Source organism: Pan troglodytes, chromosome 16, assembly GCF_028858775.2.
Source record: "Pan troglodytes isolate AG18354 chromosome 16, NHGRI_mPanTro3-v2.0_pri, whole genome shotgun sequence".
Classification (NCBI taxonomy): Eukaryota; Metazoa; Chordata; class Mammalia; order Primates; family Hominidae; genus Pan; species Pan troglodytes.
In genome coordinates this window covers 75777108-75898317 of record NC_072414.2, presented here as the reverse complement: position 1 = coordinate 75898317, position 121210 = coordinate 75777108, and the positions used below count along the sequence as shown (strand labels likewise).

The 121210-nt window shown below is 43.4% G+C and overlaps 3 protein-coding genes, 1 long non-coding RNA gene and 1 other non-coding gene across 6 annotated transcripts; 3 read left to right on the top strand and 2 right to left on the bottom strand.

The window, feature by feature from the left end:
* Positions 1–12038: 12038 nt before the first annotated feature.
* Positions 12039–26168, bottom strand: LOC101057883 (actin, cytoplasmic 2-like). The gene is made up of 3 exons (XM_016927297.4): positions 25963–26168; positions 24712–24812; positions 12039–13601 (listed from the first exon to the last, which is right to left on the bottom strand). Exon 3 carries the CDS (start codon positions 13248–13250, stop codon positions 12663–12665), a length of 588 nt encoding a protein of 195 aa, XP_016782786.1. The 5' UTR covers positions 13251–13601; positions 24712–24812; positions 25963–26168; the 3' UTR covers positions 12039–12662.
* A 9679-nt stretch (positions 26169–35847) lies between these two features.
* On the top strand, positions 35848–43447 carry LOC104002409 (uncharacterized). The gene is made up of 4 exons (XR_010151477.1): positions 35848–37082; positions 40867–41022; positions 42971–43026; positions 43145–43447. It is a non-coding gene; the product is annotated as an uncharacterized LOC104002409 (long non-coding RNA).
* Positions 41594–92288, bottom strand: FSD2 (fibronectin type III and SPRY domain containing 2). 2 transcript variants are annotated; one of them, XM_003314839.7, is made up of 13 exons: positions 92185–92288; positions 72958–73674; positions 72717–72812; positions 69034–69264; positions 66476–66498; positions 64998–65119; positions 58297–58452; positions 55975–56109; positions 55091–55241; positions 52114–52247; positions 51382–51514; positions 48316–48492; positions 41594–45838 (listed from the first exon to the last, which is right to left on the bottom strand). In XM_003314839.7, exons 2-13 carry the CDS (start codon positions 73594–73596, stop codon positions 45586–45588), a joined length of 2250 nt encoding a protein of 749 aa, XP_003314887.2. In that variant the 5' UTR covers positions 73597–73674; positions 92185–92288; the 3' UTR covers positions 41594–45585. The 2 variants fall into 2 exon arrangements, with proteins under 2 accessions (XP_003314887.2, XP_016782788.1); XM_016927299.4 differs by lacking the exon at positions 69034–69264 and having other exon boundaries at positions 45330–45838; positions 92185–92275.
* On the top strand, positions 42186–42312 carry LOC112205763 (small Cajal body-specific RNA 15). Its single transcript, XR_002939850.1, has one exon. It is a non-coding gene; the product is annotated as a small Cajal body-specific RNA 15 (non-coding RNA).
* Positions 92289–94457: 2169 nt separating the features above from the next.
* On the top strand, positions 94458–120906 carry WHAMM (WASP homolog associated with actin, golgi membranes and microtubules). The gene is made up of 10 exons (XM_510552.8): positions 94458–96554; positions 99326–99499; positions 102894–103044; positions 104123–104292; positions 105525–105690; positions 109289–109476; positions 112634–112720; positions 112975–113070; positions 116829–117321; positions 119472–120906. Exons 1-10 carry the CDS (start codon positions 95946–95948, stop codon positions 119777–119779), a joined length of 2442 nt encoding a protein of 813 aa, XP_510552.4. The 5' UTR covers positions 94458–95945; the 3' UTR covers positions 119780–120906.
* The last annotated feature ends 304 nt before the right edge of the window (positions 120907–121210 follow it).

Here is a 121210-nt window from a genome sequence, read left to right as displayed (position 1 = left end):
CTGGAGTGCACGCAGCTAATGTATTCCTGCATGTTTCTGTGCCCTGTGCCCTTTGTACTAAAATCAGTCACCTCTCTTAGCTCTTCTTCCTCCATAAGGAAGTGAGAAACCTGCTTAGTTCAGGCTTCTCCCATCTCTACTGGAAACAGAAGGCTTTTTGGACTTGGGAGGATGGCCCCATTGCCTGCACTGTGCCTGATGTTTGATCTAAGAGCCTGGGAAAGTGGGTGAAGGTAAGACCTGTGGGCATGGAGCTTTCCAGGGGTGTTAGAGGAGCTGGGAGCAGGAAGTAACACACTACCGCCAGGTGTCTGGGCATCTTTGTTGGAAGGGAGCAGAATTGGCTCCAGCAGATTTGACTGGGGTGGGAAAGACCCATATGCAAATGAAGAGCCAGGCTGCCCAGGCCCACCATGCAGAATGCCAGCTACTGTGTGGCTCACTGTGTCTCTCCCATCCCTGATCCTTCCTTTTTCTCCTGGCCCATTCCATAGTATCTTCTGCATTTTTTTTTTAAGATGGAGTCTTGCTCTGTCTTCAGGCTGGAGTGCAGTGGCACGATCTCGGCTCACTGCAACCTCCGCTTCCCGGGTTCAAGTGATTTTCCTGCCTCAGCCTCCCGAGTAGCTGGGACTACAGGCACCCACCACCACGCCCGGCTAATTTTTATATCTTTAGTAGAGATGGGGTTTCACCATCTTGGCCAGGCTGGTCTCAAACTCCTGACCTTGTGATCTGCCTGTCTCGGCCTCCCAAAGTGCTGGGATTACAGGCATGAGCCACCTCACCCAGCCAAATCTTCTGCTTATTACTGGGTGAGTCTCATTTTCTCAGACTGGGAACTGTGGAAGACCCAGGTGACCAACTCATCCCAGTCTGCCTACGACTTCCCATGTCTTAAAATTGGAAATCTTGCATCTCAGGAACCCAGGAAAACCTGAATATTGGGTTCCCCTAGGATCTGGTCTCCCCCTTTCCATCTCCTGCAATCTCAGAAGGCCACAGGGAGAACCCAGTCATGTAAACAGCTCTTTGGCTTTTGCTCATGCTCTCCTACCATCTACTAGGTAGCGAGGGCACCTTGAGCCCTACTCCCCTCTACCCTCACTCCTGCTGGGCCAAGCAGAGGTTTACAGCTATGGAAGAGGGCAGACTGTTCTGGCCCCTGTTGAAGCAGTGGGCACCCCACCTGTGGAGAGGACAAGACAAGCTGAAGACTTCTCCAGTTACCTGAGATGTGAAGCTCATCTAGGGAGAAAAAAATAAAAAACCCAGCCGTCACCACGTGGCCACTGAGGAGGTGAGGACAGAGGCTGTCCAGCCTCTCTCCTCTCCCCTCTGGTTGTGCACTCCTCCTGTGGAGCTGCTTGTCTGTCATTGCATGGTTGTGCATTTGATGTGCATGTGAGTCTGCACTAAAATGCTGGACATGACACGGGACTGGGATACCCAGCCCTGGCTGTGCCACCTCTCTATATGGGACATCAAACCAGCCCCTTCCTCTCTCTGGGCCTCAACTTCCTGTGAACTAGGGACAATAAGCTCGAAGGGCTGGACATCACAGGGCCATTGTGAGGCAGTAAGAGCTCTCTGTGAGCTGGGTAAGGCTAGCCGGCAAGGTTTGTTTATCTAAAGTCTGCCCCTAAGCATGCAGATGTGGGTGTGGAGAGGAAGGGTGGGGAGAATACATCTTTCCCAGCTCCGAGAAGAAGAACAATGGGCCCTCAGAGGCTGGCGGCCTCCCTGTGACCCCTGCCCCAGAGGTCTCAGGGAATCACCTAGATGGAAAGGCCCTGGGGAGCAGGGCCCCACCCCGACTCTCCCTCTGAAAGTACCCCAGTGCTGGTGGGGGTGGGGAGGCACTTCAGCCACCATCAGCTAGGCGCTAGACTTTGAGTCAAGGTCTGATGAGGACATGTTCCTTCAGATAGGGGATGTAGGTCCACACATGGTGCTCCATCCATAATGATTGATTGCCAAAAGCTGTGCTAAAGCATCATTTAGCCCTAACAATAATGACTTGAAGTAGATGATGTTATACTTCCCATTTTACAGATGGGGAAACTGAGGCTTGGAGAGGTTACAAGCTGGTAAGTGGCACAACCAGTATTCAGGCCAAGTGGTCTGGCTCCAGTGCCCGTGTCCTTCACCACTGTACAGTATCATCTTTCTCACGCTGCTGGCATGTGAGGTCCCCCTTCCCCAGACTCAACTGCCAGGAAGTGCTGACCCCCGTATCGTTCCTGACCTGGAGAAACAGCTACCCTTCTTAGTTTTTGCTGAGTCAAGCCACTGTTTTCTTTGTAAGAAAGAAAAGGGGGCAAGGCCCTGGAGCTGTAAGAGCCCAGGGAACAGAGACTCCCACTCCTGGGGCACCTGGCCTGATCATGCCACCCACCCCATGGGGACTTCTTGCTGGAGGCCTGAGCTCTTCCTCCCCTCACCCTGACTGAGGCTTTCAACAGAGCAAAGTAATGAGGGTGGTCCTGCAGCTGGGTGTGAGGGTGACAGGCAGTCTTTCTGAAGCCCAGGGCCTTTCCCTGGAACCGGGCCCCTGCAGGACCCCAACCAGTGGGGTCAACCCAATTTAGTGACAAACCTAAATTATCAGCTCCTCTCCTCACCCTTCAGTTTAACCTTGGACAAAGTGTGCCTCTGTAGAAGGCAGGGCTTTGGGATCACTGCTCCTAGCCGCCCACCTTCAGCGGGAACAAGCATCAGGGAGTAGGCAGTTCCGTAGCACAGCTTGCTTCAGCCCGTCTTCCTTCCCATACAGAGCCTTTGGTTATCCCTTCCCTCTTGGCACAGAGCAATCCCACTTGAATCTGAGCCCCCAGCCCAATTAGCTCACCTTGCAGTGGCCACACTCACACCTTGCTAGATGTTCTTCTTCTGTGGCTAGAGAAGGAAGGACAAGCTGTCCATCCTTCAGGCAGATAAAGGGACCAAGAGGGAAGCCCTGGGGCCCTGTTCATCATCACTGCCCAGGCCAGTCTGACAGCAGCACTCCTTCCTCCTAGCAGCTCTGAGGCTGGGGTCCAGGTGGGTAATTGGTGCCCCCACCACCCCCTCCTCAATCCTCCTGGTGTTCAGTCCTACCCAGACCTGCTTGTGCCTCCTCTCTGACCTGGCTCTTCTCCTTCCACTGACCTCCAATGTGCTCAGATGCCTGCCACATCCCCAGACTGTGGTCAGAGAACAGTGAATGATTTAAATCCCTTTAAATTTACTGAGGCTTGCTTTATGGAGTAACATATGGTCTACTCTCGTGAACATACCATATGTAATTGAAAATGTTTATTTTGCAGAGTAGGGTATACTATAAATATCAATTAGGTCATGGTAGTTGATAATGTTCAGATCATCTATGACTTCACTGATTTTTTGCACAGTTTCTCTGTCAGTTGTTAAAAGAGGGATGGTGGCCAGGTGCCATGGCTCACGCCTGTAATCTCAGCACTTTGGGAGGCCGAGGCAGGTGGATCACAAGGTCAGAAGTTCAAGACCAGCCTGGCCAAGATGGTGAAACCCTGTCTCTACTAAAAATACGAAAATTAGCTGGGCATGGTGGTGGGTGCCTGTAATCCCAGCTACTCAGGAAGCTGAGGCAGAGAATTGCTTGAACCCGGGAGGCAGAGGTTACAGTGAGCTGAGATTGCGCCACTGCACTCCAGCCTGGGCAACAGAGCGAGACTCCTTTGTTGTGGGAAGTCAGGGACCCGAACTGAGGGACAGGCTGAAGCCATGGCAGAAGAACATGGATTGTGAAGATTTCATGGACATTTATTAGTTCCCCAAATTAATACTTTTATAATTTCTTATGCCTGTCTTTACTGCAATCTCTAAACATAAATTGTGAAGATTTCATGGACACTTATCACTTCCCCAATCAATACCCTTGTGATTTCCTATGCCTGTCTTTAATCTCTTAATCCCGTCGTCTCTTAAACTGAGGAGGATGTATGTCACCTCAGGACCCTGTGATGATTGCATTAACTGCACAAATTGTAGAGCATGTGTGTTTGAACAATATGAAATCTGGGCACCTTGAAAAAAGAACAGGATAACAGCAATGTTCAGGGAACAAGAGAGATAACCTTAAACTCTGACCGCCGGTGAGCCGGGTGGAACAGAGCCATATTTCTCTTCTTTCAAAAGCAAATGGGAGAAATATCACTGAATTCTTTTTCTCAGCAAGGAACATCCCTGAGAAAGAAAATGCGTCCCTGAGGGTAGGCCTCTGAAATGGCCACTTCGGGGGGCAGCCATCTTTTATGGTTGAGCTGTAGGGATGAAATAAGCCCCAGTCTCCCCTAGCACTCCCAGGCTTATTAGGATGAGGAAATTCCCGCCTAATAAATTTTTGGTCAGACTGGTTGTCTGCTCTCAAACCCTGTCTCCTGATAAGATGTTATCATGACAATGTGTGCCCGAAACTTCATTAGCAATTTTAATTTCACCCCGGTCCTGTAGTCCTGTGATCTCACCCTGCCTCCATTTGCCTTGTGATATTCTATTACCTTGTGAAGCATGTGATCTCTGTGACCCACACCCTATTCGTACACTCTCTCCCCTTTTGAAAATCACTAATAAAAACTTGCTCAGGGGGGCATCACGGAACCTGCCAACATGTGATGTCTCTCCCAGACATCCAGCTTTAAAATTTCTCTCTTTTGTACCTTGTCCCTTTATTTCTCAGACTGGCCGACACTTAGGGAACACAGAAAAGAACCTACGTGAAATATCAGGGGTGAATTTCACCCAATATCTGGCTGAATATCCCCCGATACTCCTTCTCAAAAATAAAATAAAATAAAAAACACAAAAATACAAAAATTAGCCGGGCGTGGTGGCGGGCGACTGTAATCACAGCTACTCAGGAGGCTGAAGCAGAGAATTGCTTGAACTCGGGAGACGGAGGTTGCAGTGAGCCAAGATCATGCCACTGCTCCCCAGCCTAGGCAACAGATCAAGACTCCATCTTAAAAAAAAAAAAAAGAGAGGGATGTTAAGACTTTCAAATATGATTGTGGCATCATCTGTTTTTCCCATTAATTCTGTCAACTTTTGCTCTGTGGATTTTGAGATTAAATTGTTATGTTAATTTTTTTTTTTTTTTTTTTTTTTTTTTTGAGACGGGGTCTCGCTCTGTCACCCAGGCTGGAGTGCAGTGGCCCAATCTCGGCTCACTGCAAGCTCTGCCTCCCGGGTTCATGCCATTCTCCTGCCTCAGCCTCCTGAGTAGCTGGGACTACAGGAGCTCACCACCACGCCCAGCTAATTTTTCTGTATTTTCAGTAGAGACGGAGTTTCACCATGTTAGGATGGTCTCGATCTCCTGACCTTGTGATCCACCTGCCTCAGTCTCCCAAAGTGCTAGGATTACAGGCGTGAGCCACCGCGCCCGGCCTTAAATATTTTATGATTGTTGTCTTTTATCATTATGAATGTTCCTCTGTATCTCTGCTAACACTTTTCGCTTTGAAGTCTATTTTATCTGATATTATGCTCACTATTTGCATCTATATCTTTTACCATCCATTTACTGTCAATCTATTTATGTCTTTATGTTTAAAATGTATCTCTTGCTTTTTTCATTTTGTTAATCTCTGCGTTTTGTTTGTTTGTTTGTTTTTGTTTTTTTAACAGAGAGTTTTTTGCTCTGTCACCCAGACTAGTGTGTGCAGTGGCATGATCATAACGCACTGCAGCCTCAAATTCCTGGGCTCAACTGATCCTGCCACCTCAGCCTCCCAGGCAGCTGGGACTACAGGCAAATGCCACCATGCCCAGCTAATTTTTTCATTTTTTTATTTTTAGTAGAGATGGGGTCTTGCTATGCTACCCAGGCTAGACTTGAACTCCTGGGCTAAAGCAATCCTCCTGCCTTGGCCTCCCAAAGTGCTGGGATTATATGCATGAGCCACTGCACCCTGCCAATCTCTGCCTTTTAATTGGGCTGTGTAGTCCATAGATATTTAATGTAATAATTGATATGGTTGAATTTAGGTCTATCATTATTTATTTGTTTTCAGCTTTTGCCTTCTGATATTTGTTTCTTGGTTCTTCCTTTCTTGTCTTCTTTTGGCATATTTGAATTTTTTTTAAAATAATTCTGGCTGGGTATGGTGGTTCATGCTTATAATCCCAGGACTTTGGGAAGTGGGGCAGGGAGGATCACTTGAGCTCAGGAGTTGGAGACCAGCCTGGGCAACATGGTAAGACCCCACCTTGACAAAAAATTTCAAAAATTAGCCAAGTGTGGTGGCACACACCTATCATCTCAGCTACTTGGGAGGCTGAGGTGAGAGGATCACTTGAGCCCAGGATGTTGAGGCTGCAGTGAGCCACGTCAGGTTCCTGCCACTACACTCCAGCCTGGGCAACTGAGAGAGATCCTGTCTCAAAAAAAAAAAAGAAAAAAGGAATTCCATTTTAATTATCTATTGACATTTAGCTCTACCTCTTTGTCTTATATTAGTGGTTTCTCTAGAGATTGTGATATAACTACCTAACTTTTCACAGTCTACTTAGAGATATTATTATATGACTTCACATAAAACATAAAAGCCTTGCAACTGTATAGGTCCACTTACTACCATCTCCTGCCCCATCTTTTATGCTGTATTTGTCATATGTATTATAACTACATACATTATAAACCCCAGAAATGTTACACTTTTTGCTTTAAGCTGTCCTGTGCATTTTAAAGAGAGTGAGAATAAAAAAAGTATTTTGCTTTTCCTCACGTATTTACCATTTCTGATCCCCTTCATTCATTCTCGAATCTAAGATTTCATTTATTCTTGAAGGTCTAAGATTTTCTCTGATAGCATTTCTCCTTAGCCTGAAAAATTTCCTTCAGCACTTCTTGTGGTGTAGATCTGCTGGCAATGAATTTTCTTAGTTTTACCTGAAAATACCTTTATTTTATATTTATCATCCTATTGGACATAGAACTCTGTATTAACTGTCCTTTTTCTTTCAGCACTTTTAAAGATTTTTCTCCAGTATATCTGTACTTCATAGTTTCAGGTGAGAAGTCAATGATCCTTCAAGTTGTTGTTCTCCAAATTGTCATGTGTTATCTTTGGCTGCTTTCAAAATTTTCTCTTTATCTTTGTTTTCAGTAGTTTCATTATGATGTGAATAGGAGTGGTTTCCTTCATATTTATCTGTGGTTCCCTGAGATTTTTGAATCCGTAAATTTATCTCTTACCAAATTTGAGTATTTGGGGCCATTATTTCATTAAAGTTTTTTTCTGCCCCATTTTCTTTCCCATCTTCTTCTAGAACTCCAATAAATACCACTACTTTAGTATTGTTCAACAGGTCAATTTTTTTCAGAGAAAGATGTGTCTCAGTATTTCTTTGATTTCACTGACCCATTCTTCCGACACCCCCAATTTGCTTGTTAAGCTCACACATTGAATATATTATTTTATTTATTTTTAGGTCTAGAATTTCTATTTTTTCAAATTTTCTTTTCTCTGCTAAAACTCTCTATCCATGTATTCATTATCACTATCTTCTTTAAAGTCTTTTGTAAATATCCATATCTGCCTCAAAGTTTTTTTCCCCAACATTTGGGTGATCTTGGTATCTATTTCCATTGACATTTTTACTGTTGAATTACATTTTCTTTCTTTTTTCTTTTTCTTTTATTTTGAGACAGAGTCTCCCTCTGTCAACCAGGCTGGAGTGCAATGGCGTGATCTCGGCTCACTGCAACCTTGGCCTCCCGGGCTCAAGTGATTCTCGTGCCTCAGCCTCCCAAGTAGCTGGGATTACAGGTATGAGCCACCACGCCCAGCTAATTTTTGTATTTTTAGTAGAGATGGGGTTTTGCCATGTTGGCCTGGCTGGTCTCGAACTCATGGCTTCAAGTGATCCGCCCACCTTGGCCTCCCAACGTACTGGGATTACAGTTGTGAGCCACTGCACCCAGCCTACATTTTCTTTCTTTCTGTTTTTATCTTTTCTTCCTCTTCCTCCCCCTCCCCCTCCCCTCCCCCTCCCCCTGCCCCTCTTCTTCCTCTTCCTCTTCCTCTTCCTCCTCTTCTTCTTCTTCTCCTTCTCCTTCTTCTTTCTTCTTGCCTAGGATTTAAAAAAATTGTGGCCGGGCGAGGTGGCTCTCGCCTGTAATCCCAGCACTTTGGGAGGCTGAGGCAGGTGGATCTCAAGGTCAGCAGTTTGAGACCAGCATGACCAGCATGGTGAAACCCCGTCCATACTAAAAATATAAAAGTTTGCTAGGCATGGTGGCACACGCATGTAATCCTAGTTACTCGGGAGGCAGATGTAGGAGAATCGTTTGACCCCGGGAGTGGAGGCTGCAGTGAGCCAAGAGCACGCCACTGCACTCCAGCCCCCCATCCCCCACCAAAAAATGGTATAATGAACATTGAGTATGATACAGTGTAGAGATTCTGGATTCTTTTAGCTTCCCCTGAAGAATGTTTATTTTTGTACTAGCAAGCCTCAAACTTGTGGAATCCTAATTTAACTCTTTTTTATGATGATTCTATTAAAAGTTTTACCCCCATTATTATGATGAATTCCTTCATCCTGGGATATAGTCTTTTAAGGTGTGACTTCTATGGGATTTCAGTAGACAGTCCAAGGCATTTGCCAAGCCCCTTTAAATTTCTGAAAATTGAACCACAAATTCTGCCTCCCTTGGAGTATGCAGCAACTGAAATATCTGCCCTTTTCCTTCTGCCTTTCAACTACTGCTTTCTACTGAGCTCCTTGGAGTTTCACTTCATGGACGTGTAGTAAGGGGTTTTCCAAGAATTTGAAGACATTTCATGCATTGGTCTTGGGAATCTTGTCTCTGAAGATTCCTCCTTTCAGGGATATCCTCCATCAATTTGCAGTTGCTCTAGAAACCCTGAACTTTCTCCACCAATATCTTTTTTTTTTTTTTTTGAGATGGAGTCTCACTCTGTCACCCAGGCTGTAGTGCAGTGGCGCGGTCTCGGTTCACTGCAAGCTCCGCCTCCCAGGTTCACGCCATTCTCCTGCCTCAGCCTCCCGAGCAGCTGGGACTACAGGTGCCTGCCTCCACGCCTGGCTAGTTTTTTGTATTTTTAGTAGAGAGGGGGTTTCACCGTGTTAGCCAGGATGGTCTCCATCTCCTGACCTCGTGATCCGCCCGCCTGGGACTCCCAAAGTGCTGGGATTACAGGTGTGAGCCACCGCGCCCAGCCATATATATATATATATATATATATATATATATATTTTTTTTTTTTTTTTTTTTTTTGATGGAGTCTCGCTCTGTAGCCAGGCTGGAGTGCAGTGGCATGATCTTGGCTCACTGCAACCTCCGCCTCCCAGGTTCAAGCAATTCTCTTGCCTCAGCCTCCCGAGTAGCTGGGACTACAGGCATGCACCACCACCGGCTAATTTTTGTATTTTTAGTAGACAGGGTTTCACCATGTTGGCCAGGCTGGTCTCAAACTCCTGACTTCAAGTGATCCACCCACCTTGGCCTCCCAAAGTGCTGGGATTATAGGTGTGAGCCACCGTGCCTGGCCAAATTCACCATTTAAAAATGTACAATTCATTTGGGGTTTTAAAAAGTATGTTTACAAGGTTGTATAACCATCACTACTATCTTTGGTGTGTTTTTTTTGTTTTTTTTTTTGAGACAGAGTCTCACTTTGTTGCCCAGGCTGAAGTGCAGTGGTGCAATCTCGGCTCACTTCAACCTCTACCTCCTGGGTTCAAGTGATTCTCTTTCCTCAGTCTCCCAAGTAGCTGGGATTACAGGTGTGCACCACTGCGCCCAGCTAATTTTTGTATTTTTAATAGAGACTGAGTTTCACCATGTTGGCCAGGCTGGTCTTGAACTCCTGACCTCAGGTTGTCCACCTACCTTGGCCTCCTAAAGTGCTGGGATTACAGGCATGAGCCACCTCACCTGGCCCCATCACTACTATCTAATTCCAGAACATTTTCATCACCCTCCAAAAATATCTCATATTCATTAGGCAGTCACTCCCCTATTCTCTCCTCTCCTAATAACCACAAATCTGCTTTTTGTCTCTATGAATTTATCTATTATGGACACTTTGTATAAATGGAATTATATAATGTATGGCCTTTTGTGACTGGTTTCTTTCATTGAGCATGTTTTCAAGATTTATCCATGTTGTACCATGTACCAGTACTTCATTCCTTTTTTTTCTTTTTTGAGACAGGGTCTTGCTGTTGCCCAGGCTGGAGTGCAGTGGCATGATCACATCTCACTGCAGCCTTGACATCCCAGGCTCACACAATCCTCCCACCTCAGCCTCCCAAGTAGCTAGGATCACAGGCACATGCCACCATACCCAGCTATTTTTTTTTTTTTTTTTAATAGAGACAGGGTCTCACTGTGTTAGCCAGGCTGGTCTCAAAACTCCTGGCTCAAACAGTCCTCTCACCTCACCCTCCCAAAATACTGGGATTACAGGCATGAACCACTGCGCCTTGCCTTCATTCCTTTTAATGAACATATAATATTCCATTTTATGTATATACATTTTGTTTATCCATTCATCAGTTGATAGGCATTTGGATTGTTTCCACTGTTTGAATATTATAAATAATGGTACTATGACAATTCATGTACAAGTTTTTGTTTGAACATATGTTTTCACTTCTCTTGAGTATATGCCTAGGAGTGCAGTTGCTGGGTCATATGAAAATTCTGCTTAACTTTTTAAAGAAACTTGCCAAAGCAACTGCACCATTTTACATTTCCATGAGCAATGTTTCAGTTTCTCTACATCCTCACCAATTCTTGTTTTTATCTGTATTTTTTATTATGGCCATTCTAGCAACTGTGAAGTAATATTTCATTGTGGTTTGGGTTTGCATTTCCCTGATGAGTAATGATGTCGAGTATCTTTTCATGTGCCTATTGGCCATTTGTAGATCTTTCTTTTTTTTTTTTTTTTAGACGAAATCTCACTCTGTCGCCCAGGCTGGAGTGCAGTGGCGCAATCTCGGCTCACTGCAACCTCCACTTCCCAGTTCAAGCGATTCTTGTGTCTCAGCCTCCTGAGTAGCTGAGACTATGACCACCACGCCCAACTAATTTTTGTATTTTTAATAGAGACAGGGTTTCACCATGTTGGCCAGGCTGGTCTCAAACTCCTGACTTTAAGTGATTCACCTGCTTTGGCCTCCCAAAATGCTGGGATTACAGGGGTGAGCCACCACGCCCTGCCAATGCTTTGCTTTTGATGTTATATTTGAGAAACTTGCCTACTTTAAAGTCACAAAGATGTATACCTACGTTTTCTCCTAAGAGCTTCTAGTTTTAGTTCTTACTTTTAGGCCTTTGATCTACTTCGAGTTAATTTTTTATGTGGTGTGAGGTAGGCATCCAACTTCATTCTTTTGCATGTAGATATCCAGTTGTCCCAGCATCATTTATAGAAATGGTCTTTTCCCCCACTGAATTATCTTGGGATTGTTGTTAAAAATAGATTCACCACAGGAAAAAAAAAAAGAAAACCAAAATTTGTTGTCATCTCTTAAAGAATTAAGAATTGTACATAAAAACCTTACATCAATTAAAACAATGAATACATTTACAGTGTAAATGCAAACTTCTTCCAGCTCAAGGCAAGTAACAGCCTACCGGTGTCCTGGCAGGAAAACATCAGGAAAGAAAGGAAACTGGGTCCTAAGGTTTGGACTTCTCCAACCCTGACAGACGGGCAAGACAGAAATGACAACTGGTGGAGGAGCTCCTGCCGGTCTCTAGACGAATTCTGGAACACTGAGCTCCGACACATTAGTACCCTGCACAGATGGAGAGACTGCAGGTCAGGCAGAATCACCAAGCCACGGACTTCTCTTCCACAAGCATGTTCTCACCTCTGCCATGAAGTGACTGAGCCACATGTACTAAGGGTTTAAATCAGAGATAAGTACAAGGTATTAAATACCAAGGGAACATTTAACTTCAATACAAGGTCAAAATCAGCAACAAATCCTACAATCCAGTGCTGACATCAGATACAAGCTTCAAGGACAAATTTCTTTTCTTTTTTTTTTTTTTTTTTTTTTGAGACGGAGTTTCACTCTTGTTGCCCAGGCTGGAGTGCAATGACGCGATCTCAGCTCACCTCTGCCTCCCAGGTTTAAGTGATTCTCCTGCCTCAGCCTCCCGAGTAGCTGGGATTACAGGCATGTGCCACTATGCTCGGCTAATTTTGTATTTTTAGTAGAGACGGGGTTTCTCCATGTTGGTCAGGCTGGTCTCAAACTCCCGACCTCAGGTGATCTGCCCGCCTGGGCCTCCAAAAGTGCTGGGATTACAGGCATGAGCCACTGCACCCAGCCTGACAAATTTCTTTTCAAAGGCTTATTCCAGTTTCCTAAGGCTAGCATGAGATGTATACGTTTTCCAGGGACAAATTTGTACTTCTGAATTGACTCAGGCAGCACAGGCTACGTATCTCATCACAGTTCATTTAGAAGCATTTGCGGTGAACAGTGGAGGGGCCTGACTGATGGCACTCCCGCTTGCTGATCCACATTGGCTGGAAGGTGGACAGTGAGGCCAGGATGGAGCTGCTGATCCACATGGAATACTTGTGCTCAGAGACTGCCATGATCTTGATCTTCATGGTCCTGGGTGCTGGGGCAGTGATCTCCTTCTACATCCTGTGTGTGATACTTGGGTCCATGGCAATGCTGCCAGACAGCACCACATTGGTGTACAGGTCCTTGCAGATATCCACATCACACTTCATGATGGAGCTCAAGATGGTCTCCTGGATGCAGCAAGATTCCATGCCCAGGAAGGAGGGCTGGGACAGCGCCTCTGGACACCAGAACCACTCATTGCTGATGGTGCCCACCAGGCTGTGGGAGAGCTTGTAGCTCTTCTCCAGGAAGGAAGAGGACACGGCAGTGGCCATCTCCTGCTGCAAGTCCAAGGCAACACAGCATAGCTTTTCCTGGATGTCACGCACAATCCCCCACTTCACTGTGGTGATGAAGCTGTAGCAGGCCCCTCGAGGATCTTCACCACGTAGTCGGCCAGGTCCCGGCCAGCCAGGGCCAAACACAGGATGACTGGGGGAGGGTGGCTGTATCCTTGGAGATGGGCAAGTGTGGGTGACCCCATCGCCTGAGTCCCCCATGGTGCCAATGGCACTGACAGAGGCATGCAGGGACACGGTGACCTGAATGGCCCTGTACTTGACTGGGGTGTTGAAGGCCCCAAACATGATCTGAATCATCTTCTCTCTGTTGGCCTTGGGGCTCGGGGGCCTCGGTCAGCAGCACCAGTTGCTCCTTAGGGGCCACGTGCAGCCCGTTGCGGAAGGTATGGTGCTAGATCTTCCCCATGTGGTCCCAGTTGGTGATGAGGCCTGCTCCATGGGGTGCTTCAGGATCAGGATGCTGCTTGCTCTGGGCCTCATCGCCCACATAGGAGTCCTAGCCCCTGCCCACCATCATGCCCTGGTGCCAGGGGTGCCTGACAATGGAGAGGAACATGACTTGAGGGCATTGTCCCTAGCAAAGGCAGACTTGCACATGGCAAAGCTATTGTCAACAATGAGCAAGGTGATTTCTGCTTCCATTGTGATCTGTCGGGGAAATGATGAGACAATGTCGAGTGTGGTCTGGCACCAGCCAGGGAGAAATTTAAATAATTTTTACCTAAAATTGTAATACATTATTCTATTTTGGTATAAATAAAATGGTTAAATAACATTGTGAGTTTTAATACACTTTTCAGTTTTTCTATATTTTTCAACCACTTCAGCGTTCTGAAAAAAGCAACAATTTAAGAATATATTACAAAGTGCATGGTGCACACATTTTTTTATTTGCCTCAGGAGCCAATATGTTGAGACATGGCATTGTTGATTCAGCTGTGTGGGGCTTAACTACTGGAAAAGAGATTTTTATTTTTACTCTATGAGTTTGAGTGTAGTGTGGAAAATCATCTGCTAAAAGTATCCCCATTTTACAGATGAAGACCCTATTAAGAAAGGCGAAGCAACCGCCCAAGGTCCCCAGCTCTGCTAGGTAGTTACCCTAGAGCTTGTGTTATTGGCCTCCATTCATGATATTTATAGACTTGATTAGCTAATAATCAGGTATTGTTTCTTGTATGTGGCTTTGTCTCTATTGATTGCATCCATTATATGTTAATATTTGCTTCTTACAGAATATTTAATAAGGTTGAAATATGAGTGGAAGGGACTTTATATACCACGGAGATAACTTAATCCATCCTGCAGTTCCCTAAGGAGCCAATAAAGGTGTCTAAGCCATAGAAATTGTTTAATTATATATATATATGTATGTGTATATATATATATATGTATGTGTATATATATATATATATATATATATAGTTTTTTTTTTTTGAGATGGAGTCTCAACTCTTGTCACCCAGGCTGGAGTGCAATGGCACGATCTCGGCTCACTGCAACCTCCGGCTCCCAGGTTCAAGCAATCCTCCTGCCTCAGCCTCCCGAGTAGCTGGGATTACAGGCACCCACCATCATGGCCAGCTAAATTTTTTGTATTTCTGTAGAGACCATGTTGGCCAGGCTGGTCTCGAACTCCTAACCTCAGGTGATCCGCCCACCTTGGCCTCCCAAAGTGCTGGGATTACAGGCGTGAGCCACTGCGCCTGGCCTAGATATGTTTGAAAGAATAACGAGGGGCCAGTATAAAAGATAAACTGGAAACAGAGAAAGCAAGTTTTTTTAGGGTTGCTGGATGAGGGCAAATGCATAATTAAATGACGAATGTGTTCATTAAGGCAGTGGTGGGAAGAACAAAAAGAAGAGGACATAAAAGAGTGATTGAGGTGATTGACAAAAGAAGGGACATAAAAGAGTGATTGACACTTGAGTATCCTTTGAGTTGGGTTGTTCCTAGCCATCCTTTCCGATCTCCCTTCCTAACTTAAGTAGGTTAAGGATTAAGGTTTCTTCCACTCTAGTTCTTGATTCACGTTCACTGGTAAATAACACCACTTTAGACTCTTTCAAAGTGCTATAATATTGATTTATTTGATCCTCTCAAAAGAAGAGTACAGACAACCATTTTAGAATGACTGTTAAGGGTCTTAACTTTAAGGTTCAAAGGGCACACAACTCAGCTGTTCTGCAGTTGAACCCTGTGGGTAACAACACAGACGAACTTCAGTCTGTTTGGCTGATGGGGCTGTGGAGAGAGCAGGACACACGTCTTCATGAAGTTTCAGTCCTGACAGGTTCTCATAAGGTCTCATTTCTTACCTCTCTTTAGGACCATTCTGAGAGAATACATGTAGAGATCTTCAAATCAGGAAGGTCATCACCACTATCTTTCTTGCCATTATCATATCAATCTTCCCCAATAGTAACACAGGACTTCTCTTATAGCATCCAGCTAAACTGGTTTTTCACTTACTGATGCTTCCTAGAGCCTAGGAAAAGCATAGAGGACCTACCTGTCTATCCCTCTGTTCTGGACTGTTGATTCCATAGTTGATTCCTGCCTCCAGGGGAATGCTACAGATGCCTCCCTTCCCAACGAAGCAACAGGGACTAAGCAATTAAGAACAAATTTTCCTCTAAAGTTGTGTCATATCACAGATTATTACCATTATCTGGCCTCTTCAAAAGAGAATGCATTTTCCTCTATATGTAACCATGAATGTATATATGTCCAAATGGATTTGTTCATCTGTGTTGAACTTGGGAGAACCTTTAGTGATCTTCTATGGAATTCCCACATGTGCTTTTATTTGTGGGTTTGAGGTCCCAACGGGAAAAATAGAGAACTGATCACTATCCTGGATCTTCTCACACAAGTATGGGAACATCTGAACACTCACATTAAGAATGTTTGGGGATTTGAGTGGAAAAGGTATTGTTACTGGATAGAGTTGTTGAGGTTCTTGGTGTGTTGAACAAAGAATTGAACAAGGCCAGGCACAGTGACTCACACCTGTAATCCCAGCACTTTGGGAGGCCGAGGTGGGTGGATCATCTGAGGTCAGGAGTTTGAGACCAGCCTGGCCAACACGACGAAACCCCATCTCTACTAAAAATACAAAAATTAGCCAGGGGTGGTGGCGTGTGCCTGTCATCCCAGCTACCCAGGAGGCTGAGGCAGGAGAATCGCTGGAACCTGGGGGGGCAGAGGCTGCGGTGAGCCAAGATCGTGTCACTGCACTCCAGCCCGGGTGACAGAGCAAGACTCCGTCTCAAAAAAAAAATAATAAAAAAAAAAGAATTGAACAAAGTAACAAAAGAAGGGAGCAAGGAAAGAGCGAAAGCACAGGTTTATTAAAGACAATTCGCAGAGTGGGAGTGGGCTCCTGCAAGCAGCTCAAGAGCCTTCTCAATTACGGTTTTTATTAAGCTAAAGGAACCTAGCAACACCCCTTGATGCCCTGTAGAGGCCTCCAATTGGCTACACCGTGAAGGATTGGCTGAAACCGAGACCCGACCAGCAGTCAATCAGGGGCTGAAGTGGCTTGTTATCATGGGAGTGAGGATGTGGCCTATATGCTGCACCTGCTGCTCTCCTGCCAAATGATAACAACCCTATGTTTAAAAACAGCTGGCCAGGTGCGGTGGCTCACACCTGTAATCCCAACACTTTGGGAGGCCAAGGCAGGTGGATCATGAGGTCAGGAGTTCAAGATCAATCTGGCCAACATAGTGAAAGCCTGTCACTACTAAAAATACAAAAATTAGCCGGGTGTGGTGACGGGCACCTGTAAAGCTACTCAGGAGGCTAAGGCAGGAGAACTGCTTGAACCCGGGAGGCATCAGCCACCGTGCCTGGCCAGGAGCTTGATAGATTCTAACATGCAAATAAAAGAGCAAAGGGCCAAGAGTGGCCAAGACACTCTTGAAGAGTAAGGTGGGAGGATTTATTCTATCAACTATCTAGTCTTATTGAAACAGCCTCGTTTTCTGGAGTAACACTCAAGGTTCGTTGTCCCACGGCCACGGAGAACAAGAACAAGGACACACAAAGAATGAGGTTAAGAGTGGAAGTTTAATAGGCGAAAGAAAGAGAAGAGCTCTCTGCTGCAGAGAGGGGTCCTGGTAAAATAGGTTCCAGTTCTGCGGTGAAATGCAGAGGGTTTTATAGATGAGCTGGTGAATAGGCGGTGTCTGATTTGCCTAGGGTGCAAAAAACTGGTTATATCAGGTGTGCCATTTGCATAGGGCACGAATTTCTGGTAGCCCCCACTCTAATCTTCTATTATGCTGGCTGGTTCTCTGCCTGAGCTGTGCCATGTTGCCCATTTATCTATTACTGTACACATGGTAACAAAAAAAGGGAAGATGAAACCTCCAGGGTGGACATGCCTGGTCCCCAGGTAGCCCTTTTCTATTGGCACAGCTGTCGGCATTCCCCCAGCAAGCCTCTAGCTTCCTTATTTATGTTTGCAGCTTGATTTGTCAGGCTGCTCTTTGTTAGGAAAAAAATGATTCTTGGCTGGGCGCGGTGGCTCACGCCTGTAATCCCAGAACTTTGGGAGGCCAAGGCAAGCGGATCACAAGGTCAGGAGATCGAGACCATCCTGGCTAACAAGGAGAAACCCCATCTCTACTAAAAATACAAAAATTAGTCAGGCGTGGTGGTGGGCGCCTGTAGTCCCAGCTACTCGGGAGGCTGAGGCAGGAGAATGGCGTGAACCCGGCAGGCGGAGCTTGCAGTGAGCCAAGATTGCGCCACTGCACTCCAGCCTGGGCGACAGAGCGAGACTCCGTCTCAAAAAAAAAAAAAAAAAAAAGATTCTTGGGCTTTTTGTTAGACTGGAAGCTCTGCTGAAGACTCTGTTGACCTCACTATCTGCCTAAGTAATTTCTTTCTACCTCCTGTATCATTATGACAAAGCTATAGTAATTACGATACCTGGTATTGGTTCAAAATTAAACAAAATGATTGACAGAACAAATTAGAGGTCCTAGAAACAGACCCACACATATGCAAGCTTGATATGACAGAGGGGGCATTGGAGATCAGAGGGGAAAGGAATAGTCATTTAATGACTAGATCTGGGACTATTGATTATCAAATCAAAGTGAAAAATAAAACTGGGTCCCTATCTCACACCACATAAAGGTCCCTATCTCACATCACACAAAATTCTATAGATAATTAAAACTAAATTTAAAAAAATAATATCTCCTAGAGAAGGTTTTTTTTTTTTTTTTGATTAGAGGTGCCTGCCACCACGCCCGGCTAATTTTTGTATTTTTAGTAGAGACGGTGTTTCACCATCTTGGCCAGGCTGGTCTCGAACTCCTGACCTTAAGTGATCCACCTACCTTGGCCTCCCAAAGTGCTGGGATTACAGGTGTGAGCCACCGCACCTGGCCTAATTTTTGTATGTGGACTATCATGTTCTTATAAAACTATGCTTTCCTTGGTGTTTTTATTAACCTCTTTATTTGAGAAAATGAAACATACTCTGTTACCTTTTTTGGTGATGATCATCTAGCTTCTTAATCTTAACTATTTGTTAACTGGAATCTACTTTTTGTTTCAATGCATTTGCTGACCCTCTGGAATCCTGCTCAAATGAGGATCCATTATTTCCTAGGCTTTCTGCAAAGATAACATCCTGGAATTTCTTTTCATTGCATTCCTAGGTTGGGTCCTTTTTACTAGCTCACATGTTTCATTCTCTCCAATGCATATCCTTAAATTTTTTTTCAGAAAAATATAGAAGTGAAATAAATGTGAGTTCTTGCATCTCTGAAATATCTATTTTACTCTTTCATGTATTTGTCTGGTATAGAATTATAGATTCAAACAACTTTCTGTTCCGACTTTGAAGGTACTGCTTCAATATTTTCTTGTGTACCTTTTTGCTGATGACAAAACAGATGCCAATCCAATTCTCATTCTTGTTTAGGTAACCTCTGTTTTCCTTCTCTGGAAACTTTTAGGCTCTTCCTTTAATCTTTATTATTCCAAAATCTTGAAGGATTTGTCATAGGCATTTGAACCCAACTCCATCTTGAATAGGTGCTGAGACCTACTGGGCTGCACTTCCAGGAGGTTATGCATTGTAAATCACAGGATGAGATAGGAGGTCAGCAAAGATACTGGTCATAAAGACCTTGCTGATAAAACAGGTTGCAGGAAAGAAGCTGACTGAAACCCACCAAAACCAAGATGGTGACAAGTCACCTCTGGTCGTCCTCACGGTTCATTACACACTAATTATAATATATTAGCACGCTTGGAGACACTCCCACCAGCACCATGACAGTTTACAAATATCATGCCAATGTCAGGGAGACCCTATATGGTCTAAAAGGGGGAGGAACGCTTAGTTCCGGGAAACTAACTTTCTAAAGTTAGTTTTAGTACTTTCTAAAGTACTAAATTCCTTTCCTGGAAAACTTGTGAATAATCTACCCCTTGTTTAGCATATAATGAAGACGTAACTATAAGTATCCTTAGTGGGGCAGCCCAAGCTGCTGCTCTGCCTCTGGAGTAGCCAACTTTTATTCCTCTGCTTCTTAAAAAACTCGCTTTCACTTTACTCTATGGACTGGTCCCGAATTCTTTCTTGTGCAAGATCCAAGAACCCACTCTTGGGGTCTGGATCGGGACTGCTTTCCGGGAACAGGTTTCTGTGTATGTATGTGTGTGTGTGTGTTTAAATTTGCTGTGTGTACAGATATGTGTGTATATATATGTGTTTAAAATTTACTGTGCTTGGTACATTTTCAATATAAAAACATGTATCTCTAAGTTACCTGAACTATTTGTTCTCCTAGTATTTCTTTGCTTCAATTTTTTTCCTGATTTTTTTTCTTAACTTCTATCAGGTAGTTAGTAGATATCCTAGGCTAACATAATTTTTTCCAATTATCTTTTGGGGAAGGATGTTTTTGTTTGTTATCCCAATACTATTAAATTTTTATTTTGACAATCGTTTTTAATTTCTAAGAGTTCTCTTATTTGCATTGTTCCTTTTCCATAGCAGCCTATTCTTGACTTATGATGCAATATCCTCAAATCTCTTCACAGATACTAATTTTTTTAGTATACATAGATACATAAATTTTTTTCCAAAGTTTTCTCTGTTTCTTGTATAAATTGTAATCCATGGGAACAGCTCTCTTTTTTCAATAACGCCCTTTTCTTACTTGCTGTTAGTTTTCTTCAAATGTCTAGTAAATCCGGGTTGAACATTTAAGAAGATTTGCATAAAAACAAAGGACTAGGGCCAGGCGCAATGGCTCATGCCTGTAATCTTAACACTTTGAGAGACCCAGTCAGGAGGATTGCTTGAGGCCAGGAGTTTGAGACCAGCCTGGCCAACATAGTGAGACCTCGTCTCAACAAATAAATTAGCTGGGGCCAGGCACAGTGGCTCATGCCTGTAATCCCAACACTTTGGGAGGCTGAGGTGGGTGGATGACCTGAGGTCAGGAGTTTGAGACCAGCTTGGCCAACATGGTGAAATCCTGTCTCTACTAAAAAAAAATACAAAAATCAGCTGGGTGTGATGGCATGTGCCTGCAATCCCAGCTACTCAGGAGACTGAGACAGGAGAATCGCTTGAACCCGGGAGGCAGAGGTTGCAGTGAGCCGAGACTGTGCCACTGCACTCCAGCCTGGGTGACAGAGGGAGTCTTTGTCTTAAAAAAAAAAAAAAAAAAAAAAGGCTGGGCGCGGTGGCTCACGCCTGTAATTCCAGCACTTTGGGAGGCTGAGGCGGGCGGATCATGAGGTCAGGAGATCGAGACCATCCTGGCTAACGCGGTGAAACCCCGTCTCTACTAAAAATACAAAAAATTAGCCGGGCGCGGTGGTGGGCGCCTGTAGTCCCAGCTACTCAGGAGGCTGAGGCAGGAGAATGGCGTGAACCTGGGAGGTGGAGCTTGCAGTGAGCCGAGATCGCGCCACTGCACTGCAGCCCAGGCGACAGAGTGAGACTCCGTCTCAAAAAAAAAAAAAAAAAAAATAGAAAAAAAAATTAGCTGGGCATGGTGGTACGCACCTGTAGCCCCAGCTACTCAGCAGGCTGAGGCAGGAGGATTGCTCGAGCCCAGGAGTTTGAGGCTGCAGTGAGCTATGATCATGCTACTGCGTTCTAGCCTGGGTGACAGAACGAAACCCTGTCCCTAAAAATAAATAAATAAATGACTAGGTAGCTGCTGGAGTTTCATCTGCTGCTGCGGGTTCAATTTTCATAGCTGACTTCTCTCTGGAATAGGAGGGATAATGTGAACTTTGTACATATATGGTGGATGTGTCAACTGGGACGCTTCTTTTTAGGGTACACAGGCAGAAGGCAGAAAGGAGGGCCCTTCCGACTGCCAAAATGAGAAGAGCTTACCTACACTGGAAACTGGATTGTTCCCGAGGCAGATCATTTTCTTTAGGGAAGAGTGACTCCTTCAATTTTGGTTTTTAGTTTAGTTTTCCTTTAGTGACTGCTGCAGCTAGCCACTTTATATATAAGATTGGAGTAGGGAGAGTCACAGCATCAACTGGCACAAAGTGGTTTGTTTGATAGACTGTCTTTCAATTACCCCTTTGATATCAGTCCTATTTCCACTCTCCTTCTGCTCTTAGTCTGGAGCCTCTTAAAGGCATTCTTGGGAAAGAAGATTTCACATTTGCTAAATTCTCATTTGCACACGTTCCAGGCGATACTTTTCTTTAGTCTATCTGCTAATAAGTTCCCACCCCATTGCTACTGTGGGAAAAACAATCAGCCCAGGATCCAGTTAAGAATCCCAGTGCAGGCCGGATGCGGTGGCTTATGCCTGTAATCCCAGCACTTTGGGAGGCCAAGGCGGGCAGATAACTTGAGGCCAGGAGTTCAAGACCAGCCTGGCCAACATGGCGAAACCCCATCTCTACTAAAAATACAAAAAATTTGTCAGGGATGGTGGTGCACGCCTGTAGTCCCAGACACTCAGGAGGCTGAGGCAGGAGAATCGCTTGAACCCAGGAGGCAGAGGTTGCAGTGAGGTGAAATCGCACCACTGCACTCCAGCCTGGGTGACAAAGACTCCTGTCTCAAAAAAAAAAAAAAAAAAAATACCAATGTAGGCCAGGTGTGGTGGCTCATGCCTGTAATCCCAGTACTTTGGGAGGCTGAGGTAGGAGGATTGCTTGAGCCCAGGAGTTTGAGACCAGTCTCGACAACATAGTGAGACCCACCCCCGCATCTCCACAAAAAACATAAAAAATAAAATCAGCCTGGTGTGGTGGTGCACATCTGTGGTCCTAGCTGCTCAGGAGGCTGAGGTGGGAGGGTCACTTGAACCAGAGAGGTTGAGGCTGCAGTGTACTATGATCATGCCACTGCACTCCAGCCTGGGTGACAGAGACCCTGTCTCAATACAAAAGAATCCCAGGGCACATCTCAGACAGCAGAGGGATAGGGTACCTCCAGAAATAACTCTGATCAATAGTCTTCATAACAGGTTAATTTGTATGTTAAAGTTACTGATGGTCTGTGTTAAAAATGATTTAACTCCTTCCCTGTGTTATAAATGAATGGTCATCTAGTTACCCAAAGTTCCAAGTAGATTTTCCTTCCACAGGAAAATGAATCCATTAAGATTTTCAAATACTAGGCTGGGCGCAGTGGCTCACGCCTGTAATCCCAGCACTTTGGGAGGCTGAGGCGGGCGGATCATGAGGTCAGGAGATTGAGACCATCCTGGCTAACAGGGTGAAACCCTGTCTCTACTAAAAATACAAAAAAATTAGCCAGGCGTGGTGGCGGGCGCCTGTAGTCCCAGCTACTTGGGAGACTGAGGCAGGAGAATGGCGTGAACCCGGGAGACAGAGTTTGCAGTGAGCCGAGATCACGCCACTGCACTCCAGCCTGGGTGAAAGACCGAGACCCTGTCTCAAAAAAAAAAAAAAGTTCAAATACTAATATTTGTCAACTAAAAATTAAATTTAAAAAAGATGTTCATATATTCCAAATCTCCTCTCCCTTCTAGTTATATTTATTGATAACTTATTTCATTTGTATTCTAGAAGTTTCACGCCTTTCTTGTCAAATTGGTTAATTTAAATCAACGTATCAAAATAAAATATCTAAATACTACAAATCTTGAGCTTCTTAACCTAAAAATGCTGAAGGCTGGACCTCATCTTTTGGGAGATAAACTACCTGCTCTGTTGGGCACTGGTTTGAGAGGTCTGCCTGGCATTCACTAGCCAAACATGTTATGTCAGAGATATGACGTGTGCGCTTATTATGTGCCTGTCAGAGACAGTGGGGTTCTATGGAATATTACATGACTATTACAAGTGAATAGCAATATTAAAAAAAGTTTTAAAAATAATGTTGAATGAATAAACAAGTGAATAAAATTGTTCACGTATAAAATGAACAGATGAACCTTAAAGTAGTTGGTGTTAATGGTGTTGTGGGTAGAAAATTTTATAATACTTTAATTCTGATTTAGTAACAAAGGAGTATTTTTACACAAAAGGAAAACCCTACAAACCAGCAAGTCTTCTTGGAAAGATAAGAAAAACTTATGCCAGGTGTGGTGGCTCACGCCTGTAATCCCAGCACTTTGGGAGGCCGAGACGGGTGGATCACTTGACATCAGGAGTTCAAGACCAGCCTGACCAACACAGAGAAACTCCGTCTCTACTAAAAATGCAAAATTAGCTGGGTGTGGTGGCGCGCACCTGTAATCCCAGGACTCAGGAAGACTGAGGCAGAAGAATCGCTTGAACTCGGGAGGCCGAGGTTGCAGTGAGCCAAGATCGTGCCATGCACTCCGGCCTGGGCAACAAGAGCAAAAGTCCGTCTCAAAAAAGAAAAAGAAAAAGAAAAGAAAAACTTACATTATAATGATTATAATGAAGATAAAAAACTTCCTTAGAATTCCAATAGAAAAAATGAATCATTTAGAATTCAACTTTTACTAAACACATACAGATTCCAGCTTTCTCATCCATTAAGTGAATCCCTACACAGTAAATACCATCTAGAAGGAAAGCCACAGAATACATAGTTCAGGAGCGGCTGGGCGCGGTGGCTCACGCCTGTAATCCCAGCACTTTGGGAGGCTGAGGCGGGCAGCTCACGTGATCAGGAGATTGAGGCCATCCTGGCTAAGACGGTGAAACCCCGTCTCTACTAAAAATACAAAAACAAAATTAGCTGGGCGTGGTGGCGGGTGCCTGTAGTCCCAGCTACTTAGGAGGCTGAGGCAGGAGAATGGTGTGAACACAGGAGGCAGATCTTGCAGTGATCTGAGATCATGCCACTGCTTTCCAGCCTGGGAGACAGAGCAAGACTCCGCCTCAAAAAAAAAAAAAAAAAAAAAAGAATACATACTCCAGGACCTCCATTTTACAGTCAGGATGACTCAGCCTCATATAGAAACCTCACTCCATAATCTTCTGCAAAATTAGCACCAAATTCAGGCAGATCAGGTTTTTGTTGCTAGGGAGAATAGTTGCCAGAGAAACACACTAGAGGGTAAACACCAATAGATATATAAAAAGTATCAACGTCAATCACTCTGTATTTATTACTTTCACCTGCATTTCTAACCCATCTGTCATGGTCTATTATTATTACCCCCCTTTTATTTCTCATAAGACTCTCAGGCCCCACGAAGAATGCTAATAACAAAATTGTACATCTTAGTTAGCTTAGACTGCTATAACAAAGTACCATGTACTGGGTGTCTTAAACGACAGACATTTATTTCTCACCGTTCTGGAGGCTGAGAAGTTCAAGATCAAGGTGCTGGCAGATGTGGTTCCTGGTGAGGGTCCTCTTCCCAGTTTGCTGATGGCCTCCTTCTTGCTGTGTGCTTGCATGGCAGGGAGAGAGAGAGAGAAGCAAGTTCTCTGGTGTCTCTTAATGGCACTAAAACTATTATGAGACCCCACCTTTATGATCTCATCTAAACATAATGACCTCCCAAAGGTTTCATCTTCATATACCATCATACTGGGGGTTAGGGCTTCGACACATGAATTTGGGGGGTCACAATTCATTGCATAGCATTGTACCTATTCAGCAGTATCCCTTTGAGAGTTATGTCCCAGCACTGTGTCATGTTTTTATATGCAGAGGTTGACTTAGTCCTCATTATATAGCTGAGGGAACTGGGTCTAGTTCATTAACTACACTAAGGTTATAATCAGTAAGTTGTCACAGAGCTAGGATTTGAGCCCAGGCAGTCTGACTGTAAATCCCCAAATCCTAATTCCCTCCCTATATTGTCTCAACCACAGGAAAAATCACTTTGAAACCTGATTAACTGAGTTCAGGAGTTGTCACACTTTTATGGACTGGGTATAGAAGTACTCCAAACATTAATTAAACTGATTCTTTTGATAACTGCTTATAAGAAGATAAACCAGACAGACAATAAACGTTCACAATAGAAAGAGCTAAAAACAAAACTTTGGAGAATATGGACAGCCAGTTTGAAAGGAGGAATTTCTTGAATGCTGATCACATGAGACATGACTCGTCAGAAGCAACCACAGGTGTTAACTGATCAAACTGGCTAAGGATTTAAAAAGTTCCAATGAGGGCCTAGGGAAGTGGCATTGTCCAACACTGCTGGTAAATATGTATTTGCACTTCTTCTGAAGAGGAAATTTGAAAATAGGTATGTAAAGTTTCAAAAAAATTTATTCTTTTAACTAAATAAGTTAAACCTGGGTACTAATTCTAAGGAAGTCAAGATGTATGCAAAATTGTATGTACAAGGCTAGTCATTATATTACTTCAAAAATAGATTTATATATATTCTGATTATTAAAAACATGCTACTTATAAAAGAGTCAAGAAGACACAGAGATGTCCATAGAAAAAAAAACAAAGAACTTAGGATTTTATCTCTTAGAACCTGCCATTGTTACAACTGGACCCCCCTACCCCTTAGTCACGTATATATATCTAATTTGAATTTTTATAACTCATTGGTTTTAAAAATGCACTTCTCTTACCTAGTTATTGATGCTCAAAATACAAACACATGCTTCCATCTTTTTTATTTTTGAGATGGAGTCTCACTCTTGTTGCCCAGGCTGGAGTGCAATGGTGTGATCTCAGCTCACCGCAACCTCTGCCTCCTGGGTTCAAGCAGTTTTCCTGCCTCGGCCTCCCAAGTAGCTGGGATTACAGGCGTGCGCCACCATGCCTGGCTAATTTTCTGTATTTTTAGTAGGGATGGGATTTCTCCATGTTGGCCAGGCTGGTCTCAAACTCCCGACCTCAAGTGATCTGCCCACCTTGGCCTCCCAAAGTGCTGGGATTACAGGTGTGAGCCACCGTGCGCGGCCTTTTTTTTTTTTTTTTGAGAGGGAGTCTTGCTCTGTCACCCAGGCTGGAGTGCAATGGCGTGATCTCGGCTCACTGCAACCTCTGCCTCCCGGGTTCAAGCGAGTCTCCTGTCTCAGCCTCCTAAGTAGCTAGGATTACAGATGCACAACACCACACCCGGCTAATTTTTTGTATTTTTAGTAGAGACCGGGTTTCACCATGTTCCCTAGGGTGGTCTCGAACTTCTGAGCTCAGGCAATCCACCTGCCTTGGCCTCCCAAAGTGCTAGGATTACAGGTGTGAGCCACTGTGCCCAGCTGCTTGCATCATTTTATTTATTTTATTTATTTTTTTGAGACAGAGTTTCACTTTTGTTGCCCAGGCTGGAGTGCAATGGCACAATGTCGGCTCACCACAACCTCTGCCTCCTGGGTTCAAGCAATTCTCCTGCCTCAGCCTCCTGAGTAGCTGGGATTACAGGCATGCGTCACCACCCCTGGCTAATTTTGTATTTTTAATAGAGATGGCGTTTCTCCATGTTGGTCAGGCTGGTCTCGAACTCCTGACCTCTGGTGATCCACCTGCCTCGGCCTCCCAAAGTGCTGGGATTACAGGTGTAAGCCTCCGCGCCCGGCCTGCTTGCATCATTTTAAATGAATGCCTCGTATTCTACTGTATGAATAGACCATAATTTAATCAGTGAACTCTTTTTTTTTTTTTTTTTTTTTGAGACAGTCTCACTCTGACACCCAGGCTGGAGCGCAGTGGTGCGATCTAGGCTCACTGCAACCTCCACCTCCCGGGTTCAAGCATTCTCCCTGCCTCAGCCTCCCGAGTAGCTGGGATTACAGGCGCCCAACACCACACCTGGCTAATTTTTGTATTTTTAGTAGAGATGGGGTTTCACCATCTTGGCCAGGCTGGTCTTGAACTCCTGAGCTCAGGCAATCTGCCCTACCTCAGCCTCCCAAAGTGCTGGGATTACAGGCGTGAGCCACCACGCCTGGCTAATTTTTGTATTTTTAGTAGAGATGGGGTTTCACCATGTTGGCCAGGCTGGTCTTGAACTCCTGAGCTCAGGCAATCTGCCCTACCTCGGCCTCCCAAAGTGCTGAGATTACAGGTGTGAGCCACAGCGCCCAACTAGTGAATGCTTGATGAGCTTGTTTTTGCCTTGTTAAAATTGAAAACATGATTTATCATCTCACCCTCCTAAGTTTCATTAAAATCATACTTAAGAAATAAAAAGAGACATAAAGATATAAATAAGAGAATGGGAAAAGAAACATAAAGATCTAAACAAGAGAATGGGGAAAAGATCATTAGTAGATCAGAGATTTCAAAGAAATTTTGGAAGATAGCTGATGAAGGAATGATACTGATGGGGGGTGGGGAAGCAGAAGAAACTGCAGAGGGTGGAAGATATACCCCAGGAAAAAAACAATTCACACTACGGAATGCTAGAAGGGTCCAGAACCAGGAAATACCAGAGACAACTGAGTACAGGAATGAGATATAAGGCCAAGATTCCACATATGAAACAGTTTTCCTTCCCTTCCACCTCTGCATGCAGAATGCCTTACAGCCAAGAATCTACCCCCAGGGTGAAGGTGTGATAGGAGGAACAGAGACCATCCAGAATTTCCCATACATTCACACATCACGCTGAAACGTTATTCTGGAAATAAATCTAAGGGCTCCGTAGAAAATCCCCTGCATTCTACCCATTACAGTAAAATATCAGCATTCCTGTCCCATCATCTTGGCCAGCAGAAAAGTTCCACACAAGGGAGCTCGTAATCCACTTATTACTTCATTAAAAAATATAAACAGTCAAGACCCCCCCACTCCAGACATTTGAGGAATACTTCCAATGTGAAATAAAGATGGGTGAGATCACGCCACTGCACTCCACCCTGGGCAACAGAGCAAGACTTTGTCTCAGAAAAAAAAAAAAAAGAAAGAAAGAAAAGCTTAACGAACTGACATAATTTTTCTTAAATCCAGAAGAAAAGTGAGGTCACAGGGCAAACCACTATCCCCAAAATTGGAGAGGCAGACAGGTATGTACAAAAGTCGCAAGCTACTCAGAGCAGAAATCTCCACAAAGGAACCAATGCCAGGGCAGAAAAACATGAACTGTAATTGAATTGCCAGAGGCAAGTGTAGACAAGTCTGAGAGTCAAAAATTCCAGAAGAAACCAGAAACAGGGGAGGGAGAACCCAAGCTTCTGTGAGTTTTACCTCCAAGAGTTTGACCAGGTTCTCACAATAAATATTAGAGAAAAATCTTGTCATGCTTCTAGCAGGAGAAGAAGAAAAAGAACCATTTCGAAACATGCCAGAGCATGCTGTTCTTAACAAAGTCTGCCCTCGGGAGAAATATTTAATCAGAGCCTAAATGGCTGGAGTTTTATCAGAGCCTAACTGGCCTGGGAGAAGGGAAAAATGCCCAACGCCAGCCCACTCTGGCCATCTTGTCCCACCTAAGGGGGAAGAAAAAAACTGAGAAGCACTTGTAAAGTTCACATTCCAGAAGCACATGCTCACTAAAAGACTGAGACCTAATCATAGGGTTCATAGAGGAATACTTTCCCTCTCCCCACACCTTACCCCCACATTACTAAAGGCCTATTTGCAGCAGTTCCTTTTCCCTGGTACATCCTGTCCAGCTATGAAGAAAAAATTACAAGGCAAACTAAAAGGCAAAACACACATTTTGAAGAGACAGAGCAAGCATCAGAACCAGACATAGCAGGAATGTTGGAATTATTAGACAAGAAATTTTAAACAACTTTGATTAATATACTAACAGCTTTAATGGGTAAAGTAGACAGCATGCAAGAACAGATGGTCAGTGTAAACAGAGAGATGGAAATCCTAAGAAAGAACCAAAAAGACGCTGGGAGCGGTGGCTTACACCTATAATCCTAACACTTTGAGAGGCCGAAGTGGGGCAGATTGCCTGAGCTCAGGAGTTCGAGACCAGCGTGGGCAACATGGCGAAACCCTGTCTCTACTAAAAATACAAAAAAATTAGCAGGGGGTGGTGGTGCGTGCCTGTAGTCCCAGCTTCTTGTGAGGCTGAGGCACAAGAATCTCTTGAACCCAGACCCAGGAAACAGAGGTTGCAGTGAGCCGAGATCATGCCACTGCATTCCAGCCTGGGTAACAGTGAGGCTCTATCTCCAAAATAAATAAATAAACAAAATAAAATAAAAACAAAAAAGAACCAAAAAAAATGCAAGAGATAAAAAACACTGTGAATAGAAAATGAAGAATGTCTTTGATGGGCTAATAGACTGGACATGGTGAGGAAAGACATGATATATGATGATATATCAACAGAAACCTTTTATTTATTTATTTATTTATTTTTGAGATGGAGTCTCATTTCATTGCCTGGGCTGGAGTGAAGTGGCGTGATCTCAGCTCACTGCAACCTCCACCTCCCAGGTTCAAGCAATTCTCCTGCCTCAGCTTCCCAAGTAGCCGGGACTACAGGCGCATGATGCCACGCCCGGCTAATTTTTTGTATTTTTAGTAGAGATGGGGTTTCACCATGTTGCCCAGGCTGGGACTACAGGCATACACCACCACACCCGGTTAATTTTTTGTATTTTAGTAGAGACGGGATTTCACCGTTGTTGCCCAGGCTGGTCTTGAACTCCTGAGCTCAGGCAATCCACCTGCCTTGGCCTCTCAAAGTGTTGGGATTACAGGTATAAACCACCATGTCCAGCCAATAGGAAGCTTTCAAACTGGCAATAAAAGAGAACAAAGACAAAAAACAAAAAACAAAAAACAGAAGAGACTATCCAAAAACTATGGAACAACTATAGAAGATATAACATATGCATATTATGAATACCAGAAGGAGAGAAAAGAAAGGAATAGAATAAATCATTCATATTGTTTGAAAGAATAATGACTTGAGAGTTTCTCCAAATGAATGTCAGATACCAAACTACAGATCCAGGAAGCTCAGAGAACACTAAGCAGATAAATATAAAAAACAAAAACAGAAAACTGCAACCAGGCATATAATTTTCAAACTACAGAAAATCAAAGATAAAGAAAAAAATCCTGAAAGAAACTAGAGGGGGCCGGGTGCAGTAGCTCACGCCTGTAATCTTAGCACTTTGGGAGGCCAAGGCGGGTGGATCATCTGAGGTCAGGAGTTCAAGACCAGCCTGGCCAACATGTTGAAACCCCGTCTCTATTAAAAATACAAAAAATGAGCCAGGCATGGTGGCAGGCACCTGTAATCCAAACTACCTAGGAGGCTGAGGCAGGAGAATCGCTTGAAGCTGGGAGGTGGAGGTTGCAGTGAGCCAAACCGCGCCACCACCCTCTAGCCTGGGCGACAGAGTAAGACTCCATCTCAAAAAAAAAAAAAAAAAAAGGCCGGGCACGGTGGCTCACACCTGTAATCCCAGCACTTTGGGAGGCCGAGACGGGCGGATCATGAGGTCAGGAGATCAAGACCATCCTATCCCAGCTAACATGGTGAAACCCTGCCTCTACTGAAAATACAAAAAAAAAAAGTAGCCAGGCGTGGTGGTGGGCACCTGTAGTCCCAACTACTCCAGAGGCTGAGGCAGGAGAATGGCGTGAACCCGGGAGGCGGAACTTGCAGTGAGCTGAGATCGTGCCACTGCACTCCAGCCTGCGCGACAGAGAGAGACTCTGTCTCAAAAAAAAAAAAAAAAAAAAGAATTCTTTAGAGGTTGGGCATGGTGGCGCACGCCTGTAATCCCAACACTTTGGGAGGCCAACTGGGGCAGATCACCATAGGTCAAGAATTCAAGACCGGCCTGGCCAACATGGTGAAACCCCGTCTCTACTAAAAATACAAAAAAAATTAGCCAGGTGTGGTGGCACATGCCTGTAATCCCAGCTACTCAGGAGGCTGAGGCAGGAGAATTGCTTGAACCTTGGAGGTGGAGGTTCCAGTAAGCTGAAATCGTGCCACTGCACTCCAGCCTGGGTGACAGAGAGAGACTCCATCTCAAAAAAAAAAAAAAAATTATTTAGAGAGAAGGAAAATAACACAGGGCAGAAACTCGGATCCATATAAAGAAAGAGCACCAAAGAAGTAGTAAGTGAAAGTAAAATAAAAACTTTTTCTTATTTTTAATTGATCTAACAGATAATAGTTTGTGCAAAATAATATTAACAAATATATTTGCTTATGTGTGCTTATATATGTATGGTTATGTATGCTTACATATTGTAAGTGATATAAATGACAGCAATGATACAAGGATGGGAAGGAAGAATTAGGATTATTTCATTATTATAAGGAACACTGTTCAAGAAATGGTATAGTGTTATTTGAAATTGGGCTTGGATTAGCTGTAAATGTACATTGCAAACTCTAGGGCGACTCCTTTAAAAAGTAAAAAAAGTCACGCCTGTAATCCCAGCACTTTGGGAGGCTGAAGTGGGCGGCTCACGAGGTCAGGAGATTGAGACTATCCTGGCTAACATGGTGAAACCCCATCTCTACTAAAAATACAAAAAATTAGCCAGGTGTGGTGGTGGGCACCTGTAGTCCCAGCTACTCAGGAGGCTGAGGCAGGAGAATGGCATGAACCCGGTAGACGGAGCTTGCAGTGAGCTGAGATCGCGCCGCTGAACTCCAGCCTGGGTGACAGAGCGAGACTCCGTCTCAAAAAAAAAAAAAAAAAAAGGTAAAAAAAGAAGTATAAGTGACATGGTAACAAGTGAATAAAAATGGGATTCCATACAAGGCTCAGTTAAAGCCACAAAAGGGGCCGGGCATGGTGGTTCACGCCCATAATCCCAGCACTTTGGGAGGCCAAGGCAGGTGGATCATCTGAGGTCAGGAGTTTGAGACTAGTCTGGCCAACATGATGAAACCCTGTCTCCACTAAACATACAAAAACTAGCCGGGTGTCATGGTGTGTGCCTGTAGTCCCAGCTACTTGGGAGGCTGAGGCAGGAGAATCACTTGAACCTGGGAGGTGGAGATTGCGGTGAGCCAAGATTGGGCCACTGCACTCCAGCCTGGGTGACAGAGCAAGACTCTGTCTCAAAAAAAAAAAAAAAAAAAAAAAAAAAAAAGCCACGAAAGGCAGAAAAAAAGTAGAAGACAAAAATAGTTATAAAGAACAAGGGCAGCCAGGCACGGTGGCTCACACCTATAATCCCAGCACTTTGGGAGGCCGAGGTGGGTGGATCACCTGAGGTCAGGAGTTCGAGACCAGCTTGGACAACATGGCGAAACCCCATCCCTACTAAAAATACAAAAATTAGCCAGGCGTGGTGGTGCGTGCCTGTAATCCCAGCTATTCAGGAGGCTGAGACAGGAGAATTGCTTGAACCCAGGAGGTGGCGGTTGCAGTGAGCCAAGATCATGTCACTGCACTGCAGTCTGGGCATCAGAGCTAGACTCCATCTCAAAAAAAAAAAAAAAAAAGAACAAGGGCAACAAATAGAAAACAGTAACAAATATGATAGATATTAATTCAACTATATCACTGTGAGGCCGGACATGGTGGCTCATGCCTGTAATCTCAGCACTTTGGGAGGCTAAGGCAAGTGCATCACTTGAGCCCAGGAGTTTGAGACCAGCCTGGACCACATGGCAAAACCCTGTCTCTACTAAATAAATACAAAAAATTAGTGGGGCTTAGTATGCCTGTAGTCCCAGCTATTTGGGAGGCTGAGGTGGCAGAAATCACCTGAGCCCAGGAAGTCAAGGGTACAGGGAGCCAAGATCATGTCACTGCACTCCAGCCTGGGCAGTGGGAGTGAGACACTGTCTCAAAAAAGAATAATAATAATCGCGTTGAATATCAGTGGTTTAAATGCACCTAAAAGACAAAGATTGTCAGAGTAAATTAAAAAAAAAAAAAACAAGATCCAACTATACATTGTGAACAAAATAACACACTTTAAAGACAAATACAGATTAAGAGGAAATGTGTAAAAAAGAGAAAGATATACCATGTTAACACTAATCAAAAGAAAGCAGTGGGATGTTCAGGCAGTCCATGTCAAGTAAAATAAATAAATAAATAAATAAAAGAAAGAGGCCGGGCATGGTGGCTCACGCCTGTAATCCCAGCACTTTGGGAGGCCGAGGCGGGCAGATCACGAGGTCAGGAGATCGAGACCATCCTGGCTAACACAGTGAAACCCCGTCTCTACTAAACAAAATACAAAAAATTAGCCGGGCGTGGTGGCAGGCGCCTGTAGTCCCAGCTGCTCGGGAGGCTGAGGCAGGAGAATGGCGTGAACCTGGGAGGCGGAGCTTGCAGTGAGCCGGATCGTGCCACTGCACTCCAGCCTGGGTGACAGAGCGAGACTCCGTCTCAAAAAAGAAAGAAGGAAAGAAAGAGAGAGGAGGGAGAGAGAGAGAGAGAGAAAGAAAGAAAGCAGGAATAGCTATATTAATTTCAGACAGAGCAGAATTCAATGAAGGAAAAGTTATCAGGGATAGGCCGGCCACAGTGGGTCAGGCCTGTAATCTCAGCACTTTGGGAAGACAAGGCAGGTGAGTCACTTGAGCTCAGGAGTTCAAGACCAGCCTGGGCAACATGGCAAAACCCCATCTCTACCAAAAATACAAAAATTAGCCGAGCATGGTGGCACATGCCTGTGGTGCCAGCTACTCGGGAGGCTGAGGTAGGGGGATCACCAGACCCCAGAAGTCAAGGCTGTAATGAGCCATGAGCTGTGATTGCACCACTGCATTCCAGCCTGAGCAATAGAGTAAGACACTGTCAAAAAAAAAAAAAAAAAAAAAAAAGAGTTATCAGGGATAAAGAGAAGCATTATGTAATGATTAAGAAGTTATTTCTCCAAGAAGACATAACAGTCCTTAAAGTGTATGTGACTAGCAACATAATATCAAAATATGTGAGGTAAAAACTGATAGAACTGCAAAGAAAAACAGATGAATCCATTGTCATAGTTGGAGATTTCAACATATTGCTATCAGAAATAAACAGATCCAGCACAAAGAAAATCAGTAAAGACACAGTTGAACTCAACAACACCATCAATCAACTGAATAATATTGACATCTGTAGACGACTTCATTTAACAACAGCAAAATACACATTTTTCTTAAGCTCATAGGGAACATTCACTAGGAGAGACTACATTTTGGGCCATAAAATACACTTTAACCCACTTAGGAGAATAGAAATTATACAATGCCTGCTCTCAGACAACAATGGAATTTAACTAGAAATCAATAATGGAAAAATAACCTAGAAATCCCAAAATATTTGGAGATTAAACAATATACTTCTAATTTACATATGAGCCAAAGAAGAAATTTCAAGAGAAATTTAAAAATATTTTGAATTAAATGAAAGTGAAAATATAATCAAAATTTGTGGGAAGCAGTTAAAACAGTGATTAGAGGGAAATTAACACCATTGAATGCATATATTAGAAAAAATGAAAGATCTAAAATCAATTTTAGCTTTCACCTTAGGAAAACAGAAAAAGAAGAGTTAATTAAACACAAAGTAAGTAGAAGAAAACAAATAATAAAAATTAGAGCAGAAATCAATGAAATTTAAAACAGAAAATAGAGAAAAATCATTGAAACCAAAAAGCTTGTTCTTGAAAAAGAGCAATAAAAGCAAAACACTTCTAGTAATCTAACTATAAAAAAAATTGAGAAGGCATAAATTACTAATATTAGAAATGAAAGAGGGGAACATCACTACAGATCCCATGAAGATTAAAAGGGTGATAAAAACTCTATGCCCAAAAACAAAAACAAGAAAAAAACTCTATGCTCATAAATTTGATAGCCTAAATGAAATGGACCAATTTCTTGAAAGATACGATCTGGCAAAACTCACACAAGAATAAACAATCTGAATAGGCCTATATCTATTTTTTAAATGGAATCAATAATTGATAACTTTCAGAAACAGAAAGTACCAGGTCCAGATGGTCTAACTGGTGAATTCTATGAAACATTTAAGGAAGAAATTATGCAAATTATCTATAGTCTCTTTCAAAAGATAGAAGTAGAGAGAATCTTTCGTAACTAGTTTTTTTTTTTTGAGATGGATTTTCGCTCGTCACCCAGGTTGGAGTGCAACGGTGCCATCTCAGCTCACTGCAACCTCCACCTCCTGTGATCAAGCGATTCTCCTGCCTCAGCCTCCCAAGTAGCTGGAACTACAGGCACCTGTCACCACGCCCGGCTAATTTTTGTATTTTTAGTAGAGGCGGAGTCTCGCCATGTTGGCCAGGCTGGGCTCAAACTCCTGACCTCAACTGATCCGCCCACCTCGGCCTCCCAAAGGGCTGGGACTACAGGCGTGAGCCACCACGCCCGGCCCCTACCCATCCTTTAAAGGGATACCCCGAATGTCTATGAACACTCAGATAAAACTGAACTAAATTTGAATCCACTTGTACTACATTTATTTGTCAACTCTTCGTTTGTCTACTTCTTGAGAACTTTAACAGCTGTACTGGGTTGGTTAGTGTCGCCCCCAAAATTCATGTCCTTCCTGGAACCTCAAAATGTGACCTTATTTGGAAAGAGTGTCATTGCAGATGTGATTAGTCATGATCAGGTCATACTGGAGTAAGGTGAGCCTTTTACCTAACAGGACTGGTGTCCTTATAAAAGACACAGAGACAGAGACACACAGGGAGTATACCATTTGATAACAGAGGAAGAGAATGGAGTAATGCAGCTACAAGCGAAAGTACACCAATGATTGCTGGCTCCCACTAGAAGCTAGGAAGAGGCAGGAAGGATTCTATCCAGAGTCTCAGAAGAAGCAAGGCCCCACTGACATCTTGATTTCTGACTTCCAGACTCCAGAAAGCGAGAAAATATATCTGTTGTTTTAAGCTATCCAGTGTGAGGTACTTGGTTATGGCAGCTTCAGAAAACTAATATAACGGCAATTTCAATTTCTACTTTATCTTCCTAGCCCCAAGAGTACCATGTGGATATTAGAGTACAGGATTATGTAGGCTCTCAAATCCCTTCCATGGTAAAACAATGTTTGGGCTTCCAGCAGTGGCCAAGAATTGCCAGACGCTTATGAGCGCCTGCTGCGAGATGCTTGTACAGTGAATGCTCAATAAAGTGGTGGCCATTATAACCGCAAGCAATGAGGCTACATAAATAGTAAGAAACGAAATACAACAAGGGGCAGCGGGAGCAAAGAGAGAAACAAGGGCAGCTGAGGAAGGAAGCCTCAATTCCCCGGAGGACATCCGCGGGCGGAGGAAATGTGAATCTGCAAGTCGTTCTCCCAGACCCCGCTGAACGATTCCCGGCCCTTTCTCCACTCCCTACAGCCCTCGGACCCAGCAACAACCGGATCCTGTGCAGGTCTTCCCTGAGTCCAACGCGATTCTCCTGGATAACGTCAACCAGCTGAGCGATTCTGAGCCTGCGCGAAGCTCCTCGGCGCTTCCAGTAATGTCACGCTGGTGCGTGGGGCGGGACTTCCTCTCACGCGCAGGAAACGAGAAGGGCTTTTCCGCCGGAAAGAGAGTGGATTTACTAGGAAGGTGGGACGTTGGAGGGGCGGCCGCATGGCGTGATTACTGTCTCTGGCCACCGAGCAGAGCCAGTGACAGCAGCGTTCTGGTAGGCAGGCAGGCGTATCAGGTTTCAGAGGATGCGGCTGGGAACGGGAGTAGAGGTGAGGGGTCGTTGCATCTGTCGCGGTGTGTATCTTTTGGGGGTTCAGCGCCACCAGCGACTTGGGCCTCATTCATCGCGCTTACAATTCTCCACCTCATTTGAAGAACAAGCTTCGTAGCCCACGGAGCTGAGGTTAGTATAAATGCGGAAGGGAGAAGTATGCACTCACCAGACTAAAGTTTACAGTTTTCATATAGGTTGCGCTGTCCTGTGTCCCATAAGGGCCTGCGAGAACCCAGACATTCTGAATCGGTGACGCCTGCTGGAGGCAGCAACACCTGTTGCGTTAATTTTAGAACACACACACACACGGAGTTGGTAATTCTTAAGCTTCCTGAATCTGCTGGCGGTCATTTGGTGTCAGAAGCAGAGCAAAGCCATCTTGGTCATCTCCCTCCTTTTAGCTTAAACCGAAGCATGATGAGGGGAGATTGGCCGAAAGTTATACAGCTTGTTAATAACAGAGAGTGAAAGCGCGATTTCTTCATTTTCAGCCCGGAATTATTTGTTCTACACCATACTGTTTCTTTGCATTGCTAGACAATTCGTCTTTTTTTACGAGGTTGACGGGGAGTTGCAAGGAGGAGTGAAAAGGGTGGTAATGTACATCTACATACAGTATAAATCCATGAAAGGCAAAATCCGTGTGTGTTAGGAGTTAGAACTGTGTCAGTCATCTACATCTTCCATAGTTTGTAGATGGAGATGAGTCTGTCACGTCGCTCTGTCATTTCCCTTTTAGCAACAGATGTGTAGTAACAATATGTGAAGAAGGAACTTTCATTGCCTGTTACATACATTTACACAGAGCGGCCTGGGGTTCACTGAGCAAGCTATGTGCTCACCCTAGAAAACTGATTCTGTAGAGTGCACTGCAGTCAAACCTCAGCTGTTTTAAGTAATCTTACATTTGGTGCTTGTGTGGCTTAAGTGTCTTGTGCATTATTGCAGTCATCTCTCTCATGTTATGAAATGGAAATGTGTTGTAGGTAAGTGGCAAGCCTGTGAAGAAAGTAAGTGAGCCTGAGGCCCAGAAAACCATACATTAGCAAATACTGAAAAACTGTTCACATCACATAGGGGGTATCTGAAGTACTGAGGAGCTCATTTAACTGGATGTTCATTGTAGGGAAGCCATGAATAGCCTCCCTCTCCTGGGTTCAAGCGATTTTCCTGCCTCAGCCTCCCCAGTAGCTGGGATTACAGGTCCGTGCCACCATGCTCGGCTAATTTTTGTATTTTTAGTAGAGACAGGGGTCTCACCATGTTGGCCAGGCTGATCTCGAACTCCTGACCTCAGGTGATCCTCCCACCTTGGCCTCCCAAAGTGCTGGGATTACAGGTGTGAGCCACCGTGCCTGACTCCTATATAAACAATTTTCAAACTTGTTGGTCTCAAGAGCCACTTAACAGTTATTGAGGACTCCAAAGAGCTTTTGTTCATATGAAAATAGTTTTGACTTCACTAACCCCCAGAAGGGCTTTCAGAAGCCCCCACAGAAACCAGCTTTTAAGAACTACTTTATGCAGATGTTTCAAAGACATTTTAGATTATGTAGAGGAATGACTGCTGTTGTGATTGTGACATAAGCAGAAGTATCAACTTAAAAATGCAACAACAAGCACAGTAGCTTGTATTTCCAGTAGCTGTATAATTCCAGGCACAGAGAACACAAACAGATGTCCATTTTTAATTCTTTTCTTGTTGTTTTTGAGACAGGACCTCACTGTCACCCAGGCTGGAGTGCAGTGGTGCAATCACAGCTCACTGGCAGCCTCGACCTCCTGAGCTCAAGAGCTCCTCCACCTCAGCCTCCTGAGTAGCTGGGGCCACAGGTGTGTGCTACCACCCTGGCTAATTAAAAAAAAAATGTTTTGTAGAGACAGTGTCTCTCTGTGTTGCTCAGACTGGTCTCAAACTCCTGAGCTCAAGCCATCCTCCCACCTTGGCCTCCTGAAGTGTTGGAATTACAGGCGTCAGCCACTGTGCCTGGCCTGTGATATTTTTCTATGCTTGGAAAGTTTATTAATCAGCTAGGATACTTCTCTACAAAAATACACATATATAACTTGAGATTTAAACTTTTCTCAGCCAGCTGTGGTGGTTCACACCTGTAATCTCAGCACTTTGGGAGGACAAGGTGGGTGGATCACTTGCACTCAGGAGTTTGAGACCAGCCTGGGCAACAGGGCAAAACCCCATCTCTACAAAACTGCACCCAGCCATTTTGTACTATTTTTATCTTGTTGCTTTTTTCTTTTTCTTTTTCTTTCTTTTTTCTTTTTTTTTTTTTTTTTAGTGGTTTCAGACAGTGGTTCAGACCAGCTGCTAGAGAATCATGGGCTAAGAAGAGAAGACTACCAATTTAGTAGATTTGGACATGGACAAGCCACAGGCAGTTTCTCTTCTCACTCTCTTGGCCAGTCATCTCTTGCTCACCTTCCCCTGCCAGTAGCCAGTAGCATGTGACAGCCTCTATATTCCATCTCCCTTTTCTCCCTCTTCCAGAACTAAGATGAGTTTTCAATGGATAACTGTACAGAAACATACCCACTGCTGAGTTTATAATAAATAGGTAAATGGTGTTTAAAATGCCTTCTGTAGGAATCCTTGGTAGATAGTTATATGTGGTTATTTTTTGGGAAGTTGGCTTGAGGTTCTTTGAAGGGCTGGGAACGTGTATTTCTTTTGCGTGTGCCTGTGTGTGTCAAAATTTTATATGTTCATCAGTGCTCTACACGTTCAGAGAAACGTTTCCAATAACGAACCATAGAATGATCCCTGGAGCATAGGATCCCACTGTTTGAAAATTCTAGCCATTGATCACTTTATAAGAAAAGGATGAAATTTCAAACAAGGGGTTTGTTTATCTGATTTCCACCCTACAGATAATATATAAATTTGGCCAAAGTTGTTTGGGGGAGAGGGGCTGTTGTTAGGTACTGAGCTATAATACTTTGTTGCTTTGTATCACTTTTAAAAGTGACTTTTAAAGATACTTGACATTTGAAAAGGAATCACCTTTGATCTTTTTAAGTCCCTAATTTGACATTACCTTTATAGCATATAATTTATTCCATAAAGTCTTAGATCCTGAAACTAGCGGAAAGCCAAATACTCATGTTGTGCTATAAATATAGGATTGACAGTTAAGCTTACTCAGTAGTCAAGGGGGCGGCTTTCACTGACCAGCCTCCAGGGCATATGAACCAAATTTATGATTCAGAACATTTAAAATATACATTTTGAAGATCTTTGGGCTCTCTTAAGTATAGTCTAACTATAATAAATATTAAACATGTCAAAGGTCTCTTGCAGTGTTGGGAAGAGCATTCTAAACCACATACATCTTTCCCATCCCCAGATTGTTCTGTGTCCCCTCCCACTCTTCCCAGATTAGAAGTCACCATGGAGCACTATTAGTAATGGGACTCTGTATCAGATCTTTAAGGTGTATTGGGACAGAAGAAAGGTTGATATTTTGGGGTTGTTGTTTTTTTTTTGAGACAGAGTTTTCACTCTTGTTGCCCAGGCTGGAGTGCTATGGCGCGATCTTGGCTCACTACAATCTCCGCCTCCCTGGTTCAAGCAATTCTCCTGCCTCAGCCTCCTGAGTAGCTGGGATTACATGCGCCCACCACCATGCCCGGCTAATTTTTGTATTTTTAGTAGAGACGGGGTTTCATCATGTTGGCTAGGCTGGTCTCGAACTCCTGACCTCAGGTGATCTGCCTGTCTTGGCCTCCCAAAGTGTTGGGATTACAGGTGTGAGCCACCATGCCCAGCAGGTTCATATTTTTAATGTTTCCTTCTACTCCCCAAGCACACACAAATTTGAAAGCTGCTTTGCTTTCTAATAAAGAGGCTTTTCCTTTGATTTTGGAAGATAATTTGATGTCTCTTTTCTCTTTGCAGGTATATGAGCTCCCTGAAAGCACAAAGCAGTTATTTCCATCTTCAGATCATTCAGAGATTATGAAGGCACAAACCCTGCCTTCAATTTGCTTATAGTCAAGTGGAGCAGACACAAGTAAATGATTGCAGTATAGCCACTTAAGTAATCTAAAAGAGGTGAGTGTGGCACTTAACCTCTCCTGGGAGGGGGAGGAATAAGGCAGTGTTTCCAAGAGGTGATTTTGGAGCTATACAGGCATTAGGTAGACAAGGAAGGGGAGGTCCATTCTGGGTGCCTAGGCCTCTGTGGCTGATTTATAAATCGTAAATGGTACAAAAAACAGTGTTGAGTATCTTTTACCTTTCTCTAGAGTACTGTTCTTACTTTTGGATAGTGCTTCTTGTTTTTTCCTTCCCTCTCCCTGTCCCTGTCACCTTTAAATTAAATGAATGTTTGGAAGGAAGTAGGAGGGTAAGAATCTTTCTGGGTGGCAGAATAATAGATGGGTCTACCAAGAGCGATGTATATACCCAGTAAAGCCATCTCTAAAACTGTGTTTCTGCATTGTTACAGTGCATAGTTGGGAAATCTCAGTTTTGTTGGCTGTGTACTTTCCCAGTGAATGGATTATATTCCTTTCTGAGATCCAGTCTGTTTGAATTCAAGGGCATCTCTTAAATTCCTTTCAAGCAAGAGACCTAACATTTATACTTAGGAATGAGAGTAGTAGAGACAGCAAGATTAGAATCCAAGTTCATATACCAAAACATTTTTATTTGCTATGTCTGAGTGACTACATGTTGTTTGAATCAGCTGCAGGCTAATTTGTAACATTTCAAATAAATGATAGTTTAATTCCTCCAGGATTTGAGTAAGGTGAAAATAGAGCTAAAAACCATGATTCTGTCACAGTCTGGGAAAATGAAAAAGCAATCAATTAGTGAGTTGGGCTTAATTTTTTTTTTTTTTTTTCTGGAACTGGTGATAGCAGAAAACAAGCAGTAAAGTAGTCAGGCATGATATACTTGACAAGAACCACCACCTGTTCGGTAGCAACTCTAAAATAAGTACTAACTTAGGGGCAGTTGTTGTGCCCAGGTCATAGTCATACTCCTTCCAGGGGACTTCCTGATGACAGAAAAGATGCTGACCAGCTGGGGTCTTCTTTCCAAATAACAAACTTTTCTCTTGCATTTAGATTAATTAACCATTGGTTACAGTGAAACAAGCATATGTACAGAGTTAATCTCCTATAGCTTGAAGTTATACATGATCTTTATTTGAGTATCTTGACTTGTTAAAGGACAGTGTTTTAAAAGCTGGATTTGGTTATGTTCTTCTGGAGACTAAGAAAATAGAGTCCTTGAAATCAAGCTGACTCTGCTTTTAGCCTCCTAAATGAAAAGGTAGATAGAACAGGTCTTGTTTGCAAAATAAATTCAAGACCTACTTATCTACCAACAGCAATTACACGCTTTCCATCGTCTTTCTATAGAAAATAGGAGTAGTACACTTATAGATGAGAAAACTGGAGAAAGACATAGTGAACATGTGAGAATCTTGCTCTACTAATTGATAGGAAGGTGACTAGAAATTGGCGAAGTTGTCTTGGTAAGTTGAGGAGAGGACTTTTCTTATAGTGCAGTCTGGTAGCTGAACCTCCCTGCATCAAGACCAATGTAGTCTTATTTACAGAATGCCACATCACAGTGAATTGTGCTGTGGACAGCTTCCAGTGTGTGAGTTGTGGAAGATGATGATTTTAACAGATTTTGGAGGATGAGAAGTATTAAGAAGAAGGCCCCACTGCCCATGCATTTGCTCTGCTTTTTACTTTTGACCAAGTATACACTTCAGAAATATCTTATTGGAAGTATACAAAGTGATTGTGTGTCATTTGAACCAGCAGGAAGTAATTTATTAAACACACTTTTCTAAATAAAAGTCATTTAATTTTATCAGAAATCAGTGTCATTTTAGATTGCAAGTCTCAAACCAACTTTCCAATTCTGACTTGTAAGGGTGTCTTAAATCCTGAATACTGTACTCTGTATTACTAAACCCATGTTAGTTTACGCCAAGATTCTGTGGTGGTTTTACATATTCTTTTTCCCCTTTGTTAAGGTGGGGAGGCCACAGCTTGTATGAATGACTTTCTCAGGAGTTATAAAGTGATACAGGTAAAGCTAAGAAAAGAACAGATTTTGATAACTTTTGTTTTAACTGTCCAGTGTTAGGGATTGTGGCTACAGTGGTCTAATTTTTAAAAACTCTTTTTTTTGCTTTGTTTTTTAACAGACTTATCAGCAGGTTGCAGGTGAACATGGCCTTGAGGTAAATCTGTCCCTTGCTGAATACAGTTTCAGTAGATTGTTTATAGTAGTTTCAGGAATTGAGATTTTTTACAAAAATACAAAAGTTTTGCTTGGTTCTGTTCTAGATGTTTTCTTCTAAATAAATGAGAAAGATGTTTCAACAAAGGCTCTTTATGCTGAATAATTGTGATGCTTGAAGTTGCTAATCTGCTTTAAGTGGATTTTAAATGTCAGGCAATTCTAGACAGTTTTTTCTTGGTCAAATAAAAATTTAATTAAAACTTTATAGGTGTTGAGTTTTTAATCCATTTATCCGTGTTCATACTAACGTGTAGTATTCCATAAAGCCTATTAGAACCCTGAATTCAAACTTGCCTTCTCTGTGATATCCTGTTTCTTACTTGGTAGTTTCTATTTCAGTAGCTGAGAACTTTTTTTTTTTTTTTTTTTTTTTGAGATAGAGTCTTGATCTGTGAGCCATCTCGGCTCACTGCAAGCTCCACCTCCCGGGTTCACGCCATTCTCCTGCCTCAGCCTCCCGAGTAGCTGGGACTACAGGCGCCTGCCACCAGGGCCGGCTAATTTTTTTGTATTTTTAGTAGAGACGGGGTTTCACCGTATTAGCCAGGATGGTCTCGATCTCCTGAGCTTGTGATCCATCCGCCTTGGCCCCCCAAAGTGCTGGGATTACAGGCGTGAGCCACCGCGCCCGGCCGAGAACATTTTTAAATATACATGATATGTATCTTTTAATTGTTTATAACTGGAACTATTTCTGTGCTTACATCTGCTGTCCCTTGTTTCAGAGTAGACAGTCCAGCTTGGCAGGATAGGTGTGTGTGTGTATAACGAGTTATTAAATTGTCAGTGTGAATTGTTAATTCAGGAATCTGAGCTGCCATTTATACGAGTAGGCAGAGTTTAGTAGGAGATGAGAGTCTTTCAGTTTGTCAGACTTTGCATGTGCTGGAAAACATCAGAGGTTTTTTGTTTGTTTGTTTGTTTGTTTTTGAGACAGAGTTGCGCTCTTGTTGCCAAGGCTGGAGTGCAGTGGCACAATCTCGGCTCACTGCAGCCTCTGCCCCCGGGTTCAAGCAATTCTCCTGCCTCAGCCTCCTGAGTAGCTGGGATTACAGGCGCCCACCACCATGCCCGGCTAATTTTTTGTATTTTTAGTAGAGACGGGGTTTCGCCAGAAAAAAAAAAAGTGGACTTTTTTTTTTAAACACAAAACCTTAAATGATGAGATTAGGGCATATCTGGGTTTAGAGGCATCTGTGGGACATGATACTGAATTGTAATTGCTTCACAAATGGAATTATTCTGCAGCTTCACTCACAAGCTTTGAAAATGCTGTGTGTGCAGAGCTTAAGTGGCAACTGGAAACTTGAACAGGAGAACCAGGAATGTAGCTGATGGAGTTGGGCATTGAGCTCACAGAATGGCCTGGGGGCAGTGAGGCAGGATGCCTGAAAGCTGCCTAGCTAGAGATCAGTCTTCCTTCCCGTGCTCAGCTTTGCCCTTTGGTGGGCTGTTAATTTCTTTTAAAAAATTGTTGCGCATTTGCTAATATGCCACAGATGCCCTTCTGTTCTTTCACGCTGCCTCCATTCTAGGTTTTTTCCCATTTCTTGGCCATAGGTCCTTTGCTGTAGTTTTGAAAGAGCCCTGCCATCCTTCACATGGAGAGCAGTAAGAGGCCAAAGAGCAGTGGCTGAAGAAGATACTAATTTATTCAACAAATACTTGGTGACAGCTGTTATGTGTTAGCCCTTGGTGATCTAGCAATGAACAAAACAGGCACTGTCCCTCCCTTCATGGAATTAGGCATTATAGAGGTAATTTCAAAATTAGAGAGTGGTGCATACTGTGTAGGAGTGGAACAGGGTATTATGCAGAGTACACAGTGGAAGGGACCTCACCACAGTGCTGCTCACTATTGGGAAAATGAGGGTAGAAGACATTGAGAAGGGCACACAGCTTCCCTGGTTCTCTACAGACAGCCTCTCGCCTTCTCAAGTGTATTCTTGGCTGACTCATGAAATGCATGGGTGTACTGGTGCTGCTGGAGCCATTAAGACTACCCTCCTCCTCTCCCAAGCTCTCTAGGTCTTGGAAACTCAAGATATTTTGCACATACACGAATATAGTTTGACAGCTTTAAAGACTTTTGAGTTCGTTTAGTCTGAGCCTTTATTTTACAGCTGGGCCTGGTAATGACTATCCTAGCAGCACACAGGTAGCAGCACACAGGACTAGAATCCAGGTTGGGTGAAATGAGCGCTAGCACACCAGTCAGGTAATAGCATGAGCCATAAATTGTGCTGGGCACATGGTGCTTAAATGCCAGGTTCAGCCAGCTAAGGCGTGAGTGGCTGCGAGAGGGGTAGGCATGGAAGACAGGAAACTGGACATCAGAATGTTCTAATAGAAAGTGACATGTTTTGGCATTGAAATGCCATTATGTACCTTTAGACACCCAGGCTTTTCCAAAGAAAAACAGGGATGCACAAATTCGTGAAGCTGACAACTAAATGTATATAGATGCTGAGAAAGGTCCACATTGAAAAATGACAACTTTGAATGTTCATAGTCTAATAAAATGCCAATCTTCTTTGGTGGAACTGTTATTCTTATATCTGGAGTTGTTCTGTTGTGCAGAAATTCATACTTATGCCTGAAAATTAAATTTGACATAATAAAGTTTCAGTAATTCTATAGATTGACTATAGAACATTTCATACTAATTTTATTCATAGTCCTATGATTTTGCTATTTTCTAGTATTAAATGACTACCAAGGTGACAAGGCATTTCTAAAACTATATTCTCTAAACTATCTCTTTTCTAAAATTTGTCCTAAGAAACATTTTCTTTTTTTTTTTTTTTCTTTTTTTTTTTTAGACGGAGTCTTGCTCTGTCACCCAGGCTGGAGTGCAGTGGCGCAATCTCGGCTCACTGCAACCTCAGCCTCCTGGGTTCAAGCAATTCTCCCACCTTAGCCTCCTGAGTAGCTGGGATTACAGGCGTGCACCACCAAGCCCGGCTAATTTTTGTATTTTTAGTAGAGACAGGGTTTCACTGTGTTGCCCAGGCTGGTCTCGAACTCCTGAGCTCAGGCAGTCCACTCGCCTTGGCCTCCCAAAGTGCTGGGATTACAGGTGTGAGCCACTGCTTCTGGCCGAAACATTTTTCAAACATCATTTTTTCTCTAGCAACCTCTTAACCTAAGAAATTTACCTATAGCATCCTGAACTCTCTTGCATCTAAACTAGCATAGGAATAGAACATGTTTTTAAAATTTGGATTAGACATTTGAAACAGGGAACCTTGTGATTTTCCATGTGATAAAATGGGCCTCTTGGTATAAGCTCCTCTATGCACAGTTACTCCAGTTCTTAAACTTTCAAATTGAGTGGGGAGCCAGTGGGCCTGTTACCAATCAATATTATATCACTATCCATGCTCTGCATCCTGTGTACTTTGAAAAATGCAGAAATCAAAACCTGTCACAGGAATTTCCTAACCCTGCTGACCTACAGATATTTGAAGAGCTCTTTGTGTCAACAGTCTAGTCTAGGCTACTGGGATAAACACTTGGAATATGATCTAAACGTGTCAGAGGAAGCCTGCCTGTCTCTAGCCCATTTCACCTTATTTTAACTAAGCAGCTGCCAGAAGCTATATGAGTTGTTTCTTCTACTTTCTATGCTACCACCAATAGAGTCTAATACTATGAGCCAAAAATGCAAGTCTGCTAGGAGACCTTATCCTAGGATACCTTACCTTCATTCTCCACTTGTAACGTGTGTGCGTGTGCGCACGTGCGCGCGCACACACACACACACACCCTACATCTGTAAGAAACTGGCTTGGCTCTAGCACTTGGCCTGTAGCTTTTGCCCTTCCTTTGTCATTCTTCTGTTTCCACCCCTCTTCTATTGTGTCTTCTTACTCCCTTTATTCCCCCTACACGTGGACTTCTAGGCTTTCTTTATGCTCCCTTAGTTTTACTCTGCCCCTTGTTCTTGCCTTTCTAAAGAAGAGACTTTGCTCTTTAGTCTTACTTCAGGCAGAATCCCCAAATAAAGTATCTGCCTCAGTGTATAGTAATTCTTGGATTCCCCAAACTGGGTGTGAGGTTTAGTAGATTTCATTAGAGTCTTCATCTGTTATCGGAGGGGAAGTTGGTTTTCCCACTTATGCTTGGGCATGACACATAATGTGTAAATAACCATGATAGAGGATCATGGGCAGAGAGCATTGGATGAACATTAATAGGATTCATCAAATCAAGGAGGGTCAGAGGCCCCATTTTACAAGGTGTGATAGGAAAGCAGTGTGGGGTCTTGTTTTTCAGTTTTTGAGGTGAAGGAAGGTTGTAACCATGGCCTTCTAAGTCTGAAAGTGTATTCATTGGCCTGGGCTTCGTGAGACTTTTTTTCCCACTATATGGAACTACTCCATGTGTAAAGACAGAGTGCCCAGCAGCAGGAGCAAACCAGAATTAGCCATAACTACTAAGCCTCTTGCCCACATTTACTTAAAAAGATGGAACTGGGGCTTCAAAGCAAACTGTATTGGCTTAATACTAAAGGTGAACAGAAATCAAAAATCTATCACTTAAGTGGTTAGGAATGAAATCTTTGGAACCGGACTGCTTGAGTTTGAATCCAAGTTCCAAATCCATGTCGTTTGGATTATCTAATTGCTGTGAGGTGTGGTCTTCTTATTTTTATTTTTTTTTTTTTTAGAGACGGGGTCTTGCTATGTTGCCCAAGCTGGCTTTGAAGTCCAGGGCTCAAACAATACTCCCACCTCACTCTCCTGAGTAGCTGGGACTACAGGTGCACACCACTGCACCCAGCATTCTGATTTTTCAAATGAGATAACACAATTGTGAGAAGTAAATGAGATAATGCATGTAAGAGTACTTGGCACATAATTCTCCATAAGTTTTAGCTATTTTTAGTTCAAGAAAAGCTGCTCTTTCTCCTCTTACTTGGACTTTAGGGAAAGTGGCTGGCAGCAACTCCTGAAATATCTTAAAATATTTGTAAAATATAACGTGTGTCTTAATTATTGCTAGTGAAAAGGTCTTGCTGTAATCTTTCAAAAGCAAATTTTAATTGTGAGTATCCAGATTTTACTTTACCTTGATGATGCAAATGTGTGCCTCATGCACCAGGAGAGGCAATTTGCTCCCAGATCCTCCTGTTTAGGGGCATCTGCAAAGGCCACACCAACTCTGTAGTCCAAATGCTCATCCACCTCCACCTCCCAGTAATGGTGCCCTCGGACTGGAATTAGATTTCCCATGACAGCAACACACCTGGTTTTAGAAAGTGGAAGCATGTGTGATCTGGGGTGCCCCAAGCCTGGCTGTGCAGGTCAGTGATGCCAGTTGCTGGGATCAGTCAGTCGGTGGTCTACGAACGTGGTGGTAGGTGCTTCTGGACACTTCACTTGTAAAGTACCCTTAGCTCTCAAAGCTCAGTGGGCTGATGCTGAAGATTAGAGATTATGATACTGCTTGGTAATGGGAGAGGAGGAGGCACTAAACCAACAGAACAAGTTTTGTTTGCTCTTTAAAATGGTTGGGGCTTTTATAGAAAAAGGTTTGGTTCACTTGTTCATAAAAAAAGAAAAGGGTTGAAAATACACAACACAGCACGGTTAAAGGAACCATAAGCTTGAAGTTCACCACCATTGCTTAAGGTACTAAATGAACATGGAAGGCCTTTGAGGTAGCCGTCATGTTAGGGATGACTCCTGGTGGAATTCAGAGGCCAGCCCAAGAAGAACAAGATAGCACATTCCTCACAGATCATTAAAATCTACCTCCACGGTTGCACTGGGAACAATTATACTGACAAAGATTAGAGTTATGTTTTGTTCTACATCAGCAAAGTATCAACAGAGGAAGGTTTTCAGTGAAAATCAAATTATATTGGTATCTCCAAAGTGAATATTCTACCTTCTTCAGGAGACTCCTACATTAACCAAAATATATATAGCCCTCAACATCCCTAGAAAGACTTGTTCAGTTTAAAATTTTCTCTCTACTTTCAAAACCCCAAGTTCTTACTGCTCAAGCAAAGCTTTGGGAAGGAGGTTGCATGTTGGTTAACTTCTACCTCGGTTACCTCAACTATAAAATGAGGCCATCTCTGCTTCAAGCTCCAGACTCACATTTCCACTTGTTTCAAATTCAGAATGTCCCAAATGGAAATAGTCATATTCCCACCCCTCTTATCTACCAAAGTTTGGGGTGTAGTGGGGAGGGGTACATACTTCTCACATCTCCATTTTGGTTAATAGAGTCATTATCTACCCGGTAACCCCCTGGTGGAAAACTAAGATGGGAATAATGTAGTGGCTACAAGCTCACCTTCTAGTTTGATTCCTGCTTCAACCCTTAATAGCATTATACTCTTGGGCAAGTTACTTCTCTGTGTTTTAAGTATTCTCATTCGTCAACTGGGATTGGTAATAGTACAGGGCTGTTAGGATGATTGCATGAGATGAAATACATTTAGCACTTGGTAAGCACTCTATAAATATGGCAATATGATAGTCCCTGACTCATCTCCCTCTCTGTTGCCCTTTAAACAGGTGAGCACCTAGCCTTGTTGGTTTTATGTGCTCAACAGCAGTTGACTCCCCTGGCTCCTCTCACCCACGCTACTGCGTAGTCAAGCCCTCCATAGTCTCCTCTCTGGTCTCTTTGTTTCCCATCTGCCTTTGCCTTTCCCTCTCCCTCCCCAGCTCACGTTCTACCATGCACTGGAATCTTTCTGAAATGTAATCTGATCTTGTTCCCCTGCTTTAAATCCTCCAATAATTCTCACCACATAGAGGATAAAATCCTAACTTTTTGTGTGTATACTGGACTTTCTCCGACTTTCCTGCCTCATCTTCCACCTCTTCCCGTCATGGATCCTATACTGCAGACATACCAAATTCCTTATATTTCTCCAAACATGATCTTTCCGGCTTCTTTCGTATGTACATGTACAAAGCAATTATCTGCCTTGAACTTTGGAACAGACTCACTCCATGGCCAGTTTTCCATCAGGAGTTTTGCTGTAAGGTACCACAGTGCAGGAGAGAGAGCACTGGGCTAACTGGAGGCAGACCTGGGTCCTTGTTTCTGTTCTCCCACTAGCCCACAGCATGACCCCTGTGAAGGAGGAGAACAGGGTCTGGGGGCAGGGAACCTAAGGACTTCCTAGAACTAAATTAAACGGAAAAACCCCAACCTTCTAAGTCCAAGTAAATAGCTTTGTATTTCAGCATGGCAGGAAACATCCTCTTCATTTGCATAGGGTGTACACCCAGTAAATGACTTTGTAACTTCACTTTAGCCACTTCATATACATAGGGTGTACACCAAGTAACCAGTGGGAACCTCTAGAGGATATTTAAACCCCAGAAAATTCTGTAACCCGGCCCTTAAGCCGCTTGCTTGGCCCACTCCCACCCTGTGGAGTGTGCTTTCATTTTCAATAAATCTCTGCTCTTGTTGCTTCATTCTTTACTTGCTTTTTTTTTTTTTTTTTTTTTTGAGAAGGAGTCTCACTCTGTTGCCCAGGCTGGAGTGTAGTGGCGCCATCTCCGCCCCGCGGGTTCAAGCAATTCTTCTGCCTCAGCCTCCCGAGTAGCTGGGATTACAGGCACCCGCAACCACGCCCGGCTAATTTTTATATTTTTAGTAGAGATGGGGTTTCAGCATGTTGACCAAGCTGGTCTCGAACTCCTGACCTCAGGTGATCTGCCTGCCTCGGCTTCCCAAAGTGCTGTGATTACAGGCATGAGCCACCGTGCCTGGCCTCTTTCCTTTCTTTGTTTGTGCATTTTGTCCAATTCTTCGTTCAGAACGCCAAGAACTTGGACACCCTCCACTAGTAATTCCTGTCCCACCCTCATGACCTCTGGCTGCTCCAGCTCTGGCAGCCTAGGACCCGGGGACCATGCCCTCCCAGGGGACCGCGCCCTCTCCTGACCTCACCGTCCCAGGGGGCTCTTCTGCCTGCACCTGCCTGACCCCTCTTGCCCACACTCCTCTGGGTCCCCTCCCCATTAGGCTCCTCCCTCCTCACTCATTTGTAGGATTCCTTTTCCCTCGAGGCTGCCTCCGTGCCATATTCAGATTTGACCTGAATAACAGTGCACCTTCGGGAAGTTCACAGAACGCCCTTGTGAGCGGTTGACAAAGTACCTGGTGAAGTGAGTGTCGCTGGGTGACAGCTCCCTGGCGGGGGTTCTCCTTTCACTTCGTACAACCGTAAGTCCGTCTTCAGAAATGGTCAGCCAGGGATGGCAGGTGTCCTTGTTTAGGCGAAAGTAGCTTCCTGTGGGAGGAGGAACACACAGAAGACCCGCAACCAATCACTTGCTTTCTCCATGTGGGCGGTGGTCACCGGTTTAGCTTCGTGTGGGATACACCTAAGCCTGGACCTGGCCTAGTAATAGGCGTCCAGTTAACAAGGATGGCAATTGACACTCATCGGGCAGTCTTGTGTGCCTAGTATCCCCTTCAGTCCTCACGACGACCCTTAGAAACAGGTGTCACTATTTCCATTTTGTAGATGAGGAAACAGAGGCACAAGGTGGTTAAGAAATCAGCTGGCAAATGATAGAACTTAAACTTGAACCCCAAGCCCCTCTGATTCCAGAGGCTGTGCTCTTTACCTCTAGCTGTAATGCCTGTATATGGATAAGAATTTCTAACCTATTTGCCAAGGGAAATAGGAATTGAAGGACTTCTTAATGATCCATTTGACTTGCAATTAGGGCAGTATGGGACACCCCTGAACTCCTTCTGGCCTGACTTGCCACGTGTCCACATCTGTGCATATTCATCAATTTCCCAGTGAAGTCATAGCAGCACTGGGTCTGCCACAGAATGGCCACTTTGGGTCCCAGAGACTTTGTGGGCTGGGGCACAGACCTATGGTGTGGACTGTAGCTGGCTCGCTCCTCACGCTGGGGCCCCCCATGTTGAGGGCTCGCACATAGATAATGTAGCTCCGCCCCGGCTGCAGCTGCACCACGGACTCGCAGGTCGGGATGCCCACAACAGACCTGTACAAGGAAGCAGAGCTGCAGTCAGAATGGGGCTAGGACACCCAGGCCCAAGCACCAGGCATCCCTTTCAAAGCTGGAAGGTTTAACTCACTCTTGCACTCCTGTCCTCTGACCCACATTTAACAGCAGCACAGCCAGGAGTGCTGGCTCCCCCTCTGCATTCCCTCCCACAGTCTCTGGTCTGCTTTTCTCACTTCATTGCTACTTCTTGTGTTTGTGGCTGTCTCCTCTCCAAGTCCCTCATTCTGGTTTCCCAGGCACCCAGCACTGTGCTTGGCATATGGTTAACACTGCATCATGGAGTGTGCATGCAGTAGAATCCAGTGTGTCTCTGTCCGTCTGTTAGGATCATAATGTCTCTGAGGTCAGGGGCTGAGTACCGCTATTCTTATACAGTACTGGGCCCATAGAAGGCCGTCAATTCAGCCAGGTGCAATGGCTCATGCCTGTAATTCCAGCACTTTGGGAGGCTGAGGCGGGTGGGTCACTTGAGGTCAGGAGTTCGAGATCAGCCTAGCCAACATGGTGAAACCCCGTCTCTACTAAAAATACAAAAATTAACCGAGTGTGGTGGCAGGTGCCTGTAATTCCAGCTACTCAGGAGGCTGAGGCAGGAGAATTGCTTGAACCTGGGAGTTGGAGGTTGCAGTGAACCGAGATCATCACGCCACTGCACTCCTGGGCGACAGAGTGAGACTGTCTCAAAAAAGAAAAAAAAAAGGTCCTTGATTTATGTTTAAGAACAAACAATTCTGACTAGAGCTGAAAGTGTTAACTGCTGTTAACCCCCTAACAGCTGCCTATTGGAAATAATCCAATGTATTTAAATTGTACTATACAGAAATACAAGCTCATAATTGCCACTGTCTATATTGCTGCGGTTGCCAACCCCATGTCAGTCCAGTGGGCAAGAGAAGTCTTTAGGATGATGCCCATTTACCAATACAACACCCTCACCCAGATGAGGCCAAGTTGTCCAGGTTATCTTCAGGCTGCAGCTCTGGGCCAGAGGGGCACTTTTACTTATGCATTCAATAAATATTAACTAAACTCCTTAGGTTCCAGGCACTGTATAGGGAGGCCCTCAGAAAAAACAAATGTAGTTCCTGCCCTCATAGAACTTACAGTCTAGATGGGAAGAGCAGCATTCTTCAGGCAATCACTGGAAGGAATGTAAGATGGTAACCAAGACAAGTTGACAATGTGCTGTAGTGTATAATGGTGGAGGGAGGATGGCTTTTGAGCAGAGCTCTGAAGAATGCTGAGGAGGTAACTGGATGAAAAAGGGACAGAGGAGTCTCCTACATAGGAGAAGCATGTGCCAAGGCCCTGTGGCAGGAAGGAGCATGAAAAGTAGGAGGAACTGAAACATGACCAATGTGGTGGGATCTTGAGAGGGAGGGGAGCTGGTGTGGGAGGAGCTGGAGAGGCAGGAAGGGGCCAGAGCCTGTGAAGGAGTTTTGCCTTTTCTTCAGCAATGGGTCGCCATGATTGGATTTGTACTGGAAGAATATGCACCAGCTCTCAGGTCATCTCTCAGGTTACTGACCAGCCCTCTGATGACCTCATCATTGTGAGTTGGTCCCAGGTGTCAAGTTCTCCTAAAGTATCAGCATAAATTGCAAAGGAAACCTGAACCATTAGGATGGCCAGAACCACTGGACACACTGCCCCACTCCTGAGTATCTCCAGAGTGGATTACCAAAGTCAGCCTCCATGTGGCCATGGACACACAGATTCCACCTGGAACAGATGGATGGGTGGCATATGGCCACGTTTCAAGCCTGGCATTTAGCATAGAAGAATCTGCTTCCCTAACAATTGACACCAACACCTCTTCATTTCTCCAGCTCCAGGTCAGTGCACCCCTGTGTTCCACAGCAGGGGAGCCCCTGGTCCTGGTGGCTGGTGCTGGCCTGCCTGGGTGGTTCATCCCCTTTCACAAACTTCTGTAAACCAGAGGTAAACCTATGCTTCCTCCATCATAGGCTGCTGTAAACTCATAGGTTCTGCGAGCCCTTGTGGTCACTGAGTCCAACCCTTATCAATTTGTGAACCCCTCCAGCTCTCTGAGAATGAGGGGTGAAAATGAGCTTCCAGACAGTCTTCTGTGATAGATGAAACATTCTTTGTACATTCAGCTGCAATCTCTTTTGTTTTCGCCTATGGCTTTCACCCTCACCTCTCTGAATTCTAGCTAGGTGGGTCTTTTAGTTCCTCCAGCAGCTCACTCCTGCCCCAGGGCCTGTGTCCATGCAGCCCCCTCCCCCCGAAGCACCCCTGCATTCGCTGTTCTTGGGGCTCAGTCTTTCCCATATGTTCAGGTCTCAGTTTAAACATCTTCTTTATCCAAAGTGGATCCTCACCTCCACCACCATTCTCTGTTTTATTACATTTCTTTTTCCTTCCTAGCACTGTATATTTTACACATTAGTTTGTTTTCTTGCCTTTTGTCTATTTCCCCACCAGACTGTCAGCCCCATTAGGGCAGGAAATTTGTCCATCTGGTTCCCAGTGCCTTGCACAGGACCTGACACCACCCAGGCACTCAGTGCATGTTGAATGAATGAATGAGTGAATGAATGGGAAACCTTACTTGAGCTAAAACAACAACCACAACAACAACAAAACCTGAGGTTCAACCAACTTATTCATTCATTTGTCATTCACCTTCAGTAATAGCATTCCAGCTACTTCTCATGAACACTAAGCAACCAAAAATTGAGATTCCTGTGTATCAAAAATGCCAACCTTCTCTTCAGACTCCATATACTTCCTAAGCCATGTCACTGTATCAGGTGTCAGGGCTCTCGTGCCCAGCAAATGCCCTCATGACTCACTCAGTTACACCCGAGGCTTCTGGACTTTCAGCCTGGGTCAGCTCCACAGTGTACGAGTCCACAGGATTCAGGTTCCCAGACTCCCAGCAAATCAGCACAGCCTCTTCACAGCTCCTTATCTCTTTGGTTTTAATAATGGGGGGAGAAGGTGCTAAATGTGGGAGAAAGGGAGAGATGAACAACTGTTGTGTTCATTTCCAGCCATTTTGTTCAGAGCCATGGACAAACATCACAGCCACCTTCTTCCTCCCACAAAAGAGATTCAGTGCAATAAAAAGCAAACCAGGGAATCCCTTCCAGATGTTCCTGGAGTAGAAGATGGTTGCAAGGTTTAAATGTCAGTGTGACCGAGAGTAGCAGTTTTTTATATTTTGAGGCCAACCATCAGAAAATGTCACTGTCACTGTCGGCTGAGTGCAGTGGCTCACGCCTGTGATCCCAGCACTTTGGGAGGCCGAGGCGGGTGGATCACTTGAGGTCAGGAGTTCGAGACCAACCTGGCCAACATGGCGAAATGCCATCTCTTCTAAAAATACACACACACACAAAAAATCAGATGTGGTGGCAGACACCTGTAATCCCAGCTACTTGGGAGGGTGAGGCAGGAGAATCACTTGAACCTAGGCGGCAGAGGTTGCAGTGAGCAGAGATCGTGCCACTACACTCCAGCCTGGGCGGGACTCATCTCAAAAAAAAAAAAAAAAAAAGAAAATGTCACTGTCAAACTAGGCATGTAGATTTTGTGTGTTAAATAAAAGAAAAAAATGTACACAGCTCTTCCTACCCTTCTGAATGAAATCAAGAGCCCTGCCATCTCTAGAAACCCATGACTCCTGTGTCCCCTTGAATGAAAGCCCTGCTATAGGAAATGAGTAGCCCATTACCTGTCATGTACACTGCACGCTCGCTAGAGGGGCTGGGGCCAGCCCTGTTGTGAGCTGTGACCCAAAATTCATACTGGGTATTTGGCACAAGGTTTGTCACTGAGCAATATGTTTCTTTGACAGTCACTGTAAACTCTGGAGAAAAAAAAGATAAGAATTCAACCCTAAAAACTGGCCAAGTGGCTCCAATTCATTATGCCGAATCCCACAGTAGTAGATTACAAAACTGGCTATAAATTCCTCCCATCCCTGTATGCACTCCCTCTGCAGCATGACTTTGCTGCTCCTTCCATTCAGAGCTTCCTTCCTTCTCTCTATTCCTTGAAACTGGGCTTAGCTATGTGACTAGCTTTGGTCAATGGGGCAATAGCAAACGATGCAAGCAGAGGCATGGAAGTGCTCGTGCACAGGGGCTAGCCCTCTTGCTGCTGGGGATGCTTCCACTACCACGTGAGCAAGCCCAAGCCAGCCTCCTGGAGGATGTGAGACCGCAGGGAGAGAGACCCCAGCTGCCCAAGTCCTCCCGGCTATCCTATCTGCGACAACAGTAAATGAGGCCATCCTAGACCAACCAGCCCTACCCAAGGTGGTTCAGAATAGAACTGTTTGGCCAGCCCACAGAATTACAAGAAATAATAGGGCCGGGCGCGGTAGCTCATGCCTATAGTCCCAGCACTTTGGGAGGCTGAGGCAGGTGGATCACTAGGTCAGGAGATCGAGACCATCCTGGCTAACACAGTGAAACCTCATCTCTACTAAAAATACAAAAAATTAGCTGGGCGTGGTGGCATTTGCCTGTAGTCCCAGCTACTCGGGAGGCCGAGGCAGGAGAATCACTTGAACCCGGGAAGTGGAGGTTGCAGTGAGCTGAGATAGTGCCACTACACTCCAGCCTGAGTGACAGAGCAAGACTCCATCTCAAAAAATAATAATAATAAATAAATAATAAATGTTTGTTATTTTAAGCCACTAAGTTGTAGGGGGTGGGGAGGGGGTTTGGTTATGCAGCAAAAACTGACACAACTCCAGACTTCCCCAGAATCTTGAAAGGCAGTGATAACTCCTTAATTTACGTTCAGATATCATTTCCTTTATAGTAAAAATGGTCAGTTTGAAAGATCTTTATAGATTGCCATGACACAGCCCCAATACAATGACTTCTGTGTATCTGCAGCGGGTGCTGACAGGGTTGATTTGTGGCAAAAGCTGGGGTTAATCAAGTCTGACTTCCTAGTCCCCAACCCCCCTTTTCAAAGCTCCTCGCCCCTCTCCATGTCCTCTTTAGTCCTTATTCTGACCTCTCTCACCCTCCCTCATCATCACTTAAATTTACTCTTACTTTTCTCAAGAATTCCCCTTATTTCCTGGGCAGAAACACCATCCTCAGCTTCTGGAACTCAGCCCTCCACCTGCATAGTCTGGTACAATGAGCAGAACTTGAGGCAGGACGCCTACACACCTGATTCACGTCCTTGTTCTGCCATAACTCACTGTGTCCTCACAGACAGCTTCTTTCTCTCTGAGTCTCAGTTTCCTCATCCATAAAATGGAGATCTCTAAGTCTCTTTCCAGCAATCCCACTTCAACCCCACATGCCCAGGACAGGTGCTGTCAGGCTGGCCCTGGTCCCTTGAAATCTTCACATGTTCAGCTGGGGCTCTTCTGTTGTCTGACCCTCCCTCCTTAAGAAAGAATGGCTTATTGATTATTGTAGTATGGGGGGCCCTACCCCAGCTGTAACCCCACACCAGCCAGTCCCATTTCCAGGGAAAAGGATGTTGGCCAAGAGCTGCCCAGAGTGGAGGCCGGGGGCCATCTCAGGAGTTGTCTTCTCCTGGGAATGTGGAGCTGATCACCAGCAGCCCTTCCAGGCTGCAGAGTCCCCCTCACCCCTCATGGGGTCTGCAGGTGAATCCTCCAGTTTCTCCTGCAGCACAAGGCTGCTATGAGAGGAGCACCAGCCTGACCCTCAGATGCCAGGACAAGCTAGAACCCAGCCAGCCCAGCAGGGCCTCCTTGACAAGGGGCACCCCTGGCCCCTCCTGCACACAGGGCAGCCAGAGACTGGTCCCAGGGACAACTCTGACCCAATGGCTGTAGATATGCTCCAGACCCCTTCGCCTGGCCTTGCTGTCATTCCCAGTCAGGCCCCAGCGTGCCTTGCTAGCCCTTTCTGCCCTGTTCACCTGCCTGCATCCAATCCTTTGCATGTGTAGACCCATCCTGTCTCTACCATCCCAACTGCCAGGAAGACAGGGCCCAGGCCCCTGAGGGGCCTGAACTGTTCCCATGAGCACGGGCATGTTCCTGGCAGAGCCTCACCTGCTTGGTCCTTCCCAGGTGAGCTGTCCTGCACTGGCCGGTAGGACAGCTGATAGCTCTCCACAGTGTCGTCGGAGTATAAGCTCCAGCACACTCGGACTGAGGAACCTGTGGCTGAGTTAGGGACCTGTGGATTTATGACTGGAGCAGAAGGAGCTAGGAAAAGAAAAGAAAAAAGAAGAGGAACCTCTAATAGAGGTGTGGGGTGACAGTGGCCCCTTTCCCATGACCATTGATCCCCCCAATGAATCCACAGCCTTTGGGAATGGAAGAGAAAGTCCAGAGTAGACAAGGATGGGGACATACAGCCTCTCAACCATGAGTCTGCAAAATACAACCAGTATATCTATTCTTGCTTTGACAAGTGCAGATGAGCTTAAGGAGCAGGGGTCGGTGACAGGGACTCAGGCCAAGGCATAGATTGCGAGTCCTGCTCCAGGTTATGGGTCCTCTGGCCCTTCCGTGGCACCTAAAGAGGCAGGACAACCGGGATCACAGCACTGCTGCCTCAGCAGAGAGAAAGAAGCCTTCAGCAAGGAGGCTCTGCTTTCATTGATGGTATGGGGAAAGGGGGCATCCAGGGAACATCTCCCACATTAATGAGAGAAGATTGGGGTGGCCCAATTGTGATTTTCAGAACCAACTTCTTTAGAGTCCATCTACTAAGTTAATTCTTTTCTTCTCTGTAGGTGAATACTTCTATCTCCCCCACCCCTATACAATCTCACACACACAACCAAGAATAAGAACAAGTGGTGTGTTTCCTCCATAATTCTTTTTTTTCTCTGTCTTTGAGACAAAGTCTTGCTCTGTCACCCAGGCTGGAGTGCAGTGACGTAGTCTCGGCTCACTGCAGCCTCCACATCCCGATTCAAGTGATTCTTGTGCCTCAGCCTCCTGAGTAGCTGGGACTACAGGCTCACACCACCACGCCCAGCTAGTTTTTGTATTTTTAGTAGAGACAGGGCTTCGCCATTTTGGCCACGCTGGTCTCGAACTCCTGACCTCAAGTGATCTGCCTGACTCTGCCTCCCAAAGTGCTGGGATTACAGGTGTGAGCCACTTGTGCCTGGTCCTTTCCTCCATAATCCTTCTCCCATGGCAGCATCTCCATCCCAGACTTTTAATATCCTTAGTTTCAAAGGTTGAAATTGATCAACCCATGTAAGAGCACAGCTGAACTTAAAGGAGTTGACTTAGTTTTGGTTCATCCTTTGCTTTCTGGTCAGGGGCTGAAAGATCATAATGTGACAGAGGTGAGGAGGAAGACAATAACTTATATCCCCAATGACAAAGTCCAGGGTGCACAACAGATGCCCTGCTAGACGCTGTCAAATACAGCTTCACCTGGAGATGCAGCATAAGAAAATGTATGGTTCTGGGAACTTTAAACCCCTCAGGAAGCACTAGATGCAGGCAGGAAGGTGATGATTTATGTGAGATCTGGACACAGAAAAGTGAAGAAAAATGTCACTGCTTCTCAAGCACGGATTTGGGCAATAGTGCTTTTCCTTCCCAATGACTAATGATCATTTGGGCAGCACCATTCCTAGATGGGGAAAAGAACCATACAGTGGACATCATAGCTCTGTGAAATCTCTCCTTGACCCAGTGATTCTAAGAATGGTCCCCAAGATCTATGATTAAAGATTTGCATTACAGTATGGTTTACAATGGTAAAAAAAAATTAGAAACACCCCAGTATCCAACAATTGAGGATTAAATAAATGAAAATATGTAGGCACTAAAGTGATATTGCAAAAGAATTTATCAGGGTGAGAAAATATCTATCAAAATTGTTTTGCTAAAAAAACAGATTTCAAAACAGAATGACTCAATTTTTATAACAAAAATACTGTGCAAGGAAAAAACCTAAAATGCTATACACAACATTGTCCACAATCATGTTGTTCAGTGTTGGTGAGAAGGGGAAAGCAAGCAGTTGAAAAATGAGGAATTACAGACTATCCTTATAAATAAGTAATCACAATAATATTTTATTTTATTTCAATTTTTTGAGACAGGCTCTTACTCTGTCACCCAGGCTGGAGTGCAGTGGGGCAGTCATAGCTCACTGCAGCCTCACTCTTGGGCTCAAGCAATCCTCCCACTTCAGTCTCCCAAGTAACTGGGGCTATAGGTGTACAGTGCCACACCAAGCTAATTTTTAAGGTTTTTTTTGTAGAAATAGGGTCTTGCTATTTTGCCTAGGCTGGTCTCAAACTCCTGGGCTCTAGCAATCTGCCCACCTCAGCCTCCCAAAGTGCTGGGATCACAGGCATGAGCCAGCACGTCTGGCCAACAATAATACTTTAAAGAGCTACTTGGCACCATGTAATATGGTATACATAAGTTTTCTCATTTAATTCTTACAATATTCCTATGAGGTATTATGATGTCCATTTTTACAGATGAAGAAACCAAGACTCAGAGAGGTTAGGTGAATTGTCCAGAGTCAGAGTCACACTGCTAGGAAGTGGCAGAGTTGGGATTCTCACGAGCTCCATAGAATTCCAAAGCCCATCTCTTAACCTCTATGCTAAAAACAGATACCCAGGAGGAACCTCAGAGAGGTCAGCCTCTGTACTCACTTATGAGCTAAAGACAAAAATAGGAAGTTAGAGGGAAAAAAATACTTGTTTCTAAATCCTTTTTTTTTTTTTTCTTTTTTTGAGACGGAGTCTCGCTCTGTCACCAGTTTGGAGTGCAGTGGTGCGATCTCGGCTCACCGCAATCTCCACCTCCCGGGTTCAAGCCATTCTCCTGCCTCAGCCTCCCGAGTAGTTGGGATTACAGGCACGTGCCACCACAGCCAGCTAATTTTTGTATTTTTAGTAGAGACGGGGTTTCACCATGTCAGCCAGGATGGTCTCAATCTCCTGACCTCATGATCCACCCACCTCAGCCGTCCAAAGTGCTGGGATTACAGGCGTGAGCCACCGTGCCTGGCCTTGTTTCTAAATCTTTATTATTTTTTTCAGACATTGACGTTTCCTACTCAAAGCTCAGGGGGTCTGCAGGGTTTTCTACAATAAAATCATATAATCCGGCTGGCCATGGTGGCTCACACCTGTAATCCCAGCACTTTGGGAGGTCGAGGCAGGTGGGTCACGAGGTCAGGAGTTTGAGACCAGCCTGGCCAACATGGTGAAACCCCGTGTCTAATAAAAATATAAAAAATTAGCCAGGCATGGTAGCGGGTGCCTGTAATCCCAGCTACTCGGGAGGCTGAGGCAGGAGAATCGCTGGAACCCAGGAGGCTGAGGTTGCAGTGAGCTGAGATCGCACCATTGCACTCCAACCTGGGTGACAGTGTGAGACTCTGTCTCAAAAAAAAAAAAAAAAAAATTCATATAATTTGCAAACAGAGGCAATTTCCCTTTTTCCTTTTCAGTTTGGATGCCTTTCTATCTTTCTCTTGCCTAATTGCTCTGGCAAGGTCTTGTAGCACTACGTTGAATTGGAGTTTTGAGAGTGGGCATCTTTGTCTTGTTTCTGATCTTAGAGGAAAAGCTTTCAACTTTTCACCACTGAGTATGATGTTAGCTGTGGGATGTCATATATGACATTTTTTATAATGTTTGCTCTAATCTTTATTATTTCCTTTCTTCTGCAAAATTTGGGCTTAGCTTGTTCTTTTTCTAGTTTCTGGAGGTGTAAAGTTAGGTTGTTTATATGAGCTCTTTCTTTTTAATGTAGGCACTTATTGCTATAAATTTCCCTTGTAGTACATCCCTTTTGCTGCATCCCATAAGTTTTGGTATGTTGTGTTTCATTTTCATTTATCTCAAGGTTTTTAAAATTCCCTTTTGATTTCTTCTTTGGCCCCTTGATTGCTCAGGAGTGTGTTGTGTAATTTCCACACATCTGTGAATTTTCCAATTTTTTCTTGTTATTGATTTCTAGTTTCATACCACTGTGGTCATAAAAGATACTTGAGGCCAGGCAGAGTGACTCAGGCCTGTAATCTCAGCACTTTGGGAGGCTGAGGTAGGAGGATTACTTGACACCAGAAGTTCAAGAACAGCCTGGGCAACATAGCGAGACCTCATCTCTACAAAAACATTGAACAAATTGGCTGGGTATGGTGGTGTGGGCCTGTAGTCCTAGCTACTTGGAAGGCTGAGGCAGGAGGATTTCTTGAGCCCAGGAGTTGGAGTTTGCAGTGAGCCATGATCACACCACTATACTCCAGGCTGGGCAACAGAGTGAAACCCTATTTCAAAATAGTAATGATAATAACAATAAAAGATACTTGATAGATTTCATTCTTTTTAAATTTGTTAAGTCTTGTTTTGTGGCGTAACATGTGATCTAGCCTGGAGAATGTTACGTGTGTGCTTGGGAAGAATGTGTATTCTGCTGTTGTTGGATGGAATGTTCTGTACATGTCCGTTAGGTCCATTTGATCTATAGTGTTAAAATGCATCAAAAAGAATAAAATACTTAGAAATGAACTTAACTGAGGAGGTGAAAGACTTGTATACTGAAAACTATAAAACACTGATGAAAGAAATTGAAGCAGACACAAAATAATGGAAAAGTATCCTACATTCATAGATTGGAAGAATTAATATTGTTAAAATGTCCATATTATGCCAAATGATCTACAGATTCAAGGCAATCCCTATCAAAATCCCAACAGCATTTTTTACAGAAATAAAAAAAAAATCCCCAAATGTATATGGAACCACAAAAGAACCCAAGTAGCTAAAGCCATCTTGGGAAAGACAAAGCTAGAGGCATCACACATTCTGATTTCAAAATATATTACAAAGCTACAGTAATTAAGACAGTATGGTACAGGCATAAGGACAGACACATAGACCAATGAAACAGAATTGAGAGCCCAGTAATAAACCCATCCAAATGATCTTTGCTAAGGGTGACAAGAACACACAATGGGGAAAGGATAGTCTCTTCAACAAATGGCATTCAGAAAACTATATCCACATGCAGAATAATGAAATTTGATCCCTATCTTACACCAGAACAAAAGTAAACTCAAAATAGATTATTAAAGACTTAAATGTAAAACCCTGAAACTATAACTTCTTGAAGAAAACATAGGTGAATAGCTTCTTGACATTGGTCTTGGCAATGATTTCTTAGATTTGACACCAAAAGCACAAGCAACAAAACAAAAAATAGGCAAATGGCACTACATCATACTAAAATAGCCTTTGCATAGCAAAATAAACCATTAACAGAGTGAAGAAACAACCTGCAGAATAGAAGAAAATATTTGCAAACTATCTGATAAGAGACTAGTATACAAAAAAAATAAGAATCTTCTACAACTCAATAGCAAAAATCCAAACCGATTAAAAAATGGGCAAAGAACTTAAATAGATATTTCCCCAAAGAAGACATGTAAATAGCCACCTTGTATATGAAAGAGTGCTCAATCTCTCTAGTTATCAGGAAAATGCGCATCAAAACCACAATGAGATATCACCTCATACCTGCTAGGATGATATTGTCAAAAAGTGAAAGGAGGCCGACCGCGGTGGCTCAGGCCTGTAATCCCAGCACTTTGGGAAGCTAAGGCAGTCAGATCACTTGAGGTCAGGAGTTTGAGACCAGCCTGGCCAACATGGTGAAACCCTGTCTCTACTGAAAATACAAAAAATTAGTGGAGCGTGGTGGCGGGTGCCTGTAATCTCAACTACTCAGGAGGCTGAGACTGGAGAATCACTTGAACCTGGGAGGTGGAGGTTTCAGTGAGCCAAGATCGTGCCACTGTACTGCAGCTTGGGTGACAGAGCAAGACTCTTTCTCAATTAAAAAAAAAAAAAAGGTGAAAGGTAACAAATGGTGAGAATGTGGAGAACTGGAACCCTTATATACTGTTGGTGTGAATGTAAAATCATGCAGCCACCATGGAAAACAGTATAGTGGTTCCACAAAAAATTAAAAATAAGCTGGTTGTGGTGGTGTGTGCCTGTAGTTCTAACTACTCAGGAGGCTGAGGTGGGAAGATCATGTGAGCCCAGGAATTTGAGGCCAGCCTGGGCAACATAGCAATACCCTGTCTCTGAAAAAAAAAAACAAAAACCATATATATATATGTATATATATATATTTATTTATAATAACTATTACATGATCTAGTAATACCACTCTGCGTATGTATTCGCCAGAACTGAAATCAAGATCTCAAAGATACCTGTGTTCCATGTTCATTGCAGCATTATTCACAATAACCAAGACATGGAAACAACCTCAATGTCCATCAATGGATGGATTTTAAAAAGTATGTGTGTGTATACATATGGAATATTATTCAGCCTTAACAAAGAATGAAGTTTTACCATCTGTGACAACATGGATGAATCTTGAGGACATTATGCTAAGTGACATTAGCCAGTCACAGAAGGACAGATACTCCATGATTCCACTTACATGCAGTATATAAAGCAGTCAAACTCTTAGAAGCAGAGAATGGAATTGTGGTTGCCAGGGGCTTGGGGGAAGGGGAAATGGGGAATTGTTGCTCAATGGATACGAAGATTAGTTATACAAGATGGGTAAGTTCTAGAGGTATGCTGTACAACACGGTACCTGTATTTAACAATATTGTATTGTACACTTTAAAATTTGTTAAGAGGATAGATCTCATGCTAAGTGTTCTCATCACAAGAAAGAAAAAAGCTCTGGGTAGTCTGAACCTGCCGCGAAGTACACACACAGGTGAGCACCTGGAATGGTGTTAATGGATCCCATCAGCTGCTCCACATCAGAGAAATCCAAGGTCTGGTCTTCAAACTCAGGCTGTGCAGAGATTTCCACGTCTGTTTTTGTTTTCAGGAATTTCCCGAGTCTGTTGGTATAAAAAGACATGCTGACTAGAATGGAGGGGCATTCTCCTTAGGGTATATATATAGTGCTGAGTCACTGTCATAAATGAAGAGGGGCTCTTTGCTGAACTTTCATTTAGTTACAAACAGCTGCTGGCTGCCATCTACCATCTTTTTTGGAGATTGACCTAGGGGTCATCAATGGGGATGGGTGGGATTGGTTTGTGCCTTTGAGGGAGAGGAGAAAGGGTAAGGTCATGTCAGAGGGTGGGTAGAGGGCGATCTGCCAACAAGATCCAGAACCACACCCTCTGGAAGATCTCTTAGGTGCTAACCTGGGAGTTCCCACTCTCAAGTCACTCCAGGCCCAAGAGGTACTGAGGGTCCAGACTCCCCAGGCTTCCTCTCCACATGGTCAAGTGCCCTCAAGTTGCTGATCATGGGACTCGGGGTCTCCTTGTATCTGCTTCCTGGCAGTCACAAGGTTTGTAAATGGCAGAGGCAGAATTTGAAACCAGGGCCAGGCATGATGGCTCACACCTGTAATTCCAGCACTTTGGGAGGCCAAGGCAGGCAGAGCACCTGAAGTCAGGAGTTCGAGACCAGCCTGGCCAACATGGTGAAACTCCGTCTCTACCAAAAATACAAAAAAATTAGCCAGGATGGTGGGGGACACCTGTAATCCCAGCTATTTGGGAGGCTGAGGCAGGAGAATCACTTGAACCTGGGAGGCAGAGGTTGCAGTGAGCTGAGATCTTGCCATTGCACTCCAGCCTGGGCAACAAGAACAAAACTGTCTCAAAAAAAAAAAAAAAGAATTTGAAACCAGTTCCATCTTTGCCAAAATCCCTGCAGGGATTACATTATGAAATTTCTATGTTCATGTTGCTTTATGGACATTTATTTTATTTGATTCTCACAAAGCTATCCTCATTTGTAGATAAGGTGTCTTCTAGACTGATTAGATTTGCTCAAGGTCATGAGGGTAGCAGGATTTGAACTGCTATCTGTCTGATTCTAAAATGTGCACACTTTCTGCAACTGGACAGTCTGGGTCCAGGCATAGCGGGGGGATGTTGGGGGTACTCCACAGATCTCAGTTCTTTCTGGTGAAATGAGGGGCTTGTGGAGGAGAGCTGCCCACAGGCTTGCTGACTGAGCCTCACCGTACACGCTCCCTACTAGCCCTGAGATCCTGAGATTCAATACTAGATGCTCCTAGTGACTGCACACCATCATTCCAAAGCCAGTGCTAATTTAATCAGGATTGACACAAAAGCTGAAACTGGAACCGTATAACCAAATGGAACTGAGTCTATTTGGATAACTAAAGTTGAAAAAAGTAAAAAAAGAAATACATACTAGAACAAATGTATTACCTGTCAGCCATAGCCACTGCGTCCTAAAAAGGAAAAAGAGAAAATATTAAGTTGATTTTGGAAATAAATTTCTTTTTTCTTTTTCTTTCTTTCTTTTTTTTTTTTTCTTAAATGGAGTCTCACTCTGTCGCCCAGGCTGGAGTGCAATGGCACAATCTCGGCTCACTGCAACCTCCGCCTCCCAGGTTCAAGGGATTCTCCTGCCTCAGCCTCCCAAGTAGCTGAGATTACAGGCACACGCCACCACACCCAGCTAATTTTTGTATTTTTAGTACAGACAGCGTTTTGCCATATTGGCCAGGCTGGTCTCGAACCCCTGACCTTGTGATTTGCCCACCTCGGCCTCCCAAAGTGCTAGGGTTACAGGCATGAGCCACCGTGCCTGGCTGGAAATAAATTTCTTTTACCAACATATTGTTATAAATAGATAGATAGATATAACTATATATGTGATAATACATATTGTCACATCTTATATATATAAGATAGTTATATAATAATTGATATAACTATATATAATATATATAATAACATAAACATAGAAGAAAACTTGGAAATTAGGAAAAAGTTAAAAAGCCCAGCTGTATCCCATACCGTAACAAAACCACCCTTATTTCTGTGCATTTTCTTCCATACCACGGTACTGCTTTTCCCCATCAACTTTGTCATGTGCCTGTGGTCCTAGCTCCTTGTGAGGCTGAGGCAGGAGGATCATCTGAGCCCAGGAGTTCAAGGCTGCATTGAGCTATGATCACACCACTCTCCTCCAGCCCAAGCAACAGAGCGAGACCCTGTCTCAAAAGAAAAACCAACAACAAAAACCCCACACTATGTAAGCACTTTCCATGTAGTAAATGGTCTTTTGGGCCATCAGCTTGAACACTTGCATAACAGTTAATTGTGAACAGTTAATGAATGGAAACGCCATCATTTACTTGATGGTTCTTCTCTTGTTGGACATTTTGTTGTTTCCAGCTTTTCACCATCATACATAACAGTGAGAAGCCCACCTTCATGTTTATCACTTTCTCCATGTTCTGCATATGGTGGGCCCACTAGTTCAAGAGGTATGAGCATTGATGGTTCTTGCAGTGCCTGCCAAATTGCTCTCCAGCTTTATTCGCTGACCCCTCACCCCAGGCACAGCAGAAAGGAGGCATGGTTGGGCTTTGAGGGGCGACTGTACTCTTGGACAATGTGGGGGCCATATTTAGCAACCAGGAAGCTCTGGAGGCTGAAGGCCCCTCCCCCACACCCTGGACACCACATCTTCCCCCTACTCCTGTGGCACCTTGTGAAGAAATCTGACTGAGATTGAAATTCCCATAGCCTAGCCATGTAGAGGGTTGGGTCAGATTTAATTTGTTTTCAAGAAAATTAGGAAATGGATTTTTTTTGCATGTCTGAGTTCGTGAAGTAAGATTTTTAATTGCTACACTTGTAACTGGGAAACTTAAGGTGCCTTTTCAGCCTTGACAACTTTCTCCCCAGAGCTCCAAGAGGCCATCTGAGGTGGCTGGAAAACTCTTAGAGCACTCTTGGCCGGGCGCGGTGGCTCACGCCTGTAATCTCAGCACTTTGGGAGGCCGAGGCAGGTGGATCACGAGGTCAGAGGTTCGAGACCAGCCTGACCAACATGGTGAAACCCCGTCTCTACTAAAAAAAAAAATACAAAAATTAGCTGGGCGTGGTGGCGGGTGCCTGTAATCCCAGCTACTCAGGAGGCTGAGGCAGGAGAATTGCTTGAACCCGGGAGGAAGAGGTTGCAGTGAGCCGAGATCATGCCACTGCACTCCAGCCTGGGCAACAGAGCGAGACTCCATCTCAAAATAATAATAATAATAATAATAATAATAATAATAACAATAAAACTCTTGGCCGGGCATGGTGGCTCACGCCTGTAATCCCAGCACTTCGGGAGACCAAGGTGGGCGGATCATGAGTTCAGGAGATCAAGACCATCTTGGCTAACACAGTGAAACCCTGTCTCTACTAAAAATACAAAAAAAAAAAAATTAGCTGGGCTTGGTGGCGAGCGCCTGTAGTCCCAGCTACTAGGGAGGCTGAGGCAGGAGAATGGCGTGAACCCAGGAGGCAGAGCTGGCGGTGAGCCGAGATCGCGCCACTGCACTCCAGCCTGGGCAACAGAGTGAGACTCCGTCTCAAAAAAACCAAACCAAAACAAAACAAACAACAACAACAAAAAACTCTTAGAGCACGGTTTTTGCTCAGCTTAGCTCCGGGATGAGGGAACAGGTATCTGGGTGACCAGAACAGAGGAACAAAGACTGGTGCTGCCTCTGCGCTGGGGGAGGGAGAGAGTCTGCGCTGTGAGTCCGCCTGGCCACTCACGTGGAAGCCATGCAGAGAGATTGGGCCACAGCTTCCCCATCACGATCATCCAGTGGAATCAAATGGATGCTGGCCATAAAAGTCGATTCCAATGCCTCCAGGAGGAAAGAGGACAACCTAGCTAACCTCAACCATAACTGTCGTTTCCGTTTATAATTCCATCTCTTTCCATTATGTTCATTATTTCATTTTGTTTCATTACTGACCTTTATGAAATCCACCTTCTCCTCGTGACACATCTCCTCTATTGTTTCCATCAGTTCTTTGCAAGTATCTAGGTTTTCTCCACAGCTGACCAGTTGTCCATATAAGGCTTCCAGCTTCTCTTTCTTTTTCTCCCCTAGAGCTTGTATTTTTTCCTCATATTTTTGAGCAAGTGTTTCCAAGATCTCGGTGTAATGTGACTCAAAGTTTTGTTCTTGTTTTCCAAAATTCTCCTGCAAGACAGTTGATCTCAGTCATCATTTCAGCGCATGTAGTGTGTTGATTAGAGTCTTTTGTTTTTTGTTTTTTTGTTTGTTTGTTTTTGAGACACAGTCTTGCAGTGTTGCCCAGGCTGGAGTACAGTAGTGTGATCTTGGCTCATTGCAACCTCTGCCCCCCAGGTTAAAGTGATTCTCCTGCTTCAGGCTCCTGAGTAGCTGGGATTACAGGTGTGCATCACCATGCCCGGCTAATTTTTGTATTTTTAGTAGAGATGGGGTTTCACCATGTTGGCCAGGTTGGTCTTGAACTCCTGACCTCAAGTGATCCGCCTGCCTCAGCCTCCCAAAGTGTTGGGATTACAGGCAAGAGCCACCACGCCCAGCCTGATTAGAGTCATTAGAGAAATGAAAATATGTGCCTATCAGAACTATTTTAGTTCCTCTACTTTGTCCTTTCATCTCTTGTTGGGAGTTGGAATGGAAACTGGAGGTGCTGGAACATAGGCGTCTCCGGCCTAGACTCCAGGAATAATCTAAACAAAAGCACTGCTTTCTCTCCTGGCAGCATTTTGCAATCCAGTTCCAGTTTCAACTACCTTCTATCACCATGACAAGTGACCAGGGAGATTATCAGTGATGATTCTGCCCGATATTGGACCTTAATGTGGAAATATTTTCCCCGAGAGATTCCCATCTATCATTCTCTCCTGAGCTCTTAACATCTCATGAGGCTCCTCTTCACTCCCTGGTGCTTGGATCATACAAATATCAAGATTAAATCAACTAGGATCATATCAACTAGGGGAGAAATGAAGGCAAAGGAGGAACAAGGGTTGTGGTCTGGCGGCACTGCTTACAGATGAGAAGATGCAAGAGGGCAGAGGGAGGGTTCTGACAATATTAATCCAGGAGCACAGTAGATGAGAAATATTAATATTAATAGAGTATATATTGCTTATATTGTCCCCAGAGCTCTGCAAGCTCTGATGGATGTCATCCTCATCAGATGATGGGGACATTTCCAAGGAAGAGGATCTTATCAATCATTCAGGGAGTAATTACTGAACACCTGCTATGTGCACAGGACTTGCTCAGAATGGTGGAAGAGAGAGAAAGGCAATAGATGAACTTCCCAGTGTTGAGTATGAAAGGATGGCCACTGAGGATGAAGGGACTTTGATCTGAGAGTAAGCTGGCAGAGCAGCATGTAAGAAGTTTTTTTTTTTTTTTTTATGGAGCCTCATTTTGCCACCCAGGTTGGAGTGCAGTGGAGCGATCTCAGCTCACTGCAACCTCTGACTCCTGGGTTCAAGTGATTCTCCTGTCTCAGCCTCCCAAGTAGCTGGGATTACAGGCACCCACCACCAAGCCCAACTAATTTTTTTTGTATTTTTAATAGAGATGGGGTTTCACCATCTTGGCTAGGCTGGTCTCGAACTCCTGACCTCAAGTGATCTGCCACCTTGGCCTCCCAAAGTGCTGAAATTACAGGCGTCAGCCACTGTGCCCGGCCAATGTAAGAAGTTTTGTCTTGGATGTTGTACACTTACCCCCTTCTACCACTACCCTATGCTTGGCAGTGGAAGGGTTTGCCACTTCTCTGTATCTTCCATGGGGGATTAGTGCAATAGCTCTCCTCCTTTGTAAGATTGGGGCTGGAAAAGGTCTACCTTCATGGGAAATGGGCCTGGGGCTTCGTTGATTCATATGAGATCCTCCTGTTGGTACCATCCGAAGCTGCATTAATAGAAGTAGAGCATCCGCATGAAGAGAAGAGAGAGGGCAAGTCCTAAGCTCCTCAGTCCTGGTTGACCTCATCTGGAAGGTTGGGTTGAGCTCTGGCATCACAGTGGTTACCATGTATCTACTAGGGCACACACAGGGGACTGTGGCATGTTTGGTGACAGGCATGGAAACTTATTAATCTTATGAGAAATAGATATCAGCTGAGGAAAAGAACACTTACCAAAAACGGGATGGGTATCCTGTAATACCTTGTCAATGCTGAACCGTGAAAGAGGAGCTAGTCTTATTCTGTGTAGCTCTAGGGGCCAATATGACTAGTGGACAAAAGTTACAGAGCCACACCACACCTTCTATCTCAGTCGTCTTGGCATCTGGATCAAGGCTCACATTCTTACCCATGTCAAGATTGGGAGGGAGAGGGGCTGTCAAAGGATAGAAACTCCTTTCCAATCCTAGAATTCTAAGCTTTTACTGATCTCTCAGAAAAGTCTGGAAATTGCTAACTAGACAAAGGCAATACATTATTTATTTATTTATTTATTTATTCATTTGAGATGGAGTCTCGCTGTGTTGCCCAGGTTGGAGTGCAGTGGTGTGATCTCGGCTCACTGCAACCTCTGCCTCCCGGGTTCCAGCAATTCTCCTGCCTCAGCCTCCCAAGTAGCTGGGACTACAGGCACATGGCACCACACCCAGCTAATTTTTTATTAGTAGTAGAAATGGGATTTCACCATGTTGACCAGGCTGGTCTCGAACTCCTAACCTCAGGTGATCCACCCGCCTTGGCCTCCCAAAGTGCTGGGATTACAGGCGTTAGCCACCGTGCCCAGCCATAAATTTATTTTTTAAATGCATGCAGAGCTAAAAATATTCCTTTGTTTGAGTAGCGATCATTGGCAGAAGTGGGTATTTTGCCTCTTAGAACAACAAAAAAGTGTTTGACCGTCTACACCTGACTTTATATAGTCAACATTATAGGTACCCCCAAAAGCCTAAAATTAACAACTCCCGAAACCAACGGAACAACATGGAACTCCACTGTTTCTGGTTTCTCAGCCAATGCACCAGATAGCAACCCGGGGATTCTCAGTAAGAACTTCTACCCCCAAAAAAGAGGTCCAAAACAAATAAACAAACCCAAAAAGACAAGGGCAAAAGAAAGGATGTCCCCTCTTCACCACCTGGGCTCAAATGAGGGAATTCACTGGATGATGCCACCGTGAAGTCATCTTTGTTAGAATAAGGGTCTATCAAGTTGAATGATGAAAACAGTATACATTAAAAAAAGAATTCGAATAAGGGTCTAAATCACATACAATTGGTGATTTGGGTAAAGGGGGATTAGGAGAAAATGAAGCCAGTGAAGGAGAGGGATTGTGATTGGGAAATTTCTACCTTATTTACTCATGTAACAAACATGTATAAAATGCCTGCTCTGAAACATACCATGTAGTAGGACTAGGGATATTGAGACAGACGACCCAGCTTTCACACCAAGAGCTTATAGTTCAGCAGGGAATGCTGACAGGTAATCGGTTCCATGACATCCATGCCCAGGTGCTATGGGAGGTCAGTGAAAGAAGGGAGGAGAGAGGGGGAGTGGTGACCCCTCACATTCTAAGAAAACAGATTCTCTAGCTCATACCAGAAACAGCTGCTTGACATAGCCATTGATGGAAGAAATGTGAGTCTGATGAGGTCTTCAAGTATGCTCTTACCTCCACAGTGATGAAAACCTCCTCCAAGTGATTTGCAAAGTTTTCCATCTCAATTATCTGCTTTTCCAATTTGTACATGTTTTTGTGAATTTCATCCTATCCAACAGAGGATCACAAAGAAGGTATTAATGTTACATCTTCTCTCACTCTTGTAGAAGGCATTTTAGATTTATTCCCTGCGTATGTACTTGAGATACCAAAGCAATATCAAGACAGAGAAGAACCAAGGAGACCTATTTACCTTGGCACTTTCCAGTGCTTCATTGAGTGGGATCACTTCATGCTCCTTATGTTCATCAAAAACCTTCTGAAAAGCTCTTATTGGAGTCTTACAAGTGACACAGAAGACATCAGCAGCTTCTTCTTCATCCTCTTCCTCGGGGATGACATAGCATTCATACTCCTCGCTGGCACGGCCGTGTGTGTACCTATAGGCTTCCCGCAAGTCCTGGCACTGGCCTGCTGAGCCCCACCCTCCGAAGCCCAGGTCCTCGGCCTCCGCTGCCTCTCCACTAAGTCTCCAGTCTCTCTGCTCCCTGGCTGGGTCTCTCCTCTTCATCATATAAGGAGGATATTCTGAAACCCCTGTTCTGGGTATGTTTTCATCAACAAACTCATTCCCTAATTCATGATCATCTTCAAGTCCATATAAGTGGACAAGTTCATCCACTTCCTCTTGAAGGTCTCTTTGAGCCTTACCATCCCCTGCTCCTCTTGACTCATTGGCCATTTCAGCTTGGACTACTTTCCTCATCCTAGTGTTCTCTTCTGGAAAGAGGTGCAGTCTGTCTTCAGAGTCATACAGGTCCATGTGGTAAAAGTGGAAATCCTTGGGAGTAGACCTGTCCAGCCCCAGTTCCTCCCCCGATTCCTCCTCCATTGTAACTCTGGAAGTCCTCAGAAGCACCTTTATATAAGAAAGATCCTTCCTGGACACTTAATAGTGAATATCTGGGCCCTGGAACACAAAAGGAGGAGGAAAATCATTTCTGGAGAAGGGCATTGCAGTAGATGATCATTAGATTGGGCTCTACTCATATAAAACTTTAAAAAAATTATCTGTGTAGTTCAGTCGTGGTTTCACTTTGAACCATCTTTAAAAAATTTGTTTTCTATGGGAGGATGGGCTTTCTAAGGTTAAAAGAGACAAAAGAAATTACAAAAGAAATGTCTAATAGATATGTCCAACAAAATACTTCCCTCATACGTTAAAAAAAAAACTTAAAAGGCAAAATAATGGGAAGCATCTCAGGCAATTATTATTATTATTATTATTATTATTAATTTATTTTTGAGATGGAGTCTCACTCTGTCACCCAGGCTAGAGTGCAGTGGCATGATCTCGGCTGACTGCAGCCTTTGCCTCCAGGGTGCAAGCAATTCTTGTGCCTCCAACTCCCAACTAACTGGGATTACAGGTATGTGCCACCACACCCAGCTTATTTTTGTATTTTTGGTAGAGACGGGTTTTCACTATGTTGGAACTCCTGACCTCAGGTGATTCACCCACCTCAGCCTCCCAAAGTGCTGGAATTACAGGCATGAACCACTGCGCCCAGTCTATTATTTTTAAATTGTATAAATTAATTGAAAAAGTGGCATCTCAATAGATGAATGTGCACAGACAATTCACAAAACAATTACTTTTGTATATGATAGCACCTGCACAAAAACATTTGAAAAAAACTGTACTTAAAAGTAACAGAACAGGCCTGGCGTGGTGGCTCATGCCCATAATCCCAGTACTTTGGGAGGCTGAGGCAGATGGATTGCTTGAGCTCAGGAGTTCGAGATCGTCCTGGGCAACATGGCAAGACTCTGTCTCTACCAAAAATACAACAACAACAACAAAAAAAGCCAGGCATAGTGGTGTGCACGTGTGGTCCCAGCTACTTGGGAGGCTGAGGTGGGAGGATCACTTGAGCCTTGAGGGGTGGAGGTTGCAGTGAGCCTAAATCACACCACTGCGCTCCAGCCTGGGTGACAGAGCAAGACCCTGTCTCAAAAAAAAAAAAAAAAAAAAAAAGTGACAGAACAAATAAGTAGATGCTGTTTTGCCTTTTCAGTTAGAAAATATTTAAAAATATCAAAAGTGATACCCGCAGCTGGATAAGGGGACAGTGAAGTGAGCACTCTCATATGCTGCCGGCTGGAATGTAAACTGGCCCCATTTTTCTGAAGAGCAAGCTTGGCAACCTGGGTCAGGAACCTTAAAGATGTTCACACTTTCAGCAGGGTGTGGTGACTCATGCCTGTAATCCCAGCACTTTGGGAGGGCAAGGCAGGAGGATTGCTTGAGGCCAGGAGTTTGAGACCAGCCTAGGCAACACAGTGAAACCCCATGTCTACAAGAAAATTAAGCATTTGCCAGGTGTGGTGGTGCATGCCTATAGTCCCAGCTACTAGGGAGGCTGAGGCAGTGAGCCATGATTGCGCCAATGTACTCCAGCCTGGGTGACAGAGCAAGACTCTGTCTAAAAAAAAAAAAAAAAAGTGTTCATACTCTCTAGCCTGTTCATACTGTCTCTAACCTAGTAATCCTCTTCTGGAACCTTGAGGAAAAATCCCAAATACAAGGAAAAAAATTATTTTATGTAAAAATGCCCACTACAGAATTTTTTTAAGTAGCAAAAACTTTTGTTTTTGAAAAGGTTTAATGATTAGGAGAAGGGCTAAGTAAACTCGGGGATGTACACTACATAGAATACAAAGCAGCCTTCAAAATGTTTATGGAGAGCAAATGATAACTTGGAAAAAGACATACAATATGATGTTAAGCAAAATAAACAGAATGCCCATTATATGTAGAATATCATGTCCACTATTTTAATGAAGTACATAAAGTCTAGAAGGATATAATAATAATAATAGTAGTAGTAAATACAGTATTAGTAATAGCTACTACTTCTTGAACACTTATCGTATGCCTTTTCTGTGTTAGGCAGTTTATATATACATTATCCTCACATCGACCCTATGTGGCAGGCACTGCTATCATCCCCATTTTGTAGATGAGTCAACTGTGTCTCAGGGAGGGTATCTTGTGCAAGGCCACACAGTTAGTATATTGTTGAACTGGGATTTGAGCCTTAATCGGTGTGGCAGCTATAAGACTGTGCTTCACAGATATCCAACTACAGGGAGTGTAATTGACTGGAGGTTTCAGTTGCCCTCTGAAGTTCATTGCTGCATAGCATGCTTGCCACAAACATCTGCCATCCAGTGACAAGCACAGCCAGGGATTCTAAGGCAGATCCATTTCTGGTTGATACAGAACTCCTCTGAGCCCTCCTCTAGTTCCAATTACTCAGGAGGCTAAGGTGGGAGGATCACTTGAGGCCAGGAGTTCAAGACCAGCCTGGGCAACATAGCAAGACCCTGTCTCTTAAAATACAAACAGAAGGCTGGGTGCCTGTAATCCCAGCACTTTTGGAGGCCAAGATGGGCGGATCATGAGGTCAGGAGTTCGAGACCAGCCTGACCAATGTGGTGAAACCCGGTCTCTACTAAAAACACAAAAAATTAGCCAGTTGTGGTGGCAGGTGCCTGTAATCCCAGCTACTCGAGAGGCTGAGGCAGGAGAATTGCTTGAACCAGGGAGGCGGAGGTTGCAGTGAGCCATGACTATGCCACTGAACTCCAGCCTGGACAACAGAGCGAGACTCCGTCTCAAACAACAACAACGACAACAACAACAACAACAACAACAACAACAACAACAAACAAACGAACAGTTCTCTGATGGCCAGAGGAGTTGGCTGGAGGATTCCCTGACAGCCTCACCAAGGCTTTCTTAGACCGCATGGTAGTCTAGGATACTTGCCTGAATCTTCCCTGAACCTTCCCTCTTGCTCTCCTTCAGCCAGCGTCAGACTTACATCATGGTCTGGCAGCTCTTCCAGCCTTTCCTAGCTGCCTCCCCATTTTATTGCTCACACAGGTATTTCCTCTAATAAAATTATTTTCCATCTTATGCCTGCTTCTTGGAGAACCAGATTAACACAGTTGGTTGGACTCCAAAGTCCATGCTTTCTTCCTGGCACAGAGCTGCCATTTGTGTGTGTGTGTGTGTGTGTGCGTGTGTGTGTGTGTGTGTGTGTGTGTGTGTTTGAGACAGAGTCTCACTCTGTCGCCCAGGCTGGAGTGCAGTGGCGCGATCTCGGCTCACTGCAACCTCTGCCTCCCGGGTTCACGCCATCCTCCTGCCTCAGCCTCCCTAGTAGCTGGGACTATAGGCGCCCGCCACCATGCCCAGCTAATTTTTTTTTTTTTTTTTTTTTTTGTATTTTTAGTAGAGACAGGGTTTCACTGTGTTAGCCAGGATGGTCTCGATCTCCTGACCTCGTGATCCGCCCACCTCGGACTCCCAAAGTGCTGGGATTACAGGCGTGAGCCACCGCGCCCGGCCCATTGTGTTTTATTAATTCTTTTTTGTAACAGTTTTATCGAGGTATAATTCATATACCATACAATTCACCTGTTAAAAATGTATACTTTAGTGGTTTCGTTTTTTGTTTGTTTTGTTGTTGGTGCTTTTTTTGAGGCGGAGTCTCGCTTTGTCACCCAGGCTGGAGTGCAGTGGCGCGATCTTAGCTCACTGCAAGCTCCGCCTCCCGAGTTCACGCCATTCTCCTGCCTCAGCCTCCCCAGTAGCTGGGACTACAGGCGCCCGCCACCATGCCCAGCTAATTTTTTGTATTTTTAGTAGAGATGGGGTTTCACCGTGTTAGCCAGGATGGTCTCGATCTCCTGACCTTGTGGTCCGCCCGTCTTGGCCTCCCAAAGTGCTGGGATTACAGGCGTGAGCCACCGCACCCGGCAATTCAGTGTTTTAGTATACTCACACATATGTGCAGTGATCACCACAGTCAATTTCACAGCATGTATTTTTAAATTTTTAAAATTTTTTTGAGACATGGTCTCCCTCTGTCACCCAGGCTGGAATGCAGTAGCACCATCTTGGCTCACTGCAACCTCTGCCTCCCGGGCTCAGGTGATCCTCCCACCTCAGCCTTCCAAGTAGCTGGGACTACAGGCCCTTGCCGCCATGCCTGGCTAACTTTTTAATTTTTTTTTTTTAGAGACGGGGTCATGCCATGTTGCCCAGGATGGTCTTGAACTCCTGAGTTCAAGGGATTGCCCACCTCAGCCTCCCAAAGTGCTGAGATTACAGGAGTGAGCCACTGCGCCCGGCTGTAATTTTAGAGCATTTTTATCACCTCAAAAAGAAGCACTGTACCCTTTAGCTATCACCACCAGCATTCCCCCATCTCCCCTATCCTAAGCAACAACTAATCTACTATCTGTCTCTATTGATTTTCCTGTTTGGACATTTCCTATAAACGGAATCATATAGTATGTGATCTTTTGTAACTGGCTTCTCTCACTGAGCATACTGTTTTCAAGATTCATCCATGTCGTAGCATGTATCAGTATTTCATTCCCTTTTTAGGACCAGAAAAGTATTCCGTTGTATGGATATGCCATATTTTGTTTGTCCATGCATCAGTTGATTCGGGTGGCTTCCCATTTCATTTGGGTTGTTTCTACCTTTTGGCTATTTTAAATAAGGCTGCTAAAGATGTTTTTGTACCAGTTTTTGTTTGAATATGTTTTCATCTCTTGCAGGTATATACCCAGGGGTGAGTAAACACCTCAGAGTGGGATCACTGGGTCAAATGGTAACTTATGTTTAACTTTCTGAAAAACCATCAAACTGTTTTCCAAATTGTCTACACCATTTTACATTCCTGCCAGCAGTGTAGGAAAACTCTGATTTCTCCACATTCTTGTCAGCACTTGTTATTATCTGACTGTTTGATTACAGTCATCCTAGTGGTTATGAAATGGTATCTCATTGTGGTTTTGATTTGCATGTCCCTGATGAATAATGATGTTAGTTATCTTTCATGTATTTATTGGCCATTTGTATACCTGCTTTGAAGAAATGCCTCTCCAAATCTTTTGCCCATTTTTAAATTGGATTATTTGCCTTTTTGTTATTGAGCTCTAAGAGTTCTTTGTGTATTCTGGATTCTAGTCCACTGTCAGGTATGTAAATTACAAATATTTTTCTTCTATTCTGTGAGGTGTCCTTTTATTTTCTTGATGATGTCCCCTGAAGCACAAAAGTTTTTAATTTTGCTGAAGTCTAGTTTATCTATTTTTTTGTTGTTGTTGCTGCTTGTGCTTTTGATGTCATGTCTAATAATCCATTGCCAAATTTGGGATAAATCCCATTTGGTCATAATGCTTAATATTTTTCTTTTTTGTTGTTGTTTTTAAAGAGGGATTACAGGCATGAGCCACCGTGTCTGGCCTAAGTTTTTGTCCTATGTGACTAGATTCAGTTTGCTAGCATTTTGCTGAGGAATTTTGAATTCATATTCCTAACAAATATTGGCCTGTAGTTTTGGGGTTTTTTTCTTGTGATATCTTTCTCTGGTTTTGGTATCAGGGTAATATGTTTCATAGAATGAGTTGGGAAATGTTCCTATTCTTCTATTTTTTGGAACAGTATGTGAAGAATTGTTATTAATGCTTGTTTCAACGTTTGGTAGAATTCACCAGTGAAGCCACCCGGTCCTAGACTTTTCTTTGTGGGTGGTGTATTGATATTCTTATTAATTTTTTTTTGAGACAGGGTCTCACTCTGTCACCCAGGCTGGAGTGCAGTGGCACAATCTCGGCTCACTGCAACCTCCACCTCCCAGGTCCATGTGATTTTCCTGCCTCAGCATCCCATTGGAAAAATTAGGGATTACAGGTACCTGCCACCACGCCTGGCTAATTTTTGTATTTTTAGCAGAGACGGGGTTTCACCATGTTGGCCAGGCTGGTTTTTTGTGTTTTTTTTTTCACGTCAAGAAATAACTTTATCCAAAAGGAATTCAAATGGAAGATATATTTAGCATCAATTCATGTATTAGTAACTTATACATGTATTGTCAAGTATGACATCCATAAATGCACAAAACAGTTTCTCACACGTTCCACCAAACTTCTGGCTTACTTTGTGTGTCACTTCCATGACTACCAATCACACATGCAGAAACTAGGAGAGACAGTGAAGATGGCTTTCCAGGAAGTTTACAAAATAAGAAAGGAAATGTATGTCAAAATATAGCGTAAGTAGCAATGGGGCCCTGAATTCACTTTGGAAAAAGCTAGTTTTTTAATTATTAATTTAATCTCTTTACTTAGGCCTATTTAGATTGCCTATTTCTTCTTGGGTCTGTTTTGGGACTTTGTGTCTTTCTAGGAAATGTCTATTTCATTTAAATTATCTAATTTATTCAAATACAATTGTTCATGGTATTTCTTTTTAATCTTTTTTTATTTCTGTATGCTTGGTAGTAATGCCCCCTTTTTCATTTCTGATTCTAGTCATTTGAGTTTTCTCTCATTTTCTCTTGGTCAAACCTCTGACTAGAGGTTTGTCAATTTTGCTGATTACTTCAAATAATCTGCTTTTGGTTTCTTTAATTTTCTCTATTGTTTTTCTGTTATCTATTTCATTAATTTCCACTCTAATACTTATTATTTCCTTCCTCTGCTTATTTTGTTTAGTTTGCTCTTCTTTTTCCAGTTTTTTAATGTATTGATTTGAGATCTTTCTTCTTGTTAAATATAGGCATTTATAGCTATAAATTTTCCTCTAATCACTGCTTTTGCTGTACCCTACAAGTTTTCATGTTATCTTCATGTCTATTCATCTCAAAGTATTTTCTAACTTCCATTTTCATTTCTTCTTTGACCCGTTGGTTATTGAGGAGTGTGTTGTTTAATTTCCATATATTTGTGAGTTTTCCAACTTTCCTTGTGTTATTGATTTCTGTTTGCATTCCATTGCGACCAGAAAACATATTTTGTATTATTTCTGTCCTTTTAAATTTATTGAGGTTTGTTTTATGGGCTAGCATATGGTCTGTCTTAGAGAACGTTCCATAGGCATTTGGGAAGAATGTGTATTCTGCTTCTGCTGTTGTTGAGTAGAGTGTTAATATAGATGTCTGTTAGGTGCATTTGGTTTATAGTATTATTTAAGTCTTCTATTTCCTTGTTGATCTTCTGCTTAGTCATTCTATCCATTACTGAAAGCAGAGTATTGAAGTCTTCAACTATTATTATTAGAGTTTCCATTTCTACCTTCATTTATGTCAGTTTTTGTTTGACATATTTTGGTATTCTGTAGTTAGGTGCATATACATATGTAATTGTCATATCTTTCTGATGGATTGGCTCTTTTCTTTTTTTTTTTTTTTTTTTTTTGAGAAGGAGTCTCGCTCTGTCACCCAGGTTGGAGTTCAGCGGCGCGATCTCGGCTTACTGCAAGCTCCGCCTCCCAGGTTCACGCCATTCTCCTGCCTCAGCCTCCCGAGTAGCTGGGACTACAGGCGCCCACCACCACGCCTGGCTAATTTTTTGTATTTTTAGTAGAGACGGGGTTTCACCATGTTAGCCATGATGGTCTCGATCTCCTGAACTCGTGATCCGCCCGCCTGGGCCTCCCAAAGTGCTGGGATTACAGGTGTGAGCCACCGCGCCAGGCAGATTGGCTCTTTTCTAATGACAGTGTATCCCTCTTTATCTCTACTAACACTTTTTTGTTTTAAATCCATTTTTTCGGATGTCAGTACAGCCCCTCTAGCTTTCTTGTGGTTGCTGTTTACATGATTTATCTTTTTCTATCCTTTTAGTTTCAATCTATTTGTATTTTTGAATCTAACGTGTGTATCTTGTAGACAACATAGAGTTGGCTATATTGTTATTAATTTTTAATTGATTCATTATGAGAAGCTTCCTAAGAATTTCTAAATCACAACACTTTGTTGGAGGAGCTCAAGCTATGATTTTTTTTTTCCATATAACAAAATGGCATTTCCTACAAAATAATATAACACGCCCCCAAAGAAAATCCTCCCCAGAACCTGAGAATGAACATTCCAATTCTTAACTTTCTAGTAGGATAATAAATCAGAGGTTAGAAGAAGATTATCATCTACAAGTCTATCAGAACTAAATATAGGCATTTATGGCTATATCAGAGGAAGACAGTTCACTCTAAAGGAGTATTAGGCCAGCTTCAGTGGCTCACGCCTGTAATCCCAGCACTTTAGGAGGCTAAGGTGGGCAGATCATTTGAGCTCAGGAGTTTGAGACCAGCCTGGGCAATATGGTGAAAACCCATCTCTACCAAAAATACAAAAAAATTAGCCAGGCGTGGTGGCACACGCCTGTAATCCCAGCTACTCAGGAGGCTGAGGTAGGAGGGTCTCTTGAGCCCAGAAGACGGAGGTTGTAGTGAGCTGAGATTGCACTCCTTCACCTCAGCCTGGGTGATGGAGCGAGACTCCATCTCAAAAAAAAAAAAAGTATTAGATGATAGGAGAGTTATGATAGGAGAGTAATTATGAAGAGGACACTAAAGGATACTCTAAGACTGAGAGAAAAACTGTAACACAGGATAAACTTCACAGGGAGTTCAAATGTCATAGAAGAAGTTTTGATTTCCTTTTCTTATTCTTTTCTTTTTTTTTTTTTTTTGAGATGGAGTTTTGCGCTTGTTGCCCAGGCTGGAGTGCAGTGGCGCGATCTCTGCTCACTCAACCTCCGCCTTCTGGTTTCAAGTGATTCTCCTGACTCAGCCTCCCAAGTAGCTGGGATTACAGGCATCCGCAACCACATCCAGCTAATTTTTGTATTTTTTAGTAGAGACGGGGTTTCACCATGTTGTCCAGGCTGGTCTCAAACTCCTGACTTTGTGATCCACCCACCTTGGCCTCCCAAAGTGCTGGGATTAGAGGCGTGAGCCACTGCGCCCGGGAGAAGTTGTGATTTCAACCCACATCATGGCAAACGGAATTGTCCTGGCCAGAGCTGGTCCCCAGTGGCTGTAAAAGCAAGAAAAACATATGGAAACACAGGTGAACCAAGGTTGGCTGGCAGGTGAGCCGAAGAAGTTGGCAGCATTGCTGCGGGCATAAGACGTATTAGGAGAACCCACGGAAAGTGGTCACCAGGCCTCATGAGAGACCCTGAGCCACAATCACCCAGACGAACTGTTCTCAGGTTCTTGACCCTCAGAAACCATTCAAGAGAATAAATATTTGTTGTTTTAAGCTGTCAAGTTTTGAAATAATTTGTTATGCCACAATAGATGACTAGTTCATTGTCCCAGACTAAAAATAAACTTTCCACCCAGCTTTCTCTGCTAGCTGCTATTCTCTCTTTCTCCCCTTTCCCTCTCCAGACTCCATCAAAGGGTGGCATTTCCACCATCACTCTTCAGGCTATGGAATCTGTATACGAAGACTTTCCAAGGGGTACATGGTATAGATAGCTTCAGGAGGATCAGCTCCCAGATGCTCAACTTTACATTTAATCTTTCCCAGAGCTGCTCTGCCTGGGAAGGAACTAGCATTTGAGGCTTCATGTAGATTCTTTTTTCACAATAGTCCTTTTTCTCTTTATTACAAAAGTAAAACTATACCTCTCACTTATCCTGAATATTTCATTGCACTGTAAGATTTCATTGCTTGGGAATTAAAAAAGAAAAAAAAAAAAAAACCTCCAGGGGACTAAATGGAAGGACAATTTGAAGTATTGCTATCAATGGTGGAGGGTGAATGACATTAATGAATGCATAAGAAAAAATTTGTTTTCAAGCTAAGTGGTTTCCAGTTCTTTGCTTTCAATAAAGTTGAAGGAGGATCTAATCAAATTGTCAGCTAATATATGATTAAAAATAATTTTTCATGATAGATCACTATGTACTTTTTGAAACACATTTCAGAAAGAGTTCAAAAATGTGAATGACATTGCTATAATAAAACACTTTCATTTCCATCAATGTTTGATTACGTAGCTAAGCAAGGTTGCTCTGTTCTTACATCAACAAAATGAAAAGCGGAAAGACAATTGACCCTAATTCCTGTTGCAGTCTAAAATACGTAATTTTCATCAATGGATACACAAATAAACTTTTTTTAAAAAAGCTCCATCTACCTCATTAAGAGATGCATTTCCATTTTATTTTTCATTTAACAATTATTGGCCAGGCGCGGTGGCTCACGCCTGTAATCCCAACACTTTGGGAGGCCGAGGCGGGCAGATCACGAGGTCAGGAGATCGAAACCGTCCTGGCTAACACGGTGAAACCCCATCTCTACTAAAAATACAAAAAATTAGCCGGGCGTGGTGGCGGGCGCCTGTAGTCCCAGCTACTTGGGAGGCTGAGGCAGGAGAATGGCTGAACCTGGGAGGCGGAGGTTGCAGTGAGCCAAGATCACGCCACTGCACTCCAGCCTGGGCGACAGAGCGAGACTCCGTCTCAAAAATAACAATAATAATTATTATTATTTACCAAAATTTGTAATATGTTTATGTTATTTTGCTTACATGTGACTAAAAGTTGTATTGGTAACTTCATCCAAAAGAAAAAAAGAGTTTAATATTCAGAGATGTATGGTCCCAGGAGAATAAGAGAAAATCTTTAATCTCAAGTTATACATCTGTATTTTTGTAGAGAAGTATCATAGATGACCAACAAAAGACTTTCCAAGCACAGAAAAATATTACAGGTCAGGTACAGTGGCTGACACCCGTTATCCAAGCACTTTGGGAGGCAAAGGTGGGAGGACCACTTGAGCTTAGGAGTTTGAGACCAGCCTGGGCAACAAAAAGAAACCTCACCTCTATTTAAAAAACAAAAAACAAAACTAGCCCAGCGTGGTGGTGTGTGCCTGCAGTCCCAGCTACTCGGGATGCTAAGGTGGGAGGATCACTTTAGCTTGGAAGATTGAGACTGCAGTGAGCTATTATCTTGCCACTGCACTCCAGCCTGGGTGACAGAGCAAGACCCTGTCGGAAGATAGAAAGGAAGGAAGAACGAAAGGAAGAAAATTCATGTTTTAAGTGCACAATTCAATGATTTTTAGTAAATTCCCCAAATTGTGCAGCCATCATCACAATCCAGTTCCTAATGCCTACCCCCATTAAAAAATTGTGGTAAATCTAATGGCTTTTTAAAAAAAAACTAATATTATTAAACTATTTTAACATGACATATATATATAATGTTTTGAGAAAAATAAGCAAAATATTTTAAGATATGGTTTAGCACTGTTTTTTCCTTATCCATCACTTTTATGATCCAGTTTTCCTTAACTTCCATTTATGTGATCAAAGTTAGCAGCCAGCTGTTTGTCTTCCCTATTTGTTCCACAGTTGTACACAGAAAACAGAAGTCAACAAGTTCATCGGCTTCCCCTATCAGCTCTGTTTAACTTTCTGCAGTGATAGACTGTCACTTCTGCTGATAGACTGTCCTTTTAATAGCCACTTCCCAAACTATATTTTTAAAAAGGCATTAAGTTTTCTTTCCACTATCTCCACTGTTTTTTTTTTTTTTTTTGAGACAGGGTCTTGCTCTGTTGCCCAGGTTGGAGCGCAGTGGTGAAATCTCAGCTCACTGCAGCCTTGACCTTCTGGGCTCAAACAATCCTCCCACCTCAGCCTCCTGAGCAGATGGGATCACAGGCATGCACCACCACGCCTGGCTAATTTTTGTAATTTTTGTAGAGACACGGTCTCACTATGTTGCCCAGGCTGGTCTCAAACTCCTGCTTAAGCAATCCTCCCGCCTTGGTCTCCCAAAATGTTGGGATTACAGGTGTGAGCCAATGCGCCTGGCCTATCTCCGCTTTTGATTGCCCTTTTAATATAACATTTTCTCATGGCCTAATTTGGAAATTCATGGACCCTGTCTGGTGCTCTCCTGACTGCTCCATGCCATTCAATCCTATTGACCCTTCTGTGTCCCCTGGCTCAGCTGGGATTTCCCCGCCACTGACTGCTGAAATCTCTGCCAAGTTCCTCCCCTTGGCTGCTCTTTATATGCAGGCATCCCCTCAACCTCCATTCTAGGCCCTCTTCCCACTCTCCACTTGCTCTAGGTGATCTCATCCAGTCTCACAGCTTCTACGTCCCCGTCTTTTCTGAGGGCTCCAAATCCATGTCTCTGGCTCTAACCTGTGCCCCATGCAGAGGCAGAGGCTCAGAGGTGCAGCTGCTGTCTTGAGCAGCCCCCTCCAGCAGCCCCCTGAAACTCAGCACCGCCAGATGGAGCTCATTGCCTCTCTCTTTCCCCAACTCACCATGTGGTGTGACGTCACCTCCACGGCAGCCCCTGCATGCTGCCTGTTAGTGGGGTGTCCTCCCACCAGCCCTGCCAGAACTCCTCCTCTCAACAAGGTTTCTCAAACTTTCCTGCACACACGTCGCCTTGGGGATCTGGTTAAACGTAGAGTCAGAAAGTCTAGAGTGAGGTCTGGAAAACTGCATTTCTAAATCTCTAAATGGTGCCTATTCTGCTGGTCTACCTTGTAAGGTAGAAGATGCCTGGATGCCCAGCTGGCCCATGAGAGGTTGGGACAGTCTTCCAGAAAACCCACCTTCTTCAGCCTCTCTACACTCTGGCCATGAATGTCTGTGATGTCCTGAACTGACTGCCTGCCCTTCCCTCTGCCCTCCCTGGACATTCCTGCTGTAAGCCTCCAGTTTCATCCCTCTTCCTCAGCCTTTATTTGTGGAGGCCAAGTTACCCATGGCCTCAGGAAGAAGAACTCTGCCTCTGGTCAGAGATGACACCTTGCCCTTATGGCCTGGACCTCCCCCTTCCTTCCTGGGGACAACCAGCCAGGCTCTGCTCACTGCCTGCCCCAGTGCCCTCCAAGTTTTGTCCTGCAAGCACAGGAAAAGGCTAGGAGTAATGATGAGGAGAGCAGAGGTGCCAACACAGTTCTACATCTGGCCCATTTAGGAAGGATTTGAGACAGGCAGGCTAGCTACGTTCCTATGTTAAGATGGTCTGGAGGAAAATGATAAAAGCCCCTCAGTCGGCCCCACACAGTGGCTCACACCTGGAATCTCAGCGCTTTAGGAGGCTGAGGTGGGCGGATCACCTGAGGTCAGGAGTTCAAGACCAGCCTGGCCAACATGGTGAAACCCCATCTCTACTAAAAATACAAAAATTAGCTGGGTGTGGTGGTGGGTGCCTGTAATCCCAGCTACTCGGGAGGCTGAGGCATGAGAATCGCTTGAACCTGGAAGGCGAACGTTGCAGCGAGCCAAGATCATGCCACTGCACTCCAGCCTGGGGGATAGAGCGAGACTCTGTCTCAAAAAAAAAAAAAAAAAAAAAAAAAAAAAAAAAAAGCCCCTCAGTCAGGCTCTTGCTTATCTAACTCCCAGCCAATCAGTAACAGAAGACCCAAGAAGCTATAACTGCTATAACCATAAGCTCCTATTTCGGGGGTCTAGGGACTTCCTTGGAGACCCAAATGTGCAGTTAGATTTAAACTCCAACCTATAGTTACCCCTTCTTCATTTTAATGCTTAAAATCACCCCTGGGGTGGTGATTTAAAATGCTAATGCTACATATAATGTATGAAGAAGCATGTTGAGCCACTGTGCAAGCACTAGAAAAACTCTCCTACACCTGCCCCAATGTAACCCTTCCCCATAGAAAGCCTTTATAAAACTAACCCACACACTACTGCCCTCAAGGGGCAGCCCATTCTTTTCTTCTTCAGTGCCAGCTTCCTTGTGCACAAGCTAAAATAAACTTTCTCTGTGCTGCTGTGTCTGGTGATCTCTCTTGATTCCTATCCTGGGAGATTACAAGAACCCAGGATGCTGGAAACATTTTGATCCAAGAATAGGAGGTTCTGGATCACAGTGATGGAACCATGTCCTGCTCTTAACCCAGAGGGGCCCTTAGTCATTTCATCTGGGGCTCCGTACCAACTATCACTCCCCCAGTTAATCGTGGCTACACCCTGCCTTCGAAATCCCTCACATTTCCCTCCATGGGCTCACCCTGGCTCTTTCTGACAGCAAGACAAAAACACAAGAACCGACCAGCCTTCTCTGATGGTAGACGGGTTGGGGAGGTGGGATGTGGAAGTGTGACTACCTGGACTCAGCCCTGGTGAGCCCCTGGGGACCTTCTCTCTTCTCCTCTTCACTCTGAAGTGTCCATGGGATGCTGTTTTTCTAGGTACTGTATCAGCACCACACAGAGAGGTCGACTTCCAGCAGTCATTAGGTGACAAAGATGCTGCTATCCTAACCCAATGCCATGTATGTTATTGGTTTCAGAGATCTGGATCCTCATAAGGAAACCTTACTCCTGAGACTCTAAGACTTGGGAACATCACTCTTGGAGTTCTCCCACTCTCCAATGCTCCAAAACTCTTCACATGGAAGATAGTGGTAAATATCACTTCAGTAACACCTGCTGAGGCTGAGATACCATGACCATGCAGGATTAAAGCACACAAGGCACCAGCTCCACCATGTCTTGGTCCATGCCACCTGGGACCACAAACAGGATCAGGTCCACCCCAGATGGAGAGAAGGATGAGTGGAGGTAGGTTTCCAGAGGCAGCATCGCAAAGCCAGTGGTTTCCAGGCACCAGGGCCAGTGTTTTGCCTCCACAGCCAGTGTTTTGCCTTCATATGATTTATGAAGACTCCAGAATTGAGTTTTCTTTATGGGGAGGTTACTACTAAGAAACCTGTCCACCATTAGGCTCTGGCTGGGGCAGTCCTGGCTCATCCTCACTAATGCAGCCTGTACACAGGGCTGGAGAAGTGTGGCTTCAAGTGAACTAGGGCACAACTTCTTCTCACACTGAATCTGCATCCCAGCAAAACCAGTGCTGAGCTGGACCAGCAAGTCTCCCCCTCCATACATACCAGACCCAAGGGATTGCTAGCTCCTCCTGGGTATCATGCACATTGCCTGCACTTTAGCCCATGTTTCCCTCCGATGGTTCCCAAGGTCAAAGTTCCCTTCCAGCTATGGAAACACCACTTTGCCTCCTCTCTCATCCTGAATCCCTTGTTGTAGTGGATGATTCTCAACAAAGTAATCAGAGCCTTCTGCCCTAAGAGGCCCTGAATCCTGCCTTCATACTCCTGTATGTCAGATTGCCCAGCTAATCAGAATTACCCACACTGCATAGAAATAATGTCTTATCATTAACAGCTGGGTTGAGCTCTTACTTGGCATCATGGGGGAGGAAGAGTAGGAGAATGAAGCTGAGCACAAGTACCTCTGGAAATAGAACCTGAGAGGATGGGAGGGTCATGCTTCTTCTCTATGGGCCTCTTATCAGCCAGCAACAGCAGCAGCAGGTCTCCCCAGCTTAGGAGCAGTTCCTCATTTCTACTCCACCGGGTTTCCTGGTTGCTGCCTCTGCTCCTGGGGCGTTATAGATTCCACCTGGTCATGGCAGAGTTAGTGTGTTATGGGGCAACATGGAATGACCTGGAAAGTCTGCACCCATGCAGAGGTCATCTGGTGAAGCACTAGGTCCTTCTGTGACCCTGGCTAACCTTACCACATGCATGGTCTGTGGTGCTGGGCATCATTCATTGCCCCAGCTCTGAATGTTCATGGGGTTGGTGAGGTGTGAATTCAAGAGAACAGGATCGGGCTAGGCGCTGGGGGTACAATGGATGAGACACAGTTGCTGGTGTCAAGGAGGCTCCAGACAAGTGACTAAGGGATTATTACCCCATCTGGGGCTATGCACAACTTCTCAGAGACGCTGCTTTCCCTCTTTCCTGGGACCCCAGAGTACTTCTCCTTCCGAAAGCACAGAGTCTGTGCCAAAATCCCACTATTTCCCTCTGTGGCTCGAAATCTTGCTTGAAACCCTCCTGTCTCTACAGTCTGCTGACTGCGCGCACCATGGTCCTTCCTCAGGGGTGTCCCTGCCCAGGATAGCAGCATAGCTTATACAGCATACGTTGCTTTGTTCAGGCAGAAGTGGTACATCTGCACATCGTGCATTCTGAGGGCTCCATTACTGGCAAGTCCCAACTCTCCTGGGCACCAGGGACCCCCCACCCCATGCCATAGCTCTATACTCCCCAAGCAGCCCCACCTTCCCTAGCGGTCACCCTCTGTTCCTTCTGGCCGCGCTCAGGGTCTTCCATGTGAGACTCACCCTAGGCCCTGGCTCAGACTGTCCTGCCTGCTGAGAGCTCCCACTCTTCCCTATCTCACCACTGCTTCTTAAACCCCCTACTCATCCAACATGGCCCTCCATGAAGTCCACTGCATTGCTACTATCCATGAATGAGAGCATGACATCCACCCCCTCCAGCACCAAACCAGAGACCAGAAGCTCATCCTTGACACCCCCAATCTAATTAATAACTAATTCATGCTGATTCTGACTCTACCTCTTGAATCTCTAAGTAATATCCCTTTTCCTGTCCCCTCTCCCTGCTCCCCAAGATCACTGCCCTCTGGATTCAGAGAGTCCTGTGTTTGCATTGTTTCTGCCACATCCTGGAAGTATGACTTCAGGAAAATCATCTCTCTAGGCCTAACTTTAATGGACTATAAAACAGCTCTATTGACAGTGTCTACCTCATAAGGTTGGCATTTAGATGAAATAACATAATGTACTTTATGCATAGTACATAGCTTAAAGTAAGTCCTCAGTAAGTGTTAGCTGCTGTTATTGTTGTTGTTCTTACTATCATTATCATGATTCCTACCTTAGTATCTCCCACTTGGGCTAGAAGCCTTCTACCTAGTCACTCATGGAGAGTGACCACAGCAGTGTGGAATCATCCGTGGCTACTGTGGGAATATTTGTCCCTTGAAAACAGCCGATGATGAAAGAAGGCACCAAGCAGAACAGCCTCATAACCACGCACAGACATCAGCTATGAGATCATTCCTCTCCCGGGGGGCCCAGGCAGAGATATGGTATTCTAGGGATGGAGGTCCCTTGGAGAGCATCTAATTCAATTTCCTGATTTTATTCAGCAGGTCATGGATGTTTAAAAAAAATTCCTGATTTTAGGATGGCAAAACTGAGATCTTGTGAGGATAAAGGGCTTGCTTATAGCCAATTTTCTTTTACAAAAATGTATCTGGGCTACTCTGTATTTAGCCCTGTGCTTGAATCCAAGCTTTTCACCTGACACACAACCAGTCAGGTGAAGAGCTTGGATTCAAACCCAGGTTTCCATTAAATCACACCATCTACAGACAGAGGAGCAGTTCACTAAAATAATGCTTACATTCCCATGTGCTACCCAAAGGGAAATAGCCAGGATTCTGTATGACCAATAAATCATCATGAGAAATGATTTCAACCAGAAGCTGGAATGTGAAACACCAAGTTGAACTGTCAGAAGACTGGAAAACACTTAGTGCAAATACAGATAAGAACACATGCTTTCAAGCTGGCACTTGCCCTTTGAACACACAACACAAAGTGGTCTCAACACAAACTGGCTCAGTGTCAAAGTAGGAATTTTGCAACACACCCTACAGTTAACAGTCACTTTTCCCCTCAACACCTAGACTCTTTCTTAACAAAATCAGGATTTGGGGAGAAAGGAAAGTTGACAATAAACTGTCATTTTATAAATGGTGAAACTAAAGCTTAGAGAAGTAAAGCAATTAGTCATAGTCCATTATGAATGTCTTTGCTGGATACCCTTTCCTCTATGCCAAGGGAAGCAGTTAAAAAAAATAAAAAAGATGTTTGCCTAAGGCTTATATGGGAGGTGTATCCCTGTGCATTACTTAGAAAAGTCCCCCAAGAATTTTTTTTTTTTTTTTTTTTTAGAGACAGGGTCTTGCTATGTTGCCCAGACTGGTCTTGAACTCCTGGGCTCATGCAATCTGCCACCTCACTTGGCTTGTTTATTAACCTTTTATGGGTCATGGGCATATCTACTGAATCTACTGAAACCTGTGAATTCTCTTCCCAGAAGTGATTCCATAAGGGCAGGAACATAACTTTACATATAATTTTAGCTCATCCATGCAGCCCTTGGCAATTCCTGAGCCACAGCAGTGAAAGAAAACTTGCCTTAAAATGTTACAGTGATATGAAATGATTCAAATCAGCTTTGCAGACACTGCCCGAACCTGAAAACTTTCTGTAGGAGGAGGCTGTATGCATAACAAGTGAAAAATAATTACGATGCTGTTTTTTAGTATTTGAATCAATGCATGAAGTTATTATTTTTCAGCATGTACACACAGATTAAATAAAATGTATTTACAACACAATAGTATAGCCAGATGATATTCAACATCTATATTTCCAAACTGTTCTAGCAAATGGTTCTAACTAATGGGTCCCAGCACTACAGATATCCTAAAGACACATTACAAGAATCACCAGCCCCTGTCTGCCTTCATCAGAGCCTCTCACATCCTGTCCCAACATCATGTTCAGTTAATGCGAATTCTTGCTTTAAGAAGGCACAGAAAACATTTACACTGTTTATTGTAATTTAAACATCTGCAATTTATCATGATATCTCTTCCCACCTACAGGAAAGACATTGCATTAATATTGCAGCATTGAGTTTCTAATAATATAATTTGCATTGGAAGAATATGACTACCCCAAAACTTGCCTGCTAAGCGTCCATAAATGCTTCCTTTAACTCAGAGGACCTGGAGTTCTGCTAGAAAATTGAATCTGTGTTCAGCAGGCTTTCCTTCCTAGTGACCTCTGCATGCCCCACAGGCTACCCCTGCCTATTTTACACCAGAGTTCTGCAAGTGGGGCACCAAAGCTGCATGGTAACATGAGCTGGCTGCAGCCACAAATAGCAACAGGCCTGCCATGAGTGAAGGTCCAAATATAGACCTGCTGTGGCTGAGTTGCCACTTCTTACTACTCAAGTGTCACCAGGAGAGGTCACATGCCGTGCTCTGAGTTACTTTCTGTGCTGTGAGGGGTTTTAGACTTGTGGCTCTACCATGGGTCTCAGATGGCTGGTCATGTGGAGAGGGCTGGGGACTGTCACGACAAGACCAGGAAGAAGATTCCTTTTTTTTTTTTTACGTGAATGAGTTTCTAAAATTATATGCAAAATTATGTCTGTGTCCTTATAGAATCACTTCCGGGAAGAGAACTCACAGGTTTCAATAGATTCTCAGAGGTGCTCATGAACCATACAAGGTTAAAAAACATTTTGGGGGCACTTTTCTAATCAAAGCACAGGACACACTTCACATATAAGCCTTAAGCAAACATTATTATTATTTTTTTTACTTGCCATGGTATGGCATAGAAATGGGACTATCCAGCCAATACATTCCTTATGGACTATGATTGACTATTTCTCTAAGCTTTAGTTTAATAATTTATAAAATGACAATTTAGTGTTAATGTTCTTTTCTTCCAAAATTCTGACTCTGTTAAGAAATTGAAAGAGTCTAGGTGTTGAGGAAAAAAGTGAGTGTTAACTGTGGGTGTGTTGCAAAATTCCTACTTTGATGCTGAGCCCACAGACCAGTATAACAGTATAATCTCTCTCCTCTCTCTCTCTCTCTCACACGCACGCACGCGCACACACACACACACAGTGTAATAGTCAGAGTTGTCCAGAGAAACAGAACCAATAGAATGTATACATATATGGAAACAGATTTATCATAAGGAATTGACTCATGTAATTATGAAGACCAAAAAGTCCCAAGATCTGCAGTTAGTAAGCGGAAGATCCAGGAGAGCCAATGGTGTGGTTCTAGTCCAAAGGCCAGCAGGCTCAAGACCCTGGAGAGCCAATGTTTCCATTTGAGTTGGAAGGCAGGAAAAAAACCCATATTCCCACTTGAAGGCAGTTAGGCAGGAAGAATTCCCTCTTATTCAAGCTTTTGTTCTATTCAGACCTTCAATCGATTGGATGAGGCCCACTCACATGAGGGAGGGCAACCAGTTTTACTCAGTCTACTAACTCAAAGGTTAATCTCATCCAGAAACACCATCACACACACACACCCAGAATAATGTCTGACTAAACACCTGGTGACCCAATCAAGTTGACACATTAAAATTAACCATCATACATATATATACATATGCTATAGACAGTTTATATTCCCCTAAAATTCCCATGTTGAAACCAAATCCCCAATGTGATGGTATTTGGAAATGTGGCCTTTGAGAGGTGATTAGGTCATGAAGGCAAGCCCTCATGAATAAAATTAGTGCCATTACACTGGGGGTCCCAGAGAGCTCTTCCATGTGAAGATGCAGTAAGAATACAGGTATCTACGAACCAAGAAGCAGCCCTTCCTTACCAGACACTGAATCTGCTGGTGCTTTAATCTTGGACTTTCCAGCCTCCAGAACCATGAGAAATAAATGTTTGTTGTTTACAAGCCACCCACTCAATGGTATTCTGATATAGCAGCCTGAATGGACTAAGACATATATTAATATATAGAGAGAGGATAATTTTATTTTTTCTTTTCTTTTTTTTTTTTTTTTGAGGCAGAGTCTCACTGTTTCGCCCAGGCTGGAATGCTGTGGTGCAATCTCGGCTCACTGTAACCTCTGCCTCCTGGATTCAAGCAATTCTGATGCCTCAGCCTCCTGAGTAGTTGGGATTATAGGGCATGCACCACCACGCCCGGCTAACTTTTCTTTTTCTCTTTTTTTTTTTTTTTTTTTTTGGTATTTTTAGTAGAGGCGGGGTTTGGCCATTTTGGCCAGGCTGGTCTCGAACTCCTGACTTCAACTGATCCGCCCACCTCGGCCTCCAAAAGTGCTGGGATTACAGGTGTTAGTCACTGCACCCAGCCACCCACGACAATTTTATAATTAGAAAGATTGACAGTTTCCTCTTGAAAAACCAAATAGATAAGAAAACTAACAGAAATAACACAGTATAAAGCAGATAGTAAAAAGATATAATGTGAGGAACATACAAGAAAGATATTTAAAACAGACTGTTAAAAATCATAAGTAACTCATACTAGTTAAAATAGTATATTAAAATAGGGGAAAATCAATCACTTCAGCTAAAAGTTTATCTCTCCAAGAAGACTGAGTGACTGAGTCCCAGGGCCCAATCCCCAACCCTCACACCGGCAGCAGGCATAAAAGGGGAGGGACCTTCAGCCAAAGGCACCTTTCCATCTTCAAGTTGCATTCCACAGAGGTTCCTAGATTTCTTGAGGTCATTTTCAAGGCAGAGAGATGCCCTAACTAGAGCTTTAGCTTCGCCCTGATTTTTTCGTTTGCTTATTGTTTACCCTTGGGGATAACAGCAAGTACAAAATCTGATTCCAACTTTTCCCAGCTCAAAACCTTCACAAACACTTTCACTTGTTCCCGAATCAACACCTCACAGGCCTTGCTTTGGCAAACGGCTCCTGATCCCAGCTTCCTGGCATCTCCCTCCTTTCCTCCTCCCATTCCCACCACCTGTCTCAGTGCACTCCCAGGATGGGAGCTGACATGGACTGTATTTCTCAGTCGACACTGCACATTTCCTAGGCAGAGACTAGGGCCGTCTTGGTGCTTGTTGCATGAACAGATCTAGCTCCACCCTGACACGTAAACTGGATTTCCTGATATCTCCTTAAACAGGCCTTCCGTAGCCAGGTGGGCATGTCAAGCCCGAGTGTCGGTGTATCTTAAGTTTGTCTGGGCCTCCGTTTCCTTAACTCTAAAGTGAAGAGTTAGAACACAGATTGTATTTAAACACCCTGGTTGGGAGCTGCAGTGCCCTGAATTCCCCCTCTTACTCCACCCCCTCAATACTGACACACAGCCGACACTCAATAAAAGTTTGTTGAATTGACAAAAATAAATTTGCGGCTTCTTGCCCAGTACTTGGCACTTAGAGGCCCTCAATAAATGACTATCGAGTTTATGTTTCATCTCCCCAGCGCATTTGTGACATTCTTAAGGGCGGGAACCATGTACTCAATAGGGCCCTGATGATAGAAAAGAAAATCAGCTTGGTCCCTGTTCTCAAGTTCATAGTTTAGTGTGGGAGACTAATACAATAACTCGCCGATTCAACAGATATTTTTCCAACGTCCGTATGTATTGGGTGGAAAAGGTGAGGCAAGAGTTGTATTTCCCGGACTCCTGAACAGGTTGCGAGATGATTGACTCCTGAGGGAGACCTTCTCACCTTTTCATTGGTTGTCGCTGGCCCTCTCGTCTATCACCCAACCAACCCCGAATGCCTCTTGTAAGCCCCACCTCCGGCAGCCAGCCAATCAGAAGTGCCGGGGCCCAGGGTGCTGCTGGGGCACTGACGCGGTTTCGATTCTAGCGAAAAATGCTTTGGCTCGGACCGTCCCGTGACAGGCGGTGCGAGGAGGCCAGGCCCGCGCCCGCCGAGCCCTAGGGCCGCTGCTGCCGACAGCCATGGAGGACGAGCAGCCTGACAGCCTGGAGGGCTGGGTGCCGGTCCGGGAGGGCCTCTTCGCCGAGCCCGAGAGGCACCGGCTGCGCTTCCTGGTGGCCTGGAACGGCGCGGAGGGCAAGTTCGCTGTGACTTGTCACGACCGTACCGCGCAGCAGCGGCGGCTGCGCGAGGGGGCCCGGTTGGGGCCCGAGCCCGAGCCCAAGCCCGAGGCCGCCGTGTCCCCGCCCAGCTGGGCCGGCCTGCTCTCGGCCGCGGGGCTCCGCGGCGCGCACCGGCAGTTGGCGGCGCTGTGGCCGCCTCTGGAGCGCTGCTTCCCGCGGCTGCCGCCGGAGCTGGACGTGGGCGGCGGCGGGGCCTGGGGTCTGGGGCTCGGGCTGTGGGCGCTGCTGTGGCCGACGCGCGCGGGTCCCGGCGAGGCGGCGCTGCAGGAGCTGTGCGGGCAGCTGGAACGCTATCTGGGCGCGGCGGCCGACGGCTGCGGCGGCGCCACAGTGCGCGACGCACTCTTCCCGGCTGAGGGCGGCGCGGCCGACTGCGAAAGCCCGCGCGAGTTCCGGGAGCGGGCCTTGCGCGCGCGGTGGGTCGAGGCGGACGCGCGGCTGCGCCAGGTAAGCGAGGCCCGGTCGCCGGCGTTCGTCCGCGCTTCCACGGCCTGGGACACTGGGAGGCTCCCCCGGCGCCGAGAGCCCTGGCTGACGGCTGACGGGGAGGAGCCGGCGGGCGGAGAAGGCCGCGGGCTCCCGAGTGCCCTCACCTGCGCGGGACCGCTGCGGGAAACCGGCGGGAGCTGCGGGAGGGTCTGCAGAGAGGCCAAGCGAAGTTAGAGCCTAGTGTACTTGCAGCTGGGAGCTGGGCTAGGCCCCCAACCTTTGCCCTGAAGATGCTGGCAGAGCAGGATGTTGTAACAGGAAATGCCAGAAATATTGCAAGCAAGACTGAAAACAACCCATCCATGTAGGAAAGAATAACACGGACTAAATGTAAGCAATTCCTGTGTATGAGGGGACGTCGCAAATGGGATAAAATGGTTTAGAGGAAGAAATGGCTTTTAGGAGATCGGGTGTTTTGTTTTAAGTAATAAATACTTGGTCAAATGGAAAGCCGGCAGAAGGTGAACTTTATTCATCAGTTTGGAATGACCGCATTAGTGCCCTTTTAAGCTTGAAAGAGGTAGTTTGAGAGAGAGTAATTATTTGAGTGGTAAACTTACTGAACCTAAGGGGAGGGGGAAGTACAAGTTCACAGAAGGGTTTAGGAGAAAATATGCCTTCTAAATCCACACCCACAGTTTATTAAGGAGAGCCAGGCTGGAGTCTCGGCTCACTGCTGTTATTAACCTGAATGATTTTTTTCTGTGCATTCTTCTGAGGAAGGGGAAGTGAAGAGAAGAATTCAGCCTAAGCTAAATGTAGAATAAGCTTTCCAAATTAAAATGGTTTTATAAAAGGAGCTCGTTAGTGGGGTCATTTTTGTACTGTGGGTTTTATGTGTAAATATCTACACACCCACTTCTCGTGTTGATTTCACTTTAGAATATGAGGAAACCACAGGGGAGTTTCAGGCCAGTCAGCGTTTGATCTTCAACTTTATCGTTTTCACCTTAGGATATGAGGAACCCACAGGGGAGTTTCAAAAATGATATCATTTTGTATCAGACTTGTTTTTTACACACTCGGTTTCTCACAGAGATAGGTGGTTTCTCCTTAAAATCGAACATGTTTATGACGTATTTTACTGTAGTAAATACTATCAGAAAAGTTATAGTTTTCCCAAATTTAAGTTCACTCTGGGGTACTATAGCATGAATGTAGTTCATACTGTTGAGCTAGCCGTTCCCGTTAGTGTAGTTCACATATTTATCTGGAACTTAAAAATGAGGGGTTGGGAGAGGAAGCTTAAATTCAAAACGTGTTCAAATATATAATTTTAATATTTAGAATGGAAAAGCAATTGATTCTAGAATTAGACCAATTGCTAGTATTGCTAGGATATATAAAATGAAGCTGAATGTTTTAACTCTGGAATTTTTCTGAATAGTTTAAGAAATAAGGCTGAAATGTATCACTTGCCTTAAGTTTACTTTTGCGTGTGTGTTTTAATTTTGTTCAGTGAGGCTTTCACTTAAAAAAAAAAACCCATAATATTATTACCTGGATAAAAAACTATAGCTGAAAGTAGATCACTTTATCCTTAAGCAGAAGGATGGAAATAGGAGAATTTAAGAATGTATTGGTTGAAAAAAATCTATATTATTTGATTTTATTTCTCTTCTTCTGGGAGTAAAATAATTTCCTGCCAAGTGATTCCACCTAGATTATACACTGTTCAGTTTATTTTCTGCCCTGCAACAGAAGCAGTAACCAGCAGAGACTGGAACCACAGTTGAGGCTCTGTAAATGAGGTGACTGCTAAGGGCTTCATGGGAATATTAATCTGGGGCATTAAGAGAATCAACATGCTGAAGTACTTGGAGACAGCTCTGTAATGTTTTATGAGGTCTTTTTTTAACATTTTTTTCGAGATGGAGTCTTGGCACTGTCGCCCAGGCTGGAGTGCAGTGGCGCCATCTTGGCTTACTGCAACCTCCGCCTCCCGGGTTCATGCTATTCTCCTGCCTCAGCCTCTCCAGTAGCTGGGACTGCAGGCGCCCGCCACCACGCCCGGCTAATCTTTTGTATTTTTAGTACAGACAGGGTTTCACCGTGTTAGCCAGGATGGTCTCGATCTCCTGACCTCGTGATCCGCCCGCCTCAGCCTCCCAAAGTGCTGGGATTACAGGCGTGAGCCACCACGCCTGGCCCTTACGAGCTTTAAAAAGGAATACAGCCTCACAACACCTTTACAGTCAGAAAAGTGAAATGAAAAAATATCCACAGCCTCAAACCTTCTTTTGGGTCCCTTTCACTGCATACTTAGCGCATAGTTGAGATTAAACTTTGCACTCTGCCTCTCCATTTAATATTATAAAAGTCTCCTTTTTTTTTTTTGAAATGGAGTTTCGTTCTTGTTGCCCAGGCTGGAACCACTGCCTCCCAGGTTCAAGCGATTCTCTGCCTCAGCCTCCCCAGCAGCTGGGATTACAGGTGTGAGCCACCATGCCTGGCCAAAAGTCTCCATATTATTAAACAATCTTCAGAAGCACAGTGCTGAATGACTACAGTAATAATATTCTGCCATGGATATATCATACTTTTCTTAACCATTCTTGTTTTATTGGGCATTTTTGATGGAGGATGATAACATTTTCATACTTAATCAGTATTTAAAATTGACGTATTAAAAGTTGAGAACATGAAGGTTTCTTTTGTTTAGTTTTGTTTGTTGGGTATGTATTAAATATACTGTCCTGACTTGAGCTTTATTCACATTTGCTTTCTAGGTTATTCAAGGACACGGAAAAGCCAACACCATGGTAGCATTAATGAACGTTTACCAAGAGGAAGATGAAGCATACCAGGAATTGGTTACCGTGGCAACCATGTTCTTCCAGTACTTATTGCAGCCATTTAGGGCTATGCGAGAAGTTGCAACTTTATGTAAGCTTGATATTTTGGTATGTTTTTTTAAAATTTTTACTTTATCAGATTTACTATTTGTCATAAATTATTTATTTATTTACACTTAATGTTCAATCTCTGTTTGTACTTTGTTTGGGTTTACCATTATGTTTATTTATTTACTTATTTATTGATAGAGATGAGGTTTTGCCATGTTGCTCAGGCTGGTTTCGAACTCCTGAGCTCAAGCAGTCTGTCCACCTTGGACTCCCAAAGCACAGCATTACATGTGCCTAGTTTACCCTTATATGTAAATATTGAGTGTATATTTAAAATTGATAGAAAATGAAGACATTTACGTTGGTCATCTTAATAGTTTAAGATTGCTACAGATTTGAAAGAGTTAAATGTTTTTTTCTGGTGATGAATTTTTTTTTTTTTTTTGAGACAGGGTCTCCCTTTGTCAGCCAGGCTGGAGTGCAGTGGCATGATCTTGGCTCACTGCAACCTCCTCCAGGTTCAAGCGACTCTTCTGTCTCAGCATCCTGAGTAGCTGGGATTACAGGTGTGTACCACCACGCCCAGCTAACTTTTTTTGTATTTTTAGTAGAGACGGGGTTTCACCATGTTGGCCAGGCTGGTCTTGAACTCCTGACCTCAAGCGAGCTACCCGTCTCAGCCTCCCAAAGCGCTGGGATTACAAGCATGAGCCACTGCACCCAGCCTGATGAATTGTTTTTGATGTGATGTTTATTTGCTTCAGCTTGTTTTCCTCTAAGGACTTATGCAGATTTCTTAAAATAAGATGAAAATTTAAATAGCAGGACTCTAGATTGTAATTCAGTAACTTCAATTTTAGTAAATGCTGTTATCACTCTTGCTTCATTGAGCCATCAGACAACCCTGTGACATCATTCAGAAAAGGCATGCTTATTCCAGTGTTACAAATGAATCTAGAGTCCAGAGGAGTTAAACAGCTTGCCTTGGGTCTCAACAACAGGAATCAGAAGACACCTAAGAGGTCTCTTGGTTTCTGCCCCCTGCACTGGGCCATCTTTCCACATATAATCTCATGACCCCTGCCAGATGATTGTATTATAAAAATAGTATCACATTTAGATGAGAGTCATGCCACTCTAACCTGTGGATAAAGTTGTTCTGTTCATTATTTTGAAAGTCTATTATTTGGAAAGTCTACTTCTTGCATACATTTTTCCTTTCTTCTTTTTTTTTGAGATAGAGTTTTGCTCTTGTTACCTAGGCTGGAGTGCAATGGCGCAGTCTCAGCTCATCACAACCTCTGCCTCCTGGATTCAAGCAATTCTCTTGCCTCAGCCTCCCGAGTAGCTGGGATTACAGGCATGTGCCACCACGCCCAGCTAATTTTGTATTTTTTTAGTAGAGACGGGGTTTCTTCATGTTGGTCAGGCTGGTCTCGAACTCCCGACCTCAGGTGATCTGCCCGCCTTGGGCTCCCAAAGTGCTGGGATTACAGACATGGGCCACCACACCCAGCCTATATTTTTCCTTTGTTTTTTGTTTTTTTTTTTTTTTGAGACGGAGTCTCGCTCTGTCGCCCAGGCTGGAGTGCAGTGGTGCAATCTCAGCTCACTGCAAGCTCTGCCTCCTGGGTTCACGCTATTCTCCTGCCTAAGCCTCCCGAGTAGCTGGGACTACAGGTGCCCGCCACCATGCCCGGCTAATTTTTTTGTATTTTTAGTAGAGATGGGGTTTCACCATGTTAGCCAGCATGGTCTTGATCTCCTGACCTCGTGATCCGCCTGTCTCGGCCTCTGCCTCCCAGAGTGCTGGGATTACAGGCGTGAGCCACCGCACCCGGCCTGTTTTTCATAAAAGGTGTTTTAAGATATCACTCACAGATTTTATATATATATATAATGTACAATTCAGTGATTTTTAGTATATTCAAAGTTGTGCAGTGATCATTACTATGTAATTTCAGGACATTTTCACCCCCAAAAGAAACCCTGTACTCTTTAGTCACTCCCAACGCTGGGCAACCACCAATCTACTTTCTGTCTCTGTGGATTTCCCTACTCTGGACATAGCAACAGCATTATTCAATATGTGATCCTTTCACTCAGCACAATGTTTTCAAGGCTAATCCACGTTGGAGCAAATATCAGGATTTCATTTCTTTTTATTGCTGAGTAATATTCATTGTATGGATATATTACATTTTATTCATCAGTTGATGGACATTTGGGTTGTTTCCACTTTTTGGCTATTATGAATAATTCTGCTGTGAATGTTTGTGTGTAAGTTTCTGTGTAGACATATGTTTTCATTGCTCTTGTGTATGTACTAAGGAGTAGGATTGCTGGGTCCTATGATTACTCAATGTTTAACCTTTTGAAAGACTGCCAGACAGTTTTCCAAAGTGGGTGCATATTTTATATTCCCAAAAGCAGTAAATGAGAGTTCTGGTTTGTCCACATTATCACCAGCACTTGTTACTGTGTGTCTCTTTGGTTACAGCCATCCTAGTGGGTGTGAAGTGGTATCTCGTTATGGTTTTGATTGTAATTCCTTGTCGGCTAACTTGTACATATTTCTTAGGCTTTGTAGAAGAAAAATTGCATATTGGATGACATAGCAGTACACGTCTTAGTTCAGGCTGTTATAACAAAGTACCGTAGATTAGTGGCTTATAAACAACAAAACTTTTTTTTCACAGTTCTGGAGGCTGGGTAGTCTGAGATCAAGGTGCTCACAGATCCATTGTCTTGTGAGGGCCAGTTTCTTAATTTGTAGATGACTGTCTTGCTGTGTCTTCGCATGGTGAAGAGCAGAGAAAGAGAGATCCTGTGTCTCCTCTTCTTTTTATAAGGGCATTAATCCCATTCTTGAGGGTTCCACCCTCATGACCTAATTACCTCCCAAAGGCCCCATCTTCAAATATGATCACACTGGGGATTTAGGCTTCAACATATGCATTTTGGGGGGACCCAAACATTCAGTCCAATACCAGTACATGTTATAAGCATGAATATACAGATACTATATTTTAGGTGATTATATTACATATTCCTAAAAGAAACAGTAACAACAGCTAATACTTAAGTGCTGTGTTCCAGGCCCTATGCTGAGTGCTTGACAACACAGATCACTCATTTAAACAATTGTGTATTATTATTAATAGAAGCATAAGTTGACAACATTCCTCTCTAGAAAAAGTTATTCTAGGCATGTGAAGTGAAAGTGGGTTTTTTTTTCCCTTTATGCCCCAGAGTGTCCTTTTGTCTTACAGGTGGTGCTCAGCTTAGAGCCTTATTCATATGCAGTAAGGGACTGCTGAATGAATGAAAATTTAATTGACTGAGTAGTAGTGTAGTTAAATTAATCCATGTGACCAATTTCCTTTCAATTTCCTAATGGCTCTACATAACTATTAGCTCTTACTAAGACAATTTTCCCTTCTGTCTGTAGAAGTCTTTGGATGAGGATGACCTAGGTCCTAGAAGGGTAGTTGCCCTGGAGAAAGAAGCTGAAGAATGGACCAGACGGGCTGAAGAAGCTGTCGTCTCTATTCAGGATATCACAGTGAATTATTTTAAGGAGACAGTAAAAGCATTAGCAGGTGATAATTTAAAAAATGCTATACGAAGATACATGTAATTGATTATCATTTTATTCAAATACCATTTGAGTCCCTCTTACACACTAGGTACTATGTTTTCTAGGTGCTGAGAATTCAGTGTCAAGCGTTAAGAGACGTTGTACAGTCTGGTGAAGGGAGAGAAATCTTAATTATCTATTCATTGAAGCACATGGAAAATGGCAGTGACAATAAATGGCACAAAGAAGAGAGACATGGGCTCTGAGGGTCTGTGAGAGAGAAATTGGGCTTGATCAGGGTGGTGGTCACTGAAGCCCTCTGAGAAGTGGCGCTTGCCCCAATATCTGAAGGGTAAATGGAAGTTGAGAGAAAATAAAAAGTGAGGAGTATTCCGGGCAGAAGGAATAGCACTGCCAAAAGTCCCCTGCCTTGAGGGAAGTTGGCAAATTAGGAGCTTAAAGAAAACCTGCGGGGCTGGATCGCAGAGAGTGCAGGACAGTGTGGTATGAGGGAAAATGCTGGCCAGACAGGCAGAGGTCAGACCATGCAGGGGCTTGTGGGCTGGGTGAAGGACTTTTTTTTAGTCTTAAATAATTGTTGATAAAAACACCAAGTAGGAAACAACTTAATGTCTGTCAGTTTGTTAAGTTATGGTACCTTCATAAAACAGAAAACTACGTAGCTGTTAAGCATGATTCTTGATTTTTTTTTTATAAGTAGCAAGAGTTTCTGATATATTGTGCAGAATCAACAAGATATAAAGCAGAATGATGATCCTGGTTTTGTGGTCAAACTATCCATATGAGCCTGTCTGTCTAGCTAGACATAGAAACAATATGGAAGCAAGTGTGCCAAAATATAAGAAGCAGTTGCCTCAACTAGGTGAGATCATGACTTACTGTCTTTTTAAAAATGGAATACCTAAAATTTTATATCAATGAACATGTATTATTTTTATAATAATAAAAAAGTTAATAAAATTTCTTTTAAAAAGGATATTCTGCAGGTAGTATGGAGGCAATAAAAAAAGGATTAGCTCATGATAAATGTTTCCCTTTTTAATGAGGTGTAATTATATTTTATTTTTATAATCCAACAGGAATGCAGAAAGAAATGGAACAGGATGCGAAGAGATTTGGTCAGGCTGCCTGGGCCACAGCAATTCCCAGGTTGGAAAAACTTCAGCTAATGCTAGCTCGAGAGACTCTGCAACTCATGAGAGCGAAAGAGTTGTGTTTAAATCACAAAAGAGCTGAAATTCAGGGAAAGGTAAGACAAAGATAAACATAACTTTGTTTTAAAAATACACTTTTATTTTTAAAACATTTTGTATAAATAAAGGATACAAGTGCAGTTTTGTTCCATGGATATATTGTGTAGTGGTGAAGTTTGGGCTTTTAGTGTAATCAACACCTGTATAATGTAATTGTACCTATTAAATATTTCTCATCCCCCCTCCCACCCTCTTACTCTTCTGAGTCTCCAGTGTGTATTATTCCACACTGTGTATACACATTACTTAGCTCCCACTTATAAGTGAGACCATGTGGTAAAGCACACTTTTATTTTTAGATAGCACTTTTCTTTCCAGGCATCGTTAAAGAGCTTCTTTTCTTCGCTTATTCCAACACCATCTTCTGTGGAAGGTTAGACATAAAGTTTTCCTTTGGTTAAGATGTTTCAAGATACCATATTGTAGGATTCACTTTATAGTAACACCGAGCTCAGTATTGAAATGGGTACTGTACTTGAAAATCAACCCAGCAATGTTTTCACTACAACTTTAAAATAATCAAAGAGATACTTCACTGCATAGTCACTTAAATTTTTTCCTATAATCTTATGACTTTAAAGCAGAAAACACTGTAAACACCTGTCTTAGTTGGCTCAGGCTTCTATAACAAGATTAAATATCACAGATTGGGTGGCTTAAACAACGGACATGTATTTCTCACAGTTCTGGAGGCTGGAAAGTCCAAGATCAAGGTGCCTGCAGATTCACTGTCCGGTGAGGATCCTCTTCCTGTCTGGTAGACAGCTGCCTTCTTAACTGAGTGCTCATATAGCCTTTCTTCTGTGTGTATGTTTAGAAAGAAAGTAATCCCTCTCTTTCTCTTCTAATAAAGGCACTAATCCCATGATGGGGGTGCTATCCTTTTGACATAATCTGAACTTAATTACTTCCAAAGGACCCACCTCCAAATAACATCACACTGGGAGTTAGAGTGTCAACATACGAATTTTGGGGGGGACACCAATATGCAGTACATAATAATACCTCATTGCCATTTATGTTTCTCAGAACCTAAATGTTTTCCTCTGTTTCAAGGATGAGATAAAGTATTTGCATCACTAGATGAAATGAAAAAGTGTTTCTTTCCTATTTGCTTTGTTATATTTAGTACTGAACAAGGAATAGAAAATAGCTAGAATGCTTCTAAAGTTTGTTTTTAATATACTAATTTATTTTAACTTATTTTTCTTTTTTCTATGAAAATAAGATGGAAGATCTTCCAGAACAAGAAAAAAATACAAATGTTATAGACGAATTAGAAATACAATTTTATGAAATTCAATTAGAACTATATGAAGTTAAATTTGAGATATTAAAAAACGAAGAAATACTGCTTACTACACAGTTGGACTCTCTTAAAAGACTTATAAAAGGTAAAATTTAAGTATATAGATTGCAATGTTTAAATTATAAATTTAAGGAAATACAGACCATATTATCAATTACTTTTTGTAAATTATAACATCTGAAAATTTCCTGAAGTTTTCCTTCAGTGGTTTATTATTCAAATAATACATGCATTGTTAACACATAGCAAAACAAAGAAAGAAAAATGATTATTACCCCAATCCCATCATCTAGAGATGCTTAGTGGTTGGCTGGGCACAGTGGCTCACGCCTATAATCCCAGCACTTTGGGAGGCCGAGGCGGGCAGATCACTTGAGATTAGGAGTTCCAGACCAGCCTGGCCAACATGGTGAAACCCCATCTCTACTAAAAATACAAAAATACTAAACCCTGTCTCTACTAAAAACACAAAGTCCAGTGTGGTGGCACGTGCCTGTAATCCCAGCTGCTTGGGAGGCTGAGGCAGGAGAATGGCTTGAACCTGGGAGGCGGAAGTTTCAGTGAGCCAAGATCGTGCCACTCCACTCTAGCCTGGACAACAGGGCGAGACTCCATCTCGAAAAGGAAAAAAAAAAAAAAAGATACTTCATGGTAACAATTTGCTGTATAACTTCGTAGATTTTAAAATATGCTGATATATAAAAATATAAAATTTTAACCAAAACTATATAACCAGTTCAGTAACATCTTTTTAAACAATTTTTAATTTTTATGGGTGCATAGTAGATATATATTTTTATGGGTTACATGAGATATTTTGACATAGGCATATAATGCATAATAGTCTCTTTTTCATTTAATACATAACTGTCTTTCTATTTCAGTGAATAATAAAAGTATCAAAATTTTAATGGCTGCATAGTATTCCATTATACGGATATACCATGATTTCCAAATTTCAGGTGTTTTGAACAGTAGTGTAGTGAACTTTACACATGTCTTTGAGTATAGGACAGATTATTTCCTTGGAATAAATTTCTAAGGATGGAATTATTGGGTCAAGGGCAATGTATATTTTACATTTTGATACATAACAGTACAATAATCATCTGAGATACATTTTTCCTCACCTCCGTATTATTTTCTGATTTCTAAATTTCATGCTACATAATGACCCTCTAGATAGGTTGTACATTTAAAATGATGCTCCCAGGCTGGGTGTGGTGGCTCACACCTGTAATTTCAGCACTTTGGGAGGCTGAGTGGGGCAGATCACTTGAGGTCAGGAGTTCAAGACCAGCTTGGCCGACATGTTGAAACCCTGTCTCTACTAAAAATACAAAAATTAGCTGGGCATGATGGTAGGCGCCTGTAATCCCAGCTACCTGTGAGGCTAAGGCAGGAGAATCGCTTGAACCTGGGAGGTGGAGATTGCAGTGAGCCGAGATGGTGCCACTGCACTCCAGCCTGGGCGACAGAGTGTAAGACTCTGTCTCAAAAAAAAAAAAGAAAAAAGATGCTCCCATCAGCAGAATATGAGTGTGTATGTTTCCCAGACTCATGCCATTCTTTTGCATTTTTGCTTACTTGACAGAGAAAATGGCAGTCTTCCAATTTTCATTTATTTAATTATGAGTGAATATTGAACAAAATTTTGTATGTTTACGAGCCATTTGTACTTATTTTATGAAATGCCTATTCATAGTCTTTGTCCATTTTTCTTTGGAATATTTCCTTTCCACATTAAAAATAATATCCTCTATTGTCTGTCATATGTTGCAAATAATCTCTCCTTGTCATTTGCGTTTTCTTGCCTTTCAGAAATATTTAATTTTTATGAAGTCACGTTTATCAATTTTTTTCCCCATGGCTTCTGCTTTTAGTATTATGTCTGGCAATATTCTCCAATCCCAAAATTATGTCAATATATGCTTATGTTTTCTTTTCGTATGTTTATGATGTTGCTTTTTAAAACATTTAATTCTTTAGTCCAGGTGGAATTTATTTTGATTGTCGTAGGAATTGAACCTTTCCCTCAAATTGTTAAGCAGTCCCAATCACTGATTTTAAAAACATTTTCCCTAAATGTTTAACATTTCTCAAGTTAAACATTAGATTGACTTTGGTCTGTTTCTGTGTTGTTCTCCTCCATTGGTTTGTGAGTGGCTTCTGCTGCTGGCTCCATACCGTTCCCATGACTGTACCTTGGAAGCACATTTTAGGGTCTGGTAAGGCAAGTACCTCCCCCATTACTTCTCCACAAGTTTTCTGACTATTTTCACTCCTTTATTCTTCCAGATGAAATTTAGAATCAAGTTCAAAACAAAAACTCGTTGGAATTTTGATTGTGATTTTGCTTAAAATTAGAGATTACTTTGGGGAGAATAGTGGTCTTTGCAATTTTGAATCTTCCTACCCAAGAACATGGTATGTCTCTCTCCATTTATTTAAATCTTTTTTCCTAAAGTTCCTCCAAGTTTAATAAATTTCTTCACATAGATCCTGAACTTTTAGTTTAATCCTGAGTATTCAGAATTTTTTGCAGTAGTTTCAGGTTATAAGCATTTTACATATTTAGGAAAAAAATTACATTAAAAAAAGAAGTTAATCTGGAAGGATGCATGCCAGATTGTTCATAATGTTTTTCCTCTGAGAATGACTCAGAAGGTTTGGGGAAGGAGCAAGACAATTTCACTGTTTTATGTACTCCTGGAGGGTTTGAATTTGTTACAGTAAGCATGGCTTTAAAAAAAATCAATATGTAATCAAGATTATATATGACTAAGACATCTTAATAATATATTGCTGGTAGAATATAAGTCGCCTTTCTGGAGGGCAATTTGTCAGTGGGTATCAAGATCCTTAAATATTTATCTGCTAAGGAAGTGATAAAAAGTGTACACAAAGATTTATACAGGGATGTTCATCACAGTGAAATGAATAATAGTGGAACATTGGAACAGCCTAACAACATGGACTGCTTAAATTAGAGAATACTATGCTGCCATTAAAATTTATCTTTTTAAATTTTTTTTTATTTTTGGAGATGGAGTCTTGCTCTGTTGCCCAGGCTGGAGTGCAGTGGCACGATCTTGGCTCACTGCAACCTCTGCCTCCCAGGTTCATGCTGTTCTCCTGCCTCAGCCTGCCAGGTAGCTTGGATTATAGGCATGCGCCACTGTGCCTAACTAATTTTTGTATTTTTAGTAGAGACGGGGTTTTGCCATGTTGGCCAGGCTGGTCTTGAACTCCTGACCTCAGGTGTTCCGCCTGCCTTGGCCTCCCAAAGTGCTGGGATTACAGGCGTGAGCCCCTGCGCCTGGCCTAAAAATGTATTTCCATCCCATGGAAAATGTTCTTTTAGAACTCCATTGATATGTGTAGCTATGTAAGTAGTATGTGTATGTGTGTGTGTGTGTATATATATACATGTCTGTATATACACGTATATATACATGCATACACTACATGTATATACACATGCTACTTACATACATGTATATAGTCATGTATATACACATGTGTGCATGTATATTACATATACACATATTTTTCATATATGTTAATAGTGCTTCTCAGTGGTGGGATTACAAGTGATCTTTATTTTCCTTACATTTAAAAAAATTCAATGCATTTTTTAAAATAATAAAATATGTTTTAAACAATCATTAATACATTTTTAGAAAAACAAGATGAAGTTGTCTATTACGATCCATGTGAAAATCCAGAGGAACTTAAAGTCATTGACTGTGTGGTGGGGCTGCAGGATGATAAGAATTTGGAAGTGAAAGAACTCAGAAGGCAGTGCCAGCAGCTGGAGTCTAAACGGGGCAGGATCTGTGCCAAAAGAGCCTCTCTCCGGAGTAGAAAGGTAGGTACGCTCAGAGCGGCTTTCTTTTCTTTTCTCTTTCAGAGATTTATTCTTGTATGAAGGATAAAGGTATTGAAATAAGGTTTTTACCAACACAGTGATTACATTTTGTGTGCTTATGTACTTATCCATGGCTATAGTTAAAATGCTTTTAAATATTTTTCTCAAAAATATTTTTTTTCTTTTGGGATTTAAGCATTTAGCAAATCTCAAGGTTTTAATTTATTCATTCAACAACTATTTGTTGAATGCCCATTGCATACACAGGCATACAGGCACTTTATTTTTATTTTTTTGAGACAGAGTCTTGCTCTGTCACCCAGGCTAGAGTGCAGAGGCATGATGTTGGCTCACTGCAACTTCTGCCTCCTAGGTTCAAGCGATCCTCATGCCTTAGCCTGCCAAGTAGCTGGGTTTACAGGCACGCACCAGCACGCCCAGCTACTTTTTGTATATTTTGTAGAGATGGGGTTTCGCCATGTTGGCTAGGCTGGTCTTGAACTCCTGACCTCAAGTGATCCGCCCACCTTGGCCTCCCAAAGTGCTGGGATTACAGGTGTGAGCCACCGCCCCTGGACCACAGTACTTTAAAAACCACAATAGGTAGAAACTCTATTTCTAATAGCCAACTATAACAATTCTAAATATATTTTACTGTAAATTATTGAGTACACAAAAGAATTACAGATAACAATATTCAGCTCACCTCAGACATTATATTTGGTGATTTTTTTTCTTAATTTTTAAAAATCCATGAATACATAAAAAGATAACACTAAGAAATTTAATTTTCTCTGACAGAAAAGGAAGCTGCTATATATCATTTTTATACAGACTTTTATATGTATTTACTCATATTTACTATACTTTTCTCCTTTTTTTTGTTTTTTTTTTTTTTTGAAACAGAGTCTCGCTCTGTCTCCCAGTCTGGAGTGCAGTGGCGCAATCTCAGCTCACTGCAACCTCCACCTCCCAGGTTCAAGCGAGTCTTCTGCCTCAGCCTCCCGTGTAGCTGGGATTACAGGCGCCTGCCACCACACCCGGCTAATATATACATATATATATTTTTTGAGATGGGAGTCTCACTCTGTCGCCAGGCTGGAGTGCAGTGGCACGATCTCGGCTCACTGCAACCTCCGTCTCCAGGATTCAAGCCTGCCTCAGCCCCCTGAGTAGCTGGGATTACAGGCATGTGCCACCACCCCTGGCTAATTTTTGTATTTTTAGTAGAGACGGGGTTTCACCATGTTGGCCAGGCTGGTCTTGAACTCCTGACCTCAGGTGATCCACCCGCCTCGGCCTCCCAAAGTGCTGGGATTACGGGCATGAGTCACAGCGCCTGGCCACACCTGGCTAATTTTTGTATTTTTAGTAGAGACGGGGTTTCACCATGTTGGTCAGACTGGTCTTGAATTCCTGACCTCAAGCAATCCACCTGCCTCAGCCTCCCAAAGTTCTGGGATTAGAGGCGTGAGCCACTGTGCCCAGCCTACTATACTTTTCTTATTAGAATTAAGAAAACATGAAAATTGTGACTTTTGTAGCTTATAAAAATGTTCATTACTCTTCCATGTAAATACAAATACTTAAGAAAAACTTGGCTAGGTGCCATGGCTTATGCCTGTAATCCCAGCACTTTGGGAGGCTGAGGTGGGAGAATCACTTAAGGCCAGAAGTTCAAGACCAGGGACAACACAGTGAGACCTCATCTCTATGGTGCGCACCTATAGTCCCAGCTACTCAAGAGGCTGAGGCAGGAGGATCGCTTGAAGCCAGGAGGTTGAGGCTTCAGTGAGCTATGATTGTACCACTGCACTTCAGCTGGGGTGACAGAACAAGACCCTGTCTCTAATAAAAAAATAAAAATAAAAAACTTTGTTAGAAGAGTATATTCTTTGCATGTTTGTGTTTAAGAATTGTACTTCTGGATTTAGGAACTGTTATTCAGAGGATTTGAAGATATACAGGCATTTGCCCTTTGCTCCACATTTCAGAAAACCCATGAGCCCCAGGAGGACTCTCCTTTGGCACTCCCATGGTGCTGTGGATGAACAGATGCCTCCACCTCCTTGGCAGTGTTTTTTATATATATATATAAAATGCTCCTATGCCTTCTCTTATCCAGACTTGGAGCATTAACCTTCACTCTCAAGATATAATCACTCCCCCTACCCCACTTAGAGGAGCTCTTTCCACTGATTCTGGAAATGTTGGAATTTGGAAGGCACTCAGTTAATAGAATGGTAGTTGAGGTGAGCTATCAACTTGGGTTCAAATCACAGCTTGGCCTCTTAGGTAGCCATGTGACCTTAGGCAAATTACTTAAATCTCTTTCGAGCCCACAGTTTTCTCATCTGTTAAAAGAGGATGATAGGCCGGTGCGGCACCCGTAATCCCAGCTACTCGGGAGGCTGAGGCAGGGGAATAGCTTGAACCCGGGAGGTGGAGGTTGCAGTGAGCCGAGATCACGCCACTGCACTCCAGCCTGGGCAACAAGAGCGAAACTCAGTCTCAAAAAAAAAAAAAAAAAAAAAAAAAAAAAAAAAAAAAGATGATAGTGGCAATAATACAAATTTCATGTGAGGATAAAGTATCATAAGGCATGAAAAGTACTTGGCTTTGAGGCTGAAACCTACTCAATAAATGTTAGTATTATCTGTATTACTGTATTATTTTTTACATAGATGAAGGATTTTATGTGCATATTGCATATTATATATTGATATAGTGCGTGGTTAAGCACAGGTGAAACAGTTCTAATTTTTCAGGTATTTGTAGGTTGCTCTGCTTTTGTAGGTATGCTCGGAAATGTGATGAGTATTAATAATGTTATGGGGAAATGTGTTTAAACAGTCACATTAAAACATTGTTGGGACACATCCCATTTAAGAATGGCGACTGCCTATGTGTCCTCTCATGGTTGGCGGATTGTTTTTCATCTCTTAAAGCACTCTGCTGGGAACAAATTATTTCCATAAGTAGCCAGGCAACCCTCATCATAGACTGCGGAGGAGACAGTACCATTGGGCCGCTCCAGAACTAATATTAATGAATGCCTTACACTATAGCCCAAATGCAGTGCTTTTTTCTTTTAATCTTTTATGCTATACCAGGGTAATATTAAAAACCATGTAGGTGATTTGTATTATTCCACCAGGATCAGTGCAAAGAAAATCATCGGCTCAGATTGCAACAGGCTGAAGAAAGCATAAGATACTCTCGTCAGCATCACAGTATTCAGATGGTGAGTCTCCTCTGAAGGAAAATGTTCTATGTTTGTGTAGCGTGACATGCAGGCCTAGACTTGTGGAAACTGGAGTTGCGCTGCCCTGGACCTGCAGCTGTCAGCCATTAGCCTCCAGGTCTGCAGCCTGGGCGCAGCCTTGGGGTGGTAATGTTGGGGTACAGCCTCTTTCTTTGCTGAGACATTTTTATTGTATGCCAAGACATTTTTTGTAATGTTGAGCAATTTACAAATATACATTTGTTTAAATATAGAAAAGAGACAAGATAAAAGAAGAGGAGCAAAAGAAAAAAGAATGGATCAACCAAGAACGTCAAAAAACACTCCAACGATTGAGATCATTTAAAGATGTAAGTTCTATAAACAATCACCTCATCTACACTTCTGGGGAAATAACTGAAGACCACCCTAAAAAAGATGAAAGTATGAAGTATTAAGAACAGGTCATTCAGAACGTGAAACATTTAAAAAATACCATTATTTCTGGTATATCAATAAAAAAACAACAAAAATAGAATATCAGTGATTCAAAACCCATGATACAAAATAACTGCTGTTTTTGACATCACAACACGCTTGGGTTCCTGCTCTGCACTCCTCACTGAGTAGTCCTAACTGGCACTGGTGGTTTAGATTGGCAGGGAAAACTGAAAACTGTTCAACTCCCTTGACTTTAGCTGGCATTTCCCCTCATTTGTAATAAACAATTCTTTAAAATGTTATCCAGGCAGCATTGTGATATAAGTGTAGTGAAAGTGCCCTGTTAAAAGTAAAATTTAGTGGGTTTTTGTTTGATATCTACAACTTTCTTTTTTCTTTTTTTGAAGTATATACTTACGAGGATAATGTTATTTTTTTATGTCCTCTGTTCTAGGCCTACATTTGTATTTCCTCCACAAAAAGATCCTGAGTCTAATTTTTTTCTATTTGTTGACTTTATTATTAGAGATAAATTCCTTTAAAAAAAGCTGCTATGAAAATTCAAAAAATAATTTTTTGCTTTTATTTTTAATTGACACATAATCATTGTACATATTTATGAGGTATAGTGTGATATTTTGATACAGGTATATAATGTGTAATGATCAAATCAGGGTAATTAGCATATCCATCACCTCAAACATTCATCTAAAGGTAAATAGGTTTTTTAAAACAATGTAAATAGGGAGTCAGGCACGGTGGCTTACGCCTGTAATCCCAGCACTTTGGGAGGCTGAGGCGGGCGGATTCCTTGAGGTCATGAGTTTGAGACCAGGCTGGGCAACATGGTGAAACCCTGTCTCTACTAAAAATACAAAAATTAGCCGGGCATGGTGGTGCATGCCTGTAGTCCCAGCTACTTGGGAGGCTAAGGCACAAGAATCACTTGAGCCTGGGAGGCAGAGGTTGCAGTGAGCTGAACTTGCGCCACTGCACTCCAGCCTGAACAACAGAGTGAGACTCTTCTGCCTCAAAAAAAAAAAGTAAATAGGGGCTTATTTAAGAATATCATTGAATTTACTGACTGTAAAACATAGACCTGCTTTCATTCCCCAGCCCCTTCACAAAGACCCAAGTTTATTGTAGCCCCCAAAAACAACCCACTTTATCCCAGAAAAGATTCTGGAATAGGTATCAGATGCCTTCTGTATACCAGGCACCATGCTAGGCACTTCACATTCACTCTCACTTAGTTCTTGAAACAGCCTTGTGGGATAGTTTCATCACCACTTTACAAATGAGTAACCAAGGTTCAGAATGGTTGGTTACACAACTTAGTTCAAGGTTAAACAGCAGGAATTGAAGCCAGGTCTTACTCCAGAGCCACACAGGGCTTCTCAGCCTGGGCAACACATCCACATCCCCTGGAGAGCTTCTTCTAAGTACTAAGGCCCAGCCCCACCCATAGAAATTCTGATGTGATTGCCCTGGATCGGGGCCTGGGTGTGAACTGCAGCAGGAAGCATGAATTGAAGGAGCTGCATGAATACCAGATGAACGCAGAGCCAGTGAGGTAGAGAGGAACTGGCTGGTCGCCATCACCAAGAGAGTTTCGATGAACAGAATGGAGTCAGTGTGGAGGAAGGGATCCAAGGGCAACCAGCCCATCTCCTCAGCCCTCACTCAGATCAAGGAATTGTTTGGCAATACAGAAGATTACTTTTTCATGTGTGGGTGATATGAAAATGGGAGGGGTAGGCAGATTTAAAATGACAGAATCAGGCCTCCTAAGCTCCCAGCGAAACTGGAACAATTAGTTAAACGCTAACAAGTTCATCCCAAATTGGGATAAATTACTGGTTTTCTAGTCCAAAAAAGCCCATATGGAGGTATGCACTTGCATGGGGTGATAGGAAAGTCTGTGTGGCTTAAATTTTGGGTAAAAGAATTTAAGAATTCAGTTTCCTTCAGTTTAATGAGCCACCTGTGTGACGAAAGCTCATGGGCTTTTGGGATGTATGGACAGCGGCATCCTGTGTAGAATAAGGGAGTTCTGTGTTTACCAAGAAGTGCCACCCTTGAAGGGGACATAGCCAATTTGAGCACATTTGGAAGGGAGGAAGTAGGAGAGGGAGAAAACTAGAAATAAAATCATGTGATGCATGATATCTATTGCGATCAAGAAAGTTTTTTGAATATCTGAAGGGCTGTACAAGGTAAAGGATTTAATTTATCATGGGTGGACAGACTGTCTGTGCAATATAAGGCAGAACTCGGCCAGGCGCCATGGCTCACGCCTGTAATCCCAGCACTTCAGGAAGGTGAGGCAGGTGGATTGCTTGAACCCAGGAGTTTGAGACCAGCCTGGGCAACAAAGCGAGACCCCGTCTCTACAAAAAAAACAAAGGCAGAACTTAACAGTCCAGAGTCACAGTGACATGCTGCAGCCGGGATGCCACAGAGGGCATCCTTGGGTGGTTCAGGGAACCCCAGCATCAGGGATGACCTGATGAGTTGGATGGAGATCAGTTGGATGACCACTGGAGTTTAGCCCTCTGGCCCAGTTTCTGGGATTCTAATTCTGCTGGCATGGTCTCTGACAGAAGGCTGCAGGACGGCAGCTGCATGGCTGTGTCTGCATCAGGGAGGTTTGGGGGCTTGTCGCCATGACATTGCTATTTGTCCTGAAAGGAGCAGAAAGTGAGGGAAATAGAAATACTCCTTGAGTTTATCATGGATTGCATGGGGTGTGTGTGTGTGTGTCCTTGAGTTTATCATGGATTGCATGGGGTGTGTGTGTGTGTTTAGGTTTGCATTGATAGGATCATATTGAACTCATCCTTTGCCAGTTTCTTTAACTTAGGTTTTTGAGATATATTCATGTTAATATGTATAGAGCTAGTTCATTTTAATGAGTTCATAGTATTACATTTTATGTTTTATTGGCTAATCAGTGCCTTCTTTAGGGACTTCCTCTCAAGATTAGCTCTTTGTAGGGCTAGGTTTTTCTATATCAAATGAATACCTGAAAGACCAGAACTTTTTCAATTTACATTTTTTAAATTATGAAATTAACTCTTAAGCCTAAAAGTAAGAGAAAAGAAATATCCACAGGCTCTGTTATAGCTGCCACTTGGATGTCGACTGTGCTGGCATTTTTCATAGAACTTTTCTCATTTTTAATCATAATACATATTATTTTATATCTGGTTTTCATTGAACACTATCATCTGATTTTTTCCTGATGTTTCAGGCGTTGTACTATTTATCACTTTTTATGGCTTTTTTTTTTTTTTTTTGGAGACGGAGTCTTGCTCTGTCGCCGGCTACTTAATATTTTGAATAGATTTGTCATAATTTTTTCAACAAATATCTTATTATTCGTATTTTAGCATTTCTAATTTTCCATACTAAAAGTTGATGACTATTTTCCTCTATATGTATGCTTTCATATCTTCATTTTATTACAGAGAAGGTAATACTTGATCAAAGGATATAAATGCTTATCTTTTTTTTAATCCATGAAAAATGGGTTCGGTAGCAAGGATGGCTGTACAAACAAGGAGTCACTTTGTGAATTAGACCATCCATGCATAGAAACGGATGTGTTTATAGATTTCTAGAAAGTTTCAGCATTTTGATGGTTTGCACTTGTGGCAGATTGCTCACCATGGTTTTTCATTTTCAGAAACGCCTAGCTCAATCTGTCCGAAACACCTCTGGCTCAGAACCTGTGGCTCCAAACCTGCCAAGTGATCTTTCCCAGCAGATGTGCTTGCCAGCTTCCCACGCGGTGTCAGTAATTCACCCGTCCTCTAGGAAAACTAGAGGTGTTCCCCTATCGGAAGCTGGTAATGTGAAAAGCCCCAAGTGTCAAAACTGTCATGGAAATATCCCTGTCCAGGTTTTTGTTCCAGTTGGTGATCAAACACATTCCAAATCCAGTGAGGAATTGTCACTGCCACCACCTCCTCCTCCACCACCACCACCACCGCCGCCACCGCCGCCCCCACCCCCACCCCCACCCCCTCCTCTCCGTGCTCTGTCCTCATCCTCTCAAGCTGCAACTCATCAGAACTTAGGCTTCCGGGCTCCAGTGAAAGATGACCAGCCACGTCCTCTAGTGTGCGAATCACCTGCTGAGCGACCACGTGACTCCTTGGAAAGTTTTTCATGTCCAGGTAATCCACTGGAATTCTGTCCCTGCTCCCCATGAGTTGTTAAGCTGTTGAAGCATTCTAGCTTCAGAAGCCATCATCTTCAAATGGAAATCATTTTTATAATTCTCTATAGCCTTAAAATATTCCAGTATTTGCTGCCTTGAGTATCATTATTCTTTTATTGGAAAGTTAGTATAGTATAGCCTAAATCTGGTTTCATAAATGTTAATTCAGTTTGAAGAAACCATCTCTATACATTTAATGATCGCATGACTTGGGATTTCTGAGGTTGTTAAAAGTATCAATCTATTTGAAGTTTCTTAAGACTTCAGTATGTATTTGATTTCTGCCATTGGAATACTTTTCAATACTGTTTTAAATTATGCTTACTCTTGCATCTCTGAGTCCTTTATAGAATCCAGTTGTTGTATTTTAAGCAGAATACTGGTTGGAAATTACTGTAGAGGCATACTAGCCAGAATGTAGAAGGCTGTTCTTGCAGACTGACTAGCACACTGAGGACCCTTACTATTGGAAATCTTTCTAAAGTGCAATGGGACAGAAAGAAAAAGTGGGCCACTTGTCTTGGCAAGTGCAGTACACTGAATACTCCTGACAGTTTCTTTAATAGGGCTATAGTTCTCACTCAGAATTTGAATTTTGACTTTAGACATTAAGTGCTGAGGAGAATGGCCTAAATCTGCCTAGACTTGGAGCCTACTGCTTTGGGGGGTATGTGTGTGCACTTTAGATAAATCCTAGCAAAATTTATGTAAATTTGTTTTTAAAAGTATGCTTAAGCACCTCCACCTAAACTGTGCAAGGTTACTGTAATAAGTGTTATGAATGATATAGCAGTTCCCAACTGTGATTCTGGTTAATTGAGCAATCTGGCTATTCTGAGTTCAGAGCTTCACTGTACCTAGAACCAGGTACAAATGAAAATGTTCAAATATTAGGTGGAGACCCAATGGCCTGTTTCCATGGGGTTTGCAACAACTGCCCTGTGAATGAAAAGTAAAGAGTTCGCGTGGCTATGTCTAGATCGGACTTTGGAAGTGGGCAGATCTTTGTGGGGTGCCACATTCCCAGCCCAGATTTAATGCACATGGTTTTGGGAAGTTCTGTTCAACTCACAAATGCTGCTAATTCACAGGAAAGAATAAGAAATTGTGAATTTGCACCAGAGAATGCCCTTGATTGTGAAACCTGTCTCATTACCCCCAGAAAGAAATTGTAATAAGAAGGTATAAGTTTAAATCCAAAGCAAAATAGCCTTTTGTTAGCCACAGCATGGCCTTTCAATCCTGAGCTAGAATTGATTATTAATCTTGAAGCCTTACCTGGAAGATCTCTAAATTAGTGGCCACAGTCAGGCCTGTCTCCAGCAGGCGATAAAAGATTTTTACCCTCTCAGGGGTCTCCAGGTGCCAGAGTGAAAAATAGCTTCTCCTCACCAATGCCTTGAAGCTCTGATCTAATTGTGTTTTGACAGCATTTCACATCCTCAAAAATAAAGTATGTAAGCCACCTCAGGGTAATGTAGGTGGAATTAAACACATTATATACAGAAAAATGTGCCAGCACCACCCCTCTGGTGGCGGTTCATTGAGTTGCCGGTTAAAGTTTTATTTTAAGCCTTTTCATGTGTAGAAACCTACTCACTTCATTGTCATAGAATGAGTCATCACTGACTAATATCCAAGACTGAAGTTAAATTGAGCAGGATAAATTTTTTTTTAAAAGATTTCTTTTAGCTGGACAGGGTAATGAAGGAGATACAGCTTCAGAGGTATCCAGGTCACGCACAGTGGGTGAGACTATTCCACCCCAGGCCTCCGTAACACTCTTCAGGATGGGAGGGACAGATCACATTTGTCTTGTAAAACAGTCATTCTAACAAAAGTGCATGCCTGTTCCTGTCAGTTGCTATGGATTTGAAGAAGTTAGCAGAAAGGAAGTGGTTAAGCTAAAACATGAGCTATTCAGCTGTCCTGGATTCAACCAGGGAGCTTATCGTTAGCACGTAATCAAGGCATTTGCTTAATGAAGTGATTATTTGTTTAAATCATGGTGTTAACTGATATGAGATTTCACAATTTCATAGCAGTAATGTCCTGGGAAGGGAAAGTGTTTTATTGATAGTACTAGCTCTGCTTATTCAATTTCAGGATCTATGGATGAAGTGTTGGCCTCCTTAAGGCATGGCAGAGCTCCTCTCCGGAAGGTGGAAGTGCCGGCGGTGCGCCCTCCCCACGCCTCAATCAATGAGCACATTCTGGCTGCCATAAGGCAAGGGGTCAAACTGAAGAAAGTTCACCCTGATCTTGGCCCAAACCCCAGCAGCAAACCAACCAGCAACAGACGCACCAGTGACCTTGAGAGGAGCATCAAGGCTGCGCTCCAGAGAATCAAGAGGGTGTCTGCTGACTCTGAGGAGGACAGTGATGAGCAGGACCCTGGCCAGTGGGACGGTTAGGCTCAAGTTTGACAAAAGCACCTGCCACAGTAGGCTTGAATAAAGTGGGTGAGTCTTAGACCTATTGAAAAGCATACTAACAGGGTGCTGATAGATGGGCCACATAACACCCCGGAAGATCAGCAGGGCCTTGTGTGGGCTGCTGCAGCATTTTTTTTTTTTTTTTTCTTTTTTGAGATGGAGTCTCACTCTGTCGCCCAGGCTGGGATGCAGTGGCGCGATTTCGGCTCACCGCAAGCTCCGCTTCCCAGGCTGGGGTGCAGTGGTGCGATCTTGGCTCACTGCAAGCTCCGCCTCCTGGGTTCATGCCATTCTCCTGCCTCAGCCTCCCGAGTAGCTGGGACTACAGGCGCCACCACCATGCCCAACTAATTTTTTGTATTTTTTAGTAGAGACGAGGTTTCACCGTGTTAGCCAGGATGGTCTCGGTCTTCTGACCTCGTGATCCGCCTGCCTCAGACTCCCAAAGTGCTGGGATTACAGGTGTGAGCCACCACGCCCGGCCTTTTTTTTTCTTTCTTTTGAGACAGAATCTCACTCTGTCATCCAGGCTAGAGCGCAGTGGCGTGATCTTGGCTTATTGCAACCTCCACCTCCCAGGTTCAAGCAATTCTCTGCCTCAGCCTCCCGAGTAGCTGGGATTACAGGCATGCACCACCACGCCCAGCTAATTTTTGTATATTTAAGTAGAGACAGGGTTTCGCTATGTTGGCCAGGCTGGTCTTGAACTCCTGACCTCGTGATCCACCTGCCTTGGCCACCCAAAGTGTTGGGATTATAGGCATGAGCCACTGTGCCTGGCCGATGCTGGAGCTTTTATGTGACACGGTGACTCTTAAAACTGGGGAGGGACGTAGAGATGAGAGTTTCACACACCAGCCCATAGGTGGGATGTCAAGACCCATCGGAAGTGTCGCTGGCCTAAGAGAAGAGCACTTATTTCTCACCATGGCTGATCTAGAATTGTTCCCTGATTCTGAAAGAAGTTTACACTACACTGGTAAGCAGCACTATTAGACTACTGACTGTGGCCTTCTGTGCATATGGAATAATGATTTCTCAGATTTGTAGGCTTGAATGTGAATGTTATTTTATCAGTAATCAGAATAAATTGCTTATATTCAGGAGTTATTTTAAATATTTAAATGAAATTTATTTTAGGCACCAAGCACTACATAAACTCATAATAACTATTTACAATGCATTAGCATCACTCATGGGGTAATGAAAACATACCTTAGCTGCTGTAAAAGCAAAGCCTTCCGTGTCTGGGTGGGCTTAAAGTTTTTAATAAGATTTTAGCTAAACATTTGTTTAAGTGAATACTAAGGATGGAGCAATAGTGTTATTTTCCTCAGGAACTGAAGTCTCATGCTGAAGTATTTTCTCCTTAAAATTAAAATTTTAAAATCAGGAAAGGGGAAGGGATTG

Coding starts and splice junctions, on each gene's coding strand:
- WHAMM (XM_510552.8), top strand. CDS start 95,946: ATGGAGGACGAGCAGCCTGACAGCCTGGAGGGCTGGGTGCCGGTCCGG. Junction 96,555..99,325: donor CGGACGCGCGGCTGCGCCAG/GTAAGCGAGGCC, acceptor TTTGCTTTCTAG/GTTATTCAAGGACACGGAAA. Junction 104,293..105,524: donor GAGCTGAAATTCAGGGAAAG/GTAAGACAAAGA, acceptor TATGAAAATAAG/ATGGAAGATCTTCCAGAACA.
- LOC101057883 (XM_016927297.4), bottom strand. CDS start 13,250: ATGATTCAGATCATGTTTGGGGCCTTCAACACCCCAGTCAAGTACAGG.
- FSD2 (XM_003314839.7), bottom strand. CDS start 73,596: ATGGAGGAGGAATCGGGGGAGGAACTGGGGCTGGACAGGTCTACTCCC. Junction 48,493..51,381: donor AGCGACACTCACTTCACCAG/GTACTTTGTCAA, acceptor TTCTAAAACCAG/GTGTGTTGCTGTCATGGGAA. Junction 45,839..48,315: donor CACACATTTGCATCATCAAG/GTAAAGTAAAAT, acceptor TTTAATTTTCAG/GCATAAGTATGAATTTCTGC.